This window comes from Oreochromis aureus, linkage group 7 (genome assembly GCF_013358895.1).
Source record: "Oreochromis aureus strain Israel breed Guangdong linkage group 7, ZZ_aureus, whole genome shotgun sequence".
NCBI lineage: Eukaryota > Metazoa > Chordata > Actinopteri > Cichliformes > Cichlidae > Oreochromis > Oreochromis aureus.
Window position 1 is genome coordinate 30,150,560 of NC_052948.1, and position 144,179 is coordinate 30,294,738.

A 144,179-nucleotide genomic window follows, 5' to 3' on the forward strand; every position below is an offset into this window, starting at 1 on the left:
GAAGGCTACTCGTCACCGAACTAACATTGTTAGCTGGCGTTAGCTGAGGTTAGTTCATAGACTGCAGATGTTTCTAAATGCTAATGTACGCGAGTCCGTACTCGCATTTTTGCTAGTCCAGACTTCGTAAGTTCACACAGGAGTCCAGACTTCCCGAGATCACAGTGCGATCGTTCTACAGTTGTAACGGACTGTACTTGATGACATCACAGCTCCGGAGTTTTTACTGCCATCCCTCTTAATTTAACTGTGATTAATATTTGCAATGGAAATTACACATGGCATAAAAAATTATACATGATGTAGTAGATTTCTTTAAGAAAAAAAAAAGATAATTTGAACTAATTTGAATTGAACAAATATTTAAAATAGAATTAACAACCTGCTAGCTGCAAATAACCACGTGCAGTTCCACATAATTATTAACAGACAAAAAGAAAACATATTAATGATACAGAAATAGTTTTCTATAGGAGATCACTGCAAAAAATGCAGCCTTACTTAATGTCCTCTCATTTTATATTAACATTTAAAAATCTAGTTGGTATTGGTATGGTGAGTAGCCTTCAGTAATAGTAATAAATCACACAGCAATAGTACATTCATGTGGTTGTAAAAAGCATAATAATATATTAAGTAATCCATAATATTCAGAATAAGTTACTCTCATTGAGTAATGTAACGGAATACGTTACAAAATACATTTTGGGGCATGTATTCTGTAATCTGTAGTGGAATACATTTTAAACATAATCTTCTCAACACTGTTGTTCTGACACAACTATCGACAAAGCTACACACTAACTACACACTCCAAACACGCTTAACGTCACAAATCTCTCACATCTCAAAACTCTCTCTCTCTCTCTCGCCATCACTCCTAAAACTTCCCCCTTTTCCTAAACAACCAAATGTCATGTTGCCATATCTGTTTTTGATTGGTCGACATTGTACATTTTTCCACCAACATGAAAGGGGTGTTTTTGTTTTGTTTTATTTTTCTTTTTTTGGTCATAAGCAGAGAGTGCTCACTAGCGCTGTCCCTAGACAGTAAACATGACGAAAGTATTCAGGAAAAAACGCCGCGTATATGTTGTTTATCATAACTCTGGATTTACATGGCCAAGTGGTCATGTGACTGGTTTATCATGACTACTTTATTCTTCCTCAGTCAAACAGCAGCACTTATGCGATTGTTTTGCCCCGCCAGCTTCAGGTGTTGTGCCTAAAAGCGATCGTCTGCCAGAAAGTGTTTGCTGTCCGTGGGAGCGCGCGCAGCTGCTTAAAGCTGTAGCGCCCAGATTACTTACAGCTACTTCCGTGCAACTGATATAAGGTGCGGTAAGATGAACGCAGCTTCAACCGTCTGTTTGTTGACAAATAGTAACGCGACCGCACCCCAATTTCTTGTTAGTAACGGTAACGGCGTTGTAACAATAGAGATAGTAATTAGTTAGATTACGCGTTACTGAATAAAGTAACGGCGTTAGTAACGCTATTCCCATCACTGCTGGTTAGCTAATGTAAAGTAATGTAAAACACTTTTACATTATAAAAACTATAATGTAAAACTGTAAGCAGCAACCAACCAACTTCCTCCGCTAGAGGGCAGTACAACCTCTTGCTTCAATTAAATGGGATGCCAACTGCCAGTAAAAAAAAAGAAGTCGAAGAAGAAATGACAGTCATGCTGCGAGTGAGACAGCGCAGTGCACAAAAGACATAGATAAAAATTTGAAAAGAAAAAGTAGTTAAACAGACCTGGATCCTGGAGAAATTTTCAACCCAGATGATGCCCCGAGCATGAGTGGTGGTCAGAAGAAAGCAAAAGAGGTATACTGGGGACAAACAGAACCAATTCTGCTATGCCTTGGTGCGCAGGGAAAAATTATCAATATATTTTTTATGACATTTTTGTTTGTTGGTGTGCCGGATGATTTCTCTAATGTGAAATATGTGACTCCAAAAGATTGGGAAACACTGGATTAATGTGTATTTCTATTTATCACTTACTGGGTTCAAAAACATGTAGCTGATAAAGACATTTACCTTCCATCCTCACAATACTGGTAAAATCCTTCTCATCTGACACTCAGCAACAAAGGAAATTACCTCCTAAACCTGTGTGGAGGAAACATTGACTTTCTGTCTCTTTCTGTTTCTTACAGAATCTTCTGAATGTTGTTGATTGCAGCAGACAGTAAAACAAATGCAGCTCAGCAGCCTTCAGACTGAAACGAGATGCTGCAGAGGAAAACGTCTTTTCTGAAAATGCACTGGGCTTCACATTCACGTCCTTGTCCACAGCGAACACGGAGCAGAGAATTTCCACCCAGTTTTTCTTTGTCACAGAATAACAAAGGTGTGTATGGAAACCAAAAACTGCAAGTAAAAAGTAAAAGAACATGTAAATACAGCCAATATGTTAAAGCTCCCTTAAACTCTGGCATCACTGCAATACAGAGAACCATCAATGAAAACAGAATGATTTGAATTACATGAATTAAAGTCTTACCAGGTAACGAAAGTAACAGCACAAAAATGCTAAAACTTGAATGTCACTTCTAGTTATAGAGCCTTTGTTAATGGCTACATGACAGGATTAAAGGGTCAGCCATCACAGCAAATCTGAGAGGCAACAAACAACCTGTGCAGCTGCTGCTCAACCATCTCACTGAGGTGTATGAATCATGCTTACTGTATTCTGGCCCTGGCTGGAGGTCATGCCTTTAAAACACAGCTTCTAGGAATGCTGGGACAAACAATACAATACAAGTTTATTTGTATAGCACATTTAAAACCAGCGGTACACCAAAGTGCTTCACAGTAATACAATAAATTAAAGATAGAAACAATAATAGGGAATAAATACACCAACAGGTGGAGAGCACTAATTAGCCGCAGCACAGTGTAAATATGTAAAAGAAAATACAAAACACAACTCGACTAAGAGTTTATTAGGCAATAAAATGATTAAAACTACATAAAAGAACATTTGCAGGATACAGATACTAACTAGGGAAAGCTAGATTGAATAAATGGGTTTTCAATCGCAATTTAAAAGCTTGAACAACAAGTTCAATTGAGTGAGTGTTCAGAGGAAGTAATCTTCTAACCAATGGATAACAAGCTGCATGAGCTCAAGAGAGTTTCTGTCAAAAAGCAAGTGTAATGTGATTTCCACAGAAACCTGGCTGGATTCCATTAATCCCTGACAATACTGTTTTATGATGAATTAGTGATGGAAAATAAATAAGTTTGTATGTGTTTTGTAATTTCCATATATTCTCCTAGCATGGAGCACAGAAACACACATTACTAAAGATGATTGTTGTGGTCACCTCTAAGTGATGGCAAGTCATTACAAGATACCAGAAGTCTTACTCAGGCCTAGCTGATATCAGTAACCACACAGTCTTCATCAGTCAGTACTTCCCTGTGTATTTCATGTTTGACTTAGATTTATCGACTGCACACTTTTATCTCAGATCAGCGAAGCTGTTTCAATTTATACAGCGCCAAATCATAACAACAGTCACCTCAAGGTGCTTGATGTTGTTAGATAGACCCTTCAATAATACAACAGATTACCGTGTCTTAAACAGATCTGATGTTTAAAGCTGATTTATTCTGCTTTAATATTATTCAGAGAATGAAAAGCAACCATCTCCACATATAGAGCTCTCTGCACCAGAGCACACCGGAGCAACGTGAGTAAGAAATACAGCTGAGTTTGTCCTTTATTACATCTGCAAAGTCCTCAGCTTCAACATAAAGGTGCTTCAATAAATGACAGTGTGATTAATATAATATAATATAATATTAATATCTTTTGTATTCAAGTTGTTGGCTTCATAAAGGAGTCACATGCAGATTGGTCAATACATTTTTGGACAATGAAGTGATGTTTGACGTTTTGCTTTTGTGCACCAATGCAGTACATAGTAAAACAGCTCTAATTCAACTGGCTGAAAAATTAATAATTAATTAATTAATTAATCAGTTTTTAACAGTTGTTCAAAAGTAACTGGACAAACTAACATAATTGTTAATATAATTCCATTCAAATCAAATCAATTTAAATTCGATATAAAGGTGATTTAGTTGTTTAGTGATGACAGTTTAGTGTTCAGTAACTATTTGCATATAAAGCATTGAATAATCAGATTCAATCTTGTCTTAGCGACCTTACGTATAAGCCCTTTAGACAAGTCAAGTCAAGTCAAGTGCCTTTATTGTCATCCCAACCATGTGCAGTGGTACAGTAGACAGTGAAACAAGACAATGTTCCTCCAAGACCATGGTGCAAAAATTGCAAAAAACAAAAACCAGTACAAACCAGACAGAACAGAACAATTCAGACACAAGATAAGATGTATACCTTTTAAATTCCGCCTTGCATTAACTGTAGCACAAAAAATAAATACATGCATAAATAATTAATTTCTAGTTCTCAAATAAGAAAATCATGATAAGTGTATGTGTATTTGACTATTTGTTAATATTAGTCCTCTAATGTTACTTTAATATAGTAAATGACATCATGTGTAGTGCAGACAGGCAGAGAGCAGCAATATGTTATTTTTCTTGATAATTCTCAAGTAAACATCTTAAAACTGAGTTACATTTTGTTTTATATACATAGAATTAAGTTGCTATGCCTTCAACTCATTGGCGGTATTTTTAGAGATTTAGGAAAGCCACTACACCTAGCCACAAGTTTAAAATGCAATATGACCTGTGTTTCACGTCTACAGGAATATTATCTTCAGAAGAGCTCTGATCACTTCAGGATGTTTGCTGTCCACCAACTGAAACCTAAGAAAGAGAATCCTGGGACTCTAACAACAACAACATCCATCCATTCTCTTCCACTTATCCCTGTCAGGGGTTGCTGGAGCCTATCAGGGTACACTGTGGACAGCTCGCCAGCCTGACGCAGGGCTAACACATACAGACAGAAAATCATTCACACTCACAGTCAGCTCTATGGGCATTTTAGATTCTCCAATTAACCTAGCCCCACTAATTGCATGTCTTTAAACTGTGGAACGAAGCTGGACAAAGAAACCATTATGGCTGAGAAGACAAACAAAGAAACAGGAGGGCAACTGGAAGTACAAAGAACTTAACAAAAACCTGAACTGGGAAAAGCTAAGAAAAGCACATCACAAGAGGCTGGAAAACAGAGACACAGGGAAACAGGCAGAAGGACCGCAGGGGCAACATGGAGGATGATCACACAGACGGACTGACAAGGAACAGAGGAAAGCACAGACTGTTGCTGTGTCCAAATTCAGGGGAAGGATCCTTCGAAGGATTCTACCTACCTGTGTCACGTAGGGAGGGTATTTCAATGGCAGTGTAGGCCAGAAGTGAGCGGATGTGAAATTAGACAGCCTTCTAATTTTCTTTAATCTACACGCATTTAGGAATGATTGCCGGTCATTCGTTCACATTTACTGTATTATATAAAATATGTAAACTAAATCTCTTTGAAACTTATAGAATCGAATCTTTTGGTTTCTTTTTTTTACATAGCACTTTATCAAACTGTTGTCTGCTACAGAATTACAAGTATTATACTAGTAAAAATATAGCATCCACCATCTCCTGCTTGCATATTTTTGAAAACATCTTAGTGGTGTGGCAGCCGTCGATTGAGCCATCCCTGCAAACCCTGTGGATGGACGATGCAGTGAACAGTGGGAGGAAGCATCCCAAAGCTCTCTTTGCAGACCACCCTGCGTGATTCTCCGACCAGAAAAGACAAACCGCAGGTCTCAGTTGCAGCACCCCATCCATGTCTGATCTTGCTCCGGCAGATTCAGCAACACTGCCAGAGACTTCCTGTAATCTATTAAAGTTGTTAAAGAAACGGTCCAGGAACAGATCACTCAGGTTAATCCTGTGTGAACAACTGTAAATATTGTTTTTCCTTCTTTAAATATTGTTGGTGTATTAGAAATGTTCTTGTTTAATTGTTACTGTTGTTGACTTTATTTTCATTAAGTAAATATCCATTTAAAATTGTTCAAAGTTAGCGTTATGTTCATACATGTTACCATAAATTGAGTTCAGTGACAATGACTGTTTCTTTTAATCAATTTATTAATAACATAAAAGCTTTACACTAATGCAACACATATAACAACATAACAAATATAGCCAAATAAATACATTTCTTAATGCATAACTCATTTTGGACCTAATCTTTCTAGAAGTGAAAACAGTCTGTCCATCCTCTCCCTGCTCTCATCTCCTCAGCCTCTCTTTGCTGCCTCATGTCCTCTCTGAGGTCTAGCAGCTTATCATCTCTATCCCTTCGCCTCTTTCTCCCTGTTGTGGGTGGCTCACTTCCTTCCTCATCACTTTCGTTTTGGTCACCCACTGCTGTGCTTGGCCCTGGAGTGTCTTCAGGAGAGAGGAAATGGGACAGGAGGCCTAATGGAAGGCATCTGTCCTATCACCTCATCCATGAGGGCAAACCAGGGCCAAGTAGCAGCAGTGGGCTTCCCACTGACTCCCTCTCCTGAGCCTGGATACTTGGAATCCTAAAGGCAGAGGAAATCAAAAATGACAGTAGACAAATAAAAACAACATAACAACTCTTAGTAACTGAACATTTATTAACTTGTGTTCTTAAGAATTATTGTCTTGATAACACACACACATACTTTGTATGTTTTTTTAAGTCATCCCATTTCTTTCTGGCCTGCAAAGGGGGTGACTTTCCCCTGCAGGCCCATCTTCTCCAGAATTGTCCTGATCACACACAACAAATAAGAGAAGAAAGGAAAACATGGCAACTATGTTAATCCCTAAATCCAAAAGTTTTCAAAGCAGAACATAAGAGGAATACCGTCTGGACATCACAGATTCTGTACAGCATGAGGGTTAATAAAACTGTACTCATATGAATATGATGTGTAATTTGATTTATTCTTTTACCTCCATGCCACAGTGGCCAAATTCTTCACCCCAGTGAAGAGGTGATCGTTATGTCCACATTGTAATAAATTGAGCCGTTTGGTCGTTTGCTCCCTAAATCATATTACAAAAAGGTTAATTTGAAAAAATCAAAATTGGCTGTATGTAAGCAGCAACAATTTTTCATGCATTTTTGCAAATGATTTTACTGTCTTCAAGCAACTGTGTTCTCCGCTGATCTCCAACATTTATTTAACTGCTTCAAAGCAGCTTTTTACTCCACATTTAACCTGACTGAATTCTGTGATTCTCACCGACTTTCTTTAATCTCACTGGAAAAGCTGCGTTCTTGAGTTTTTGTTTAAAATTTGGGAAACTAGAGAAAACTCTAAAAACATAATGAAAATGACCTTTCCATGGATTTTTACAAATTAATTTAATTAACCAAATAAAATACAAAAAGTAAATGTGTCAGATCAAATTTAAATATTACATGAAGATACAAGTAAACACAAAAATCTAAATGAAGGTGTTTGTTATTAACGGGAAAAAAAAATCCAATCCTACATGACCCTGTGAGAAAAGTGATGACCCCAGGGTTGGCCAGCTGACCAAAATTACCCCAAGTGCACAGTGAGGACTAATCCAAGAAGTCCTCACTGTGCACAACATCCAAAGAACTGCAGGCCTCACTTGCCACAGTTAAAATTAAGAGTTCATGACTCCACCATAAGAAAGAGACTGGGCAAAAATGGCCTGAAAGGCAGAGACAAAAACAAGTCAAAACCCACTGCTGAGGAAAATGAACGCAAAGACTGGTCTGATGATCCCCAGGACTATTGGGAAAAAACATTGTGGTCTGACTTAATTGTAATAATTTTGGTTAGCTGGCCAATCCGCGGAAGGTCATCACTTTTACACAGGGCCAGGCAGGTTTGGATATTTTTCCACTTAATTTGTCTAATATTTAAATTTGATTGACCATCTGAAAAATTTAAGTGTGACAAACATACACACTGTGTTATTCATCCCCTCCACATTTTCACCTTCAGACTAGTTTATGGTGTGTTTTACATCTTTTTCTCAGAGTTTTGGGAGTAAAAAATGCAATTCTCTGAGTATTTTTAATGTGCATCAGCTCTGATCAAGGTTATTAAGTAAACTGGAACTGAACTAAAAACTAAAGCTAGGTGTAGAAAAAATGAGTTCACTGAAATCAAAAGTTGAAACTGCCTTGTGTGTGTTGGTGCTACTTAATAAATCGAATGTTATATTCCTCACCCTTTCATAGACTTTCATATATTCATTCAGTTGATTAAGACAAAGGAAACAAGCAGTTTGGTGCTCAGCGAGCATTTTGTTAATGTAGTTAATGTGGAGAAACTACAACTTCCTGCAGATGTACTACAAACAGATCATCCCACAGACTTCGGCACATCAGTTCTTCCTGCAGGATGGATAAAAATATCTCTTCATTACTGGGGCTGAAGTTTCAAAGTAAAAAATGAATAAACAGCCTCTAAAGTAAAAATGAAATGTTTGTCTGAGTGAGATCAGCTTCTCATCTTCCCTCTTCCTGCTGCAGAGATGTTCCAGTGTAACTCCTCCTTTATTCAGGCTTCCTGTGACTAAAGTCACGTTCACTAATGATCATCCTGAACGCTGCAACACAGCAACAGACAGAACTGATGCAAACTGAACTATGGAGAAACTCAAGCTCACCGCGATCATTTTAATAAAGCTCAGAATCTTTATTGAGAGAGGTGTATGTTTCTGCCATAAGCTTTTGTTCAGTGTAATGTTTTACCCTAAATATGCTATAATTAAACATTAATATTTGGGCTGTGGGCTGTACTACACTACGGTCGTTGTGTTATGTTGTGCTATGTTTGTGCTGCCAGCTGATCGTCTTTTCTTGGCTTTTCTCGCTGTCTGTAGGATGTTCTTTGATGTTCAGTTGTCAAAAAGAAATAAACATTGAAAAATGAATCTAAAAATATATAATAACATATTGTGTATTATTATTATCTGGCAGATGTTTCTCTGATAGGCAGATACACTTTATTTTACAGCTTGTCATTTTGATGTGCTGGCATGTGGAAAATAAAGATTTCCTGTATGTGTCCTTATAGTGGCAGAGTTGAATCACTCTGTTAGAGGTGGAGCTCAGCTGTCTATCCAGTAAGTGGTGCAGACGGTGTTCAGGATTATATGTGACCAATAACAGTTTGTTCAGTGACATCGTCTCCAACCACAGCTTCGAGTGTCCAGTTCACAGCCAATCGCAGAGTCGGTTTCTTCAGCCTGTTGGTCTGTGATGTTGCTCCCCCAGCCGACCATGTCAGTCACTCTTAAACTGACTGACTGAAAGTCTCAATCTCAGTGAATATTTCACTGCACACACTGAAGCATCTCAGCTTATGTTGTCTTACTGCTAATCTGAGGTGGTATTTAAATAAGGCCAACTAAAACAACATGATTTATTTTCTCTTACTTGAGGATAAATTATATTCTCATGTATGAAACCTTGGAACTGATGGAGGTTGTACTCTCTTTATCTTAACTGACTGAAACTGTTGCTGACGTGGGTCTGACGTTCTGCAGTGATGTTTTGTCTGAATGTTTCATGTTCAGTCTTGTTCACTGACGTGATGTGATTTCTCAGAAAGAGTTCATGCCGGTAGAAGATGAAAACTTCTCAGGTGCTCTGACATCTTGAAGAGTGACTCCTCTGAGATACTCAGACTCATGGCTTCTGCAGAGAAATAGGTGAGAATAAACTCATGATATCAAACTAAGTAGGTAAGAGAGAGAGAGAGGCTGGAAGGACTCACATTGTAGGATTTCTGCCTGTTAAAGAAGCAGCACAAACTTAATTTGGAAATTAATGCAAAGCTTTGAACGATTGATTAGTTTTCTGCAGATCTGTGTTTATTCCTGATGTATGAAGCACAGCAGTGAGTGCAGTTTATAACTGAAGGATGAGCATTTGGTGGCGATAGAGTGACCGTGTGAGGGGATGATGGGACTTTGCACATGCTTAGTGTGTTAAATGGGGATTTTTACATCCAGATCTGTTGAGCTCTGTAGATATGAAAAAGTTGGACCAACAGTAATCTGGGATTTGATATTTCTTATTTGCTAATTTGATTAATTATTACTTTTAATTTGTATTAACCTAAGGTAAATTTCAAATGTAAAGATGTTTTAAACATCGTTCTAGTTTCTTCTCTGCTGCTTTTGGCGTGGATACTTTGTGATCACGTTCTTGTAATGGTTATATCTCCACTCCACCATTTTCAGTTTTGCACATGAACTAATGTCAGCTGATTGTAGACGAATGTGCAGGAAAACAAGCCATTTATTTTTTGTTGTTGTTGTTGTGCAGATAACTGAAGGCCATTTGTAATGCAAATAATGGCATAATTGTGATTATAATGCAATCAGTGAGTTTAATAGAACATTACATTAATGACAAACAGAAACAATGTAATGTGATTACAGTAACTTTACACTCAGCAAAAATCAGTAAACGCAGAGTTTCTTCATGTTCTGCATCTCTGCACCTGAACTATGTGTGTGTGCTTTTTGCCAACTACACCAAAGTCTTACATTCAGGACACGTTCAGACAAGAATCACTGCTGTGTGAAAGCAAGTTTTCATATCTGTGCATTTAACTTTTCAAAACTGGAGGTATTGGCTTTGTTTTGGAGTCAAAGATAATGATATGACAGTAATTTGTATTTTATTTGTTGTATATGTTATATTAGAAATATGTTGATTGTTGTTACTGCAGGTTATATCAGTAAAATATAAATATTAACTGATAACTTATGAGTTGAAGGGCTGGGATAAAATCATTGTGCACTTCTTCCCACTCCTGAATCACAACAGGTGAAGTGATACTGAAATGTTTTTGTTTTATTTGAAAAAGCATTTTCTTTTCCTTTCTTTGCTAAATGAACTTCTGTATATTGTTTACATGATCAAAATAAATAATTTTAAATTTTTTAAATAATAATTTCACTTTGGACTGAGTATAAACACGGTTGCTGTCAGGGTTTGTAAGCTAAAGGACCCACATGCAGGACACAAAGACAGACGATGTACAATAAAGGCCAGCTGTTTATCAGCTGTTTACAGAATCCCCCAAAGTACCAGCTGAATCTGAGCTCAGGAGCTTTTCTGCTTAAATAATTTTTTTTTTCATGTATATTTTCATCTCAGATGGTAAAATTTTATTTTTCAAATTGTATTTTATTCTATGTTAGTCTATTGCATTTAATACATTCTATCACTGCAATACTTTCTGATATCTACTGGACTAAGCTTAAAAATACATCATTGTTATTTCTGATTTATGCACCATGTGGTTTAAAAGCTCCCCATAGATTACACTTTAAGCACAAATGTCTCAGGAATTTATAGATAAAGATAAATTCTTAGCACAAATATCAGTCTGAATTCAGTGAGAAACATTTATTGCTTTATCACATAAGGAATTCTGTCAGAATGTGATTGATTTGTCATTAAAATACACCCCTTCTTTTAATCATTTATGCTGAGTAGAGTTACAATGTATTTACAATACAAGTGTTCTCATTAGAGTGTCAAACCTCTGAACACACACTGTATACTTTCTGCCTCCTCAGGAAGACGAAGCATCGTGAAACAGTTGTAAAATCACACAGAAGGAGAGAAAAAATAAAAAGCTCACAAGTGACCCTGAAAAGTATGCACAACTTAAAATGTGAAAAATAATAATAAAAACACCCAAAACAAAACAAAATCTGCACTGCAAAAACAAGAAACAAGAAAGTGCATTTATCCGGGTACAAGAGTTAACCCTGGTTTTTATCAAAGTCAAAGTTTATATTTAGATACCACTGTTAAACAGCCTCCAGTTGCCAAAGTGCTGACAAACACCAAAGTTATACAAAAAAGGCGTTATGTAAAAACAGTCAGCGAGTTAAAAGTGTGAATTACTCTCTCAAAGTCATGTGGTGAGAGCTTTGGTTGAATCAAGCTCATCTTAACAACACAGCTGAGCTGATCAAATTGTCAAATGTCACATCAAGGTTCATTGAAATCAGATCACAGGAAGAGGCCAGTGGTGCTGCCATACCCACCTAACAGGTTTGGTTGCTCAACTAAAATAACTGACCCTAAGATGAATTTACTTGTTTTCACTTCCAGAGACAGGTTCTCACCTGGTGTTGGCGCTATATTGAGCTTTGTGAAGAATAATTCAGCGTATCAGACTCCATCATAGCACCAATTAAGAACTTCACTCTCAAACTGCATATCTAGCTATTGCAGTGTCTTAATGTTGGAATATAATATACCTTGAATTGGAGCATTATAAATAAAACATAATTGAACTGGAAAAAATATTTCAAGTGATGAAACTGAAAGCTGAAGTTCAGCCATCACCAGCGTATATTTAATCCAGGTTTATTTTTCTAAAACTGCACAACAAAAAGAAAAAAAAAAAAACTTTCCTAATAAATATGAAGCAATAATTTTCAGTAAAATTCAACCGAAATATATAAAATCATCAATAAGGGAAGTCTGCTTGGTATAAACAGACTGGGAAGAAAAAACCCCTCTAAATAACAGAAATGTCTTGAAACTGTGGAGGTTAATGAATTTGAAGGTTCATTAACCTGTACTAATGATGAAGGTCTTTCATCAGGAGTGACACACAGTCTCACACTGGATCTGTTTTCACTGCTTTCACTCATCACACAGATTTTAATTTGTAGACTACAGTTTGGTCTCTTCCAGTCCGAGATGTGTTTGATTCACCTACAGTCACCCTGTAAAAACAACATGTTTCTGCTTGTGTCCGCAGAGTCTAACTGACCAGAGTTTGATTCACAATCCAAAGCAAAAGGTCAGAAGTCAAGCTGCTCATCAGACTGTCCAGAGGAAAACTAGTCAACAAGTTTTTAATTTAAAGGAAACTTCACGAAATGTCCTTGGCTCCCAAAAAAAGAGGAAGCAAAGACCTGCCTCCTAGTTTGTTGGACTTCATGAGCAAACGTATTAACGATGCATCTTCCATCCAGCAGTTTGACAGCAGAAACCAAACACTGAGAGAAAGTGTAAGAATGTTTCTGAGGATTTCTAAAGATGTAAAAGAAATACAGAAGGCCACAGATGTACAAAGGACAGCAGGAGGACTGGGGGAGCAGGAGGCCGTTCATTCACTGGAGGACTGACTTCAGCTTTTGGATTTTAGTTGCTGTTGCAGGTGGAAGTGCTGTTGTGTAGGAGTTCTAACTACATATTTATAAGTGCTGAATGTGACCAATCAGATACCAGCTCTCATTGCTGGAATCTTCAGAGTCACTCCTGAAGAGGATAAAAAGGTATGATGTTGCCATCTAAGTCAGCTGAACAGAGTCAAATGAGATAAAGAACAAACTCAGATATTTTTCCTACAATTAAAGAGAATGAAAATAAAATCCCCTTCCTGCTCTTCCACCCTGTGAGCCTCTATTGTTCACACTGACTAACAAATGAAGTGTGTGAATAAAGGATCATCAGACTGTGACCTGGACTGTATGAAGGACAATATGAATGTACTGTATGAAGTGTTCCCTTGAAGTCATTTAAAAAGCAAACAGAGGATAGTCACACTCTGTAGAAATATATTATGAACTAGAGTGGAAACTTTACAGCGACAGTGGAAATTTGGAGAAATATGACTGTAAAATAAACCAGGGGAACTCTAATCACATCTCAGTCACAGGAGACATCCGACTGGCCTGAGGACTGCCACTGCTTCCCTTGTACAGCTTCTCGATTCTTCAGAAGGAACATTTCAGAGCACCACATAAAGATATTCAATAATCTGATTCAAGGAGACTGAAAAGTGTTTTCTTATTGGAAAAGCACATTTCCACTGTTTTCCTTAAAGATTCTGTTCTGTGTGGTATCATCTCTATTGATTACCTGTTTCTGTTCATTTTCCTTTTATCTGCCTTAATAAATGTCACGCCCTTGGTTAGAGTACAGCTTTGTCTCCTGTGGTCTGTGTTTGGCTCGTATTACAAAGAAACCCACAATCTGCAGCTACAGATTGTGACAAAAACAGAGAATAATTTCAGTTCTGGGATTTTATTTAATCTGATTAAACATATTTTTAGGTGAAATAAATCTTTTTAGATCCTTAAAGCTGGATATAGATGTGTTTTTAAATTTTGTAAAAGTGTTTTATTTGAAGGTTTATTATAATGTCTTAGTTAAAGTTAATAGTTTATTATTAAATTACATAAATTACTGAAATCTGCAAAGTTCAGCTACATGCTTAGCTTTTGGCTTTCAGAGATGGACATAAAAGACTGTAAAGCATTAAATTTAGGGTTTGTTGTTTTTTTTATTTTTTATTGAGGAGTCAGAACAGAATATAGAGAAACTGAACAAATCAAGTCCAACATGAAAGGATCCAAACGTTTCCACTCGGTCTGAGTCATCAGAAATATTTCAAGCAGTCATTGAGAGCATGAACACACATGAAGAATCCAAGGTATCAATCAGATGAAAGAAGATCAGATTTCAGGACTGGACTTATCTCTTTTTCCCATATGCTGTTAGTTTGTCAAAAATGTTTGGCCCTGATTTATTTGCTTCAGCCACTCTCTTCTTCATCTCCCCCAGTTTAACGACTTTCTCTGAGTCTCCTTCACCCTCCTCCTCCTTAATCTTCTCAATCAGGAAGTCCAGGTGGTCAAGAGTGGACGCTGAATCAGTTTTCAGAGCGATCTGCTCCAGTCTGACAAGATGCTGGTAGGACTCATCCAGTAACTGTGACTTCTCTGCTGTCAGTTTGTTCATTTCCTCTTCAAGATTTTCAAAAAGGCTTTGCTTGTTCTGACCTTTAGTTTTATTCATTTCATATTTGTTTTTCATGTCTTCATTGGTCTTCTTAACGTACCTTTTCTTGGTCACATAGATCCACTTTTTTTTCACATGAGCTGATACTGGACACTTCCTGGTACATGATGTGCAGCGGCCATTTTTCATGACCTCACAGCTTCCAGCAGACCAGGCCACTGTGCATCCAGGATGGTGACAGTTCTCCTCACAGACTGTACAGCAGACAGCTCCTTCATAAAAACCTAAGCCCCACCACCCACCATTAATGGATTCTTTGTCTTTGTAGTACTCTGGAACTTCTACAGTAAACTTTTCATTATTCTCCATCTCCTTTCTATGTAGTTTCAGAGCTTCTTTTGTCTCTGTGATTTCTTTCTGTTTTTCCTCCGTGAACTTGATTCTCTCCTGCAGGTTTTGGATGCATGCTTTCAGTCTGATTTGTGAATTCAATACTTCGACCGTTGTCTTCAGTTTCTGAGGAGGAGTTTTTTCCAGGAAGACTTTGAATTGATTCATTCCCCTCTCTGTCACCCTCCATGCTGTGTCCAAACCAAACTCATTTTCCTCTGTTATTGGTGTGTTCAGGCAGTTATTAAACAGGAAGTGAGCAGGCTGGTTCTTCTCATTTATGGCACATTTAATGTTTGCTGCTTGAAGAGCCTCAAGAACATTTTTAGCTGGCATTCCATCTGAGTGTGTGATCAGAGCTACGATGTTTTTCTCCACATCTTTTCCAAAGAGAGACATCACTGAATCAAAGATGTACTTCTGTCGGTCACTCACTCGATTCAAAGCTGCCTTCATCACCAGACCCACTGCATGAACTTCATGAACTCCATCCTCTGCTCGAAACAGTTCATATAACCTTTTAATGACGATGTCATCTCTTTCAGTCCCTCTGGTGTCTCCATATCCCGGAGTATCGATGATGGTCAGAGAGTAGGGCAGAGTTTCATCTTCAAAACCAAAGATCTCGTACACGATCACATCTGATGTCTGACTTTCTGCCTGACTTCTCTTCTCATCCTCTACGATCTGAAACCAGACTTTATCGTCACACTTCACTCCCATGGTGTAGTTGACCATAGAGTTGATCAGAGTAGATTTTCCTGCTCCTGTTTCTCCCACAAGTAAGATGTTTTTATTTGCCTTGCTCATGTTTTTTTCACCGACAGTCTTTCTAGTCAGAGAACCGATCTTAGTTTCCTTTGGTCTCAGCTGGTAGACAGCAGGAGGTCCTGAACGGATCTGAACACTTTTGGAGATGATGTCTTTATATTTGGGGGAGATGTTACTGATCCTAAAAGCAAAAGTAAAACATTACTTATTTCACATTTACACTTTTAATAGATAATATCAGTAACATTTCTATCTGCATTCAGAGTCCAAAATTATGGAGATTCCATTTTGAGTCTTTGTTTACCACTAAAGTTTAAAACTTATATCTATTATTATTTACGTCGTTGTTCTAATCCCTAAAATTAACAGATACCTGGAGTATTTTTTTCCTGGCTTCTAAAGTACACACTAACTATTTTACCAAGAACGAGGATCTATAAGAGGAGAGCTGCCATGAACAGGCGTGGCTGTTGATTGTACTTAACTACAAAGCTGCGAGTGTGTTGCATCATCAAAGGTTAGTGTAATCAGCATCTGGATGTAGGCAGTTAGAGTTAAATTAGTTTCTGAATCACCTCCAAGGGTAATACTCTTTGTTTGTAACTAGAATCTAACAACTCCTGATGAGTGTCTCTGTCAGGGTTCTTCTGAAAGCTTTCCTACACAATGATCAAGTTGTTCTGTACGTTGACCCAACTGCTCTGCTGATTTTATATCAGGACTTATCTCACCTACTCCTGCTTGTATCCAGTATAAGAAACAGTCAGAACTAAAACAAGGCTTTTCTGATTTCATTGATTTACATTAATGTACTAAGATCATGTTCAATGGACAAAATAATCTCTTTACAAAATGTGTTCACAGTTCGTTTGAAATTAAAGTTACAGCATGAACTTAAACAAAAAGGTTTTTAAAACAGGAGAATAAATAGTAATAAAGATCTATATTATTAAATGTGACGTGGAATAAAGAATATGTTGTTTACTACATAAATAAATAATAATTTAAAAGTAAGGAAATACATATAAAACTGAAAGCATATCATTAAATATTTGTTTATTTATTTATCCTTAATCACAGTTTTTCGTTTGTTTGTGGTGAAATCTACGCATGAATATCAAAAGAAGAAACAAACTTTTAATGAACCTCAGTCTGTTAATTGTCAGAAATATGGACCAAAGTTAATAAAATGCGGAGTGGAAAGAAGTGGAAGTGGAGAATAAAGTCGGCCAGCAGCCTGAGCCTCAGACTGAGGGGAGTGTTTTCTGTTTGCTGATGTTTTCTTTAGTCGGTGTATTTCACCTGCCAGAGCCACTGCACAGGAGTGATTATGGTCCTAATTAAAAACAGTGTAACACAGTTTTTACTTCTCTCTGAAAACATTGTGACGGTGAATGGGTGCAAGCAATAATATCTATATTATTGCTGGTACTGAAACTCTTCTGGATGAATCCTGCACTCCACCAGAGCTGCAGAGATCTCTGTTGCTCTGACATTAGAGATAAATACACTGCTTAACAGATTTATTAGACCACCAAACAGCATAGGGTTTATGCCACAGCTGCTCTAAATTAAAAGTATTGCTAATTATGTACGAGCTCTTTTATCAAAATGACATTTTAATGCTAAAATGCATTTGTGTTATTAACTGTTTTACACAGAAGCAGAAAAAATAGTAAAGCATGTTATTATATTTTCATTAAAATGCCAGATTACAGTTATTTAGTTGCAGAACCCTGGAGAACAGATCCTGAAGACAAAGAAATTACAAAGGGGTGGCTGTAGCTCAGGAGGTAGAGCAGGAAGGTGATCGGAAGGTTGGTGGCTTGATCCCTGGCTTTCTCTAGTCTGTATGCCTAATATTCTTGGGCATGATATTAACCCAAAGTTGCTCTCCGATGCATCCATCTGATCTGTTTGTGAATTGTAATAAGCACTTAAAAGCATAGAGGACAGTCCTGGTGTGAATGGGTGAATATGGCATTATGTATAGAGCGCTTTGAGTAGTGGAGAGTAGAAAAATTTCATTTTAGTGGTTGAATGTTACGCTTGATTAATTTCTGAAATGATAAATTTGTTTGAAATTCCTGTTCAAAATAGTAAAATGCTGAGAACTCACTGAAAAGCAGAGAGTCCACATTAGAACATTTCATGAAGCTGAACGGCCTTTTTGTTTTTATGACAGCTGGTCTAATGTATTTGCAAAGCACTGCATACCATCTACCTCTGAAAATCAGTGGAATTCAAAATTCACTAGAGCATAAAGAAGGGATAGAAACTCTGTGTGTGTATAAGAGAGAGAACACAATCATAAACATGAAGCTGGAGTTTTATCTTAACTGTTCGGTGTCATACTTACGTTGCCATGTTGATGAATGAGATCTACACAGTCAGGTCACAGTCGGCTCTCTAGTTTACAAAAACAGATATATATAATTTTTTCTGCTTCTGTGTAAAACAGTTAATAACACAAAGAAGAACAGAATTCACCTGCTTGCTGCATACAACGCTACTACTGCACATTCACCTAATGTATATAATATATGATGTTCTTCTTCTGTCCCCCCTTTGCACAAGTCGAGGAGCGGATCAGGTTATATTTCACTGCTAGTTATACTTGTATAATGTGCATGTGACGAATAAAGAATCTTGAATATATGAACTGAAGTATGCAGATTTTTAAATAGGTTAAAACATTCGTGAGATTTTAATGGCATGAATCTGCATACCTGCTGCCTCATTGGTAAATCTGCCCTGTCACATTCATTCAGATGATTGAAATTAAAGTAGGAGAATAAATGAAATTAGGCTTTTCTTGTCTTTTTCAATTAAATAATCTCTCTATTTAATTTATCATTAATTTAATCTCTGAGACTAACATTTGAAAAGATCTTACCTGTGCTGTTAGTGTCTTCTCAGGAAGCAGAAAGAGTAGAGGACTGAGAATTCAACCTGTTTATATGCTCAGAGCTATCATATTGAAAATGAAAGTGAGCCTAGAAATGTTGTTACACCTAACTATCAGTTGCACAGTTATTGTATTAGAAGAGAAAGAACAGTGGGGAGCCCCCACCCACCAAACGTGAACACACACCTAAAAATGTTGTTTTACTAAACTAACAGTTGCACTTTGCAGACAGACGGTTATTTTTCTTTTGCATGTTCATTATCGTAAATGTTGTCAAATGTTCAGTTTCTTTGCCATAACCTCCTAGGACCTGCCGTCCACATATGTGGACATCACATTTTTGGTTATTTTGACCAAAATACTCAATTTTGCTCTACATGGGCCTGATATCCACTTACGAGGACATTATACTGCCACTGTTCTATTAAATTTTTAAATGAAAATCCTCATATATGGCTCTAAGTTTTCTTAAAAACAAAAATAAGGTAAAAAAAAATCTGGTAATTCTTTGTTTTTACATTCATTGGGCCCCAATCAGCCCAAATATCAAAGAGAAATTAAAAATGCATGTCGTGGAAGAGTTCGGGTCTTAGGAGGTTAAGTCAGAGCAACAGGGTCTGATTAAAATGATAAGTGAACTCGATTACACTTTTAAAAAGCCATTTGAGTCTAACAGTCACTTAGATGAATTGCTGAGGCCACTGTATTAAACATCTGTGTGAATAGCAACAAATATTATGGTGTTTTATGTTTTCCAGTTAGGTTGCACAGGGCTGTGGTTTAGATCTTCAGTGGATGAGAGTTAATACAGCTGCCACTGCTCCTCGTCTATCTCCTGATCATTTAGCTCCCTTGATATCTTTCCTCTATTAGATTTAACAGGAAATCAGATTATAGACAGTGTGAAGGCTGCTGGTTGTCTCTGGATTGGTGACTTGTTAGTGAGAGGTGGTGCTGCAGGAAGTTCTCTGATCCTGGCTTACAGTCAAAGTATTGAGCCCACTCTGTAGCAGTCCTCCATAGCAGGTTTGTGCTACGTTTGTGCTGGTTTGTGCTGCAAAAATTGTCATTTGTGCTGCTTCTGTTTCAAAGACATTAATGAAAATGTAAAGGGCAAAAGGTCAACCAGCTCCCCCACATTACCCGAGGTTGACCTCGGATGACCTCTAGAAACTTTTATTAATATTTTTAAAATGATAACAGCACAAATGAAAATTTTTGCAAATGTTTGACGTCAATTTTTTTTAAATTTGGTTAATGTGGGGGGCCTGTTTGACCTTTTGACATTTACATGTTCATTAATATCTTTAAAACAGAAACAGCACAAATGACAATTTTTGCAGCACAAACCAGCAAATCCACTTTTGTTGGGTATGAAGAATTTGGGCGGGGGGGGGGCAACTTCACTCACATCGTCTTCCACCTGCCCCTCCTGCGCTTTTTTGCTCAGTGTGTCAAACTTTTCGTTACTCCTCTGCTTTCTTTAGTAATAACGATATTTGTAATATGTTTAGCCCATTTTTATCTTTGAGTGGAGGCTCAATGACTATCAATTGCATCCTAGGTAATATTGCAGCTTTCCAGGCCCCTGTATTCAGTGTGGAGGTACCTCAGGTAAGGCTAACTCTCTTCTGGCTGATTGTCCTGAACAGCTGGGAAACCAGACTGCCTGGGTGACAGTGAGGCGCAACATACCAGACCACCAAAACCAAATAAAAAAATAATGAACAAATGCTTCAGACATTGAAGAGAGAGTTTTTTTTCCCTGCCCCTGTTAATAAGTGATGAACAGATTGATTTACTCTGCCTTACAAATACCTGGTTAAAGCAGGATGATTGCTAGTTTGAAACTGATAGCCTCCACATGGCATTTCATTATTTAATTAGATTATTTAATTAATTATTAGACTTAATGGCTATTGTGGTACCTCCCTGAGGCAGATTTGTTTCTTTGTGCCACTCCTGAATACCAGCTTTATTCTTTATTTCTTTTGTTTACTGCATTTTCTACAGTGTGCAAATGCCATGATACAACAGACAGGTACACAATCTTTTGAATTCCTGGCTTTATGCCACCAGACCTACAGTTTTTGGTTCGCTCCCACAACTGCCCTCTGCCCCCCAGCAAGGCTAAAAGGTTGTGCTAACTGACCATCACTACCCAGCCTCTTGCTAGCCAACATACAGTTTCTGGAAAACAAACTGGATGAGCTTCGAGTCAGGATTACAACACAGTGCGAAATAAGAGAGTGCTGAACCCTAATTTTCACCAAGACCTGGCTCTCAGACAGTCTCAGAATGCAGTGTTCAGCCACAGACTCTTTCCATACATCAAGCAGGCCAGACCGCAACCTCCAATAAGGCTAAATGGGAGGAGTGTGTTTATTAATAACTTGTGGTGTGGAATAATTTTAAGCATTTTTTGTGACATGTGGAGGTTTTACTGCTGAAATGCCATCCACCTTGAAATTCTGAACAAACATCACCTATAAAAATGCTAATGCAAAGGACATGTTAGCTAAATGGAGCAAACCTGTTTTGAGTGGAGGCAGGAAGTCAGAGTTTCTGTTAACTCTGCCATTTTAAGGAAATCATGTTGTTCAGTAGTGTTATGGTCCCTCCTCTGCCTCTCCTATTTCTGTTTCACTTTCATCATGACATCTGAAGGCATATGAAAATGGAGATCTCATTCATCTCATTCATCTCTGCCTTCTTGGTATCACTTTATATCACATAGATACTGTTTCAGGTGAAGGTGGTGGTTAAAGGGGTCAGGAATATCAAATAACATTTGTTTCTTTGTAACTGTGTTTGCTCTCCACACCCTTTCCTACACCTCAACATGCAGATGTAATGCACACATAATAACACTGAGCACACCAATAAGAGCTTACAGCAGTTTATTTCACAGCTGCTTGCTCTGCAGACTTTCCCTGAGGGTAATAACTCGTACTTTGATACAGGATGGAACATTAACAATTTGATAAGCCTGATGAATCATAGTTTTTCATATTTTGATTGGAGAGACAGCTACTCTTTGTTTTTATGATTTTCATGACAGATTTTAGCAATTTCTCAAACTTTGATTACCAAATAAGGCAGCCAACTCATATCTAATCAAACTTCCCAGTGTGATATTTAAAATATTAATTGTATGAAGTGCAATTTTTCCCCATATTTTCTATTTAACAAAGATTTTATTTTCATTCTATTTGTATAGTACTCGTTCTATTGTATATAGTATTCTTTCTATTTTGTATAGTATGTTATTCTGTTTATCTTATTCTATTCTATTGTTGTTCTCTAAATTTTTTTACTGCTCTTGTACTTTCTACCAAAAGTGTCCCAGGTGTGGGACTAATAATAATGGTTTATCTTATCTTATCTTAAACAACCTGAACCAGCAAAGAAATTGTAACAAAATTTTCACACTAAAAAAATCAACATGTTCTTTCCTTTTTTAAAAAGATTTATCCATATACATGCCCAGGTACCTAAATAAACTAACCTGTTCCCTGTCCTATGCTCGGTTACCCTTAAGATCAAAAATAATTTCTATAATTTTGTCTCTATTAAAGATTATATGAAATGAGTAAAATAATTAGTAGTAGGTATTATGTACTTTTTCCACCCCTCTGACCACCCCCCATTGGGGGGGCTCTATTGTGTTATAAAGTTTGGAACGAAACCGTAGGAAATGTTGCAGGTCAGGATTATTGTTGGGGGTGATCACGCACTCCTGTCTCAAAAACATCCTATTTGGCACTACGGTGTGGGAAAGTTTCAGGACAGTGTATCAGCCCCTCGGCCAGGGGTCTGAAACTCCAGTCCTCGAGGACCGGTGTCCTGCAACTTTTCCATTTGTCCAACACACCTGTATAAAATTAGTAGGTCATTAGCAAGAGTATAGAACTTGACTGCATGCTGAAATGGCAACTCTTAACCCTACTCAAGTAAATTTAAGTAAATGTAATTGTTTGAAAAAATGTACTTCTAAAAGTACTTTTATTGCACCATGTTCATTCACTCATGAGCTGCTGTAACATGATTCAAATGGCTGAATTGCCAACTCAGTATGCAGTCAAGTTCTATAAAGTCTTGCCAATGACCTACTAATTATATTCATGTGTGTTGCAACAGGGACACGTGGAAAAGTTGAAGGACACTGGCCCTCGAGGACTGGAGTTTGAATTTGTTGCATATGCTCTAGGCCAGGGGTGCCCAATCCCAGTCCTCGAGAGCTACTGCCCTGCAGCTTTTAGATGCGTCCTTGTTCCAGCACACCTGAATCAAATGAATGGCTCGTTATCAGGCCTTTGCCAGACTTGATGGCATGCCGAATTGGTAATCCAACTATATGATTCAGCTGTGTTGGAGTAGGGATGCATCTAAAAGCTGCAGGACAGTAGCTCTCGAGGACAGTAGCTCTCGAGGACAGGATTGGGCACCCCTGCTCTAGGCATATGCAACAAATTCATGTTCTTTCTTGTTGAAGTTCATGTGCTGAGGAGCTGCCATGCTATCCAACGTGGCATCCTATCAGCTTTTCTATGAAGTTCTTTAAATTTTTGACTGTGTCTATAAGGAGAGGAGGGGGCTGAGTCAGACTGATTGAGACTGGTTGGTTTGAAGGTTTTTGATCCAGGAGCAGGAGGAAGGAAGGACAGGCCTTTGTATTTAATTGTTTAACTTTGTTCTCTAAAACAGTACCTTTGTTCTAAAGACGAATCACATGCGCACACTGCAGTGGGCTACCAAGGTTATCATGTTTCATTTAGTCAAAAACCAGAAGATCTTACCTGCTGGTTTCAATTAAACTATTCTGCAGATCTTTGAGCCCCAGATGAAAGCAGTGAAATAAGTTTGTTAGAAGCACTCCCTGTCTCATAAGGCAGACACCAAAACACCCACCATGGCATATGTAAAAATAGAAAAAAAAGAAAGAAAGAAATAGAAATGTATGATTTAGGAAAGCTGTGTTAAATTCATACATTACTGTTCCCATTGCCCCACATGCATAGATTAACATTATAAATAAGCCACAGCTCTGAGGTCGAACTAAAGAAGGTGCGTGTGTGTTTTTTCTTTTTTCTTTTAGAAGGCTACTTTCTTTAAAGGAAATCCTGCAGGAAGGCCTTTAGCTTTGTCTGTGAAACTAAGACCTAAATATCAGATTCACTTTGGTCTCACTTTCCATTATCTGCATTGCTCATGGTGTAACTCTCTGTATTTTCATAAGTTGAGTTTTAAGTCTACACGTCAAAGTGTTTTTTATTGCTTCTTTGTAGCATTACGCATGAGTTTCCACCCTTCAAAATAAATGAAAAGAACTTTAATAACACCTCTTTTTCCTTATTTTAATTGTCCCTAAATCATCTGTAGCCCACAGTAACTCTGGAAATGAAAAAATGGGTCATCAAATAAGATAAGATAAGATAAGATAAGATAAGATAACCTTTATTAGTCCCACACGTGGGAAATTTGTTTTGTCACAGCAGGAAGTGGACAGTGCAAAAGTTATGAAGCAAAAATTAGACTAATACGTTAGTTATAAAAAATTACGAGAAGAAAAAGATAAGAAAGAAATAAACTCAGAATGAGCAGAGCTGCTGTAACAGGCTGCCGCACACGGGGGGAGCCGGAAACTTCTCTGTCATGCTAAAAACAATCAAAGGACAAAAAAACCATTTTAACATCTAGACATAAAATTCATCTTATAAAAATACTGAGTGTTAAACCATGAGCACTGCAGATAATGCAAGGTGTGACCACATTGAATCTGATATTTAGGACAATGGTCTTTTTTTTTTTACAAAGCTACAGGCCTTCCTGCAGGATTTCCTTTCAGGAAATTTGCCATTGTAGAAGGAATGTACACAATAAAACACACACACACACACCTTCTTTAACTCTTTCATGCATAGTGGTTACTACGTTGACAGCTATTCAAAGGCTGTTTTCTTGTATTTGTGTCAGTGCCGGCATACTTGCACATAAACCACTACACTGGACACTGATGTGACACTCCACACCCTGCCATGTTTAAAAAAATGAAAAAAAAGTACATGTTTTAAAAAATGACGTTCTAAATCCACATATAAGTTCAACAATCTTTTTCCCATGCCTAAAGATGAATAAAAATACTTGAGAAAAATATACTGATTGAGGCTGTCATAATTCATGCACGAAAGGGTTAAATCGACCTCAGACCTTTATAATGTTATACGGCGCATGTGCAGCATGGGAAAAGTAATATACTTATTTAACACAGCTTCCTAAAATCATAAGTTTCTATTTCTTTCTTTTTTTTCTATTTTTACATATGCCATGGTGGGTCTTTTGGTGTCTACCTTATGAGACAGGGAGTGCTTCTAACAAACTTATTTCACTGCTTTCATTTGGGGCTCAAAGAGCTGCAGAATAGTTTAATTAAAACCAGCGGGTAAGATCTTCTGGTTTTTGACTAAATGAAACGTGATAACCTCGGTAGCCCACTGCAGTGTGCGCATGTGATTCGTCTTTAGAACAAAGGTACTGTTTTAGAGAACAAAGTTAAACAATTAAATACAAAGGCCTGTCCTTCCTTCCTCCTGCTCCTGGATCTAAAACCTTCAAACCAACCAGTCTCAATCAGTCTGACTCAGCCCCCTCCTCTCCTTATAGACACAGTCAACAATTTAAAGAACTTTATAGAAAAGCTGATAGGATGCCACGTTGGATAGCATGGCAGCTCCTCAGCACATGAACTTCAAAGAGAAAAGACATGAATTTGTTGCATATGCCTAGGGCTGATATACTGTCCTGAAACTTTCCCACACCGTAGTGCCAAATAGGATGTGTTTGAGACAGGAGTGCATGATCACCCCCAACAATCATACTGACCTGCTACATTTCCTACGGCTTCGTTCCAACCCTTATAGCACAATAGGGACACACAATAGGGACACACAATTGGGCGTGGCGGAGGGATGGGAAAAGTACATAATACTTACTACTCATTTTTCTACAAGGCAGTAAGTAATGTTGTATTTTTATATTAAACTCAGCAATCAGATTACTGAGTCACAAGTATTACGTTCTTCAATTATCTGCATCATGGGGGAAAAAATGTCAAATTTCCTGCGCAATAACAATCAGCTGACTTTTATGCAGAGGAATAAGAAAAAAGGTAGAATGGAGAGAACATTGTGATGGTACTGGGTCTATGACCCGTTGTGTCTAGGGTTCCGATGTCCTCATTTAGTATTGTATAGATTCCTTGTTCTTCCTGGTTTAATCATTTGTATTACTGAATCTGAGTTTCTTGTTTTTGTTAGTCTGTTCCCTTTTCGTCTCCATGTGTAGCCCGTCTCGTCTCTTGTGCATGTAAAGTTCTGACCACAGGATTATTCATCTCTCTCTCAGTCATGTCTCTCGTTCCCTCTGTCTCTCCCCGTCAGTCATCCATGTCACAGTGCCAAGTCTCCATTTCAGTGTGTGTCTCTTGTTTCTTGTTTTGTTTTGACAGTGTGAAGTCTTGTGTTTAATATATTAAGTTTTGCTTCCTCCCTGTCTCACTGTGTCAGATTAGTTCCAGCTGCGTTCCCCTCCTGTTTCACATCCCCTCATTTTCCTTTGTGTATTTAGTCCTGTTTCTTCCTTTGTCTGTTGCCGCTCATCTCCCTTGTATTTCCAAGTCCCAGATTTTTCACATTCCAGGCTTCATGTTTTCTGGACTTTAGTTTCTATGAACTTGTTTTTTAGTTGCTTCCCAGTTTTTGTTTTTTTAGTTTACAATTAACAAACAACTTACAAATTTTTTATTTGTCACATACAGAGTACAACATATAGTGAACATGTAGTGAAGTGCTTGTGTCTGAGCTACGGACAGGCTGCAGACGTAGCCGCACCATTACAGGGCTTGGTTTTTTAGCATGGGGGGTCTAGCCAGGACCCTTACTAAATTGCGACTCCCACTACAAAGGTGTGTAGTCTTACCACAACACTAGCCAGCTGCAGTTTAGTCTTTGTTGCTTTTTTTGTTTGTGTTTTTCTCAGCCATGAATAAAGGCTTCCTTTTAGTTCAGATTCCGTTCTGTCTCTCATGTTTGCATTTGGGTCCTCTCTCTTGCCACTCATGTTTATTGGACAAAAGGGCAAGATTTTAGTAGTAAAGCACAAGATGCCCAGGCGAGACACAAACTGTCCACTGCTGCACATATTAAAAATGTGTTAAATTTTCTTTGCTGGCTCAGATTGTTTGGAGTGAGCTCTGTTGTTATGCATATTTAAATAATGATGCATGAAATCGTCCAAACATTTAGAATTTTTGTCACTAGAACCAAGGGGCCAAGCTCAGCTTCTGAAAAGCGACCACACACCATAACAAGAAGGCCTATGACTCAATGACCCACGGCTGGATCCTGGAATGCCTAGACCTATACAAGATCAACAGGACCCTAAGAGCCTTCATCAGAAATTCTATGGGGATGTGGTGTACAACACTAGAGGCCAAACTCAAGCCCATAGCACAAGTTGCCATCAAGTGCGGGATCTATCAAGGAGATGCTCTGTCCCCACTGCTGTTCTGCATAGGCCCTAACCCCCTCAGTGAAATCATTGACAAGACTGTCTATGGATACCAACGAGACATCGATTCACTGATCCACACCACCAGGATATACAGCAATGACCTCGGAATGTCATTCGGTCTGGAAAAATATGTAGTCGGATGATAAAAAAAGACAGGGAAGATCAAAACTGAGGGGATCAAACTACCAGAAGGCAACATTGGAGACACAGAGGACAGCTACAAGTACCTGGGGATTCCACAGGCAAATGGGAACCATGGAGAGGCCGATAGGAAAGCTGCAACCACCAAGTACCTGCAGAGGGTCAGGCAAGTCCTGAGGAGTCAGTTGAACGGTAAGAACAAGATCCGGGCTATCAACACCTACGCCCTGCCCATGATCAGGTACCCTGCTGGGGTAATAAGCTGACCAAAGGCGGAGATAGAAGCCACAGACATCAAGACAAGAAAGCTCCTGACCATGCATGGAGGGTTTCACCCCAAGTCCAGCACCCTGAGGCTGTACGCTAAGCGGAAGGAAGGGGGCCGGGGACTGGTGAGTGTCAGCACCACAGTCCAGGATGAGACAAGAAACATGCCTCTGGCAGTACTCTTGTTGCAGCATTTGGATCAACTTAAAACTAAAACTAACTGGAAAAATTGTGTATTCTTACTAAATGAAAAAAAATCTAATCATGCCTTTACAGAGCCTGAGAAGACTTGCATGCATCTCTTTTTAAATGAAGATTTAATAAAAGTGGTTCTCCCTGCAATAAGTTGGACTTGTTCCTGGTGGATGTTGGACTCCACCAGGGCTGCCCTTTGTCACATATTCTGTTCGTAGAGGTGACTATTCTTCTTTGCACTCTCACCTTTCTGTAAAATATTCAATTAAGTTCAGATCTATTTGTATAGCACCAAATCACAAAAACAGTCACCCCAAGGTCCTTTATAGTGTAAGATAAAGAACCTACAATAATACAGAGAAAACAATAATTTCAGTTTTATCTGAATTTAGAATCAGAAAATTAGAGGTTTTTCCTGACTTTATGTCTTGGATCTGGCTTCATGGATAGATGGTGTTGGATAGCAACTGTATAGCAGTTAAAATGTATGCTATGGCCCTGTCTCAATATGCGTACTTGTGCGTACTTGCGTTCTCGTGTACTCGTGATACGTCATCAGTCGGAGACCAAGTACTGTTCCAATTCAAAGTACGCATCAAGCCGAGAACGCGAAAAGTCCCGGATGTGTTCTCGCTCCGCCCGTTTCGATCGAGCATGCATCGGTGGTGACTTGTGTGGACTTGGTACAGCTAAATATCCCAGAATGCATTTCGTCCAAAACTCAGCAGCGGACTCCCGGCACATCGTTTTCAACCCCCCCCCCCCTCACTACCCAGGTTAAAGAAACCCCAGCAGCTGTCTATAGTATTGAGTATCCACTAAAATAAAAATTAAAGCATTCTAACATCTCAACTGCTTGTTTTTATTAAGACGTGCATGTACACTATTTTTATTAATAGAGATTTCGCTACTGAGGTTAAACATGATATATAAGTCACTTAGATCACTTCTAAATCTTAATGTTTGGTTTATTTCAGTGTTTTATTTGTTCCTGAGTAAATCGGTTTGGCTGTGATTAAAGTTAAGGTTCCTAACATATTACTCACAGTGAAATTAAGAGGGGACGGCAGTAAAAACTCCGGACCTGTGACATCATCAAATACGCTGGTGTTCCAATTGTACAAATCGCGAGTCCGTGCTCGCGTTCTCGGCAAGTCCGTACTCCCGTGCGGTCTCGGCGAGTCCGGTCTCGCGGAGAACGCGAGTACGCATTTCATGCGTGCCGAATTGAGAAAGGGCCTATGCCTTCTGATGACACTGCCCTAAGCGAAGCATGTATAATGTAAACAGAACTGGCCCTATCACTAAACCCTGTGGAACTCCATAATTAACCTTAGTGTGTAAAGAGGACTCTCAATTTACATGAACCAATTGGAGTCTATTAGATAGACATGATACAAACTGCTGAGGGGAGAACCTTTGATGAGTACAGCAGGTTTAAATCTCTGTAGCAAAATATTATGGTGAGAAGTATCAAACACTGAACATACAAATGGCATTTTTAAATTATTATTATTTCCTTCTTTTCATACTCAGTATTTCGAAATTGTCAATAACATCATCTGCTGGAGAGTTCTCCGCACAATTCCCAGATTGCTGGGAAGCATAAGAACAATTTCCAAGGGTGTCGTGTGAAAAGGATAAAGACAAACAAATTTAACTGTGGCAAATTAGAATACAGTGGCTTGCAAAAGTATTCGGCCCCCTTGAACTTTTCTACATTTTGTCACATTACAGCCACAAACATGAAACAATTTTATTGGAATTCCACGTGAAAGACCAATACAAAGTGGTGTACACGTGAGAAGTGGAACGAAAATCATACATGATTCCAAACATTTTTACAAATAAATAACTGAAAAGTGGGTGTGCGTAATTATTCAGCCCCTGAGTCAATACTTTGTAGAACCACCTTTTGCTGCAATTACAGCTGCCGGTCTTTTAGGGTATGTCTCTACCAGCTTTGCACATCTACAGACTGAAATCCTTGCCCATTCTTCTTTGCAAAACAGCTCCAGCTCAGTCAGATTAGATGGACAGCGTTTGCGAACAGCAGTTTTCAGATCTTGCCACAGATTCTCGATTGGATTTAGAGCTGGACTTTGACTGGGCCATTCTAACACATGGATATGTTTTGTTTTAAACTATTCCATTGTTGCCCTGGCTTTATGTTTAGGGTCGTTGTCCTGCTGGAAGGTGAACCTCTGCCCCAGTCTCAGGTCTTTTGCAGACTCCAAGAGGTTTTCTTCCAAGATTGCCCTGTATTTGGCTCCATCCATCTTCCCATCAACTCTGACCAGCTTCCCTGTCCCTGCTGAAGAGAAGCATCCCCAGAGCATGATGCTGCCACCACCATATTTGACAGTGGGAATGGTGTGTTCAGAGTGATGTGCAGTGTTAGTTTTTGCATTTTGGCCAAAAAGTTCCATTTTGGTCTCATCTGACCGGAGCACCTTCTTCCACATGTTTGCTGTGTCCCCCACATGGCTTGTGGCAAACTGCAAACGGGACTTCTTATGGTTTTCTGTTAACAATGGCTTTCTTCTTGCCACTCTTCCATAAAGGCCAACTTTGTGCAGTGCACGACTAATAGTTGTCCTATAGACAGATTCCCCCACCTGAGCTGTAGATCTCTGCAGCTCGTCCAGAGTCACCATGGGCCTCTTGGCTGCATTTCTGATCAGCGCTCTCCTTGTTCAGCCTGTGAGTTTAGGTGGACGGCCTTGTCTTGGTAGGTTTACAGTTGTGCCATACTCCTTCCATTTCTAAATGATTGCTTGAACAGTGCTTCGTGGGATGTTCAAGGCTTGGGAAATCTTTTTGTAGCCTAAGCCTGCTTTAAATTTCTCAATAACTTTATCCCTGACCTGTCTGGTGTCTAAATCCAATCGAGAATCTGTGGCAAGATCTGAAAACTGCTGTTCACTAACGCTGTCTATCTAATCTGACTGAGCTGGAGCTGTTTTGCAAAGAAGAATGGGCAAGAATTTCAGTCTGTAGATGTGCAAAGCTGGTAGAGACATACCCTAAAAGACTGGCAGCTGTAATTGCAGCAAAAGGTGGTTCTACAAAGTATTGATTCAGGCGGCTGAATAATTACGCACACCCACTTTTCAGTTATTTATTTGTAAAAATGTTTGGAATCATGTATGATTTTCGTTCCACTTCTCACGTGTACACCACTTTGTATTGGTCTTTCACATGGAATTCCGATAAAATTGATTCATGTTTGTGGCTGTAATGTGACAAAATGTGGGAAAGTTCAAGGGGGCCGAATACTTTTGCAAGCCACTGTAATTCACAGCCACCGGAACTTCATGGGTGCACCTGGGATCCCAAAACCATTTCTTAACCTCTTCAATAAACCCAATGCTATGTGCATGTATACTTGCAATTGAGGCTTTTTCTTTTCTTGTTCATTTTGAAGAAGCAAAGGAGTCACTGCTTCATATAGATGACCTGCATCACGAAATAATACACACAAATTCCTCAGTTAAGACTGAACATTTGGAATTTAATCTTCCACAGGGAGAAGCTGTTCACAGTAACGGTGAAGAATATTTTCCAGCTGTTAGCTGATGAATTTGTGATGTAGAGGCTTTGACTTTTTACCTTGGACCCTTTTACCTCAGTTAGAGGCTGAAACAAGATGTGAGGAAAACATCCAGAGAAACATCAGCGCTGACACACGTCACATTTGCACACAGAGCGATGCCAGCTCCTGTTTCTGTTAAACACAAGGGAGGGGAGTAGAGCTGCTCAGTGTTCCTGCCAAGTCTGTGATTTCAAAGAAATCACATGGTCCTATGGCCCGTCCTCTGAGTGTATAAAACTCTTTCTCCCCCTCCTCTCTGCTCTTTCACCCTCCTCAGCATCACAGAGCATCCTGAAACAACGCGGGTAAGATCACTTCAACTGTTGCAATCCAGAGATCAAGAAGAATTTAGTGCTGAAAGAAACAAAACTGTCTCACTGCGAATGGAGAGTCTGATTTTATTTATCGTCTTAATCTGTTACTAAATCAGTGTGAACAGCAAGATTTAGTAAGGGACAAGCATCTCTTTGTGATGGTTAGAACCAAATGTGATTTATTCTATGGCTTAATGATTTTACTGACAGTTTGTCAGTGAAGAGTAGACAGGAAAGACGTGGACAGAGTGCAGAGGAAGACACAGGTCAGACTCAAACTCGTGAGGCTGCATTTTAGCCGTTGGGTATATGGGCAGCTGCTCAACCAGTGAGCTAAACTGGTGCCCAGAAGCAGATAAGTTGAATCTTTCATTAAAATCTCTCTGTTTTTCTGTTATTCCAGAGACCAGACCGCAAAGACACCTCACTGCTTGGAGCTCAGTCATCATTATGTAAGTATTCAATTCAATTCAATTTTTCAATTCAATTTTATTTATATAGCGCCACATCACAACAGCAGCTGCCTCAAGGCGCTTTATATTGTACAGTAGATCATACAATAATAGATACAGAGGAAAAACCCAACAATAATATGACCCCCTATGACCCAAAACGCTAGGTTTATGTTTTAATATGTCATCCTACTCTAGCCTTTCAAGGTTATTAATCCACTGAGTGGGCATTATAAATGGCAATCAGCCCAATGGATGTGGGTCAGAAGGGTTCTCTACAGCTTCAAGTGACAAAGTGTTCAAAACTTGCATCATTATTTATGTACATGGATAATCAGACAACCAGGAAAACAGGAAGAATCCTGATCTGGTTCAGTATGAATCCACTCTCACTAAAACTAATTTGCAGTGAATAAGTCTGTGTGTACTGGTGAGACAATTTAAATAGACACGATTTAAATGGTGTTTATAGTACGTCATTAAGCACTTAGAAATAATATTAATGTTTTAAGTGTTGATGTGATAGTTTTGCAAATGCTTTTGTAGATATTATTGCATGTTTTACTGTCTTTGTGCTGATATCTGAAAGTTACTGTGCAACAATAATTTATATTGTAGTGAAGCAGTCACTAATCAGCCAATGCCATGACATAAATGTTAGCTCCTGTACTAGTTAAGTAAAAAGTTTCCTAATAAATGTGCCAATGGCTTAAAAACACAATTAGCAAGCCTTGGGCATGGAATAAAGTTAGCAAAGCTTGAATCATAGTTAATATTCTCTGTATTGACGAGTTCAGTAACAAACTGCATGTCTGAACAAAGCCTAGCTGCATGATGCCGATGAGAAACCGTAGGGTTAAGATTTTTTTCACCTGCTTTCAAACTAGCACACCTGTCACCTGTGTAAGTAAGCTAGAAACCTACAGCCAGATCTACGTTATGCAAAGAATGTGAGACTATGGGAAATAATGTGTCATGGTCCGTGGCCCTATGTCTGAAGAGCAGAGATGGGCAGTAACGCGTCACAAGTAACACGTTACTGTAATCCGATTACTTTTTTCAAGTAACGAGTAAAGTAAGGGATTACTATTGCAAAAAAAGTGATTAGATTACTGTTACTTTCCGTATGCACGCTGCGCTACTGCATTACTAAAACCGTGATTTTTTGTGAGAGTGTCTCATGACAATGACGTAAACGAGTGCGACATTCGTGGCAAAAGCTGTGTGCAGCTCAATGACTCTAGAAAACATGGACGACGCCACAGCTCCCCAAAAATGAAGCCAAAACGTCTCTATCGCCCCCTGGTGTCTGGCTGCAGTATAGGTCATAAACCCTGCTTCCTCCATGTTAGCGGATGGGACTGGGGTCAGACTAAAATAAATTAATTCTCCTCAGATAATTTTTTTCCAAAGATTCTTTCTTTTGTTATCAATAGTTCTCATCATGCTGATTTATGTCCAAGGGTCTCCTCTCCCATAAGTTTGATTCTAACTCCTACCGCGGTGATGTTAAATTGCGGTGAAATGTCATCATAGCAGCTTTGACTGGCAGCTGCAGTCACGGAGAAACTTGCGTATCTCTGTTCGGGAATAGCAGATAGAGCGTAGGCTCTGAGAGGCACTGTTTACGTTACGAAAACACCGACCAACTGTTTTAACCTGACAGCCTGAGGTGTTCTTCAGTAAACTGGACTACCCGACAGAAGGACCCGAGGCCCCCGCGCACTTTTTTCGGTAAGTTAAAAAGTGTTTGCAAGCTAATCCGTATCTACTGTCCTTAGCTAGGTCCTGAGACCTAGCTAGCTAAGATGAGCACTCGGCTGTCGGGAAACTTGTTTTGTAAAGTTTGTTTAGCTAATCCGTGCAGGTGAATGAATTTACCCTGACTAAAGAAATCAAGAGAAACGCCCTGGGCTGCTCAGTCACTAATTATCGTTACTGTTCTTTTACTACAAGTGTTATACTGTAAAAGCAACAGACTGCACTCTGCTTCAGCTCCTGTGCAGAGCTGAATATTAAATATCTTCAAACAGCAGCATGTTTTTCAGTCTCCACATGTGTAAAGACACACATGTGTAACACCATTTTTTTAAGCTTGTACTTCAGTAACTCCTCATTAATCAGTAACTGGATTAAACTGTAGAACTGAAAAAATGTAAGAGAAGAACTTCAGATCCTGAGTGTGTGAGGACAGAGAAGGATCAGCTTTATTTCAGATTTGAGAGAAACTTTATATTTCAGTTTGTGATGATTCTGTTCTCTTTGTGATTACAGGAGCTGCCGTCAGATTTAGACCTCAGCACCACCCAGTGACAGCAGACAGATCATCCAACATGTTAACTGCAAAATGAACTGATGAAAACAGTACAAAGGTTAAAGTACCACACGTGCTGTAGTGAAAGCTGCAGCTTTATTGATAAAGTTAAAGACAAAAAAACAAAAGGATTAATCACCCCTGTAACTGTGTCACTATATATCAGCATTAACAGGACCTCAGTTTGGTGTTTCAGAGAGCTGCTGATCTCAGACCTGCGCAGCTTCCATTTTAATAACTGAATGTACTCAGCTGTATGAAGAGCACATTTGAGTTTCTCTGACACAATTAAATAAAACTTGATGAAGGTCAAAGGTCGTCACTTGTATGTTTAACTATAAACTTGTGATCTGGAATTCTTTCACAGTTTTTTGCAGATAGTGTGTTATTTACCATAAAGTAATTCAGAGTTATTCATACCAGAGTAACCAGAGAGGATCATATATTTTTAAATATATAACTTTCTACAGGACTGAATATAATATCTTTATGTAAAAGTCTGGAGCCTCTGGGGAGTATCCAAGTATTTATAACATTACACAAACCAAAGGTCTCCATCACAGTGTTAATGAAATGCTGGGTTTATCCATCTTCTGGGGCGGGCCTCCAGAGGAGTGCTGAAGATTTCCCTGTGAGGGAGCTGCTGGTGAAGATGATGAGTCCTGCTTGATCAATGCGATGAGCTTCGGTCTTCCTGGTGTTTCTTAAATGAAGCCTCTCTCAGTGCATCAACAGAACTTCTGGCACAGGACAGCTGTGATGAAAGAAAGGGAAGGAGTTTCTCCAAACCTCTGGACCCAGGAAACCCAGCTTAGCCCTCATGGTCTTGCTCACTAGTTTCTCCCCAGGGTGAATGTAGCCGTTGATATAATATGGATTATTATTAAATGAAAAGAACAAATTAGACTACACTATTGAAACCTTCTGCTGCTGTTTTTAAAGTTTCCATGTTACCTGACTGTAGAGGGCTCTGAAGATTTAAACACTTTTAGATCCATTACACTCACAGTCTTAAATGTTAAAATCTTAAAGGACAGCATTACATTTTTGATATTAACAGTAGCTCTGGGCCTCTGTGGAGTGTGCAGCTGATTTCATAGCTGTCTAAAAATGTATAACAAAACCTAAGGAGTCCCTAATCATTCAATAACACAGACTATTAGAGTAACAGGTGTGTAGCATCGCTAAGTAGCTAGCAACAAGCCCCCAACACATTGCGTATGCTAGCGGCTAAGCTAGCAAACGAATTAACGATGAGTGATTTTGGATGTTGTAGAACTATAAGATGATAAGTTGTGTGTCTTTTTCATAACAGTGACATGGTTATATTTACCTTAATTTAACGAGTCGTCAGTCGTGGTAAACCCATCAGCAAAAAAATGGAGCAGCCGGGCTACGTAAAATGTGTAGGGGGGCGTGTTTGCGGTCATGTCCAGCGGGTGTGTGGGCGGGAGCGTGACACAGTCGCTCCACCTCAAGTCACTACTGCGCAGACTCTGGTTCCAAAACTCAAGATGACAGCCTCCCCAAGCGGGATATTTTGGCTTCATTTTTGCACAATGGGAGGAAGCGCTGTCGCGTCGTCCATGTTTTCTACAGTCATTGGTGCAGATCAACAATGGATAATATATTGAGTGCGGGAGAGAGTATGAGCGTGCAGCGTTTAAAGCGTGGAAGTACTGACCTTACTTTGACTATGATTCCGTAAAAAGTGACGAAAACATTAGCGTCCGCTGTTCACTGCGTGGGAAGAAAACTTCTTTTTACAGCGAAAAAACCCCCTAAACTTCAGAGCAAGCACCAAATACGCTACCAGGGAATGGGAAATTCACAGACAAACTTGCGAATTCTTCCACTGACCGCTGAGGCACACCTGCACCAGGGCAAACAACCGCCTGCTATACCGGTGAAAATAGAGCAACAGGACCGCTGAGTCTTTGATTTTATTTATTTTCTGCTGTGTTTCACTTGCATCTATTTGAAAGACTGAGTGTAAACACAAAAAAATATTTTATTTTATATGCAGAAAATAGGTTTAAATGTTAAACAAATTTCTTCCAGTCAGAGAATGTTGCATATAATTTAATTATTGCTTGATGCATAAAATTAAAAGATTAAAACTAATAAAACAAGTTTTAAAAAGAGACTTTTCCATTTGATTACATTTTGTATGATGGATTATGCAGAAAAGTAGAATTGGGCTGAAAGATCTATTGCTTTATTACCTATTCAGGTTGTAAATCGTGTTTTTAAAAAGTAACTAAGTAATTAATTACTTTTTAAAATAAGTAATCTTTAAAGTAACGGGATTACTTTTGGGGGGAAGTAATCAGTAATTAGTTATTGATTACTTTTTTCAAGTAACTTGACCAACACTGCTGAGGATACCCTGGTGGCCACACCCCTGGGCTGGGCCATCACCTGCACACCTGCTTTCCATCCTGGGCAATTACCTGGAGGACTATTTAACCCTGCGCTAACGGCTGCTCCACGCCAGTCCATTAATCACCCCTCAGTGGTTACGCGTTTGTGTCTGCCACCTGCCTGTCCTGCTGCTTGCTCGGATCACCCAGTGCATCATCTGTCCAGATCCCTGCCTCCTTGGATTCGCTTCCCACAGACACACTTCACCCCCTTCCGAGGCCCACGGTCCCGCTCTGATCCCTCCCATGGTCCCGATTACGGCTTTCCAGTGTTGTTTATCTTCCCGGTTTTTCTTCAGTTCCTCGTTTTGCTTCCTTCCTTTTGTTAAAGCAATAAACTGTTTCTTGCTTGTGTTTGATGTATTGAGTCTGCTTTTGGATCCCGCTTGTGTGCGTACACTGCGGTGCATAACATAATGTAACACAGCAATCAACATATGGTGTCTTCAATTTAAAATAGTTAAAAAAACAAACCCAAACTTTAAATTGTGCAAATATTTACAGAAAATATTCATAATAAAAAACAAAATTAAGCTGCATGACCTTCCTGCAGAGCCTGACATCCCCTGCCTGGAGCTGCTGCGGGTCAAGAAGCAGCTTTTCATTAGTGTTACAAACAAAGTCAAAAACCATTACAACTTGACATACAGATGAAACCTCGTCTCTGTGTGACAGCCAATGGCAGTTTTTGCCAAGTACTAACATCAAAAACAGGCAAAGTTCAGGAGCAATGAAGACACAGTGCCCTCCGTTCACCTCCCAGATTGCATCTGTGTAGTAGGTGGAAGTCCACCCCCTAAAGTAACTGGGGCTCACCTGCCTTGAATTCAACAGTTGTACCTGTGCTGTTGCTCCACAATATAAATATAGGTCATATTTCCAAAATGAGGATTTGAACAACTCTTATTATGGAAACTATACAAATACATCCATATCACTTTTCTCAGTTAGGAATCTTGCTTTGAAAAAATAGACTATTTGAATGCACCCTTACTTTGATCAGCTTTTCTGGAACAGGAAACTCAGAGTAGCTCATCTCAGAGTTTAATTTTAACCTAAGAGTTTGTTTAAAATGCTTCCTGTAATAGGACTCTGTTACGGCCCTGGGCCTTGGAGAGAGTGAGACTACCCTTTTTGTGTTCATGCAAATCCAAGTATGCCATGACTTGTGGGTGATTGGCTGCTGGGAGTCCTGTGCCAGCCTTCTTTTATGCAGGTCACAGTGTGCCAGACCTTGCCGACGATTGGCTGCCTGGAGATCCCATGACCACTCCAAGACCAATTGACTGGCTGATTGTCTGCACCTGGGAGTATAAAAGGCTGAAGACCCTTCATGCTATGGGGAATCCTCCATGGTTATTGGAGACCCCTCCATGGTTATTGGAGACCCCTCCTGTGGACTGGTACTTGCTGGATCTGAAGAGGAAATTGAAAGGAAAAGTCGATCTTGTTTCAGCATTTCATTTTCACAGCTCGAATGAATACCCTGGGTATATTCATGTGTTCACGGATGGTGCTAAAAGTCCAGATACTGGAATTACAGGGTTTGGAATAGTAGTTCCATCCAAAAATATTGAAATGAACAGACGCACTTCGATGGACTGGCAGTGTACACGGTTGAAATGGTAGCAATTTTGGTAGCATTGAAATGGATAGAGTGTTCAAAACTCAGGCAGGTAGTAGTATGTTCTGACTCAGCAGCTGTTCTTTCAAGTCTACAATCGTTTTGTTCGAAGACAAGGCAGGGTATGCTGTTTACTATTCTGGAGACTATAAGCAGAATAAGGTGTTGTGGTGGCAATATTCACTTTCTTTGGGTGCCAGCTCATGTAAGAATCAGTGGAAATGAAAAGGTGGATAGGTTGGCAAAAGGAGCATTGACTAAACATAGGACTGAGATGGAAATTAAAAGCAGCGGATCTGAAGCAAAAGGTATTGTTTGGAGGCAGGTTGTTCAGGAGTGGCAGGAGCGGTGGGATTCAGGGAGTAAGGGCAGGCACTTGTATCATTTTAAGAAGGAGGTGGCAGGGTGTAGGTTGTATGGGGTAATAGGAGAGAAGAGGTGGTCATTACCAGGCTTAGACTGGGACATTGTGCATTAAATAAAACACTACAGATGATAGGAGAACATGAGACGGGGCTTTGTGGAGTGTGCCAGGAGGAGGAGGAGACGGTAGAGCACGTAATACTGCGGTGCAAGGGTTATGATGTGGAGAGGAAAGTTCTGCAGAATAGATTGAGGGAGCGGGAATCGCAGAATTTAAGCGTGCATTTGTGCGTGCATTTCGTTCTCGTGTACTCGTGATACGTCATCAGTCGGAGACCAACTACTGTTCCAATTGGCACGCATCAAGCCGAGAACGCGAAAAAGTCCCGGATGTGTTCTCGCTCCGCCCGTTTTATCGAGCATGCATCGGTGGTGACTTGTGTGGACTTGGTACAGCTAAATATCCCAGAATGCATTTCGTCCAAAACTCAACAGCGGACTCCCGGCACATCGTTTTCAACCCCCGCTCATGGACTTCTCACTACTCAGGTTAAAGAAACCCCAGCAGCTGTCTATAGTATTGAGTGTCCACTAAAATAAAAATAAAAGCGTTCTAACATCTCACCTGATTGTTTTTATTAAGGTATGTACACGTATGTACATGTACACTATTTTTATTATTAGAGGTTTCACTACTGAGGTTAAAAATGATATATAAGTCACTTAGATCACTTCTAAATGTTAATGTTTGGTTTATTTCAGTGTTTTATTTGTTCCTGAGTAAACTGGTTTGGCTGTGATTACAGTTAAGCTTCATAACATGTTACTCACAGTTAAATTAGGAGGGGACGGCAGTAAAACTCCGGACCTGTGACATCATCACGCACGCTGGTGTTCCAATTGTACAAATCGCGAGTCCGTGCTCACAGTTCTCGGCGAGTCCGTATCTCGTGCGTTCGGCCAGTACGTACTCGCCGAGAACGCGAGTACGCATCACTGCATTTGAGAATTGAGAAACGGCCGCAGTGTCCTCCTCGCCTGCTTTGCATATGAATGTTGTTTGTTAAACCTGTTCGCTGTGTTAAACCTGACATACAGCTGACCTTAGTTTTACTAGAGTCTTGTGTTTGATTTGAACTGTTTGTAACCTCTGATATTCAGCTGACCTTAGTTTTATAAGAGTCTTGTGTTTGCTGGCTCACCTTAGTTAGCCCTTAGCTTTTATTTGGTGTGCCGCCAGCTTACCTTAGTTATTCTTAGTTTTTATTCTTGCCTATTCTTTTCGTTGTGTATTAATTGTTTCCCCGGTGGTCTGTTGAACAGCCCCGTCGGTTTACGGTTTAATGTTTGTAATAAAACCCTTTATTAACTCAGATTTCGTGAGAGGGCTTGTGTATGTTTCTCCCCTCCTGTCGCCTAGCAGGAGGGGGTCGTAACAGACCCCAGTGTCCATATTTTTGTGTCAGTTTTGTACTGTTTTGATAACTTGATGGTCTAACATCTGTAAACTGAATTTTTTGGACTGAAAATCTGAAAATACATTACTGTATGATGTTTGTAAGAAAGGTAGGAATCACTTCTCCACATGCAGAGGGACATTCTTACAATTATTTGTTTTATCTGTGATAATATTGTGTACTGAAAGTGTAAATGTCCCATAAAGATGTACTAACTAAATCTTTCTGTTTGCCTTTTAGGAACCCCAAAATCTCATATAAATACAGGGAAATCATTGAAAGAAGTAATCTGGTCCATTCAGGATGTCCTGCTGTCTACCAGCTGAAACCAAAGAAAGAGGAGTTTGGAACTCTGACTAGAATGACCGTTGGAGAAAAATATCTGCACAAGAAAAATAAAACCATCTTACTTGTTGGTGAAACAGGAGCAGGAAAATCGACTCTGATCAACGCTCTGTTTAACTACATCATAGGAGCAACGTGGGAGGATGAAGTCTGGTTTCAGATATTAGAGGAGGAGAGGAATGAAAATCAGACAGAAAGTCAGACACCAGATGTGATCGTGTACGAGATCTTTGGTTTTGAAGATAAAACTCTGCCCTACTCTCTGACCATCATCGATACTCCTGGATTTGGAGACACAAGAGGGACTGAACGAGATGAGATCGTCATTCGAAGATTATTTCAGTTGTTTGGATCAGAGGATGGAGTTCATGAAGTTCATGCAATTGGTCTGGTGATGAAGGCGAGTGATAATCGACTGAGTGACCGGCTGAGGTACATCTTTGATGCAATGATGTCACTGTTTGGAAAAAACGTTGAGAAAAACATTGTATCTCTCATCACACACTCAGATGGTGTGACACCTAGAAATGTTCTTCACGCTCTTGAAACTGCAAAAATTAAATGTGCCAAAAATGACAGAAACCAGCCTGCTCACTTCCTGTTTAATAACAGACAGAATGAAGAGAGAACAGAGGAAGAAGAGCTTGGTTTGAAGTTTGCATGGCAAGTAACAGAGAAGGGAATTAGGCAATTCAAAGCCTTCATAGAAAGAACTCAACCTCAAAACACAAGGGAAACAGCTGAAGTCATGAAGGAACGAATGAGACTGACAGCCTGCATCCAAAACCTGAAAGAGAGAATCGAACTGGCTGAACTGAAACAGACAGAAATCAGACAGATTCGAGAAGGTCTGCAGAAACATGAAGAAGAGATGAAGAGGAATGAGAATTTCACTGTAGAAATTGATGAGGTCTACAAAGATAAACAACCCATTGATGGAGGGATGTGGTGGTTGTTTTTTTATCAAGGAGCTGTCTGCTGTACAGTCTGTGAGGAGAACTGTCACTATCCTGGATGCACAATGGCCTGGAAACCTGAACACTGTGAGGTCATGAGTTGGGGCCGCTGCACTGTTTGTACCAACAAGTGTCCTGCATCACATCATGTGAAGGAAAAGTGGAGATATGTGACCAAGACACGAAGAGTTCAGAAAACTGAGAAAGAAATGAAAGTGAAGTATGAGAAGAATAAATCAGAAAGTATGAACAAGCTGAGTCTGTTGCAAAATCTTGAATGGGGAATGAAACAGCTGACAGCAGAGAAGTCAGTGTTCCTGGATGAGTCCTACAAACATGTTGTCAGACTGGAGGAGATCGCTCTGAAAGCTGATTCAGCGTCCACTATTGTCCACTTGGACTTCCTGATTGACAAGATGAAGGAGAGAGGAGACAAAGTGAAGGCCCAGAAACTGGAGGAGATAAAAAGCAGAGAGGGTGAAGGAACCAGATCACTACTGCACTACATGTTTGTTAAAATACCAGAAGCTGTTAAACATTTTAAGAAATGATGTAAGAAAAGAAGGAGACTGTGAGCAGGCAGACAACCAGAATGTTTCATTATAAGGCTGACAGGTGGGATTGAAATGTAAAGATGATTAACTTCACATATTAAATATTTCATTCTGCTTTTTGTTATTGTGAGAGTTCAATATGTTATTATATAAAATATACTGTAATAGAATCAATATATAATCAATTAATCAATTTTTCTGGCATCTCTTAAAGCAAGGTCTTTTAGACCACATTCACAGTAGCCTGATGTATTCCTAATGTCACAGGTGTTTAGGTATGATGAACGTCCACTGACTCATTTTTCTTTCTTTTCTCTCTTTTTATGAAAAGTGAAGTTAAAATTTTGTGTTCTCATAAAATGAAGAAAATCAAATAAAATGTCTTTTCAGAGCCTGAGGAGACATTGATGGATCCTTTTGTTGACACATTTAATAAAAGTGTTCCTCCTCATCAGTGACCTTCATGCTGAGAACATTAAAATGAGTCAAACAGAATGAGAGCAGCAGAGGTTCAGCCACTTGTTTGTTAATGAGTTTAAGGGAAATGTGTCATGGTCCCTGTGCCTCTCCGGCTCGCTCATGTTGGCCACAGGTTTGTTTTGTTTTCTCTCCTGCTTGCCTGGGTGGCGCTCATTGTGGGCTCTCACCCTTGGCCCACGCGTCTGCGGTGATTACTACACCTGTTGCTGATCAGGCGGCGTCCCCCTTGCCTATTTAACGCTGCGGCACGGAGTAGTCGGGCCTGGATCGTTGAACCTCCCGTGTTCGTGCTCTCGGCTCTTCTTCTAAGAGAAACTCTCGGTGCTGTGTGGCATATTGATCTAATCGGACTCTTTGTGTTTAGATCTCCCCGGAACTGGTGGCGGACCCTGACCTGTGATCCCTGTGTGTGTGTCGACATAAGTGGAAATTGGAGGGAGAGTGGCTGTGGAGAAGCGAGTGTGCGTAAGAAGAGGAGTGGCGGAGTTTGGGCTGAGTGGAGAGTGAGTGTGGATTCCTTCCCCTGGAGCCCTGAACCCCTGCCCCATTCACTGTATATACACATCACTGTGGTTTCCCTTCTGTGTTAATAAATTGTCAACCTTTTGCTTGCCAGAACACGGTCTGCACTTGAATCCATCTGTTAGCCCTGAGAAAATGTAGAAGAAGATGAGCTTCTGTGTAGGTAAAGACGCTCCTTAGTGAGAAAACATTCCTGTAGAAATTCTCCACATTTGATGATTTTGAGTTTTGCTTTGAATCTTTACAAACTGAACCATCATTAACCTGATGGATAAAAACTAATGAGCAGATTGATGTGTGATGGAAACAATCATAAGTTCCAATTCAGGAACTGCTCATGTGATTAGGTAGAGGATCATCAGGGGGTCCTTTGTCCCTCTTTGGGGGGACACTCCCACTGGGTTTAATTCTGGGACTCTCCACCATTTGACCCTTAGAACTGAAGAAGCTTCTCGGATGAGAGGTGAAACGTCTTCAAGCAACTTAAAGAAGTCCAGACGCTTTTCTTTCCAAGCTCCTTAGACTATGATGACCTGGATGACTGACAACCTTCACAGACAACTTCACTCATGGATACTGAAGTGTTTTCTTATTGTTTGTAATAGCTGTGTTCTTCCACAGGGAGGAGCTGTAAAGCACATTCCCACTGTTTTCCTTGAGGTTTCTGTACCTTTTGGTTTCATCAGTAGTGAAAGGGAAACACTACAAAACAACTAACAAAATCCTAAACTGGGGACAGCTAAACATGAAATTGGAAACATAGAACTAAAACAACCTGAAACCTGGAAACACAGTTGGAGAGACTCAGGGGAAGATGAACAGGATGAAGAACGAGATGACACACAGGAGAAAACGCAGACAATCTGACAGGGAGCAAAGGGAAACACACACTAAATATACACAAGCTGGACAATGAGAGGATGGGGAACCGGTGGGAACACAGCTCGGATAAATCAGACATGATGAGGCGGGGAGGAGAGCAAAACTGAAAACACTGACGCAAGACACAGAATGTCAAAGTAGAACAGGAAATACAAGACAGACATGGAGACGCAGACGCATTGAGATATGGAAACATGAGGCAAGGCAAGGTGAGGCACAGGAACAGAACAGAAACCAGGAACACTAAATATAATACAACAGAAAACCATAATTCAAAGAATAAAACTTAAACCAAAAACACAAAACCCAGGACCGTGACAAAAAGTCTGTGCTGTCATCCGTGTTTGTCTCCGTGTTTGTCTCTCTCACCATGTCCCTCTCTCTCTCTCTCTCTCTCCGTGTCCCTCACTCCCTCTCTCTCCACCTCCGTGTCCCTCGTGCTGCCTCTTAGTTGAAACTATTTGATGACTGTGTAACAGGTTGTGTGGTTCGTAATACCATAGTTAACCATTTGATGTATGCAGATGATTTAGTAATCTTCGCCCCATATAGTGCTGGCCTTCAACAATAATTGAGGGCCTGCTCTCAATATGGTCTCGAGTTTGATATTCCCGCTGTATAATGCCAAGAAGAGTAATATTTTGATTGCCTGAGGTAAGGAGGACCAAGATTTAGTTATTCCCGAATTCTCTCTGTCAGGCTCCACTCTTAAAGTGTGTAGCCTACTGCAGGTTAAATATTCAGATCACTATATATCTGATGATTTGATATGGACATTTTTGATGTCACCATCAGAACAGAGGGCGAGTCTACAGTAGCACAAAGTCTAAGGTCACCGTAGACCAGGGGTCGGCAACCTGCGGCTCCGGATATAGTCCTATAGTCCTAGAGTGCGGCTCCGTGTGGTTTGGGAAAATAAATTAGAAGTATTTAGCTGAAGTATATTTTATTTATGTTAGTTCTTTTTTAACTTGTAGTTCTAAATTGGAAGATTATTGTGATATTGAAATATAAATATAAAATTATATTCTATTATTTTTTGATCCCTCAAAATAAGCGTCACACTTGCGGAAGCCGATATACCCGCCGAAATGCCGTGCATTTATCGAGACTTTCAACCCCAGGTAAGCCAATTATGGATCTTCGGATCCACATTATGTCAGCAGCTATTCTCCACCGTGAACTATGTTAAAAACAAACACCGCTCATGCCTCACAGATGACAGCTTACAGTCCTGCGTAAAGATGAAAGTGACTTCAGACAGCCCGATTTGCAGACGCTGTGAGCAGAGGTTCGGGACCATAAGTCTTATTGTAAACATATCACGGCAGACCCGACGATGTTTCCATGAACACGCTTTTCAGCATCTCTTTATTGACCACTTTTCACACACGGTTGCTGTACGCATACAGCCGGTGTTAAAGCTCACAGCCCGACATACACCAACACAACAGCACAAATAGCACAGACGTTAAGGAGGCGAGGCGTGATTGGGAGTGCCGCTCAGGTGCGTCCGCCTCCCCTGCAGCGGCACTGCAGACCACGCCCCGCCACACACATTAACCAGGTAAAATACATATTTAGGCAGAATTTTGCAAATATCTATTTTTCATTTTTCAGCAGCATAGTGCTTTTTTTCCCAATTATTTTTTTATAAGCCATGTCAAGGCACCAAAAGCCCAAAGGCGATATAAGGGTGGCGGCTCATAACACTTTTTGTTTTCTACATGGATCATTTTAGTTCAGGTTGGTGTCTTTCGTTTTGTTATATTTCTTTAAGAGTTCAAAATATGTTAATTACATAAATAAAATGTAATTTTCTCTGTAGCACTTCATGGATTTCATAAGCAACACACCTTAGTTGTTTACACAAAGCATAAAGGTCAAAAACAATATATACAGTGTTATCTTCATTTTAGATGTCAAAAAGTATTTGTGGCTCCCAGTGTTTTCTTTTGCGTGGAAATCGCGTCCAAATGGCTCTTTGGGTTAGGGCTGGGTATCATCACTGATTTCTAGAATCGATTCGATTCCGATTCACAAGAGCCCAAATCGATTCGATCCATGACTCAATTCGATTCGATTCAATTCGATTTGAATCTGGGAAATTTTGCCTCAGACAGTCAGAAATATTATAATTCAGATCAGTACATTTACATACTTTTGTATCTATAAAAAGGAAGCTGACACTCGCAACACTTTATCAAAGGTGTAAGCATCACAGCAGATGCCTTTGTGTCAAAGTAATTGAGGATAAAACACAGAAAAACATGAAGGTGATTTTCCTGGCCTGGGATTTTATAAAAATATTCTGCAGTAGATCAAAAACGAAAGAAAACCATTAATCAACATATGAACATTACCTCTGAAGTTACAGCAGTTTTATTAGAGACTCGGCTAAGCGTTTTGCATTTTGCATAATTTTAAAAAGTTTACATTTGTTCATTGAACGGCAGAAATTAGGTTTTCTTTTCGGAAGTAAGTAAAAGGAAAAAAAACAGCGGCCCACAGCGCTGTAAACAATGGTAGACTTGTGCGTAACAAGCAAGCAAATAATGCAGAAAACAGATTTTTAGACGGGAAACTGTTCTTGAAGTACACAGAGAGGGAGAGAGAGAGAGAGAGAGAGAGCTGTGCATGAAGTGTGATTTTATCGTGGTGGAAGCAAAACAGCAAAAGTCAGAGTGATTTCATGACGATGTTTATGTGAAGCGTAGTTTGGATCTTCTTTTGCTGCTGGTTCGGTCAATATTCGGTCAATAAAACTAACAGCTTTAGAATCAGCGCAAAAAGGGCGTAAACACAAAGCGCGGACCCGCCGAAACATCAGAATCAGCGAGCTGTCGGCTTTCAGCCCCGACCGTGTCCGTGCCGTCGGGTGAGAAAGGCGACATCTTGCTGATTCTGATCCGCAGGTCCGCGCTTTGTGTTTATGTCTTTGTGCAGAATCCGTGTTCCTGCTCTCATTTACTGTTTTAGCTGTTTGGTGGTTGTCGAAATTTTGTGAGGTTTCACCTGAGATTCTGGCGTTTCGGGCAAAATAAATTTATATTAAAAAAATCGATTCAGGATTTTAATGAATCGATATCACATTATCCAAGCCAGAATCGATTTTAATCGATAAATCGATTATCAAAACCCATCCCTACTTTGGGTGTTAAAGGTTGCTGACCCCTGCCGTAGACGGTTACGTCTTTTCATTGGCCCGGAGTCTACGGTGACCATAGACACTGTAGACTCCTGCCCAATAGGAGCGATGAATCCCACTGTAGACTACCAATCATCAGTCGACAGAAGTTGCGTCACCAAACAACACGAAGCTGGCAACTCCACTATTTTTATGGAAACTGGCATTTCTTTTATGTTTATGGTAAGTTTTAGACTCTAAGATGCTCCAGGATTTAGCTGAAATACCTAATTTAACGCTTTTACTTTATGGTAACTGTTGGCTGTGCGCTAGGCAACATCTAATGTATTACACCCATTTCTAGTCTTTTCAGTGGCTACAACTGATGATGGCGACACCAGCAATTCGTGTTATAAATCCAGATGCCGCTGCACATCATCAGCAGGCCGGGTGAGAACTATGGTCTTCACCAAACCTCCATAGGAGCTGCTCAGCCGAGTCGCTGCCTTCACTCACGCACAGAAGCTTCTTAGAGCAGAGGGTATCCACACACCTTCATGTCAGCAGTGCCCGGTGGTGCTTTCCGTGGCTCGTTACAAATGTAAGGACAAGAAAGGCATTGTGGACAAAACAGGACACCCCCCATAATCTTTAGTTACAATATTATGATTAGTTAAATGGTCTGATTGTTCAAATATGTATTTTCTTTGATTGTTGTAAAATACTGTGTGCCCCAGTCTCCAAAAATGACATAGTGCAGGAAGGGTAGTTATTCCTCCGTTACACCACAAGAGGGAGTATCCCCTAAAATGAGCAGCTCTAACGGGAGTAAATAAGCCCAGCCACTAACCATAAGGCAGTGCGCCTATAAGAGTTGTGTGAGACTGCAAAAGTGTGTAACATTGTGCTATGTCTACATATATATTTGCAGGTAAGCAGATACAAGATGGTAAATAACTTAAAATGTATCTACAGATGAGTCCACGAGGTTGCAGAGAATGTGGGAAAGTTGGCCGTTAATCCCCATTATGTGTCATTAGTATATAAGTTATTGGTAGCGATGTGAATTAGCCGTGACGCTAACGATTAGCAGCTAGAGATAATTCATTAGTTTGTACGGAAACCTCGTGGCGCTTTTGTGGATTTATATCTGTACCGGTATATAGATATATATAGATATAGACTGGTGGAACACACTATCTTTTCTTTATGTTTATTTCATTGTTGTACTGTAAGAAGTATTAGTGTTTTGAGTTTAAAAACTAACTATAAGGCAGTGCGCCTATAAGAGTTGTGTGAGACTGCAAAAGTGTGTAACATTGTGCTATGTCTACATATATATTTGCAGATACAGTAAAGGCGAACTCACAAAGCCACACTGGTTTCAATTCATTTTAATCCAAGTGTGCAACACAAACGATGTGAGATATATGAAGTAGTAAGTGTATAATATATTTAATATCATACTAGGCAGATATACTGCACTTCCATTTACTACAAATTTACCTGTGTATGGCTATTGTCAGGACATGCTGCTCGTTGTATACTTTTTTTTTAAGTGTGTAACATTCACATTGATACTGTTGATGGTAATGTGTATGATCCCAGCATACCTGACAGGCAATTTTGACTTTTTGTACACAGTTGATTTTGTAAAGCCCCTCGCATTGCATTCATAATCAAGTTCACTGATTGACTATCCTGCAGTGCTGTTTTCGTGTATTCCTGTTTCATCCACTTTAATAAAGTGTCCTGTGTTACAGTAACAGTGAGTTGTGGATTCACTTAATGAATGCCTAAGTTGGGCTTTAATCTGCCTTAGACTTACTGACCTTCTTTGAATCAGCATCACAATAGTCCTAAGGGCACTGACAAAACATACAAGTATAAATAAATAAAATCTATAGAAAGAGAAACATGTTTGATGTTTTTTATTAACTTCCACACAAATAGCATTCTCTGCTAACAGGCTCAGAAGTCTCTGCATATCACGGGTGGCTGTAGCTCAGGAGGTAGAGCAGGTCACCTACTGATCGGAAGGTTGGTGGTTCGATCCCTGGCTCCTCCAGTCTGCATGCCAAGTATCCTTGGGCAAGATACTAACCCCAAGTTGCTCTCCAATGCATCCATCGGAGTGTGAATGTTGTTAGAAAAGCACTCAGTTTAGCTTGGGAGAATGGGTGTGCATGTGACATGTTGTATACAGTTTTGAGTACTCCGGGAGAGTAGAAAAGCGCTTTATAAGAATCAGTCCATTTACTGTCATAATAACACAGAAGAAAAGAAAGCGATTCATTCTCAATTTCTGAGATGATCTTGTGAATAATTTTACGTCCTCACTACGTATGACTCTGGATACTGTAGCTCCTGTGAAAAATAGAGCCTCAAATCAGAAGTACTTGACTCCCTGGTATAATTCTCAAACATGAAGCTTAAAGCAGATAACTCATAAGCTGGAGAGGAAATGGCGTGTCACAAATTTAGAAGATCATCATCAGTGATGGGAATCATGGTGTTTCAGTTTCAGTAACTAGTAATCTAACTAATTACTATTTCTATTGTTACAACGCCGTTACTAACAAGAAAATATGGTGCGGACACATTAGTATTTTTCAACACAGAGACGGTTGAAGCGGTCTTCAGTTTACCAGGAGCTAGGGGGTGGAACTATTGCACAAGTGCTGCTGATTGGCTGAGGAAAAATAAAGTAGTCATGGTAAACCAACTACATGACAAATTTAAGATGACATAGCAACAAGATGCTATGCCAACCCAAGACAACCCTGAGTGTCCATTTTTGTGTTAAAAGTGTGGACTTCAAACTAAATACCAGTTTTTAAATTGTGTTGATAGGCCACGTAAAACCAGAGTTATGATAAAAAAATATATGCTGAAACTATCTAGCACTGGTGTTCCCAGGGAGAGAGGTAGTCCACTCCCCCTCAGGCTGCTCCTCAAAGGCAGGACTAGCCATCAAGGAGGGAAAAACATATTCGCTGTCATCAGCCCATTGATTAGCTAGGACATGGTTTCCAGCAAACTCTCTCAGTGATACAGACAGGGATTGCCAAATTGCCTCAAGAATCCGACCATCAAGCGGTAAAAAGGTGTAAGTCCAGACAGGTCAGCCTCAGCCAATTTCAGAAGAAAAAGCTGCTTATCCAATCCCGCTCTCCTAAGAAGCAGCTGAGCAGAAGTCAGCCAGCAGTAACCACAACCGTAAAGCATCCTCTGTGCTCTCTATTGTCTAAAGGCTGCAGTTCTGAGCAAAACGTCTATAAGCCCTTGTCCCCCCTCTGCCACAAGAAGATACAGGTCTGCCACACAACGCCAGTGTTGACCAGACAAACTTCACCAGAAGTCGCTGCACCTCTTCCAAAAGACCAGGTGGTGGCACTAAAACAATAAGTCTGTGCCATAAAGATGAGGCAACAAACTGTTGCTATCAAAACTCTTCCCCTGTAGGAAAGGTAGGGGAGCAAGCAGTTCCATTTAGAGAACTTAGCCTCCACCTTTTGCCGCACTCCCTCCCAGTTCTGCTTCACAAAGTCATCACTTTCCAAGTAAACCCCAAGAGTTTTAATACTCCTTTGACTCCATCAAAGATTCCCAGGGAGTCTAGGAATGCATGCCAAATTCCACTGCCCCACCAAACAGGCCTCAGTTTTCTCCCAATTACCTGGCTGAAGAAGCTTTTTCATATAAAACCAGGCTTTTCTTTTAATTCCTATACCTTGATCCTTAATAAAAACATTAACATCATCAGCATATGCTGACACAACAACAGGAGGGCTCTAAGGCAGATCTGGCAAACAGAAACCCCTCAGCTTGTTCCTCAACCTGCACAGAAAAGGCTCAATAGCAATGCTATAGCAATGCTATTGAGCTGGCCTGAGATAAGGCAACCCTGCCTAATCCCTCTCCTAACTGGCACAGGACAACTCAACCCTGCTCCCACCTTCACATCACAGCAAGCATCGCTATACAGCAGAAGTGTCTGGAGAAAAGTCTGACGGCAAAACCATCTATTCCTAGTGCTTTGCCTGAAGCCATCTGAGATACAGCAGAAGACAGCTCATCCAAAGTTAAATCCATGTTTAAGACGTCCCAATGCTCTGGACTCAGCTGAGGAAGCCACTGCAGATGTCACGGCTGCCGAGGCGAGCCGCGTGGTGTTGGAGGAAAGGACCCAAAATGCAGGCAAGCGACGGATGATATGAGTGAGAGTTTATTTACAGAGTAGCAGGGTGACAAAAATGGGCAATGAAGCATGAGCAGTTACTGAAGAAAACCTAAACTGGGAAAAACTAAAGAGCAAACCTGAAATCATCACGAAACGGAGTGAGGGGCAGAGAGACGCAGACTAAAGAACAGGATACCGAGAAACACAGACGAGCCAACAAGGAACGCAGACCGACACCCACTATATATACAGACACAAGGTAATCAGGTAATGGGCAACAGGAGGGAGACACAGCTGGGAGAAATTGGACTAACGAGACAGGAGGAGCAAAGCTGCACACACTGACATAAGACATAGACTTTCACAATAAAACAGGAAACAAGAAACCACTAACAAAGATGCAGACACGACACTGAGAGACAGACTAGACACTGAACTAAACCTGCAATAAACATGAGAACACAAAACCTAAGAACTAATCCCCAAACAAGAATAACTGAAACATAGATTCATCATCATCATCATCACCACAATAAGAAAAGAATCCAAAATGCGAAAACACACCAAAACATAACCCAAAATACTGGGTCAAACTGACCCAGAACCGTGACAGTACCCCCCCTCTAAGGGCTGGCTCCCGACAGCCCTAAACGAAAAAACCAGAACAAAACCAGAGCACCAGGCCAGGGCGGGCGGAGGGGGTCCAGGATGGAGGGACCAAAACCAAAAAAAAGAAGCTCCAGTGATCCAAACGAATTGTCCAAAACACAAACACACATACTGGAGTCCATGAACAGGGTCCCAAAACATAGTTCAGGAGGCCGGCCCGGAGGCTGACATCTCAGGAGACCAGAATAGTTCATCTCCGGAGGCCGACCATGTGGAAGGCAGTGGCAGCGACAGAGCAGATCTGGAGGCCGGCCATGTTGGCGACACAAATCCAAAAGCCGACCGCGCGGAAGCCAGCGGTGGCGACGTGGAAACAGTTCAGGCGGCCGACCGTGCAGACAGCAACGGCGGCGACGGGCAAACAGTTCTGGGGGCCGACTGTGCGGACGGCAACGGTGGCGACCGTGCAGACGGCAACGGCGGCGACCGTGCAGACGGCAACGGCGGCGACGGGGAAACAGTTCTGGGGGCCGACCGTGCGGATGGCGCCAGCGCCGGAGATCTGGAGGTCGCCCACGACGGCGATGACGCCCAGCCGGTGGCCTGGAAAGTGGCCGGACCAGGCGAAGGCGAAGGCGAAGCAGAGCCTGCTACAGGCGAAGGCGAAGCCGAAGCAGAGGCTGCTGCAGGCGTGGATGAAGCTGTGGCTGCAGGCGGCGTGGATGAAGCTGCGGCTGCAGGTGGCGTGGATGAAGCTGCGGCTGCAGGCGGCGTGGATGAAGCTGCGGCTGCAGGCGTGGATGAAGCTGCGGCTGCAGGCGGCGTGGGTGAAGCTGCTGCTGCAGGCGGCGTGGATGAAGCAGGTGGTGGCTGAACGGTCTCCCCGGAACCGTCAGCAGACATGAGGATGTGCTGGCTGGGTCCTCCAAGACCTCCAGCTGACACGGCATAGTGCTGGATGGGCTCCTCGGACCCACCCGCTGACGAGGCCTGAGGCTGGACGGGCTCCTCGGGCCCTCCAGCTGACGAGGCAGGAGGCTGGACGGGCTCCTCGGGCCCTCCAGCAGGGGCAGTCACAGGACCAGTGGGCACAGGGGCCCCTGGAACACACAGGACAGAACCAGCAGGCGCACAGACCTCTGGCAGGGACAAAACAGAACCAGCAGGCCCGCGGGCCTCTGGCAAACACATAGCAGACTGCAGCGGTACAGAGCATTGACTCTGCTCAGGCAGCGACAGCCGGGTGCAGTCCTTAGCTGGCTTCTTAACCTCCAGGGGTCCAGAGTCTGCTGGGGGCTGAAACCCAGCCTCTGGGGAGGCCCTGGAGTGCATCACAGTCTCAGAACTGGCCAGCTCTTGAGGAATGTTTACATTATTAATTGGTTTGTCTCTCTGCTTAGAATTAGAGGTTGTAGAACAGTTCTTTATGGGTTGAATAGACATAGCTTGCTGTACAGGAGGAGTAGGTGAAGGTGATGGCTGAATAGGTGGCTGAGCTGAGGGCAGCTGAAGTAAAGGTTGAGACAATAATGGTGGTGAAGTTGGAGACTGAACTGATGATAAAGCTAATGATTCTTCTACCAACTGAGCTACTGACTGGGCTATGGACTGTATCAAAGTTTGTAGTAAGTCTGGCTGTGGTAGCGACTGAGCTATGGGTAGTGAGGCTGAATGTGGTGGAGGTGGCAACTGGGCTTCAGGCCGGGCGGCTAACTGGGCTTCAGGCCGGGCGGCTAACTGAGCTTCTGGCCGGGCAGCAAACTGAGCTTCTGGCCGGGCAGCAAACTGAGCTTGTGACTGGGCAGCAAACTGAGCTTCTGGCTGGGCAGCAAACTGAGCTTGTGGCTGGGCAGCAAACTGAGCTTCTGGCTGGGCAGCAAACTGAGCTTCTGGCTGGGCAGCAAACTGAGCTTGTGGCTGGGCAGCTGACTCAAAAAGCACAGCCCCGGAATAAACCATCACAAAGTCTGGCGAAACAGAAAGAGTGTCTTTTCCACTCACCACAGCCGGCAACTTAGAAGTCTCGGGGCCCGGCTGTGGCGATGGACGTCGGCGGTGTGAATGTCGGAGATAGCTCCGACCGGCCGGGTAATTCCACATCTGGCGGGCCGGGCCGCAGATTCCCCGGTGGGCCGTGCAAAACATTCACCGCCGGGCTGGGTGGGGCAGCGGTAGTGGCTGAAGGGTGGAGGTGAAGCTCGTGGAGGATAAAATCCTGTGCGAGGGGGTGAAGAGAGTCCAGTAGCCAGGGGTGAGCAGAGATTAATTGCTGTAGCCTGGCTTCCACAGCGCAGTGAAATCCCTCTCCCTTATGTTCAAGCCACAGGTTAACCAACCTCGAAACAGAGTCAATTAGTTCCTCCCGAAGCTCCTCGGAAGGTGCGAATGCCGCTGGGTCCATGTTTGGTCGGCTCGTACTGTCACGGCTGCCGAGGTGAGCCGCGTGGTGTTGGAGGAAAGGACCCAAAATGCAGGCAAGCGACGGATGATATGAGTGAGAGTTTATTTACAGAGTAGCAGGGTGACAAAAACGGGCAATGAAGCATGAGCAGTTACTGAAGAAAACCTAAACTGGGAAAAACTAAAAAAAAAACTGCAATAAACATGAGAACACAAAACCTAAGAACTAATCCCCAAACAAGAATAACTGAAACATAGATTCATCATCATCATCAAAAGCACCACAATATGAAAAGAATCCAAAATGCGAAAACACACCAAAACATAACCCAAAATACTGGGTCAAACTGACCCAGAACCGTGACAGCAGAAGTTCCGAAGCAGAGTCCGTATCACAGCTATCTGCCCTGAACAAGTCTGTGTAAAAGTCCACCACATGACTTCTCATCTCAACTCGATCTACGGTCACTTTTCCATCTGAAAGACGAAAACACACTATTTGCTTTCTCCGGGCCACAGACTTTCCCAAATTAAAGAAAAAAGTGGTTGGAGTGTCCATGTCCTGGAGTCTGGTGAAGTGTGCTCGAACCAAAGCTATGTTTATATGTTGATTATTGATTTTCTGAATTTAAATGTGAACTAAGGCATATTTTTAAAGGGGTTATACAGTGGCTTGCAAAAGTATTCGGCCCCCTTGAACCTTTCCACATTTTGTCACATTACAGCCACAAACATGAATCAATTTTATTGGAATTCCACGTGAAAGACCAATACAAAGTGGTGTACACGTGAGAAGTGGAACAAAAATCATACATGATTCCAAACATTTTTTACAAATAAATAACTGAAAAGTGGGGTGTGCGTAATTATTCAGCCCCCTGAGTCAATACTTTGTAGAACCACCTTTTGCTGCAATTACAGCTGCCAGTCTTTTAGGGTATGCCTCTACCAGCTTTGCACATCTACAGACTGAAATCCTTGCCCAGTCTTCTTTGCAAAACAGCTCCAGCTCAGTCAGATTAGATGGACAGCGTTTGTGAACAGCAGTTTTCAGTCCTTGCCACAGATTCTCGATTGGATTTAGATCTGGACTTTGACTGGGCCATTCTAACACATGGATATGTTTTGTTTTAAACCATTCCATTGTTGCCCTGGCTTTATGTTTAGGGTCGTTGTCCTGCTGGAAGGTGAACCTCCGCCCCACTCTCCAGTCTTTTGCAGACTCCAAGAGGTTTTCTTCCAAGATTGCCCTGTATTTGGCTCCATCCATCTTCCCATCAACTCTGACCAGCTTCCCTGTCCCTGCTGAAGAGAAGCACCCCCAGAGCATGATGCTGCCACCACCATATTTGACAGTGGGGATGGTGTGTTCAGAGTGATGTGCAGTGTTAGTTTTCCGCCACACATAGTGTTTTGCATTTTGGCCAAAAAGTTCCATTTTGGTCTCATCTGACCAGAGCACCTTCTTCCACATGTTTGCTGTGTCCCCCACATGGCTTGTGGCAAACTGCAAACGGGACTTCTTATGGTTTTCTGTTAACAATGGCTTTCTTCTTGCCACTCTTCCATAAAGGCCAACTTTGCGCAGTGTGTTAAGTCTAATTGTCTAATTGTCAATATGTTCTTAACTTTGTACAGTCTTGGTTCAAGCAGTAGGATCAAGACATTCCTTTGATCCTGAGCACCTCTCCAGCCACTCTGTGCTGGGAGAGGCTTTTATTGCAGATACATTCTATCTGAAAGATCTGTTTCTTGTGATGTTGCTTCCTGCTTTTATGACCCTTTTGGTCAGCAGGAAGTCACACACACACACACACACACACACGTTCTTGCAGATGCATACAGATGTTTACACATACACACACATAGTGCCTTGTCTTAGAACCATTTGGGGGGTTTTATGGTGGGCGGTGCTTTGCTGTGATGTGTATTGTGTGAACTGTTTTCCCAATAGGGCTTTGGAGCGTGATGTCACGGGGGTGGGCGTGGAAAGGATTTTGGCCCCATCCGCCATTTTGGGGGTCTAGCGCAAGTGAAAAGGGAGCAAAGGCACACACAACAGCCATGGTTCGTATTTGCTGTCTGGTCGGCTGCAATGTTCGATCGCACGACCGGCAAGAGAATAAGCTTGAAAAGGGTTTATCTTTTCATTCTTTCCCAACCTGGAAGCAACATGAGGCAGCTCGTGTATCGAAGTTACCAAACGAAGGTGTCTAGCCTGGATAGCAGCTGTGAGACGAGCTGATATCCAGTTCTCTTCAGTCTCCAAATATCTGTTGGTGTGCTCCAGACATTTTCATTCCGGTAAGTTCTAAATATGTTCGTATCACTCTTTATAGCCTATTAGTTTTATTTTCGATGCACTCTGAGGTCATAGCAAAGTAGAACAAACATCCTACTGAGTGATTCTGCAGAACTACCTTCTATTTATAGAGTTTGTAATTATTTGGCATTATTGCAGCAAACCAGCCTATGAAATGGATGAAACACATCGTGACTGGGTTCCAGTGCTACATAAGGGACCTGCTTCAAACATACCACCATGCCAATCAGATTACTTCTTCCATGTGAGGGTGAAGAGGTGACCCTTCAGGATAAGATGGTGAAGGTTTGCTGCGTTTGTTGAACAGTGTGGTAGTAAAACCAGGGAAAATGAAACTTGCTCCTGTTAAATATTCTTAAGTCTTTTGCTGTATAAATAGTGGTATTTATTTTTCAAAAGATACAGTAAATAATGTTAGTAGTGGGTGATATCATGTAAACACTGTCATTATTTTATGTAAACATTTTGTCTTTTATAAACTATAAATGACATGGATTCTACATTGTAACTGATGTGATTTTCTATAAAGTGGTTTTAATAATAAAAAAAGAGGCAAAACTTAGTTTGTTTCTTTATTAAATTTTTGAACAGTGGTACTCAGTCAGTACATATTCAGTAAATGCAAATTATTTACATGGCAGTGCACTACAGGTATAAATCTAGACCCCTATATAAAACATTATGGCATTATAGCAGTGACAACTCCTCCACAGTAGCAGGTGGGATTTTTCTTTTTTGAGGACAGCTCCTTTTACCTTTCACTACGGATGGTCTGTTTATGTTTTGATCAAGAGCCTTTTTTTGGGCAGCTGAAGAGGAGAAGTCTATCTTATGGCCAACCACTGGCTGTATCTTGGTCACATTACCCAGCAAAAACCAGTATGCAGGTTCATCTGTAAAAGGCCTTGTGCCACAGATCAACACTGTTGCTTCTACATTAAACAGAAGAGCAGCGACATGGATGCAGGTCTCCACGACTCCGGCCATACAGGTGCAGTGGCTGGCTTCAACCTTCCCTGTGATGCTCACAGTGACCCATGGCTGCAATGCTGGTGATAGGTTTGTAGCTTGAACCTATTCGCTGGAACGTTGAAGGCAATGTGATTACACAGCAAGCAAGACTCGAGTAGGCAACATTCTTTATGTTTCACGTGCACGGGAGAGAACTGGACAGGCGCCATTCCTTCGCTTGACCCCAGTTGCTCTCGTCCGCTCTCCCGTAACACTGCTCTTTTATTGTGGTTCCATGAATATGCATAGGTTCATTAACATATGACCTCTTATATAGGTATACATGTGAACAAAGAATACTGTGTGTGTGTGTGTGTGTGTGTGTGCTGCTGACCAAAAGGGTCATAAAGCAGGAACAACATCCTAGGTCATAAAGAGGGTAACCTCCCCACACCCAATCTATGGTTCACCCTAGATAACACAGTGAAGCCATACAAAGGGCAGGAAGTTTTACCACATCAGACCTTCACAAGGATGTTTGCCTGTGATAAACACTACAGCCCCCACTCAGAACCTCGAGAATCTGGGAGGGAGAACAAAAGAATTCCTTTCAACACACAGTTAAAGTACAAATGGTAAGAATAAAAATGACAAACATTTAACAATTCACTCTAACAGCTGGTTTATTCAGTCTTTGAGAGTGCAGCACCTGAAACACACACAGACAAAGTTAATTTAAAGACAAGAACTATGAGCCAAGGCCGACATAAATGTGTTTTATCTACTTTATCATAAATGTGACAGTGTTTAGAAAGTTAGCACATACATGTAATTTTTCATTTCTTTATGTGTCCATCTATAAAACGCTGCATTTTATAGGGTAAATCTCCCTGTTCTCTGTCAGAAACCTGCCTGCAGAAAATGAACCTAAAGTATGTAATGCAAGGATGTAATCACTTTAGAGATGGAGAAAGCATAAAGTGACAATTATGAATCACTTAATATGATAAGGAGTTCTGCAGGTCATTAATCAATGTATAAAATTAAAATAAAATGTATTTTTAGTGACACAGGACACAAACACAGAAGCAAGATGTATATTTAAATTATTTATAATAAATATGAATAAATCATTGCAATTTCTTTAACCATAAAGAATAACTAAATCCTTCAGGACAATGTCACATCAATGCACTGAACTCACTATGTTATCCCTCTAACAGCCTCCACATGTTCTCACTGTAATTTCCCCCTCTTGAATGAATTTATGCTGCACTAATCTGAATGTTTGGGGGAAAATCAAACGCATTTCACACGCAGTACTCGAGCTGACTTACCTTTGTTTGAATGACGACTTGTACTCGCTGACTGCACAGATAAGGTACGAAAATATGTGAGGCTATGTCAGTAGCGGTTGGTCTTCAGGGTTTCTACTCCACGGCCGTGTTTCATACGGGTCCACATTTCCAATGCACGCTATTTTCTGCAAGTACCGCTGCTTCGCCTCTGGACGCAATCGGTCTCTATACAGTCCATTCTCCAAAGTCGTCTGGGTCTTTACTCCACTGCCGTATTTCATATGGGTTCAAATTTGCGATGCACTCTATTTTTTTTAAGTACCGCTGCTTCGCCTCTGGACGCAATCGGTCTCTATACCGTCCGTTTTCTTTGGAGCTGCTTAAAAGCGTGTCGTCAACTCCAAAGCCCTATAAAAGGCAGCAAGCGAGGCCGTTGTTGGGGTCATTTTGCGGTAGGATTCAGAGTGCTTTCTGAGACACCGGCTGGGGCCTCCCTTGCTAGCAAGTAAAAGATGTTCGTCTTGTTTTTGTTGTTAATGAGAATAAGTTTCTTAAACCAGCGGGGCTTGTGGAAACACAGACCCAACACAGTGCACGACTAATAGTTGTCCTATGGACAGATTCCCCCACCTGAGCTGTAGATCTCTGCAGCTCGTCCAGAGTCACCATGGGCCTCTTAGCTGCATTTCTGATCAGCGCTCTCCTTGTTCGGCCTGTGAGTTTAGGTGGACGGCCTTGTCTTGGTAGGTTTACAGTTGTGCCATACTCCTTCCATTTCTGAATGATTGCTTGAACAGTGCTCCGTGGGATGTTCAAGGCTTGGGAAATCTTTTTGTAGCCTAAGCCTGCTTTAAATTTCTCAATATTTTTATCCCTGACCTGTCTGGTGTGTTCTTTGGACTTCATGGTGTTGTTGCTCCCAATATTCTCTTAGACAACCTCTGAGGCCGTCACAGAGCAGCTGTATTTGTACTGACATTAGATTACACACAGATTACACACATTAGATTGCTTGAGATTCTTGGTCGCTTTGGTTTGGGAGAGGGATTCTGTAACTGGGTCAGGCTTCTATATAATAACCCATATGCAGAAATAATTACCAATAATGTTATCTCAAAACCAGTTGAGATTGGAAGAGGTTGTAGACAAGGTTGCCCCCTATCCCCCCTTTTATTTGTAATTGCAATTGAACCACTTGCTATTGCTATAAGAGAACACGGTATGATCACGGGTATAGAGATCGGAGGGCTCGACCATCGAATAGCTCTTTATGCTGACGATGTGATCCTCTTTCTTAAAAATCTGGGAAAATCTATTCCAGCCATTTTAGACCTAATTGGAAAATTTGGACATATTTCTGGTTATAAAATCAATAAATCAAAATCTTCTATAATGCTTTTGAACTCAGAAGAAAGGATGAATCCACCTAAATACACCTGCCATTTTAGAAATGTGAATCAGTTTACTTATCTAGGTATTCAGATTGTCCCGAAATTGGAAGAGATGGTGAACCATAATTATAGTCCAATTATGACTGACATATCCAAATCAGTGGAGAGATGGTCGAGTCTCCAAATTTCACTGATTGGTAGAATAAATATACTAAAGATGAACGTGCTCCCTAAGCTTCTGTATCTGTTTCAGAATATCCCCTTGCCACCTCCCTCAGACTTTTTCCTTAAAATAAGAAAACTGTTTAATCAGTTTTTATGGAATAACAAGCGTCCCAGACTTCGCTTATCACTTTTATACTTGCCCTTTGATGCAGGAGGGCTGCAATGTCCTAACATGGTTTGGTATTATTGGGCAGCCCAGTTAAGAACTATAATGTTCTATTATGCTGCAGAAAAGCCCCCCGCATGGAGAACTATTGAGTCTCTCTCTCTAAGGCTTCCACTTCCTACATATGTATACTCTAATAAATATAATAAACTCAAAGACATTACGCTTAATCCTATAGTTAAAAACATGATTTATATCTTACATGTCACTCAAAGATATTTAAACGTAAAATCTCCCCTCTCCGTTTTTAGCCCGATTTGGGGCAACAATTATTTTGCCCCGGGTAGGGCGGACGGTGGTTTTAAAATATGGGCAGACTTTTATTGATAATCAAAAAACAAAAATTTCCTTCTGGGAAAATACATTTTTATTTGACTTTTGCTTTTATTTATTTCATAAGAACACAAAATTGTTCCAGTTTTGGTTTGTATTTTTATTTGGTTGAACACATTTTTTTTTTTTTTCACACCCAGTTCATTGTTGTGTGTGTGTTTTTTTTTGTTGTTTTTTTTGGGTTTTTTTACGCTGACAGAATGAATTAAAACTGATTTGAAGTTTATTTTTTCTGTTTCCTGAAACCTGCATCTCGGTCCACAGCCTGCTCGCCACACAGCTAATTATATGACAATAAGCCTACAGAAGTGACTACTCTTCTTCACACTCTCACATTTCTCCAAACTACCGATCTCATCTGAATACCTCTTCTTCTAAAAATAGCAAAAAGTTGTGTTCTCCTCCATATTAAGTTTTTTCTACTGAGAGAAATCATCTTACAGCATGATCTTTGATGGCTTGGAGCTCATTTTGAATCTTTTTCTCATGTTACTCACTACCCAGGCTAAATTCTAAGATGGTTCTCTTCTTGAAAAAGCACAACAGCCAGCTCTTGAACCTAAGAAGCCATGCAATCATCCTTTTCTAATGTATCCAGGAGAAAAAGTAACTTATGAACCATTAACATTTGTTCACTTCCCTTGAAAATATTCACTGAAACTGTCATCTTAACCCTAGGATCATCAGAGACTTTTCCAAAATCATCCGGATTCACTCTACTATTTGTGATTCAACCAGAAAATTGTGTAGACCAAGTGTTAGCCTTCAAAAAAAAAAAAAAGATTTGCCCTTTGCGTCCTCTAGAAGTCAGATCAACAGGATTACTCAAACTATTGACATATCTTTACTGAGAAGGATTGAATAATTTAAGTATATCTGTCACCCAGTTCACTACAGATGTTTTGAACCTTGGTGTTTTATTTCTGATATACTTCAGTACAGAGGTATCAGTCTAAAAACTGACTCCTTACAACTTCTTTCTCCATATCTTGTTTATTATACTCACAACCAATGTAACTATCAACTTCATGATAGAAATAGTAGTTCATTTTAGTGGTGCTACATGCTCATCATGTCCATCTGCAGGCCCTGCATCCCTATAGAGCAGGGGTGTCCAACTCCAGTCCTGCAGCTTTTAGATGCATCCTTATTCTGACACACCTGAATCAAATGAATGGCTTATTACCAGGCCTTTGCCAAACTTGATGGAACGCTGAAGAAGTAATCCAATCATTTGATTCAGCTGTGTTGGAGTTGGGATGCATCTAAAAGCTGCTGGACAGCAGCTCTCGAGGACTGGAGTTGGACACCCCCGCTATAGAGGAAGTCTCACTTGCCTTTCTTTTAAAAAGCTACGCCTAGAAATTCTGTCCATAACAATTATGAACAGAGTCAGTAACAAAGGGCAACATTTGCACAAGGATTCAATGGACTGTAGCAGTGGGCCAGACACCCCATACTCCTGAAGCACTTTCCACAGAATACTCCAATGGTCACAGTCGAATGCCTTCTCCAAGTCTACAAAACACATGTAGACAGGTTGGGCAAATTACCTTGTAGCCTCAAATATCCTGGGGAGTGCAAAGAGCTGGTCCAGTGTTCCACAACTGAGACAAAAACCGCATTGTTCCTCCTGTATCCAAGGTTCGACTAATGGGCAGATTCTACTTTCAAGCACCCTGGCATACACTTACTCGGGGAGGCTGAGGAGTGTGATCCCCCTATAAATGAAGCGCACCCTCTGGCGCCCCTTATTAAAGATAAGAACCACCAACCGTCATTTTCCTCTATGGAAAATGTGTCAGTGGGATTAAGGAGGTCCTTAGAGTATTCCTTCCACATCATGACATTATCCTAGGTTGAGGTCACTATACCTGCATTATACACCATGTGTGTAGAGCACCACTTTCCCCTCCTGAGTTGCCAGAATCGTTTTGAGGCAGTCCAAAAGTCTTTTTCCATGGCATCTCTGAAGTCCTCCCACACACAGGTTTTTGCTTCAACCACTGCGTGAGCCTCCTTCTTTAGCCTGATTACTCCCATCACCTCTGGTGTCCACCATCTGGTTCGGGGGTTACCACCATGATAGGCTTCAGTTCAGCAGCTTCAGCAATGGAGGTGCTAAACATGGTCCATTTAAACTCAATATCTCCAGACTCAGAATTCTGTTGAAGCTCTGCTGGAGGAGGGAGTTAAAGATCTTGTGGAATAAGTGTCCAGAACATATGGACGCAGATCTGATGATATGATTATAAAGAGACCATGTGGCCTAGGGTGTCCAGGTGCCATGTGCACTTATGGACACCCTTATGTATGAACATGGAAGAATAAATATAATTAAATATTAGCAACATCCAATGCTCTTTCTACTTGCAAGATGTCCTTGTCCAAATCCTTAACCTCCTTAAATCTCTCCTGCTGCTGAGGCAGGAAGGACAACTCCTATGTTGCTAATCAATTTGTTGGGCTTAAAGCCTCCTTTAGTACTGAGACCAAAATCCTGATAAAGCAACAGTGCCTCTCCTTGAGATCCAACAGATATGAAACACTCATCTACATAAAAATAATATGTTTAATAGTGTCTAGTCTAGTGTCTAGCTCAGGTGGTAAAGCAAGTCACCTACTAATCGGAACGTTGGTTCGATCCCAGTCTGCTCCAGTCTGCATGCTAAGTATCCTTGGGCAAGATACTAACCCCATGTTGATCTCCGATGCATCCATCAGAGTATGAAAGTCAGATAAGAAGCATTTAGAAACAGCATAGAGTGACCCCTCATCTGGGGCCCTTCTCAGCTCTTTCCGGGATAGTGGCACAGTTGGTCTTCCTTGGTCTCTTGTGCTCTGGGGGTCTCTGGATGTCTGGAGCCTGGATCTGCTTCATGCCCTGGAGGACGGGGCTATGACTCCCCACACCCTCTAGCAGATCATTACATGAAGGAACCTGTTAAACACAAGCGCGCTCATGCTCACAGGTGTACAAACAGGTGCTCACACACACAAACTACACCCTTTTTGGCTCCTACCTCAAAGCACACTGCGCTGTCGATCCAATGTGCGGCACAATAATATTCAATATTTAGTATTTACTGTTATATTCACATAGATCATCGCGACGATGTTGTTTATTATATTGCTCTCTTTTTTTTTTGCTTGTTTTCTCTTTTTTCTTTCTCAACAGGTGATCCAGGTGATTGATATATGTATTTTTTGTCTGTTTGTTTTGTTGGTTTTTGTTTTTTGCCCTTTATCACCGTTCCTCTTCCCCGCTGTTTTTCTTTCCCTCTTTCTTTCTCCCTTTTCTTTTCCCCAGTCAAGTCTGTCCCATATTTAGCAAGTGAAAATAAAATAAAATAAACAATAAAAGCAAAGGTGAATCAAATAGACCAATACGGCAAGGCTGGGATGGTCCATTTGGTAAAGTAAATCCGTTGGGCATCTTTCTTTGCCTTTAGACAATAATTCTGATGGCAAAAGAACCAAACGGGACAGGCAAAAAAACCCAAAAAACCCCAAAAACAAAACAAAAGAAACAGCATAGAAGAAAGTGCTTGTGCTTGGGTGTGAATGGGTGAATGTATAAGTTGTGTAAAGTGCTTTGAGTGCTCAGAGTAGAAAAGTGCTATATAAGAACCAGTCCGTTTACCATCTAATCTGAAACGCTCTCTGTTATCCTCTGTAGGATAACAGGGTGAAACTTGCAGGCGAGGTAGCTCTGAAGAAGTGTACAGTCATCAGGCTGCCAAAGAAACCTTACAGTTCCAGATCAGCACTTGATACTTTGACCTGATAGAACCGTTAGTGTCTTCCACGACTTGCCTAAGAATAGGGCCGTGTTGGAGCTGTTACCCAGAGGTGTTCCTTGGAATGGAGCTTCACAAGCAAAAACAACTCTTAGCTTATTCTTCTGTGAACAATACAGCCAATGGTGTGGAATATACCATGCCTTTCCAGCATGGTTATCCAGCTCTTTGTCCCTGACAAACCTTCTCTGTTCTGTAACCTTGTTAATATTCAGCATTTTTACCTCACTACGTCAGAAAGATAAACTGACGCTATAGTGACCATGATGCTCTTACTAACTCCATGAAATTGTGTTCTTTTCTAGAGAGAAATCTGCTCAATGCATGCATTCAGGGATACTGATACTCCCACAATTCTCACACAAAAACGCATTACTTTGCAGAAATGTTTTTTATCTTTGCAGAAAACATCCACAGAAACATCAGTATTGACATCAGCAATTCACACAGACACAATTCAATTCTGTTTGATTTATATAAAGTGGAAAATCACAAATCACATCAAGGAGCTTAATATTGTAAGGTAAAGACCCCACAATCATACAATCTCACACACACAAGCAAACAAACATAAACTGAAGGGTTCCTGTAAAAGCTGTGATTTCCAAGAAATCACATGGGTCGGTGGCTCCTCCTCGCTCTATAAAGCTGTTTGTCTCCTTCCTCTCTGCTCTTTCACTTTCCTCAGCATCACAGAACATCCAGAAACAACAGAGGTAAGATCACTTCTAATGTTGGGATAACAAGATGATGACATTATTGCTGAAAGAAACAAACTGTCTCAGTGAGAATGGAGAACCTGATTTTATTTATCATCCTAATATTTTAATCTAATCTAAATCAATGAGAGCAGGAAGATTTACTGAAGAGAAAGCATGTCTTTGTGAAGATCAGAAGCAAATGTGTTAAATCTGCCATTAAAATCTCAAAGTTTTTATCTTTCTGATGAACAAAAAGAATGCATTAACATTTTTTCTGTTTTAATCTAGAGTCTTCACAGACAGCTTACTGTGTAGAGCTCAGACATCATCATGTACGTAGCATAAGTACAGTTCATTCATGAACCTAAATGCTAGTTTCATGCTTTAGTATGTCAACATACCACACGCTTCCAAGGTTGTTAATCCACCTGACCTCACAGATATGGGTCAGGAAGGATCCTCTACTATTAGACAGTCAGAGGTCTCATTATCATTTATTCACATGGTCTAAGGAGCTTGGAAAGAAAAGCATCTGGACTTCTTTAAGTTTCCTTGAAGGTGTTTCACCTCTCATCCGAGAAGCTTCCTCAGTTCATGGATGATCACACACAGGAAAACAGGAAGACTCCAGATTCGGTCCAATAAGAATCCATTCTTACTATAATTGGCTGACAAAGGATGAGTCAGTGTGTACTGGTAATATGATTTAACTGGACAGAATATAAATTGTGGTTAGCGTTCATCAGTAAGCATTTCAAAAATACTGTTGTGTAACATTAGTATTGATATGAGTTTTGTAAATGCATTTGTCGATATTATTGTGTGTTTTACCATCTTTGTGTTAGCTTTCTGTTAGCTTAAAGTTGCTATGCAGTTTATACTATAGTGAAGCAATTACTAATTACCCAATGTCATATATTAGCTTCTGTCATAATTAGTAAGGTCAATCAATAGTTAGAATGCTTCCTGATAAATACCCTTAAAAGCTTCACTGATTCTCCATGGTACTCATATTAACAGATGTTTTTTTTTCTCATTGTAACCATAAAGAGGTCAATTAAAACTGCATGTGTGAACAAAACTAAAAACTGCATTTCGGCACAACCTCAAATATCTCAATTTGGAGTTATTTTTTCATTTTGACATACTGTTTTAACACAACTGATCTAAAATCAGACAAAAACATAATATCAGAGTAGAAAAAGTTATATTTTTTACTGTAACAACCACAAACATGTTTATTGAATCATATTTCATAATTTTAAATGCAAATATAAATTGTAAATTTTAAAATCATATTGTAGCGGGCCAGGGCTGTTCGGGGTTTTGTTATTACAGTTATGTTTGTGTTGTCATGTTGTTATGGTGACGGGTGACGCGCTCTCGGCGACTGTGTTTCCAGTGAGAGCGCCCTTTTTGTTGTTGTTCTGTGGTTGCCGCGCTGAGCAGGAGGTAGCGGCAGTGTTCTGGGCCGATTCCAAATAAACGGCTGTGCTCCCAAGAAACCTCTGTCTCCTCCTTGTCTGAGCTCGCCACATTGGTGTCAGAAGTGGGATAGCTCACCCTCACCGGAATGGAGAGAGACACTCAGAGGCTGGAGCAAGCCGTCAAGGAGAGCATTCGCTGCTTGGGAAGTGGGCGAGTGAAGAGAGAGCAAGCGAGCGGCCATGTAAGTCCCCCGACGGGTCCCGACGGTGCGAGCGCACCGCGGCAGCGGCCCGTCGCGACCAACGCTGGGACAGTGCTTCATGGGCTGCCTCTGTCGACCGACACGCTGGGCCCCCAACAGCGAGCAGTGATGCCTGCAACGCCAGCTAAGGTACCGAAATACAACGGGCTAACCCGCTAGAGCCCTACCTCTCTCAAAATGCGGTTAGTCATGAGGCATAATGGCTGGAGCGACGAAGAGGCTGCTACACACCTAGCGCTAGCATTGGAAGGAGATGCATTGCAGGTACTCCTTGACCTAGCCCCGTCAGAGCAGCATGAGCTCCAGGCCCTCACCATAGCACTCGAGAGGCGATTTGGGCAGCAGCACTCCACTGATCAGAGCAGGGAGCAGCTGACCAACCGGAGCCGTAGGCCGGGGGAGAGCCTGGGCACCTTTGCAGCGGATGTGTTGCTGTATGCTCGTCGTGGCTACCCAGAGTTCCCAGCAGCAGCCCGTGAGGAGCTTAGCCTGCATGCATTCCTGCGAGGACTTTTCCCAGAGCGACTACGCCAACACGTCCGCCTGGCCATGCCTCAGACTCTCCGTGAGGCGCTCCTTGAGGCTGAAAGGGCCGAACTTGTGCTCACCTCGCGACCTGACCAGCAGTTGCGCCCCACAAACTACCCTCAAATCAGAGCTGCAGGCTGTGACAGTGAGGGGGAGGTCACGGGGATATGCCAGCCGCAGCCCTCGGTGCCCTGGAGGCGTCCCCGTCGACCGACCGACCGCTGCTACCGGTGCGATGAGCCTGGCCACGTGGCGTGCGACTGCCTGGCGCCCGCCCCGAAGGCCAGAACTATGTGGCCTCAGGGGGAGGAGAGGGGGAGCGGTACAGCGAGGGGACCACCGCTCCAGCTTCCTGCCCCCCTCCAAGATTGATGCACGGTGGCGGGCCTAGTCGGGCACCCCAAGGGACTCTACCTGAGCTGCTGTGTTGAGGACCAGCCCTGCCAGGCCCTGGTGGACACGGGGTCCACCATTTCCCCAATACGACCTGGTGTGTTTCCGGGAACATCCGGGCCACTTGTGATGGGTTGGTTGCCCATCAACACCCAGCTGATGACAGTGACGGGGGAGAGAACTGATATGCGGGGGAAGAAACCGTTGCGGATCCGAGTGAAGGATTTGGAGCTGGTGCATGACTTCTGGCTTGCTGACATCCAAGACCAGTGCATCATCGGCCTTGATCTGCTGACCCGCTCGGGGGCCTGCGTTGACACCGCGAAGCTGGCTATCACTCTTGGTACAGAGACTCTGGCCCTCCAGCGCGGTCAAAAGCAGGGAACCAGAGACTGCAGGCAGACGCGGCTGGTTCAGCACACCATCGACACCGGCTCTGCTCAACCCATCTGTCTGCGCCCACGCCAGCTGCCCCTCTCGAAACGGCAGGGAGAGTGGGCTCAGGAGGCACGGGGCATGGCTACTGCTTGGGCCACAGCCGGCAGAGGGGGATGGCTCTCGTTGACCATGCAGCAGCTGAAGCAGGAGCAGGAGGCTGATGCGACGTTGGTTCAGGTGGGGGCCTGGCTGGAGGTAGCACGACACCCAGGCTGGACAGGGGTGTCAGGACAGGGGCCCGAAGTGAAGGCCTACTACTCCCAGTACAACAATCTGGAGACCCACAGCGGCCTCCTGTACCGGAGATGGCGGGCCCTCGGACCGGGCAAGGATCTCCTGCAGCTGTTGGTGCCTCGGTCGCTGCGGTCGCAGGTGCTCGAGCTTGTCCACGGCTCGGTGGGGGCCAGCCACTATGGAAATGCTAAAACTCTCCGCCGTCTCAGGGGACAGTTCTACTGGCCTGGTTGTCGACGGGATGTGGAACTTCATCTGCACTGCTGTGACACCTGTACGGCACGGAAGGGCCCCACTCAACGCCCACTGCCCCCTACAGCGGCATCGGGTGGGGGCCCGATGGAGAGAGTGGGAGGAGACGTCCCTAGGGCCTTTCCCCGTCCCCGAGGCAAGGAACCGGCGCGTGTCGGTGGCCAGGGACTGCTCCAGGAGGCTGAGGGAGCGGCCGCGAGTGGTTCGTGAATACACCCGCCAGGCCCAGGTCAGCGCCGCAGTACGACAGAAAAGAGCCTGCGACACCAGGTGCCGAGGGGGAGCTTTCGTGCCTGGCGACAAGGTTTGGGTGTACTGCCCGGTTCGCAAGAGAGGGGTGTCCCCCAGGCTGTGCGGTCACTGGCAAGGGCTGGCGGCCATCGTGGGGCGGCTGACAGAAGTGGTGTACCGGATCCGCATGCCGGGCCCAGGGCGCGTGGCGGTGTTGCACCTGGACAGGCTCTCACCGTACCGCCCGCCCGCTCCAGCAGCCGCCGGGGCAGGGGATGCTGGTGGCACCCTAGGTTCTCATCCGAGTGACTCTTCCCCTGCTGGTCGAGATCGGCCTGCGCGCCGAAGGAAGACACATGGACATTTGCAGGACTTTGTGTTGGGTAATGGGGTTGTCGGGGACGACTGACCCCTTAGGTGGGGGCTATGTAGCGGGCCAGGGCTGTTCGGGGTTTTGTTATTACAGTTATGTTTGTGTTGACATGTTGTTATGGTGACGGGTGACGCGCTCTCTCGGCGACTGTGTTTCTGGTGAGAGAGCGCCCTTTTTGTTGTTGTTCTGTGGTTGCCGCACTGAGCAGGAGGTAGCGGCAGTGTTCTGGGCCGATTCCAAATAAACGGCTGTGCTCCCAAGAAACCTCTGTCTCCTCTGTGTCTGAGCTCGCCACAATATGCACAAGTTTTGCAAACAACAAGTTATTTGCTTCCATTTACCTTTTACCTTTTTTTTAAAATAGCTATTTCAAACTATTTATAACAATCTGGTGTTCTGCATTAAATAAGATGCCACACAAATTATTTGTGCTATTCCAAAACAGTTACCATTTAAACAGGTGGTCATCAGAATGCAGTTACTTTGTTGAAATAAACAGAATACACAGCGGTCATTTCGGTTTCATATGTTAGGCTATCCCTCTCTATGCCTTGTCCAATTTTGCTGTTTAAATGCAGTTGGACGCCTTGAGTTTAGCTCAGTTGGATGAGCATGTAGTCATATAGCACATGGCTTAGCGTGGCGGTTCGACTATGACTCGCTGCCCTTTTTTTTTTTTTAACTCAATTTCCATCTGGATTAATAAAGTTTATCTGATTCTGATTGCTGGAAACCCAAACAAAACATGCAATAAAGGCTCATTAATGTTGGGTCCTATTAATGTTGGTGGCCCCAGTTACACAATGGACCCAGAGCCAGCACGGGCACGGGCAGGAATGCATTTCCGACACCACTTCCTAAGAAGAATGGGATGTGCGAAACTTCAGTATCTTCGATGTACTATTGATGTGTGATTTTTATTACTATTAATGAAGGCTACTCGTCACCGAACTAACATTGTTAGCTGGCGTTAGCTGAGGTTAGTTCATAGACTGCAGATGTTTCTAAATGCTAATGTACGCGAGTCCGTACTCGCATTTTTGCTAGTCCAGACTTCGTAAGTTCACACAGGAGTCCAGACTTCCCGAGATCACAGTGCGATCGTTCTACAGTTGTAACGGGACTGTACTTGATGACATCACAGCTCCGGAGTTTTTACTGCCATCCCCTCTTAATTTAACTGTGATTAATATTTGCAATGGAAATTACACATGGCATAAATTATACATGATGTAGTAGATTTCTTTAAGAAAAAAAAAAGATAATTTGAACTAATTTGAATTGAACAAATATTTAAAATAGAATTAACAACCTGCTAGCTGCAAATAACCACGTGCAGTTCCACATAATTATTAACAGACAAAAAGAAAACATATTAATGATACAGAAATAGTTTTCTATAGGAGATCACTGCAAAAAATGCAGCCTTACTTAATGTCCTCTCATTTTATATTAACATTTAAAAATCTAGTTGGTATTGGTATGGTGAGTAGCCTTCAGTAATAGTAATAAATCACACAGCAATAGTACATTCATGTGGTTGTAAAAAGCATAATAATACATTAAGTAATCCATAATATTCAGAATAAGTTACTCTCATTGAGTAATGTAACGGAATACGTTACAAAATACATTTTGGGGCATGTATTCTGTAATCTGTAGTGGAATACATTTTAAACATAATCTTCTCAACACTGTTGTTCTGACACAACTATCGACAAAGCTACACACTAACTACACACTCCAAACACGCTTAATGTCACAAATCTCTCACATCTCAAAACTCTCTCTCTCTCTCTCGCCATCACTCCTAAAACTTCCCCCTTTTCCTAAACAACCAAATGTCATGTTGCCATATCTGTTTTTGATTGGTCGACATTGTACCTTTTTCCCCCAACATGAAAGGGGTGTTTTTGTTTTGTTTTATTTTTCTTTTTTTGGTCATAAGCAGAGAGTGCTCGCTAGCGCTGTCCCTAGACAGTAAACATGACGAAAGTATTCAGGAAAAAACGCCACGTATATGTTGTTTATCATAACTCTGGATTTACGTGGCCAAGTGGTCATGTGACTGGTTTATCATGACTACTTTATTCTTCCTCAGTCAAACAGCAGCACTTATGCGATTGTTTTGCCCCGCCAGCTTCAGGTGTTGTGCCAAAAAGTGATCGTCTGCCAGAAAGTGTTTGCCGTCTGCAGGAGCGCACGCAGCTGCTTAAAGCTGTAGCGCCCAGATTACTTACAGCTACTTCCGTGCAACTGATATAAGGTCCGGTAAGATGAACGCAGCTTCAACCGTCTGTTTGTTGACAAATAGTGACGCGACCGCACCCCAATTTCTTGTTAGTAACGGTAACGGCGTTGTAACGATAGAGATAGTAATTAGTTAGATTACTCGTTACTGAATAAAGTAACGGCGTTAGTAACGCTATTCCCATCACTGCTGGTTAGCTAATGTAAAGTAATGTAAAACACTTTTACATTATAAAAACTATAATGTAAAACTGTAAGCAGCAACCAACCAACTTCCTCCGCTAGAGGGCAGTACAACCTCTTGCTTCAATTAAATGGGATGCCAACTGCCAGTAAAAAAAAAGAAGTCGAAGAAGAAATGACAGTCATGCTGCGAGTGAGACAGCGCAGTGCACAAAAGACATAGATAAAAATTTGAAAAGAAAAAGTAGTTAAATAGACCTGGATCCTGGAGAAATTTTCAACCCAGATGATGCCCCGAGCATGAGTGGTGGTCAGAGGAAAGCAAAAGAGGTATACTGGGGACAAACAGAACCAATTCTGCTATGCCTTGGTGCGCAGGGAAAAATTATCAATATATTTTTATGACATTTTTGTTTGTTGGTGTGCCGGATGATTTCTCTAATGTGAAATATGTGACTCCAAAAGATTGGGAAACACTGGATTAATGTGTATTTCTATTTATCACTTACTGGGTTCAAAAACATGTAGCTGATAAAGACATTTATCTTCCATCCTCACAATAATGGTAAAATCCTTCTCATCTGACACTCAGCAACAAAGGAAATTACCTCCTAAACCTGTGTGGAGGAAACATTGACTTTCTGTCTCTTTCTGTTTCTTACAGAATCTTCTGAATGTTGTTGATTGCAGCAGACAGTAAAACAAATGCAGCTCAGCAGCCTTCAGACTGAAACGAGATGCTGCAGAGGAAAACGTCTTTTCTGAAAATGCACTGGGCTTCACATTCACGTCTTTGTCCACAGCGAACACGGAGCAGAGAATTTCCACCCAGTTTTTCTTTGTCACAGAATAACAAAGGTGTGTATGGAAACCAAAAACTGCAAGTAAAAAGTAAAAGAACATGTAAATACAGCCAATATGTTAAAGCTCCCTTAAACTCTGGCATCGTTGCAATACAGAGAACCATCAATGAAAACAGAATGATTTGAATTACATGAATTAAAGTCTTACCAGGTAACGAAAGTAACAGCACAAAAATGCTAAAACTTGAATGTCACTTCTAGTTATAGAGCCTTTGTTAATGGCTACATGACAGGATTAAAGGGTCAGCCATCACAGCAAATCTGAGAGGTAACAAACAACCTGTGCAGCTGCTGCTCAACCATCTCACTGAGGTGTATGAATCATGCTTACTGTATTCTGGCCCTGGCTGGAGGTCATGCCTTTAAAAACACAGCTTCTAGGAATGCTGGGACAAACAATACAATACAAGTTTATTTGTATAGCACATTTAAAACCAGCGGTACATATAAGTGCTTCACAGTAATACAATAAATTAAAGATAGAAACAATAATAGGGAATAAATACACCAACAGGTGGAGAGCACTAATTAGCCGCAGCACAGTGTAAATATGTAAAAGAAAATACAAAACACAACTCGACTAAGAGTTTATTAGGCAATAAAATGATTAAAACTACATAAAAGAACATTTGCAGGATACAGATACTAACTAGGGAAAGCTAGATTGAATAAATGGGTTTTCAATCGCAATTTAAAAGCTTGAACAACAAGTTCAATTGAGTGAGTGTTCAGAGGAAGTAATCTTCTAACCAATGGATAACAAGCTGCATGAGCTCAAGAGAGTTTCTGTCAAAAAGCAAGTGTAATGTGATTTCCACAGAAACCTGGCTGGATTCCATTAATCCCTGACAATACTGTTTTATGATGAATTAGTGATGGAAAATAAATAAGTTTGTATGTGTTTTGTAATTTCCATATATTCTCCTAGCATGGAGCACAGAAACACACATTACTAAAGATGATTGTTGTGGTCACCTCTAAGTGATGGCAAGTCATTACAAGATACCAGAAGTCTTACTCAGGCCTAGCTGATATCAGTAACCACACAGTCTTCATCAGTCAGTACTTCCTGTGTATTTCATGTTTGACTTAGATTTATCGACTGCACACTTTTATCTCAGATCAGCGAAGCTGTTTCAATTTATACAGCGCCAAATCATAACAACAGTCACCTCAAGGTGCTTGATGTTGTTAGATAGACCCTTCAATAATACAACAGATTACCGTGTCTTAAACAGATCTGATGTTTAAAGCTGATTTATTCTGCTTTAATATTATTCAGAGAATGAAAAGCAACCATCTCCACATATAGAGCTCTCTGCACCAGAGCACACCGAACAACGTGAGTAAGAAATACAGCTGAGTTTGTCCTTTATTACATCTGCAAAGTCCTCAGCTTCAACATAAAGGTGCTTCAATAAATGACAGTGTGATTAATATAATATAATATAATATTAATATCTTTTGTATTCAAGTTGTTGGCTTCATAAAGGAGTCACATGCAGATTGGTCAATACATTTTTGGACAATGAAGTGATGTTTGACGTTTTGCTTTTGTGCACCAATGCAGTACATAGTAAAACAGCTCTAATTCAACTGGCTGAAAAATTAATAATTAATTAATTAATTAATCAGTTTTAACAGTTGTTCAAAAGTAACTGGACAAACTAACATAATTGTTAATATAATTCCATTCAAATCAAATCAATTTAAATTCGATATAAAGGTGATTTAGTTGTTTAGTGATGACAGTTTAGTGTTCAGTAACTATTTGCATATAAAGCATTGAATAATCAGATTCAATCTTGTCTTAGCGACCTTACGTATAAGCCCTTTAGACAAGTCAAGTCAAGTCAAGTGGCTTTATTGTCATCCCAACCATGTGCAGTGGTACAGTAGACAGTGAAACAAGACAATGTTCCTCCAAGACCATGGTGCAAAATTGCAAAAAAAAAAACCAAAACCAGTACAAACCAGACAGAACAGAACAATTCAGACACAAGATAAGATGTATACCTTTTAAATTCCGGCTTGCATTAACTGTAGCACAAAAAATAAATACATGCATAAATAATTAATTTCTAGTTCTCAAATAAGAAAATCATGATAAGTGTATGTGTATTTGACTATTTGTTAATATTAGTCCTCTAATGTTACTTTAATATAGTAAATGACATCATGTGTAGTGCAGACAGGCAGAGAGCAGCAATATGTTATTTTTTCTTGATAATTCTCAAGTAAACATCTTAAAACTGAGTTACATTTTGTTTTATATACATAGAAGTTGCTATGCCTTCAACTCATTGGCGGTATTTTTTAGAGATTTAGGAAAGCCACTACACCTAGCCACAAGTTTAAAATGCAATATGACCTGTGTTTCACGTCTACAGGAATATTATCTTCAGAAGAGCTCTGATCACTTCAGGATGTTTGCTGTCCACCAACTGAAACCTAAGAAAGAGAATCCTGGGACTCTAACAACAACAACATCCATCCATTCTCTTCCACTTATCCCTGTCAGGGTTGCTGGAGCCTATCAGGGTACACTGTGGACAGCTCGCCAGCCTGACGCAGGGCTAACACATACAGAAAATCATTCACACTCACAGTCAGCTCTATGGGCATTTTAGATTCTCCAATTAACCTAGCCCCACTAATTGCATGTCTTTAAACTGTGGAACGAAGCTGGACAAAGAAACCATTATGGCTGAGAAGACAAACAAAGAAACAGGAGGGCAACTGGAAGTACAAAGAACTTAGCAAAAACCTGAACTGGGAAAAGCTAAGAAAAGCACATCACAAGAGGCTGGAAAACAGAGACACAGGGAAACAGGCAGAAGGACCGCAGGGGCAACGTGGAGGATGATCACACAGACGGACTGACAAGGAACAGAGGAAAGCACAGACTGTTGCTGTGTCCAAATTCAGGGAAGGATCCTTCAAGGATTCTACCTACCTGTGTCACTTAGGAGGGTATTTCAATGGCAGTGTAGGCCAGAAGTGAGCGGATGTGAAATTAGACAGCCTTCTAATTTTCTTTAATCTACACGCATTTAGGAATGATTGCCGGTCATTCGTTCACATTTACTGTATTATATAAAATATGTAAACTAAATCTCTTTGAAACTTATAGAATCGAATCTTTTGGTTTCTTTTTTTTACATAGCACTTTATCAAACTGTTGTCTGCTACAGAATTACAAGTATTATACTAGTAAAAATATAGCATCCACCATCTCCTGCTTGCATATTTTTGAAAACATCTTAGTGGTGTGGCAGCCGTCGATTGAGCCATCCCTGCAAACCCTGTGGATGGACGATGCAGTGAACAGTGGGAGGAAGCATCCCAAAGCTCTCTTTGCAGACCACCCTGCGTGATTCTCCGACCAGAAAAGACAAACCGCAGGTCTCAGTTGCAGCACCCCATCCATGTCTGATCTTGCTCCGGCAGATTCAGCAACACTGCCAGAGACTTCCTGTAATCTATTAAAGTTGTTAAAGAAACGGTCCAGGAACAGATCACTCAGGTTAATCCTGTGTGAACAACTGTAAATATTGTTTTTCCTTCTTTAAATATTGTTGGTGTATTAGAAATGTTCTTGTTTAATTGTTACTGTTGTTGACTTTATTTTCATTAAGTAAATATCCATTTAAAATTGTTCAAAGTTAGCGTTATGTTCATACATGTTACCATAAATTGAGTTCAGTGACAATGACTGTTTCTTTTAATCAATTTATTAATAACATAAAAGCTTTACACTAATGCAACACATATAACAACATAACAAATATATCCAAATAAATACATTTCTTAATGCATAACTCATTTTGGACCTAATCTTTCTAGAAGTGAAAACAGTCTGTCCATCCTCTCCCTGCTCTCATCTCCTCAGCCTCTCTTTGCTGCCTCATGTCCTCTCTGAGGTCTAGCAGCTTATCATCTCTATCCCTTCGCCTCTTTCTCCCTGTTGTGGGTGGCTCACTTCCTTCCTCATCACTTTCGTTTTGGTCACCCACTGCTGTGCTTGGCCCTGGAGTGTCTTCAGGGAGAGAGGAAATTAGGACAGGAGGCCTAATGGAAGGCATCTGTCCTATCACCTCATCCATGAGGGCAAACCAGGGCCAAGTAGCAGCAGTGGGCTTCCCACTGACTCCCTCTCCTGAGCCTGGATACTTGCAATCCTAAAGGCAGAGGAAATCAAAAATGACAGTAGACAAATAAAAACAACATAACAACTCTTAGTAACTGAACATTTATTAACTTGTGTTCTTAAGAATTATTGTCTTGATAACACACATACATACTTTGTATGTTTTTTTTAAGTCATCCCATTTCTTTCTGGCCTGCAAAGGGGGTGACTTTCCTCTGCAGGCCCATCTTCTCCAAAATTGTCCTGATCACACACAACAAATAAGAGAAGAAAGGAAAACATGGCAACTATGTTAATCCCTAAATCCAAAAGTTTTCAAAGCAGAACACCAGAGGAATACCGTCTGGACATCACAGATTCTGTACAGTATGAGGGTTAATAAAACTGTACTCATATGAATATGATGTGTAATTTGATTTATTCTTTTACCTCCATGCCACAGTGGCCAAATTCTTCACCCCAGTGAAGAGGTGATCGTTATGTCCACATTGTAATAAATTGAGCCGTTTGGTCGCGTTTGCTCTCCTAAATCATATTACAAAAGGTTAATTTGAAAAAATCAAAATTGGCTGTATGTAAGCAGCAACAATTTTTCATGCATTTTGCAAATGATTTTACTGTCTTCAAGCAACTGTGTTCTCCGCTGATCTCCAACATTTATTTAACTGCTTCAAAGCAGCTTTTACTCCACATTTAACCTGACTGAATTCTGTGATTCTCACCGACTTTCTTTAATCTCACTGGAAAAGCTGCGTTCTTGAGTTTTTTTTAAAATTTGGGAAACTAGAGAAACTCTAAAAACATAATGAAAATGACCTTTCCATGGATTTTTACAAATTAATTTAATTAACCAAATAAAATACAAAAAGTAAATGTGTCAGATCAAATTTAAATATTACATGAAGATACAAGTAAACACAAAATCTAAATGAAGGTGTTTGTTATTAACGGGAAAAAAAAATCCAATCCTACATGACCCTGTGAGAAAAGTGATGACCCCAGGGTTGGCCAGCTGACCAAAATTACCCCAAGTGCACAGTGAGGACTAATCCAAGAAGTCCTCACTGTGCACAACATCCAAGAACTGCAGGCCTCACTTGCCACAGTTAAAATTAAGAGTTCATGACTCCACCATAAGAAAGAGACTGGGCAAAAATGGCCTGAAAGGCAGAGACAAAACAAGACAAAACCCACTGCTGAGGAAAATGAACACAAAGACTGGTCTGATGATCCCCAGGACTATTGGGAAAAACATTGTGGTCTGACTTAATTGTAATAATTTTGGTTAGCTGGCCAATCCGCGGAAGGTCATCACTTTTACACAGGGCCAGGCAGGTTTGGATATTTTTCCACTTAATTTGTCTAATATTTAAATTTGATTGACGATCTGAAAAATTTAAGTGTGACAAACATACACACTGTGTTATTCATCCCCTCCACATTTTCACCTTCAGACTAGTTTATGGTGTGTTTTACATCTTTTTCTCAGAGTTTTGGGAGTAAAAAATGCAATTCTCTGAGTATTTTTAATGTGCATCAGCTCTGATCAAGGTTATTAAGTAAACTGGAACTGAACTAAAAACTAAAGCTAGGTGTAGAAAAAATGAGTTCACTGAAATCAAAAGTTGAAACTGCCTTGTGTGTGTTGGTGCTACTTAATAAATCGAATGTTATATTCCTCACCCTTTCATAGACTTTCATATATTCATTCAGTTGATTAAGACAAAGGAAACAAGCAGTTTGGTGCTCAGCGAGCATTTTGTTAATGTGGTTAATGTGGAGAAACTACAACTTCCTGTAGATGGACTACAAACAGATCATCCCACAGACTTCGGCACATCAGTTCTTCCTGCAGGATGGATAAAATATCTCTTCATTACTGGGGCTGGAGTTTCAAAGTAAAAAAAAATGAATAAACAGCCTCTAAAGTAAAATGAAATGTTTGTCTGAGTGAGATCAGCTTCTCATCTTCCCTCTTCCTGCTGCAGAGATGTTCCAGTGTAACTCCTCCTTTATTCAGGCTTCCTGTGACTAAAGTCACGTTCACTAATGATCATCCTGAAGGCTGCAACACAGCAACAGACAGAACTGATGCAAACTGAACTATGGAGAAACTCAAACTCACCGTGATCATTTTAATAAAGCTCAGAATCTTTATTGAGAGAGGTGTATGTTTCTGTCATAAGCCTTTGTTCAGTGTAATGTTTTACCCTAAATATGCTATAATTAAACATTAATATTTGGGCTGTGGGCTGTACTACACTACGGTCGTTGTGTTATGTTGTGCTATGTTTGTGCTGCCAGCTGATCGTCTTTTCTTGGCTTTTCTCGCTGTCTGTAGGATGTTCTTTGATGTTCAGTTGTCAAAAAGAACTAAACATTGAAAAATGAATCTAATAATATATAATAACATATTGTGTATTATTATTATCTGGCTGATGTTTCTCTGATAGGCAGATACACTTTATTTTACAGCTTGTCATTTTGATGTGCTGGCACGTGGAAAATAAAGATTTCCTGTATGTGTCCTTATAGTGGCAGAGTTGAATCACTCTGTTAGAGGTGGAGCTCAGCTGTCTGTCCAGTAAGTGGTGCAGACGGTATTCAGGATTATATGTGACCAATAACAGTTTGTTCAGTGACATCATCTCCAACCACAGCTTCGAGTGTCCAGTTCACAGCCAATCGCAGAGTCGGTTTCTTCAGCCTGTTGGTCTGTGATGTTGCTCCCCCAGCCGACCATGTCAGTCAACTGACTGACTGAAAGTCTCAATCTCAGTGAATATTTCACTGCACACACTGAAGCATCTCAGCTTATGTTGTCTTACTGCTAATCTGAGGTGGTATTTAAATAAGGCCAACTAAAACAACATGATTTATTTTCTCTTACTTGAGGATAAATTATATTCTCACGTATGAAACCTTGGAACTGATGGAGGTTGTACTCTCTTTATCTTAACTGACTGAAACTGTTGCTGACGTGGGTCTGACGTTCTGCAGTGACGTTTTGTCTGAATGGTTCATGTTCAGTCTTGTTCACTGACGTGATGTGATTTCTCAGAAAGAGTTCATGCCGGTAGAAGATGAAAACTTCTCGGGTGCTCTGACATCTTGAAGAGTGACTCCTCTGAGATACTCAGACTCATGGCTTCTGCAGAGAAATAGGTGAGAATAAACTCATGATATCAAACTAAGTAGGTAAGAGAGAGAGAGAGGCTGGAAGGACTCACATTGTAGGATTTATGCCTGTTAAAGAAGCAGCACAAACTTAATTTGGAACTTAATGCAAAGCTTTGAACGACTGATTAGTTTTCTGCAGATATGTGTTTATTCCTGATGTATGAAGCACAGCAGTGAGTGCAGTTTATAACTGAAGGATGAGCATTTGGTGGCGATGCAGTGACCGTGTGAGGGGATGATGGGACTTTGCTTTGCACATGCTTAGTGTGTTAAATGGGGATTTTTACATCCAGATCTGTTGACCTCTGTAGATATGAAAAGTTGGACCAACAGTAATCTGGGATTTGATATTTCTTATTTGCTAATTTGATTAATTATTGCTTCTAATTTGTATTAACCCAAGGTAAATTTCAAATGTAAAGATGTTTTAAACATCGTTCTAGTTTCTTCTCTGCTGCTTTTGGCGTGGACACTTTGTGATCACGTTCTTGTAATGGTTATATCTCCACTCCACCATTTTTGCACATGAACTAATGTCAGCTGATTGTAGACGAATGTGCAGGAAAACAAGACATTTATTTTTGTTATTGTTGTTGTTGTGCAGATAGCTGAAGGCCATTTGTAATGCAAATAATGGTATAATTGTGATTATAATGCAATCAGCGAGTTTAATAGAAACAATGTAATGTGATTACAGTAACTTTACACTCAGCAAAAATCAGTAAACACAGAGTTTCTTCATGTTCTGCATCTCTGCACCTGAACTATGTGTGTGTGCTTTTTGCCAACTACACCAAAGTCTTACATTCAGGACACGTTCAGACAAGAATCACTGCTGTGTGAAAACAAGTTTTCATATCTGTGCATTTAACTTTTCAAAACTGGAGGTATTGCCTTTGTTTTGGAGTCACAGATAATGATATGACAGTAATTTGTATTTTATTTGTTGTATATGTTATATTAGAAATATGTTGATTGTTGTTACTGCAGGTTATATCAGTAAAATATAAATATTAACTGATAACTTATGAGTTGAAGGGCTGGGATAAAATCATTGTGCACTTCTTCCCACTCCTGAATCACAACAGGTGAAGTGATACTGAAATGTTTTTGTTTTATTTGAAAAAGCATTTTCTTTTCCTTTCTTTGCTAAATGAACTTCTGTATATTGTTTACATGATCAAAATAAATAATTTTAAATTTTTAAATAATAATTTCACTTTGGACTGAGTATAAACACGGTTGCTGTCAGGGTTTGTAAGCTAAAGGACCCACATGCAGGACACAAAGACAGACGATGTACAATAAAGGCCAGCTGTTTATCAGCTGTTTACAGAATTCCCAAAAGTACCAGCTGAATCTGAGCTCAGGAGCTTTTCTGCTTAAATAATATTTTTTTTTCATGTATATTTTCATCTCAGATGGTAAAATTTTATTTTTCAAATTGTATTTTATTCTATGTTAGTCTATTGCATTTAATACATTCTATCACTGCAATACTTTCTGATATCTACTGGACTAAGCTTAAAAATACATCATTGTTATTTCAGATTTATGCACCATGTAGTTTAAATCATCTTAACAACACAGCTGAGCTGATCAAATTGTCAAATGTCACATCAAGGTTCATTGAAATCAGATCACAGGAAGAGGCCAGTGGTGCTGCCATACCCACCTAACAGGTTTGGTTGCTCAACTAAAATAACTGATCCTAAGATGAATTTACTTGTTTTCACTTCTAGAGACAGGTTCTCACCTGGTGTTGGCGCTATATTGAGCTTTGTGAAGGATAATTCAGCATATCAGACTCCATCATAGCACCAATTAAGAACTTCACTCTCAAACTGCATATCTAGTTATTGCAGTGTCTTAATGTTGGAATATAATATACCTTGAATTGGAGCATTATAAATAAAACATAATTGAACTGGAAAAAATATTTCAAGTGATGAAACTGAAAGCTGAAGTTCAGCCATCACCAGCGTATATTTAATCCAGGTTTATTTTTCTAAAACTGCACAACAAAAAAGAAAGAAAAAAACTTTCCTAATAAATATGAAGCAATAATTTTCAGTAAAATTCAACCGAAATATATAAAATCATCAATAAGGGAAGTCTGCTTGGTATAAACTGACATTACAGTAACTTTCATTTGACCAGTAAATATAGCATTAAAAGCCCCCTGCAGCTTCAGAGGACAAAAAGCCTTCATTTACTATCTAGGCCTTTATTGTGAAACACTTCCAGGAACATAATGTGAATAAATGTAATCCATGAGGTCGAATAGAGATTATCTCTGGGTGACAGCATTTACTTATTTTACCAGAGAAGAAGAGAAAGAGACAACCTTCACAAAGAGGAAGATGAATATTAGAAAAAAACCCCAACAACTCTAAATAACAGAAACATCTTGAAACTGTGGAGGTTAATGAATTTGAAGGTTCATTAACCTGTACTAATGATGAAGGTCTTTCATCAGGAGTGACACACAGTCTCACACTGGAACTGTTTTCACTGCTTTCACTCGTCACACAGATTTTAATTTGTAGACTACAGTTTGGTCTCTTCCAGTCCGAGATGTGTTTGATTCACCTACAGTCACCCTGTAAAAACAACATGTTTCTGCTTGTGTCCGCAGAGTCTAACTGACCAGAGTTTGATTCACAATCCAAAGCAAAAGGTCAGAGGTCAAGCTGCTCATCAGACTGTCTAGAGGATAACTAGTCAACAAGTTTTTAGTTTGAAGGAAACTTCACAAAATGTCCTTGGCTCCCAAAAAAAGAGGAAGCAAAGACCTGCCTCCTAGTTTGTTGGACTTCATGGGCAAACGTATTAACGATGCATCTTCCATCCAGCAGTTTGACAGCAGAAACCAAACACTGAGAGAAAGTGTAAGAATGTTTCTGAGGATTTCTAAAGTTGTAAAAGAAATACAGAAGGCCACAGATGTACAAAGGACAGCAGGAGGACTGGGGGAGCAGGAGGCCGTTCATTCACTGGAGGACTGACTTCAGCTTTTGGATTTTAGCTGCTGTTGCAGGTGGAAGTGCTGTTGTGTAGGAGTTCTAACTACATATTTATAAGTGCTTAATGTGACCAATCAGCTACTAGCTCTCATTGCTGGAATCTTCAGAGTCGCTCCTGAAGAGGATAAAAAGGTATGATGTTGCCATCTAAGTCAGCTGAACAGAGTCAAATGAGATAAAGAACAAACTCAGAAATTTTTCCTACAATTAAAGAGAATGAAAATAAAATCCCCTTCCTGCTCTTCCACCCTGTGAGCCTGTACTGTTCACACTGACTAACAAATGAAGTGTGTGAATAAAGGATCATCAGACTGTGACCTGGACTGTATGAAGGACAATATGAATGGACTGTATGAAGTGTTCCCTTGAAGTCATTTAAAAAGCAAACAGAGGATAGTCACGCTCTGTAGAAATATATTATGAACTAGAGTGGAAACTTTACAGCGACAATGGAAATTTGGAGAAATATGACTGGAAAATAAACCAGGGGAACTCTAATCACATCTCAGTCACAGGAGACACCCGACTGGCCTGAGGACTGCCACTGCTTCCCTTGTACAGCTTCTTGATTCCTCAGAAGGAACATTTCAGAGCACCACATAAAGATATTCAATAATCTGACTCAAAGAGACTGAAAAGTGTTTTCTTCTTGGTTGTAATAGGTGTGTTCCACCACAGGGTGGAGCTGTGCATAGTATTTCCACTGTTTTCCTTAAAGTTTCTGTTCCATGTGGTATCATCTCTATTGATTACCTGTTTCTGTTCATTTTCCTTTTATCTGCTTTAATAAATGTCACGCCCTTGGTTAGAGTACAGCTTTGTCTCCTGTGGTCTGTGTTTGGCTTGTATTACAAAGAAACCCACAATCTGCAGCTACAGATTGTGACAAAAACAGAGAATAATTTAAGTTCTGGGATTTTATTTAATCTGATTAAACATATTTATAGGTGAAATAAATCTTTTTAGATCCTTAAAGCTGGATATAGATGTGTTTTTAAATGTTGTAAAAGTGTTTTATTTGAAGGTTTATTATAATGTCTTAGTTAAAGTTAATAGTTTATTATTAAATTACATAAATTACTGAAATCTGCAAAGTTCAGCTACATGCTTAGCTTTTGGCTTTCAGGGATGGACATAAAAGACTGTAAAGCATTAAATTTAGGGTTTGTTGTTTTTTTTATTGAGGAGTCAGAACAGAATATAGAGAAATTGTACAAATCAATTCCAACGTGAAAGGATCCAAATGTTTCCACTCGGTCTGAGTCATCAGAAATATTTCAAGCAGTCATTGAGAGCATGAACACACATGAAGAATCCAAGGTATCAATCAGATGAAAGAAGATCAGATTTCAGGACTGGACTTATCTCTTTTTCCCATATGCTGTTAGTTTGTCAAAAATGTTTGGCCCTGATTTGTTTGCTTCAGCCACTCTCTTCTTCATCTCCCCCAGTTTAACGACTTTCTCTGAGTCTCCTTCACCCTCCTCCTCCTTAATCTTCTCAATCAGGAAGTCCAAGTGGTCAAGAGTGGACGCTGAATCAGTTTTCAGAGCGATCTGCTCCAGTCTGACAAGATGCTGGTAGGACTCATCCAGTAACTGTGACTTCTCTGCTGTCAGTTTGTTCATTTCCTCTTCAAGACTTTCAAAAAGGCTTTGCTTGTTCTGACCTTTAGTTTTATTCATTTCATATTTGTTTTTCATGTCTTCATTGGTCTTCTTAACATACCTTTTCTTGGTCACATAGATCCACTTTTTTTTCACATGAGCTGATACTGGACACTTCCTGGTACATGATGTGCAGCGGTCATTTTTCATGACCTCACAGCTTCCAGCAGACCAGGCCACTGTGCATCCAGGATGGTGACAGTTCTCCTCACAGACTGTACAGCAGACAGCTCCTTCATAAAAACCTAAGCCCCACCACCCACCATTAATGGATTTTTTGTCTTTGTAGTACTCTGGAACTTCTACAGTAAACTTTTCATTATTCTCCATCTCCTTTCTATGTAGTTTCAGAGCTTCTTTTGTCTCTGTGATTTCTTTCTGTTTTTCCTCCGTGAACTTAATTCTCTCCTGCAGGTTTTGGATGCATGCTTTCAGTCTGATTTGTGAATTCAACACTTCGACCGTTGTCTTCAGTTTCTGAGGAGGAGTTTTTTCCAGGAAGACTTTGAATTGATTCATTCCCCTCTCTGTCACCCTCCATGCTGTGTCCAAACCAAACTCATTTTCCTCTGTTATTGCTGTGTTCAGGCAGTTATTAAACAGGAAGTGAGCAGGCTGGTTCTTCTCATTTATGGCACATTTAATGTTTGCTGCTTGAAGAGCCTCAAGAACATTTTAGCTGGCATTCCATCTGAGTGTGTGATCAGAGCTACGATGTTTTTCTCCACATCTTTTCCAAAGAGAGACATCACTGAATCAAAGATGTACTTCTGTCGGTCACTGACTCGATTCAAAGCTGCCTTCATCACCAGACCCACTGCATGAACTTCATGAACTCCATCCTCTGCTCGAAATAATTCAAACAACCTTTTAATGACGATGTCATCTTTTTCAGTCCCTCTGGTGTCTCCATATCCAGGAGTATCGATGATGGTCAGAGAGTAGGGCAGAGTTTCATCTTCAAAACCAAAGATCTCGTACACGATCACATCTGATGTCTGACTTTCTGCCTGACTTCTCTTCTCATCCTCTACGATCTGAAACCAGACTTTATCGTCACACTTCACTCCCATGGTGTAGTTGACCATAGAGTTGATCAGAGTAGATTTTCCTGCTCCTGTTTCTCCCACAAGTAAGATGTTTTTATTTGCCTTGTTCATGTTTTTTTCACCGACAGTCTTTCTAGTCAGAGAACCGATCTTAGTTTCCTTTGGTCTCAGCTGGTAGACAGCAGGAGGTCCTGAACGGATCTGAACACTTTTGGAGATGATGTCTTTGTATTTGGGGAGATGTTACTGATCCTAAAAGCAAAAGTAAAACATTACTTATTTCACATTTACACTTTTAATAGATAATATCAGTAACATTTCTATCTGCATTCAGAGTCCAAGATTATGGAGATTCCATTTTGAGTCTTTGTTTACCACTAAAGTTTAAAACTTAGTATTATATCTTTTAATGGTTCATAGAGGTTGTTCTAATCCCTAAAATTAACAGATACCTGGAGTATTTTTTTCCTGGCTTCTAAAGTACAAACTAACTATTTTACCAAGAACGAGGATCTATAAGAGGAGAGCTGCCATGAACAGATGTGGCTGTTGATTGTACTTAACTACAAGGCTGCGAGTGTGTTCCATCATCAAAGGTTAGTGTAATCAGCATCTGGATTTAGGCAGTTAGAGTTAGACTAGTCTCCTCACCAGCAGCTTAAATTAGTTTCTGAATCACCTCCAATGGTAATACTCTCTGTTTGTAACTAGAATCTAACAACTCCTGATGAGTGTCTCTGTCAGGGTTCTTCTGAAAACACAATGATCAAGTTGTTCTGTACGTTGACTCAACTGCTCTGCTGATTTTATATCAGGACTTATCTCACCTACTCCTGCTTGTATCCAGTATAAGAAACAGTCAGAACTAAAACAAGGCTTTTATGATTTCATTGATTTACATTAATGTACTAAGATCATGTTCAATGGACAAAATAATCTATTTACAAAATGTGTTCAGAGTTTCTTTGAAATTAAAGTTACAGCATGAACTTAAACAAAAAGGTTTTTAAAACAGGAGAATAAATAGTAATAAAGATTTATATTATTAAATATGACGTGGAATAAAGAATAAGTTGTTTACTACATAAATAAATAGTAATTTAAAAGTAAAGAAATACATATAAAACTGAAAGCATATCATTAAATATTTGTTTGTTAATTTATCCTTAATCACAGTTTTTCGTTTGTTTGTGGTAAAATCTACGCGTGAATATCACAAGAAGAAACAAACCTTAATGAACCTCAGTCAGAAATATGACTCAGGGATGGACCAAAGTTAATAAAATGCGGAGTGGAAAGAAGTGGAAGTGGAGAATAAAGTCGGCCAGCAGCCTGAGCCTCAGACTGAGGGGAGTGTTTTCTGTTTGCTGATGATTTCTTTAGTCAGTGTATTTCACCTGCCAGAGCCACTGCAAAGGAGTGATTATGGTCCTAATTAAAAACAGTGTAACACAGTTTTTACTTCTCTCTGAAAACATTGTGACGGTGAATGGGTGCAAGCAATAATATCTATATTATTGCTGGTACTGAAACTCTTCTGGATGAATCCTGCACTCCACCAGAGCTGCAGAGATCTCTGTTGCTCTGACATTAGAGATAAATACACTGCTTAACAGATTTATTAGACCACCAAACAGCATAGGGTTTATGCCACAGCTGCTCTAAATTAAAAGTATTGCTAATTATGTATGAGCTCTTTTATCAAAATGACATTTTTAACGCTAAAATGCATTTGTGTTGTTAACTGTTTTACACAGAAGCAGAAAAAATAGTAAAGCATGTTATTATATTTTCATTAAAATGCCAGATTACAGTTATTTAGTTGCAGAACCCTGGAGAACAGATCCTGAAGACAAAGAAATTACAAAGGGGTGGCTGTAGCTCAGGAGGTAGAGCAGGAAGGTGATCGGAAGGTTGGTGGCTTGATCCCTGGCTTTCTCTAGTCTGCATGCCTAATATTCTTGGGCATGATATTAACCCAAAGTTGCTCTCCGATGCATCCATCTGATCTGTTTGTGAATTGTAATAAGCACTTAAAAGCATAGAGGACAGTCCTGGTGTGAATGGGTGAATATGGCATTATGTATAGAGCGCTTTGAGTAGTAGAGAGTAGAAAAGCGCTATTCCTGAACAGAAAAATTTCATTTTAGTGGTTGAATGTTACGCTTGATTAATTTCTGAAATGATAAATTTGTTTGAAATTGCTGTTCAAAATAGTAAAATGCTGAGAACTCACTAAAAAAGCAGAGAGTCCACATTAGAACATTTCATGAAGCTGAACGGCCGTTTTGTTTTTATGACAGCTGGTCTAATGTATTTACAAAGCAGTGCATACCATCTATCTCTGAAAATCAGTGGAATTCAAAATTCACTAGAGCATAAAGAAGGGATAGAAACTGTGTGTGTGTATAAGAGAGAGAACACAATCATAAACATGAAGCTGGAGTTTTATCTTAACTGTTCGGTGTCATACTTACGTTGCCATGTTGATGAATGAGATCTACACAGTCAGGTCACAGTCGGCTCTCTAGTTTACAAAAACAGATATATACTATTTTTTCTGCTTCTGTGTAAAACAGTTAATAACACAAAGAAGAACAGAATTCACCTGCTTGCTGCATACAATGCTACTACTGCACATTCACCTAATGTATATAATATATAATGTTCTTCTTCTGTCCCCCCTTTGCACAAGTCTTTGAGTGGGTCAGGTTATATTTCACTGCTAGTTATACTTGTATAATGTGCATGTGATGAATAAAGAATCTTGAATCTTGAATATATTAACTGAAGTATGCAGATTTTTAAATAGGTTAAAACATTTGTGAGATTTTAATGGCATGAATCTGCATACCTGCTGCATCATTGGTAAATCTGCCCTGTCACATTCATTCGGATGATTGGAATTAAATTAGGAGAATAAATGAAATTAGGCTTTTCTTGTCTTTTTCAATTAAATAATCTCTCTCTTTAATTCATCACTAATTTAATCTCCTGAGACTAACATTTGAAAAGATCTTACCTGTGCTGTTAGTGTCAGGAGGCCCTCTGATTCTCAGGAAGCAGAAAGAGTAGAGGACTGAGAATTCAACCTGTTTATATGCTCAGAGCCATCATATTGAAAATGAAAGTGAGCCTAGAAATGTTGTTACACCTAACTATCAGTTGCACAGTTATTGTATTAGAAGTGAAAGAACAGTGGGGAACCCCCACCCACCAAACGTGAACACACGCCTAAAAATGTCATTTTACTAAACTAACAGTTGCACTTTGCAGACAGACGGTTATTTTTCTTTTGCATGTTCATTATTGTAAATGTTGTCAAATGTTCAGTTTCTTTGCCTTAAGTCAGAACAACAGGGTCTGATTAAAATGATAAGTGAACTCAATTACACTTTTAAAAAGCCATTTGAGTCTAACAGTCACTTAGATGAATTGCTGAGGCCACTGTATTAAACATCTGTGTGAATGGCAACAAATATTATGGTGTTTTATGTTTTCCAGTTAGGTTGCACAGGGCTGTGGTTTAGATCCTCAGTGGATGAGAGTTAATACAGCTGCCACTGCTCCTCGTCTATCTCCTGATCAGTTAGCTCCCTTGATATCTTTCCTCTATTAGATTTAACAGGAAATCAGATTATAGACACTGGAGGGATTTTTCACTGTGAAGGCTGCTGGTTGTCTCTGGATTGGTGACTTGTTAGTGAGAGGTGGTGCTGCAGGAAGTTCTCTGATCCTGGCTTACAGTAAAAGTATTGAGCCCACTCTGTAGCAGTCCTCCATAGCAGGTCAAAGTGATGCTCTCAAATGTTCCTTTTGTGAGTTCTGCAAGAGGAAGGTGGACTTGAAGCAGTGAAAGTCATCAGAGCTGTCTCGCTTGGTGCTTGTACATGGTGTGGGCTTTCACTGCAGTGTCATACTACTTCCTTTTCCTCTTACAACACACAGTGGTGTTTTGTGGAGCTTATCTGTTTAATTAAAAACCTATAGAGAATGACTCATTTCATAGTGTAAACCTTACATGCTTTATCCAACGCACAGTCTTTGCTGAATCACCTGCTAATTTTATTCACAGTGTTCATTTATTGTTTCTTCAGGATTTGCTAGCCTAGCTTGTAGCCAAGTGACTACCAGCATGGCTTCTCCTCATGTAAGTGAAGTTACACCCCCCCTCCCACACACACACCTTCACATCCAACAAAAGTGGTATCACATGTTTGTGCTACGTTTGTGCTGGTTTGTGCTGCAAAAATTTTCATTTGTGCTGCTTCTGTTTCAAAGATATTAATGAAAATGTAAAGGTCAAAAGGTCAACCAGCTCCCCCACATTACCCGAGGTTGACCTCGGATGACCTCTAGAAACTTTTATTAATATTTTTAAAATGATAACGGCACAAATGAAAATTTTTGCAGATGTTTGACATCAATTTTTTTTAAATTTGGTTAATGTGGGGGGCCTGTTTGACCTTTTGACATTTACATGTTCATTAATATCTTTAAAACAGAAACAGCACAAATGACAATTTTTGCAAACCAGCAAATCCACTTTTGTTGGGTATGAAGAATTTGGGGGGGGGGGGAAACTTCACTCACATCGTCTTCCACCTGCCCCTCCTGCGCTTTTTTGCTCAGTGTGTCAAATTTTTCGTTACTCCTCTGCTTTCTTTAGTAATAACGATATTTGTAACACGTTTAGCCCATTTTTATCTTTGAGTGGAGGCTCAATGACTATCAATTGCATCCTAGGTCATATTGCAGCTTCCCAGGCCCCTGTATTCAGTGTGGAGGTACCTCAGGTAAGGCCATCTCTCTTCTGGCTGATTGTCCTGAACAGCTGGGAAACCAGACTGCCTGGGTGACAGTGAGGAGCAACATACCAGACCACCAAAAACAAATCAAAAATAATGAACAAATGCTTCAGACATTGAAGAGAGAGATTTTTTTAAAGTTCCTGTTAGTAAATTAATTAATAAGTGATGAACAGATTGATTTACAAAAACCTGGTTAAAGCAGGATGATTGCTAGTTTGAAACTGATAGCCTCCACATGACATATAATTATTTAATTAAATTATTTAATTAATTATTAGACTTAATAGCTATTGTGGTACCTCCCAGAGGCAGAAGTGTTTCTCTGTTCCACTCTTGAATACTGGCTTTATTCTTTATTTCTTTTGTTTACTGCATTTTCTGCAGTGTGCAAATGCCATGTGTTGCAATGATACAACAGACAGGTACTGTTGGACACCACCAACTCACACAATCTTTTGAATTCCTGGCTTTATGCCACCAGACCTACAGTTTTTGGTTCGCTCCCACAACTGCCCTCTGCCCCCCAGCAAGGCTAAAAGGTTGTGCTAACTGACCATCACTACCCAGCCTCTTGCTAGCCAACATACAGTTTCTAGAAAACAAACAGGATGAGCTAAGAGTCAGGATTACAACACAGTGCGAAATAAGAGTGCTGAACCCTAATTTTCACCAAGACCTGGCTCTCAGACACAGTCTCAGAATGCAGTGTTCAGCCACAGACTCGTTCCATACATCAAGCAGGCCAGACCGCAACCTCCAATAAGGCTAAATGGGAGGAGTGTGTTTATTAATAACTTGTGGTGTGGAATAATTTAAGCATTTTTTGTGACATGTGGAGTTTTTACTGCTGAAATGCCATCCACCTTGAAATTCTGAACAAACATCACCTATAAAAATCCTAATGCAAAGGACATGTTAGCTAAATGGAGCAAACCTGTTTGGAGCGGAGGCAGGAAGTCAGAGTTTCTGTTACCTCTGCCATTTCAAGGAAATCATGTTGTTCAGTAGTGTTATGGTCCCTCCTCTGCCTGGATATATTTCTGTTTCACTTTCAACATGACAGCTGCAGGCATATGAAAATGGTGATATCTCATTCATCTCATTCATCTCTGCCTTCTTGGTATCACTTTATATCACATAGATACTGTTTCAGGTGAAGGTGGCGGTTAAAGGGGTCAGAAATATCAAACAATATTTGTTTCTTTGTAACTGTGTTTCCTCTCCACACCCTTTCCTACACCTCAACATGCAGATGTAACACACATATAATAACACTGAGGACACCAATAAGAGCTTACAGCAGTTTATTTCACAGCTGCTTGCTCTGTAGACTTTCCCTGAGGGTAATAACTCGTACTTTGATACAGGATGGAACATTAACAATTTGATAAGCCTGATGAATCATAGTTTTTCATATTTTGATTGGAAAGACAGTTACTCTTTGTTTTTATGATTTTCATGGCAGATTTTAGCGATTTCTCAAACTTTGATTGCCAAACAAGGCAGCCAACTCATATCTAATCAAACTTTCCAGTGTGATATTATAAAAAAAATTATATATAACCTCACAGCTCACTCCAAACACACATGTGCATATTTTGTATTTAACAAAGTATTTTATTTTTATTCTGTTTGTATAGTGCTCATTCTATTGTATATAGTATTCTTTCTATTTTGTATAGTATGTTATTCTGTTTATCTGATTCTATTCTGTTGTTTTTCTCTTTATTTTTTTTTTACTGCTCTTGTACTTTCTACCAAAAATGTCCCAGGTGTGGGACTAATAAAGGTTTATCTTATCTTATCTTATCTTATCTTATCTTATCTTATCTTATCTTATCTTATCTTATCTTATCTTAAACAGCCTGAGCCAGCAAAGAAATTGTAACAAAATTTTCACATAAAAAAAAATCAACATGTTCTTTCCTTTAAAAAAAAAAGTATCCATATACATCCCAAGTACCTAAATAAACTTACCTGTTCTGGGTCATGTGCTCATTTACCCTTAAAATCAAAAATAATTTCTATAGTTTTGTCTCTATTAAAAATGATATGAAATTAGTAAAATAATTAGTAGTAGGTATTATGTACTTTTCCCACCCCTCCGACCACCCCCCATTGGGGGGGCTCTATTGTGTTATAAGGTTTGGAACGAAACCGTGGGAAATGTAGCAGGTCAGGATGATTGTTGGGGGTGGTCATGCACTCCTGTCTCAAACACATCCTATTTGGCACTACGGTGTGGGAAAGTTTCAGGACAGTGTATCAGCCCTAGGCATATGCAACAAATTCATGTTCTTTCTCTTTGAAGTTCATGTGCTGAGGAGCTGCCATGCTATCCAAAGTGGCACCTTATCAACTTTCCTGTAAAGTTCTTTAAATTGTTGACTGTGTCTATAAGGAGAGGAGGGGGCTGAGTCAGACTGATTGAGGTCGGTTGGTTAGGAAGTCTTTGATCCACGAGCAGGTGGCAGGAAGGACAGGCCTTTGTATTTAATTGTTTAACTTTGTTTTCTAAAACAGTACCTTTGTTCTAAAGACAAATCACATGCGCACATCGCAGAGGGCCACCGAGGTTATCACTTTTAATTTAGTCAAAAACCAGAAGATCTTACCCGCTGGTTTCAATTAAACTATTCTGCAGATCTTTGGGCCCCAGATGAAAGCAGGGGAATAAGTTTGTTAGAAGCACAAGTATATTTTCCCATGCTGCACATGCGCAGTATAACATTATAAAAGTCTGAGGTCGATTTAACCCTTTCATGCATGAATTATGACAGCCTCAATCAGTGTATTTTTCTTAAGTATTTTTATTCATCTTCAGGCATGAGAAAAAGATTGTTGAACTTATATGTGGATTTTGAACTTCATTTTTTTAAACATGTACTTTTTCATTTTTTTAAACATGGCAGGGTATGGAGTGACACATCAGTGTCCAGTGTAGTGGTTTATGTGCAAGTATGCCAACACTGACACAAATACAAAAAAACAGCCTTTGAATAGCTGTCCACGTAGTGACCACTATGCATGAAAGGGTTAAAGAATAAAGAAGGTGTGTGTGTTTTATTGTGTACATTCCTTCTAGAATGGCAACTTTCCTTAAAGGAAATCCTGCAGGAAGGCCTGTAGCATTGTAAAAAAAAAAAAAAAAAAAAGACCATTGTCCTAAATATCAGATTCAATGTGGTCACACTTTCCATTATCTGCATTGCTCATGGTTTAACACTCAGTATTTTTATAAGATGAATTTTATGCCTAGATGTTAAAGTGTTTATTTTTTCTTTGCTTGTTTTTAGCATGACAGTTTCCATTTGATGCCCCATCTCTTTCATTTCCAGAATTACTGTGGGCTACAAATGATTTAAGGACAATTAAAATAAGAAAAAAAAGGTGTTATTACAGTTTTTTCATTTATTTTGAAGGGTGGAAACTCATGCGTAATGCTACAAACAAGCAATAAAAAACACTTTGACATGTAGACATAAAACTCAACTTATGAAAATACAGAGAGTTAAACCATGAGCAATGCAGATAATGGAAAGTGAGACCAAAGTGAATCTGATGTTTAGGTCTTAGTTTCACAGACAAAGCTAAAGGTCTTCCTGCAGGATTTCCTTTAAAGAAAGTTGCCTTCTAAAAGGAAAATACAAAATAAAACACACACACCTTCTTTAATTCGACCTCAGAGCTGTGGCGTATTTATAATGTTAATCTATGCATGTGCAGCATGGGAAAAGTAATATATGAATTTAACACAGCTTCCTAAATCATACATTTCTATTTCTTTTTTGTTTTTTTGTCTATTTTTACATATGCCATGGTGGGTGTTTTGGTGTCTACCTTATGAGACATGGAGTGCTTCTAACAAACTTATTCCCCTGCTTTCATCTGGGGCCCAAAGATCTGCAGAATAGTTTAATTGAAACCAGCGGGTAAGATCTTCTGGTTTTTGACTAAATTAAACGTGATAACCTCGGTGGCCCTCTGCAATTTTTTTTTTTATTATTTAGGACAGTGCATGTTAATGAACATACATGTAAAAAAAATTACATGAATGTAAATATACCAGATTATAGCCAAGGGCTAATTTCCATCTGTTGTCCATAAAACATAAAAAAAATAGACATAATAATTCATAAAAAATTCATAATTCATTCCATCACCAAACTCACACATACACACTATTCTATTCCCAAATAAAACATAAAACACACAATGTGAACACAATGTGTTCATGTGATTCGTCTTTAGAACAAAGGTGCTTTTTTAGAGCCAAAGTTAAACAATTAAATACAAAGGCCTGTCCTTCCTGCCACCTGCTCGTGGATCAAAGACTTCCTAACCAACCGACCTCAATCAGTCTGACTCAGCCCCCTCCTCTCCTTATAGACACAGTCAACAATTTAAATAACTTTATGGAAAAGTGATAGGATGCCACTTTGGATAGCATGGCAGCTCCTCAGCACATGTACTTCAAAGAGAAAGAACATGAATTTGTTGCATATGCCTAGAGCAGGGGTCTCAAACTCCGGTCCTTGAGGGCCGGTGTCCTTCAACTTTTCCATGTTACCCTGTTGCAACAAACATGAATATAATTAGTAGGTCATTGGCAAGACTCTATAGAACTTGACTGCATGCTGAGGTGGCAATTCAGCCATTTGAATCATGTTACAGCAGCTCATGAGTGAATGAACATGGTGCAATAAAAGTACTTTTAGAAGTACATTTTTCCAAACACTTACATTTACTTAAATTTACTTGAGTAGGGTTAAGAGTTGCCATTTCAGCATGCAGTCAAGTTCTATACTCTTGCTAATGACCTAATAATTTTATACAGGTGTGTTGGACAAATGGAAAAGTTGCAGGACACCGGTCCTCGAGGGCACGATCTGATATCCTCGTGTCGGTGTTGTTCCCACATCATCATAATAAATGTTGTTCCAAGTTCAACATTGCAAGTGACCAATCCCATTGTTGTGCTTTGGATTACTTAATATATTATCATGCTTTTTAAGACTACATGAATGTACTATTGCTGTGTGATTTATTAGTATTACTGAAGGCTACTCACCATACCAATACCAACTAGATTTTCAAATCTTAATATAAAATGAGTAACAGTAGGATGGACATTAGGTAAGGCTGCACTTTTAGCGGCTAAGATGAACAGGCACATGGTTCAATACATGAGTGGGGCACAGAAAGGGATTGGCAAGAATACCAGAGGTGCAAAACACCAGCTACTGGTAGACCGAGCAATCAGCTGAGACTGCAAGACCAGGCTGTCCAACCTGTGCTCTGCCTGGATTGATTACAAGAAGGCCTATGACTCAATGCCCCACGGCTGGATCCTGGAATGCCTAGAACTGTACAAGATCAACAGGACCCTAAGAGCCTTCATCAGGAACTCAATGGGGATGTGGCGTACAACACTAGAGGCGAACTTCAAGCCCACAGCACAAGTTGCCATCAAGTGCGGGATCTACCAAGGAGATACTCTGTCCCCACGACTGTTCTGCATAGGCCTGAAGCCACTCAGTGAGATCATTGACAAGACTGGCTACGGATACCGACTACGGAACGGAGCAGTTGTCAGCCACCTCCTGTAATTGGATGACATCAAGCTGTATGCCAAGAGTGAACGAGACATCGATTCACTGATCCACACCACCAGGATATACAGCAATGACCTCGGAATGTCGTTCGGACTGAAGAAATGTAGTCGGATGATAACAAAGAGAGGGAAGGTAGTTGAAACTGAGGGGATTGAACTACCAGAAGGCAACATTGCAGACATAGAGGACAGTTACAAGTACCTGGGGATCCCACAGGCGAATGGGAACCATCAAGAGGCCGATTGGAAAGCTGCAACCACTAAGTACCTGCAGAGGGTCAGGCGAGTCCTGAAGAGTCAGCTGAACGGTAAGAACAAGATCCGGGCTATCAACACCTTTGCCATGCCCGTGATCAGGTACCCTGCTGGGGTAATAAGCTGACCAAAGGAGGAGATAGAAGCCACTGAAATCAAGACAAGGAAGCTCCTGACCATGCATGGAGGGTTTCACCATCCTCAGCACCCTGAGCCTGTATGCTAAGCGGAAGGAAGGAGGCCAAGGAATGGTAAGTGTCAGCACCACAGTCCAGGATGAGACAACAAACATCCACGAATACATCAAAAAGGTGGCCCCAACTGACCGTGTGCTCAGTGAATACCTCAGGCAGCAGAAACCCAAGAAAGAGGAGGAAGACGAGGAACCATCATGGAAAGACCCCATATGGAAAAGATATATATAAATTTTATAAAGTTTATATCTGTCTTGTGAAACTTGTATGAAAAGCATACAAAAGTGAAAACAGATATAAGATCCCTTGAAAAATTATATAAATGAAACTTGTATGTTTTGGATACTTACTAAAACAATATATGAAAGTAATGAGAAAGTGGCCACTTTCATAAGTTAATCATATAAGCCTTAAATGATTCACTATATGAAGTAGGCCACATCTTATGTAAGTCTTTTATAAGTTTTTACTATTTCTTTTCCATATGGGACAGGGCCCTACACGGTATGTACCACCGGCAGATAGAGGAGATGGCTGATATCCAGAAAACCTACCAGTGGCTGAATGAAAGACAGCACAGAGGCACTAATCATGGCAGCACAGGAACAAGTTCTGAGCACAAGATTCATAGAAGCTGGGGTCTATCACACCAGGCAAGACCCCAGGTGCAGGCTGTGTAAAGACAAACAGAAGAAGACGGCCATAGTGATAGATGTAGCGGTTCTGAATGACAGTAAACATCAGGAAGAAGGAACATGAGAAGCTTGAGAAATACCAAGGGCTCAGAGAATCGCCCAAGAAAATGTGGAGGGTGAAGGTAACGGTGGTCCCAGTGGCAATCGGAGCACAAGGTGCAGTGACTGCCAAGCTAGGCGAGTGGCTCCAGCAGGTCCCAGGAACAACATCGGAGATCTCTGTCCAGAAGAGCGCAGTCCTGGGAACGGCTAAGATACTGCGCAGGACCCTCAAGCTCCCAGGCCTCTGGTAGAGGACCCGAGCTTGAAGAATACACCCCCGGCAGGGGCGAGCGGGGAATTTATACATATGCACACACACACACACACACACACACACACACACACACACACACACACACACACACACACACACACATATGACAGGGGTGGACTCCTCCTTGATCTTCCAATTCCTGAGGGGTGCCCAGCAAATTACAACCCACATGGTCTTTTGCACCTCTGGTGTGGCCCTGTGCCCTGTCTGTGCCTTGCCAGTGCACATGAGGCGTGAGAGAAAAGAGGTGAGTGAAGAAAAACAGGCCCCCAGCAGCCTAGGCCTAATCGTAAAAGTAGAGATAGTGTCTGTCTTCTGAATCCAAACTGGGAGATTCTTCCACAGAAGGGGGTCTGAAAGCTGAGGAAAATATCTTTTCTTTCTAGCCTTTGGCAGTACTCTTGCTGCACCATTTGAATCAACATAACACTAAAACTAAGTGGGAAAACTGGGTTTTCTTACTAAATGAAAAAAAAAAAAAATGCAATCATGTATTTAGAGAGCCTGAGAAGACTTGCATGCATCTCTTATTAAATGAAGATTTAATAAAAGTGGTTCTTCCTTCAATAAGTTGGACTTGTTCCTGGTGGATGCTGGACTCCACCAGGGCTGCCCTTTGTCACATATTCTGTTCAAAGAGGTGACTATTCTTCTTTGCACTCTCACCTTTTTGTAAAATATTCAATTACATTCAGTTCTATTTGTATAGCACCAAATCACAAAAACAGTCACCCCAAGGTCCTTTATATTGTAAGGTAAAGAACCTACAATAACTTCAGTTTTATCTGAATTTAGAAGCAGAAAATTAGGGTTTTTCCCGACTTTATGTCTTGCATCTGGCTTCATGGATAGATGGTGTTGGATAGCATCTGTATAGCAGTGAAAATGTATGCTATGCCTTCTGATGACACTGCCCTAAGGGAAGCATGTATAATGTAAACAGAACTGGTCCTAGCACTGAACCCTGTGGAACTCCATAATTAACCTTAGTGTGTGAAGAGGACTCTCCATTTACATGAACAAATTGGAGTCTATTAGATAGACATGATAAAAACCGCTGTAGGGGAGTACCTTTGATGAGTACAGCAGGTTTAAATCTCTATAGCAACATATTATGGTAAGAAGTATCAAACACTGAACATACAAATGGCATTTTTTTAATTATTATTATTTCCTTCTTTTCGTACTCGTATTTCTGAAATTGTCAGTGTCTGCCTTCACATGTGCTGATGAGATAGATGAAATTGTGGCCCTACTGCCTACTTGAATTTCTGCAGCAGCATTACCGATACTATCCCTTGGTTTAACATCATCTGGTGGAGTGTTCTCCGCACCATTCCCAGATTGTTTGGAAGCACAAGAACAATTTCCAAGGGTGTTGTGTGAAAAGGACAAAGACAAGCAAATTTAACCGTGGCAAATTAGAATAATTCACAGCCACCTCAACTCATGGGTGCACCTGGGATCTCAAAACCATTTCCTAACCTCTTCAATAAACCCAATGCTATGTGCATGTATACTTGCAAATGAGGCCTTTTCTTTTCTTGTTCATTTTGAAGAAACAAGAGTCACTGCTTCATATGGATGACCGGCATCACCAAATAATACACACAAATTCCCCAGTTAAGACTGAACATTTGTAATTCATTCTGTTCACAGCTGTTCACAGTAAAGGTGAAGTATATTTCCCAGCTGTTAGCTGATCAATTTGTAATGTAGAGGCTTTAACTGAGGTAAAAGGGTCCAAGATAAAAAGTCAGAGGCTGAAACAAGATGTGAGGAAAACTCCCAGAGGAACATCAGCCCTGACACACGTCACATTTGCACACACAGCGATGCCAGCTCCTGTTTCTGTTAAACACAAGGGAGGGGAGTAGAGCCGCTCTGTGTTCCTACCAAGTCTGTGGTTTCAAAGAAATCACATGGTCCTATGGCCCCTCCTCTGAGTGTATAAAACTCTTTCTCTCCCTCCTCTCTGCTCTTTCACCCTCCTCAGCATCACAGAGCATCCTTAGACAACGCGGGTAAGATCACTTCAACTGTTGCAATCTGGAGATCAAGAAGAATTTAGTGCTGAAAGAAACAAAACTGTTTCACTGGAAATGGATAACCTGATTTTATTTATCGTCTTAATCTGTTACTAAATCAGTGTGAACAGGAAGATTTAGTAAGGGACAAGCATCTCTTTGTGATGTTTAGAAGCAAATGTGATTTATTCTATGGCTTAATGATTTTACTGACAGTTTGTCAGTGAAGAGTAGACAGGAAAGACGTGGACAGAGTGCAGAGGAAGACACAGGTCAGACTCAAACTCGTGCTGCTGCATTTTAGCCATAGGGTATATGGGCAGCTGTTCAACCAGTGAGCTAAACTGGTGCCCAGAAGCAAAGTTGAATCTTCCATTAAAATCTCTCTGTTTTTCTGTTATTCCAGAGACCAGACTGCAAAGACACCTCACTGCTTGGAGCTCAGTCATCACATCATGTAAGTATTCCGTTCAATTCAATTTTATTTATATAGCACCAAATCACAACAACAGTGGCGTCAAGGCGCTTTATATTGTACAGTAGATCATACAATAATAGATACAGAGAAAAACCCAACAATCATATGACCCCCTATGAGCAAATTAACTGTACCATAGTACCATAGGTACAGTTAATTTGTGACCCAAAATGCTCGTTTTATGTTTTAATATGTCATCCTACTCTATCCCTTCAAGGTTATTAATCCACTGAGTGGGCATTATAAATGGTAATCAGCCCCATAGATGTGGGGCAGAAGGGTTCTCTACAGCTTCAAGTGACAAAGTGTTCAAAACTTGCATCATTATTTATGTACATGGATAATCAGACAACCAGGAAGAATCCAGATCTGGCCCAGTATGAATCCACTCTCACTAAAACTAATTTGCAGTGAATAAGTCTGTGTGTACTGGTGAGACAATTTAAATAGACAGGATTTTAATGTTGTTTATAGTACACCAGTAAGCACTTAAAAATAATATTTATGTTTTAAGTGTTGATGTGCCAGTTTTGTAAATGCATTTGTAGATATTATTGCATGTTTTACTGTCTTTGTGCTGATATCCTAAAGTTACTGTGCAACAATTTGTCACGGTTAGCTGGGCAAACCAATTATTAAAGGACCCAAGATGCAGTACTACTGAGGTGAGGGAGCTTTATTTATGGAGAGTGAACATACAACAAAGGCGAGGTTGGCAAAAACAGAACAGAGAAAACCTAAACTGGGAAAACTAAGCAAAAACAAATCTGAAACAGAGATGCAGGGAGACACAGAAAATGATGCAGGATGATGCTGGGAATGAACACAGACAAACCAGCAACGCACACCAGAAAACACAGGGCTTAAATACACACAGGGCAATCAGGGAAGACAGGAGGGAGACACGGCTGGGATTAATTGGAAATAACAGCTGTGTCCCAAAACGTCGGCTGCATCCTTCGGAGGACCCGGCCTTCGCGGTCTACGTGGGCTGGGTCCTTCAAAGACCGAGAAGGCCGGAAGTGCGAGGCTGTGAAATGGGACGGTCTAGCCTTCAGATTTGCGTCACCGCTGTGTCGGTGGAGTTTAATAAACTTGGCCGTCTGCTCCTTGCTATCTAAAATATAACAGGACACTGGCGTAAATTCTACCGTCTCACACTTCTGTTTAATCAGTTTTCTGTTTGACGTTTATTCAGCTGTGTGAAAATCCCGGAGGAACCCACCCGATGGATTAATAAAGTTTTATTTAATCTAATAATCTAATAACTTTGATCTCAGCCAACCCGATTTACTCCGGAACAAATAAAACAGCAAAAATAGGCAAACAATTACATTTTTAAGTTATCCGAGTGACTTATATATCATGTTTAACCTGAGTAGCGAAAGAGCGGCTAGCTATCGAGCGGGTGGGTAACAGACATCTCCGAAAACGTCGGCGCACTTTTGCAAATATGCGATGTCTTGATAAACCAAGCAGATATTTGAAGTTTACACAGCTACTTTCTCGCCTGAAAATATGTTAAAAGTTTTTTTTGTGACCCAGAAAGATTAATAAGACTAATTTTAAAACTTAGTAGCGGCCGCCATTGTTGGCAGCTGAAATTTGGCTGGACCGCGCTATGAATTCTGGGATATGGTGGGCCACGAAGGACACACCCGACCCATCCTTCAAATTCGGGGAAATGAAGGACGCATTTGTCGGCCGCATTTGAAGGAGTCGACGAATTGGGACAGCCTTCGTCGCCTGGCTGTGACCTAATCGGCCTTCAAATGCGGCCTCCGGAGGATGCAGCCGACGTTTTGGGACACAGCTAACGAGACAAGGGGAAGCAAAACTAGAAACACTCACATAAGACATGGACCTTCAAAATAAAACAGGAAATCCATGGACAGAACTCAGAGGTACAATACGGACTAAACTCTACACACGCAAACTTAACACAGACTGGGGAGACAGAACATAGGAAGTACAAAGGGCACAAAACACTAGGGATAATCATAAAAAACAACCCAAAATAACAAAACCACATAATAACAATAAACTTAAACATAAACACGGAGTCCACAGACTCCGGACCATGACACAATTAGTTTATATTGTAGTGAAGCAGTCACTAATCAGCCAATGCCATGAATTAAATGTTAGCTCCTGTACTAGTTAAGTAAAATGTTTCCTAATAAATATGCCAATGGCTTAAAATCAGCAAGCCTTGGGCATGGAATACAGTTAGGAAAGCTTGAATCATAGTTAATATCCTCTGTATTGACGAGCTCAGTAACAAACTGCATGTCTGAAAAAAGCCTAGCTGCATGATGCCGATGAGAAACCTTAGGGTAGAGATTTTTTTAGGTTTAGGGCCCGGATGGCTTGGGGATAGAAGCTCCTCTTGAGTCTCTGTCCTTGCCCAGATGATGCAGAACCTTCTACCGGACTGCAGAAGTTGGAACAGTTTGTTGCCAGGATGGGACGGGTCCTTGAATATCTGTGCTGCTCTAGTCCGGCATCTCCTGGTGTAGGTGTCCTGAAGATGTCCTGAAGCGGCTGGAGAGCAGCGTTCTGCTGTACGGATCACTCTCTGAAGAGCTTTTTGGTCCTTAACACAGCTGTTCCCAAACCACGATGTGATGTTCTGTGTGAGGATGCTCTCCACAGCGCCTGTATAGAAAATCCTGAGGATCTCTGGAGAGACCCTGAACTTCCTCAGTTGTCATAGGTGGTACAGGCGCTGCCTAGCCTTGTTGGTCTGGACCTGAATGTGGGCAGACCATGTCAGGTCTGAGGAGATGTGGACACCAAGATACTTGAAGGACTGCACCCTCTCCACTGGAGCTCCATTGATGATAATGGGCTTGTAGTCTCTGTGCTGACTCCTTCTGAAGTCCACCACCAGCTCCTTGGTCTTGCCGATGTTCAGCTGGAGATGGTTGTCCTGGCACCATGATGTCAGATTCTTCACTTCGTCCATGTAGGCCGCCTCATCGTTGTTGGAGATGGCGCCCAACACCACTGTGTCGTCAGCAAACTTCACAATGGTATTGGAGCCGTGGGTGGCCACACAGTCTGAAGTGTAGAGGGAGTAGAGCGGTGGCGAGAGGACACATCCCTGTGGTGCTCCTGTGTTGATGGTGATGCTGTTAGAGAGTGTTACAAACAAAGTCAAAAACCATTACACCTTGGCATACAGATGAAACCTCGTCTCTGTGTGACAGCCAATGGCAGTTTTTGCCAAGTACTAACATCAAATACAGGCAAAGTTCAGGAGCAATGAAGACACACTGCACTTGGTTCACCTCCCAGATTGCATCTGTGTAGTGGGTGGAAGTCCACCCCCTAAAATAACTGGGGCTCGCCTGCCTTGAATTCAACAGTTCTACCTGTGCTGTTGCTCCACAATATATTATAAATATAGGTCATATTTCCAAAATGAGAATTTGAACAACTCTTATTATGGAAACTATACAAATACATCCATATCACTTTTCTCAGTTAGGAATCTTGCTTTGAAAAAATAGACTATTTGAATGCACCCTTACTCTGATCAGCTTTTCTGGAACAGGAAACTCAGAGTAGCTGATCTCAGAGTTTAGTTTTAACCTATAGTTTGTTTAACACGCTTCCTGTAATAGGACCCTGGTGTCCATATTTCTCTGTCAGTTTTGTACTGTTTTGATAACTTGATGGTCTAACATCTGTAAACTGATTTTTTAGGACTGAAAATCTGAAAATACATTACTGTATGATCTTTGTAAGAAAGGTAGTAATCACTTCTCCACATGCAGAGGGACATTCTTACAATTATTTGTTTTATCTGTGCTGTTTTCATTTTAAACAGAAAGGTTACTGAGGTGATAATATTGTGTACTGAAAGTGTAAATGTCCCATAAAGATGTACTAACTAAATCTTTCTGTTTGCCCTTTAGGAACCCCAAAATCTTATATAAATACAGGGAAATCATTGAAAGAAGTAATCTGGTCCATTCAGGATGTCCTGCTGTCTACCAGCTGAAACCAAAGAAAGAGGAGTTTGGAACTCTGACCAGAATGACCGTTGGAGAAAAATATCTGCACAAGAAAAATAAAACCATCTTACTTGTTGGTGAAACAGGAGCAGGAAAATCGACTCTGATCAATGCTCTGTTTAACTACATCATAGGAGCAACGTGGGAGGATGAAGTCTGGTTTCAGATATTAGAGGAGGAGAGGAATGAAAATCAGACAGAAAGTCAGACACCAGATGTGATCGTGTACGAGATCTTTGGTTTTGAAGATAAAACTCTGCCCTACTCTCTGACCATCATCGATACTCCTGGATTTGGAGACACAAGAGGGACTGAACGAGATGAGATCGTCATTCGAAGATTATTTCAGTTGTTTGGATCAGAGGATGGAGTTCATGAAGTTCATGCAATTGGTCTGGTGATGAAGGCGAGTGATAATCGACTGAGTGACCGGCTGAGGTACATCTTTGATGCAATGATGTCACTGTTTGGAAAAAACGTTGAGAAAAACATTGTATCTCTCATCACACACTCAGATGGTGTGACACCTAGAAATGTTCTTCAGGCTCTTGAAACTGCAAAAATTAAATGTGCCAAAAATGACAGAAACCAGCCTGCTCACTTCCTGTTTAATAACAGACAGAATGAAGAGAGAACAGAGGAAGAAGAGCTTGGTTTGAAGTTTGCATGGCAAGTAACAGAGAACGGAATGAGGCAATTCAAAGGATTCATAGAAAGAACTCAACCTCAAAACACAAGGGAAACAGCTGAAGTCATGAAGGAACGAATGAGACTGACAGCCTGCATCCAAAACCTGAAAGAGAGAATCGAACTGGCTGAACTGAAACAGACAGAAATCAGACAGATTCGAGAAGCTCTGCAGAAACATGAAGAAGAGGTGAAGAGGAATGAGAATTTCACTGTAGAAATTGATGAGGTCTACAAAGATAAACAACCCATTGATGGAGGGATGTGGTGGTTGTTTTTTTATCAAGGAGCTGTCTGCTGTACAGTCTGTGAGGAGAACTGTCACTATCCTGGATGCACAATGGCCTGGAAACCTGAACACTGTGAGGTTATGAGTTGGGGCCGCTGCACTGTTTGTACCAGCAAGTGTCCTGCATCACATCATGTGAAGGAAAAGTGGAGATATGTGACCAAGACACGGAGAGTTCAGAAAACTGAGAAAGAAATGAAAGTGAAGTATGAGAAGAATAAATCAGAAAGTATGAACAAGCTGAGTCTGTTGCAAAATCTTGAATGGGGAATGAAACAGCTGACAGCAGAGAAGTCACTGTTCCTGGATGAGTCCTACAAACATGTTGTCAGACTGGAGGAGATCGCTCTGAAAGCTGATTCAGCTTCTACTATTGTCCACTTGGACTTCCTGATTGACAAGATGAAGGAGAGAGGAGACAAAGTGAAGGCCCAGAAACTGGAGGAGATAAAAAGCAGAGAGGGTGAAGGAACCAGATCACTACTGCACTACATGTTTGTTAAAATACCAGAAGCTGTTAAACATTTTAAGAAATGATATAGGAGAAGAAGGAGACTGTGAGCAGGCAGACAACCAGAATGTTTCATTATAAGGCTGACAGGTGGGATTGAAATGTAAAGATGATTAACTTCACATATTAAATATTTCATTTTGCTTTTTGTTATTGTGAGAGTTCAATATGTTATTATATAAAATATACTGTAATAGTTAGAATCAATATATAATCAATTTTTCTGGCATCTCTTAAAGCAAGGTCTTTTAGAACCACATCCACAGTAGCCTGATGTATTCCTAATGTCACAGGTGTTTAGGTATGATGAACGTCCACTCATAAAAAGCTGATTTGAAGTTTACCTTGATGTTCTGTCTTGATGTACATGTTTTGTTTCAATGTTTTACAGCAGCTTTTTACTACAAATCTAAACTCTGTAACAGTGATCAATGACTAATCCAATCCATGAGAAATGTTGTTCTTTAAGAGGCTTTAAATTTTTCATGTTGTTCAATAAACAGATTATGTGAACAAGTGTTTCATGTATTTCATGCATTTCATGTGTTGGCAGCACGGTGGTTAGCACTGTTGCCGCACAGCAAGAAGGTCCTGAGTTCAATTCCACCATCAGGCCGGGGTCCTTCTGTGTGGAGTTTGCGTGGGTTCTCTCCGGGTACTCCGGCTTCCTCCCACCGTCCAAAGACATGCAGCTTGTGGGGATAGGTTAATTGAATAATCCAAATTGCCACTAGGTGTGAATGTGAGTGTGAATGGTTGTCTGTCCCTGTGTGTTGGCCCTGCGACAGACTGGTGACCTGTCCAGGGTGTACCCCGCCTCTTGCCCTATGACAGCTGGGATAGGCTCCAGCACCCCCCGTGACCCTGAAAAGGATAAGCGGATGGATGGATGGTGTTTCATGTACTGACCAAAGTTATTGTTATTAAGTGAAGTCAGACTGAACTACAAACATTCTAGGTGTAAACTAAGTAAAAATGAATCTCTTTTCACGTCCTCAGGAGACTTTGATGGATCTTTTTATGTCTTTCGTCTTACTGGTGCAGAGATGATCCAGTGTAACTAGCTTTCTGTGACCGAGGTCACATTCACTCATGATTTTTCTAAAAACTGCAACACAGCAAAAGACAGAGCGAATGCAAACTTAATTTTTGAGAACCTCAAACTCATTTTGAAATTTTTAACAAAATTAAAAGTAATTCTTTTTTAAATTTAATAAAATAAAAATAAAATTTTAATATCTTTACTTAGAGAGATTTAAGTTTCTGTTATAAGCCTCAGTGTGATTTTCAGAGTTCAGCTGAAGGTTCAAACACATCAGCAGGTTCTGGCAGGACATTGAAAACACATTTTTAGTGAACACGTCCATGAACTGAGTCTTTGTCAGACATGATGGTTTGTTCTCATAAAAAGTTTGGAGCATTGGTATTAATTTTGAGATGACATTATCTCCTGTTGTCTGTGTTCATTTCAGTTCAGTCAGTCAGCCAGTTTGCCAGTCGTTTCAGTCAGCCACGTTATGTTCTGCTCATCCCACTCACTATAATAAACTCCATCAACTCTCACCGTGAGTCCTGCGTTTGGCTCCCTTCTTCTCTTCCTCTCATCCACACACAGGAGCTGACAGGAACTTTTTGAGCCCATAAACTTAAAATTAAAAATCATTTAAGTTTAAATTCTCAGAGATGCAGAAACTGTGGTGAGAGCAACAAAAATGACCTGGTGTGAAATTATAAATACATCCTTAAAATTACCTTTGTGTATATTTTTTAAAGGTATGTAATTGGTATAAATTTAAGTGACATGCACATGTGCTAATAAGTGAATATAGGTTTGGGGAAAGCTTTTACTCATATTTGTGATTATTTGTAGTTTGTGCTTTGTTGTTAAATGTGTTGTAATTTTGACCACTATTTTTTTTTATTTCATTATTTTTCTTTTTTCTCTCTCTTTTTATGAAAAGTGAAGTTAAAATTTTGTGTTCTCATAAAATGAAGAAAATCGAATAAAATGTCTTTTCAGAGCCTGAGGAGACATTGATGGATCCTTTTTGTTGACACATTTAATAAAAGTGTTCCCTCCTCATCAGTGACCTTCATGCTGAGAACATTAAAATGAGTCAAACAGAATGAGAGCAGCAGAGGTTCAGCCACTTGTTTGTTAATGAGGCTCAGAGTTTGAGGGAAATGTGTCATAGTCCCTGTGCCTCCCCGGTCGCTCATGTTGGCCACAGGTTTGTTTTGTTTTCTCTCCTGCTTGCCTGGGTGGAGCTCATTGTGGGCTCTCAGCCTTGGCCCTGGTCTGCGGTGATTACTACACCTGTTGCTAATCAGGCGGTGTCCCTCTTGCCTATTTAACGCTGCGGCACGGAGTAGTCGGGCCTGGATCGTTGAACCTCCCGTGTTTGTGCTCTCAAACTCAATTTTGACAGCCCTAAAGATTAATATCAGTTTTTACATGCTCCAGATGGCTCAGATAAAACTCGTCACTTTTCCACTACATTTTCCAACAACGTTTCAAAGAGCCAGAAATGGCAGACGGAAATGACGCAGGTCAAATCGTTTTTTTCACGCATGTGCAGTACAGGAACATAGTGTTTTCAGTGTGGATGAAAACGATTGAAAACAATAGTGTGGACGTGGAGCGCTTAGACGAAAATGCTGTTTTCAAATTTATCCGGATTTGTGTAGATGTAGCGTCAGTCACAGGAGACATCCGACTGCTCTGAGGACTTTCACTACTTCAAGTACACCTTCTTGATTTCTTTGCAGGAACATTTCAGAGCACCGATAAAGATAATCAATAACACTCAGTCATGGAGACTGAAAAGTGTTTTCTTATTGTTTGTAATAGCTGTGTTCTTCCACAGGGTGGAGCTGTAAAGCACAGGGTTCGTACGGGTGCTTGAAATCCTTGAAAATGCTTGAATTCTAATGTCGTCTTTTCAAGGTTTGAAAAGTGCTTGAATTTCAGATGTGGTGCTTAAAAGTGCTTGAAAATGTAACTGTATTTCATTCACAATAAATAGCTATCTGATTGAATTGTTTTCTTATCAGATAGAGAAATAAAATGAGACGCAAAAGCAAAATTTGCCCGCCTGGGCTGCCTTGCGTCTGTTTCAATATGTGACCCCGCCCCTCCCTCGGACAGTCGGGGATGAGTGCGCTAACATACCTGTAGGTTCCTGTTTTAATGAGTGTTTGATGGAAAACAACAATGGCGGAGTTTGCGTTCTCCAATAGCATGATAGGTGAGTCCTAGTAAATAATTTTCCAGTACGCGTACGTTACACATGCTATTTTTTAAAATTATGGTTATTATTTTGCTAGCTATCAAACTCGCTGGAGAAATGATTGAAATGCACTGAGTGTGATGCAGTATGGCAGCGCTATTACGGAATATGCTGTGAACTTAGCTAACATTACTTAGCAGTAGTATGAGTTAATTTACTCAAGTGAAAGCTTTAAACATTAGCCCGATACATAACTAGCTAACTTAAGGCTTTCTGATTAACCCTCCGGGGTCGACGGACCCAGAGTCTCCATTTCAACTTGGGTCGAACGTGCGGACTTCAAGCTATATACCAGTTTTTAAATTGTGTTGATAGGTCACGTAAAACCGATGTTTTTTTTTGGGGGTTCTGAATAAAACAGTGGCGTTTACTCCGGGAAGAAACGGTAAAACGGCGTTTTTTTATGGAGAGCGCTAGCAAACACCCTTTGCTTGTGAGTGAAAAAAGAAAAAACACTCCTTCCCTATTGGTGGAAAAATGTACCATGTCGACCAATCAAAAAATGATACGGCAACGTGGTATTTGGTTGTTGGGAAGAGAGAGCGAGTGAGCGAAAAAGAGAGAGAGTTTTGATACGTGAGAGATTTGTGATGTTTATCATGTTTGGAGTTTCAAGTTAGTGTGTTATCTTGTGTAGTTAGTGTGTAGTGTAGTCGTTTTGTTTTGTTTTGTGTGTCAGTTCTACTAGCGAATGTCACAGTTGCTCTCCAAAAGTTGAATCTGTTCATCTGGACGTAGCGTTTTGTGGGAGAAACGTTTCGTCACTCATCCAAGTGACTTCTTCAGTCTCAGCTGACTGCAGGTTTCCCCAAATCTTATAAACAGTACATTTGCATAATGACTGAAACCAGCCCACTGAAGGAACAATGGGCTGTGAGGTCAGTTCCTTAATCATAATTATGCAAATTCCCATGACCATTGATCAACAATCACTGACAAAAACCCACTGATCAAAGAACACTGATCAATGGCCATGAGTACCATTCACAGAGAGTTGGGGAATGGCTGCAATCACAGCATTGTAAGATGGCGAAAGATGTACCCTTAGGCCCCCTCCTCGATTCAGAGATGGTCTTTCCCTTTTCACGTAAATGGCCTCCTTGTCTAGCGCGGAGTCAAGGAGGCCATTTACGTGAAAAGGGAAAGAAAAACGGGACGATTCCGTTTTTTACGGGACGGTTGGCAACTCTACTAACTAACCTTATGAATAAAATAAACTTCACTATCAGTAACATCATAGCACCCACCCAGCTGTAAACTCCGTCATGCTAGCTAGCACGCAGTATGAGTTATTGTAACTGACGGTAAAAAGTCAGCACAACGAAAATAAACTACACCTAAACTTGGTTTATATCTGACTCAGATAGACTGCAGGTCATAACTTCTTACCTGAAGTTCAGTTCACCTGACACTCGGACCGGCGGCCGCCTCGGGTCTCTCAGGGTTCGCCAGGGGCCAGGGTCGCCCAGGGTTGCAGACCCCTAGAGAAATCAAAGAGCATGATTCTCACAGTGCTCCCAGAGGTCTCCAGGTGAGAGAGGGAACAATGCAGGAGGTGAATGACAGCATCATCCGCTCCAATGCCAGGCTGGTAGGCAAACTGAAGTGGGCCCAGTGATGAGCTCACCAGGCACCGAAGCTAAGCCAGGACCAGTCGCTCCAACTGTAGCTGTTGAGGTCCTTGGGATGTGGAGTCTTTGGCACTGGTACAACACAGGAGGTTTTCCAGAGCTGTGGGACTCTCCCCAACCTCAGGTTCAGGTTGAAGATGCGCTCCATCACCCCACACAGTTGGTCTGCACAGGACCTGATAACCCTTGAGCTGATGCCATCTGGACCCACTGCCTTCTTGGCTTTAATCCTACTCAGTTCTCTCCTAATCTGGGTGGTTGAGAGAGACAGGCTGGAGCCTTGTGTTGAATGTGTATTGGATGCTGTTGTTGGTGGTGGTCAAAGGAGCTTGTAAAGAAAAGCGTCTGGACTTCTTTAAGTTGCTTGAAGACTTTTCACCTCTCATCCGAGAAGCTTCTTCAGTTCTAAGGTCAAATGGTGTTGAGTCCCAGATTTAAACCTAGTGGGAGTATCCCCCCAAAGAAGGACAAAAGGACCCCCTGATGATCCTCTAATCGCCTGAGCCAAGGTGTGAAAATGGGTGTGGGTCCCAATCAGCCAGGGTTACGGGTGAGCTCATTTTGAAACCTGGCCCCACCTTATCATGCGAATTCCTGAGGTCAGATGGCCCAGGATGTGAGTGGGCGTTAAGGCGTCTGGGGAGGGAACTCAAAACTGGATTATAGATGGCAGACAGTTGGTGTCGTAAACCACCGCCTCTGTTCAAAGATGGTCGCTCACAGTGGACATAGATGGCCTCTTTCACTCCTCTTTCAAACCATCTGTCCTCTCTGTCCAGAATGTGAACATTGGCATCCTCGAAAGAGTGACCTTTATCCTTAAGATGCAGATGGACTGCTGAGTCTTGTCCTGTGGAGGTGGCTCTTCTATGTTGTGCCATGCGCATGTGAAGTGGCCTTCACAAGTGGGCTTCCGGTAAACTTCAATGTTGAGGTTGCCATTCTCTTCAATGTGCACAGCGCAGTCCAGGAAAGTCAAACAGTTATCCTTTGTGTCTTCCCTGGTGAACTTGATGTTTTTATCCACAGCATTAATGTGCGCAGTGAAGGATTCCACTTCTTGTTTTGACCCAGGTGTCATCTACATATCTGTACCAGTGGCTGGGTACTCTTCCTTTGAAAGAGCCAGGAGCCTTCCTTTCCACTTCCTCCATGTAAAGGTTGGATACAATCGGTGACACGGGGGAGCCCATGGCACAGCCATGTTTTTGTCTGTAGAAGCCTTTGTTGTATTTGAAGTATGTAGTGGTAAGGCAGAGGTCTAACAGTGTGCAGATCTGATCGGGTGTGAAGTTGGTCCTGTCTTCCAAGGAGCTGTCTTCTTGTAGTCGTTTTCTGACAGTCTCCACGGCCTCCGTGGTGGGTATGCAAGTGAAGAGAGAGAGTCCTTTTGTCCCTCTCGGGGGATACTCCCACTAGGTTTAAATCTGGGACTCCCCACCATTTGACCTTAGAACTGAAGAAGCTTCTCAGATGAGAGGTGAAACGTCTTCAAGCAACTTAAAGAAGTCCAGACACTTTTCTTTACAAGCTCCTTTGACTACGATGACCTGGATGACTGAGAACCTTCACAGACACGTTGTTGGTGGTGGGGAGTAGTGAGCAGGGTAAGTAGAGGAGGTGTGAAGTGACTGAGGTGTCAGGGTGGAACAGCACCAGTGGGGGTGGGTGAGTTTGCAGCTGATGTTGGATACTGTAGTCAAACCTGTTAAAGTAATTATTCAGTTCATTTGCCCACCTCACATCACCCCTGGGCAGAGAGTTCTGATCTTTGTGGCCCAAGATGGTTCTAAGGCCTCTCCAGATTTCGCTAACATTGTTTTACTGAAGCTGGTTCTCCATCTTCTGCCTGTAGCTGTCCTTCCCATTGCTTAGAAGGAGACATCCAGTGTCTGTGTGGGGGAGCCTCAAAACATGAACACTTGCCGCTGAAGGGACTGAACATGCTTCAACTTGGTGTGCTTACAGCCCACACTCACATTCCGGAAACCACTTGTAAATTTCCTAAAGTGCTTCAGTTCTTGCTCCAAGGCCATGTTAGGAATAAATGGAGGCACTCCCAGCACAGTGATCTGGGTAGAGGGCACTGCGAGGGGTGAAACCTGCATAAATTCATCATTTAAATATATTTTGCTCAAGGAACAACAAGTAAGCCTGCAGTGCGAGCGAAGTGCTTTAATGGGGTGAAATGATACTATAAGGTCATTAACATAAGATGGGGTCTGATTATTCAAGTCACTGTATGTGAGGAGCAGGATTTAAATTCAATTCTAGATTTAGGGAGCCAAAGAAGGGAAGCCAATATAGGAGAAATATGCTCTCTGTTTCTAGTCCCTGTCAGTACTCTTGCCGCAGTATTTTGGATTAACTGAAGGTTTTCAGGGAGTTTTATGACATTCTGATAATAATTATTTACAGCAGTCCAACTTAGAAGTAATAAATGCATGAACTAATTTTTCAGTGTCACTCTGAGACAGGATATTTTGTAATTTCAGAGATATTAGCAGAGAGAAGAAAGCAGTCTTACATATTTGTTTAATATGTGCATTGAAGGACATATCCTGGTCAAAAATGACTCCGTTCCTCGCAGTGTTACTGGAGGCCAAGGTAATGCCATCCAGAGTAAGAATCTGGTTAGATACCATATTTCTAGGAATTTTAGGGACAAGTACAATAACCTCAGTTTTATCTGAATTTAGAAGCAGAAAATTAGAGCTGCATCCTTAGGAGGACCCGGCCTTCGCGGTCTACGTGGGCCAGCTCCTTTGAAGACAGAGAAGGCTGGAGGTGTGAGGTTTGTGAAATGGGACAGTCTAGCCTCTGTTGCACTGCTCAGGTTGCCTAGCAACCATGATACTGACAGTTAGAAACGTTTCATACAGCAGTGACAGAAAAGAAGGACCAAAGTTTTTGTTCATTTATTTATTTTTACATGAGCTTTGTTTGATTTGATACGTATCTGAGGCTGAGACCACAGGAAAAAAAACATGATTGTTGGGCTTCATTTCTGTACTGAACAGTCATTTTAAGATTAGCTAGTAAATAACAATTAGCTAATGTTGTTCATGAGATTAAAGTCATCTCACTTTGGTAATGTAAATATACTGTCCCAAATATTAAAGTTACTATTATATTAATCATTATTTGTTATTACAGCAGTGAACTTAAACTCTGTGTCAAATATTGAGCTTCAGTAAAGATTCAAGTTGCATTTATTTAATTTTTCTATCACCTTAAATCTTCACTCAAAGACAAGTATCTTTGACGGTGTATATACAGATGTATTATATATAAGAGACAAACATTGTTCTTTTAATATGTTGGAATTACTAAATTTGGCCCAATGCTTACATATATGTATAAAATGAAAATGTACGAGCTTTGATAACTGTTTCTGATAGAATGAAGATCAGACTGATATATGAAATATTCCTTTACTTGGTGAGAAAATCAGACCATGTCATAACTGCTTTAAGTCATACAGAATAGATATCAGAGCCTTAAACAGGCTGACTTCTGCTAAATGGGTCAAACTGGGCAGAAAGTATACAAACACATAACATCCTTATAGAATATGATGTAACACTATAGATCAACTTACCTCAGAATATATAAAGCATATAAACCAATGACTGTAGAAAACATGGACAACGCGACAACTTCCCAAAAAGTTGTCCCATCCGCCTCCTCCACGTTAGCGGATAGGACTGGTGTCAGACTAAAATAAATAAATTCTGCCCAGATATTTTTTTTCCCAAAGAATCTTTCTTTTATTATCAATAGTTCTCATCACGCTGATTTATGTTCAAGGTGTCTCCTTACCCATAAGTTTGATTCCAATTCCTATCACAGTGATGTTAAACTGGGGTATAACGTCATCATAAAAGCTTTGACTGGCAGCTGGAGTCATGGAGAAACTTGTGTATCTGTTCGGGAATAGCAGACAGAGCGTAGGCTCTGAGAAGAGGGCCAGCGTTTACGCAACAAAACGACGACCGACTGTTTTAACCTGACAGACTGAGTTGTTTTTCAGTAAACTGGACTACCCGACAGCAGGACCCGAGGCCCCACCGCACTAAGTTAAACATGTCAGTAATCAAATCAAATCACTTTTATTGTCAAATCACATGTGCAGGTACACCGGTACAGTACATGCGAGTGAAATTCTTGTGTGCAAGCTCCACAAGCAACAGAGGTGTGCAAAAATACAATAACATAAGAACAAGCAAAATATAAGAATAGGTAAGCTAATCCATAACTGACATCCTTAGCTGGGTCCTGAGACCTAGCTAGCTAAGATGAGCACTCGGCTGTCAGGGAAACTTGTTTTGTAAAGTTCGTTTAGCTAATCCGTGCAGGTGAATGGATTTACCCTGACTAAAGAAATCAAGAGAAATGCCCCGGGCTGCTCAGTCACTAGCTAATTACCATTACTGTAACTTTAGTACAAGTATTATACTGTAAAAGCAACAGGCTGTACTCTGCTTCAGCTCCTGTACAGAGCTGATTATGTGCATGTATATGTGCAAACAGCAGCATTTTTTCAGTCTCTTACCACATCTATAAAGACAGTAACGCCATTTTTAAAAAAAGAAAAAAAAAGCTTGTACTTCAGTAACTCCTAATTAATCAGTAACTATGGATTAAACTGTAGAACTGAAAAAATGTAAGAGAAGAGCTTCAGATCCTGAGTGTGTGAGGACAGAGAAGGATCAGCTTTATTTCAATTTTGAGGGATAAAATGTATATTTGAGTTTGTGATGGTTCTGTTCTCTTTGTGATTACAGGAGCTGCTGAAGATTTCCTGTGAGGGAGCTGCTGGTGAAGATCATTAGGTCCTCCTTGACCATGAGCTTCAGTCTGTCTGATGTTTCTGAAATGATGCCTCTCTCAGTGGGTCAACAGAACATCTGACAGAGGACAGCTGTGATGAAAGAAAGGGAAAAAGTTTCTTCAAACCTCTGGACCCAGAAAACCCGGCTAAGTCCTGAGGGTCTCCCTCACTAGTTTCTCCCCAGGGTGACTGTAGCTTAGGATTAGTGATGGGATTTCTGGCTCTTTTTAGAAAACTGGCTCTTCGGCTCGGCTCACTAAAAAGAGCCGGCTCTTTCGACTCGAACCGGCTCTTCAGGTTGTTTTGTTGCTTTAATTAATTTATTATTAACAATAATATAAAATTATGCACAAAAGGAATTACTAATGTAATATGTTAGTGGTTTTATTTATATATGTTTATATATAAATATATGTGGTGGCCCCTAGAGACAAAACACGTACAAACTCCAAAACACATTTCTAGCGTTAACTGAACTTCCAAAACAGAGCTACCTAGATCACTTAAATTACACAATTGAAAGCATATGTGTATTGTTTGTGTATTTATACACAAGCACTCATATATATTCAAATAATTAAAAAAAAATTTCATTTATCTGTTACTACCACACACCAAATCTGGTCGTTGGTACTTGCTGGCTTGTGTAACCACTAGGTAACAAAGCTCAACACTGCGCCTAGCATCCTGGAGCACTTCTGTTGTGTTTTGTACGTGCTTCAGAGTTTTTACGTGTTTTGGAGTTTGTACGTGCTTTGTCTCTAGGGGCCACCGTAAATATACTTTTATTCATTCACTCCACATAAAATGTAATAAATAAATAATATAATACAAAAACCAACTAGTCACATTTCAACTTTTAACTATTTACATTTTCAGCTTTTTCCTTTTAAACAAATTTAAAGTGAAACAACACAAAACACTGCAAACCACAACACAATTAAATATAAATTAAAATATGAAAACAAAAAGTAGATGCATATTCTCTGTCATATGGACCTGCATGAATAAACTTTCTGAATCCTTTATCATCTGCAACTGAAAATAGTTGTGGAGGATTACTATACCTTTCTAATGTGACGCTGTTGTCCCTGGCTCTCTCTTTCCCTCCCGCCTTGTTCCTCTGCTACTGCGAGTGTAACTACCGCCCCTCCCCCCTCTGCCGAGCGCAAAGCACAAGGCTCGCGTGCGGAGTGAAGCGGGAAAAAAGAGCGACAGAGAGGGTGAGAGAAAGAAAAAAAAAAACCACGGCTCGCGATAAGGAGCTGGCTGACGTCGGTCACATCAAAGATCCGGCTCTAAAAGCTGTTTCGTTCGCGACCGACACATCACTACTTAGGATATAATATGGACTCTATTATTAAATGAAAAGAACAAATTACAGTACACTACTGAAACCTTCTGCTGCTGTTTTTAAAGTTTCCATGTTACCAGGCTGTAGAGGGCTCTGAAGATTTAAACAGTTTTAGATCCATTACACTCACAGTCTTATGTTAAAATCTCAAAGGACAGCATTATATTTCTGATATTAACAGTAACTTAGCTGATCTCATCTCTGTCTAAAAATGCAAGCATTCAAGCGACACCTTGTAGAGCACTCAAACTCCAACTTTATTGTTGACTTCCTGTCCCGGAACCCCCTTTCACAATAGAACAGGTTATACTCAAACAGATTACACCACATCCTCCTTTCACTGAAAACATCAAACTCACAAGAACATATAGGCATATATGAAAGCTGTACTCTTTTTTTTTTCTTAGAACCTTTTATAGAAACTTTTCTTTCTCCTCACCCTTTTGCTTTACTTTTGAACCCCCGTCTTTTTTGTTGTTGTTGTTGTTTTATTTTCACAAGTCCATGCTTTGTTATTCAATTTAAAATATTACTCCTTACATTCAAAACATTAATAAATTAGCGCCGAGCTATCTTAGTGAACTTCTCAAGCCACATACTCCTGCTAGAACACTTAGATCCGCCACTCAACTACTTCTGACGCAACCTAGATCTCGGCTGAAGTCCCAGGGTGACCGTGTGTTTGCTCTGGCTGCCCCGGTACTGTGGAATACCCTTCCTCTTGATATCCGCGCCCCTGATTCTATTGCACTGTTTAAATCACGACTAAAACCCCACTTATTCAATCTTGCCTTTCCCTCTAGTTAACATTTCTTTTATGATTTTATATTATGCACTTTTATGCTCATTTAATTCCTTGTTTGTTCTGTATCTGTTGCTTTCCTATTTATCAGTGACAGCTATCTGCTTACATACCTAGTACTTGCTTTGGTCCTGTTTCTATTATCTTCCTTTTATTCTCTATGTTACTTGTTAAGCACCTTGGCACACCCTTGGTTTTTAAGTGTGCTTTATAAATAAAGTTTATTATTATTATTATTATTATTAGTATTTGTGGTTTTATGACAGCCCTGCCATCCCTAGTTCTGACAGGACCTGGGTCAGCTGACTTAGGAAAACAGGAACTCCAGCAACACTTGAGGAAAGAAGAACAGCTTTAATAATTGACCAACGCGTTTCGGCTTGTGGCCTTCATCAGAGTCATAGTAAAACATTGTAAAAAAATAGCTTAAATACAAGACAGGAAAGAGAAAAAAATTCAAATTAACCAGTCAAAACTTCACAGATAGGTCAGCTGACATATCATAAGTAGGTATTGGTTAATTGGTTAAATCACCTTAAGTAGATGTTGGACTAGAACATTAATGATGAGGAGGAGAGGGGGGTGACATAACCTCCATATGTCTGAAAATAATACATGCATGAATAGCATAAGAAGGATACTATAAATATACACACGGGTCAAAAAAAAATAAAATAATAATAATAATAATAAAACCACCAAGGGGCAGTCTTTAATGGTAAAAGCACGTTTGAATTGGAAAACAAGATTATGTCAACCTTAGGAACATTTATATTTTTTTACAATGTTTTACTATGACCCTGATGAAGGCCACAAGCCGAAACGCGTTGGTCAATTATTAAAGCTGTTCTTCTTTCCTCAAGTGTTGCTGGAGTTCCTGCTTTTTTAATTCTTTCATCTTCTCCATGCACCTTGGAAGCAGGTGTGCCAGGATTTTTTGCTGTGATTCAGCTGACTTAGGAGACAGAGCTGTAGGCGCCGACAGGTTTGAAGCAGGCAGGATGTTCTCTGTTGCACTAACTGGCGTACTTGGGGTTTGTAACTTTGGTGTGACATCTGGCAATGGCTGGAGGTGATGCCTATTCCTCTTGATGGTTCCTGAAGGGGTCTCCACAATATATGAGCGGGATGTGGAGTGAGAGGAGACAGTCCCTTCACACCTAGTGTCTGTAATCTACACCGGTTGTCCCGGTGAGAGTGGAGGAAGTTTCACACGATGTCTCCTGTTGTACGCAGCACTGTCCTTCATTACTCTCTATCTCGCTTTTGTCAACACTGTAGCACTGTTGGGCAGGCTGGGATTGAGCAAAGAAGGAAGCTTGGGAGCTGGCGTGCATAGTCTTCGTCCCATTAGTAGTTGCGCTGGGCTATATCCATTAGCCAATGGGGTTGCTCTGTAAGCTAGAAGTGCAAGATATGTCTTTTGCTTTCTTTAGTAGTCTTTTCACATTTTGGACATGACGCTCAGCCTCACCGTTGCTTTGCGCAAATCTTGGACTGCTTGTTACATGCCTGAACCCATAAGCTGCTGTGAAGTTTTTGAACTGTTGGCTTGAAAACTGAGGTCCATTGTTGCTGTAGAGAAGTTCTGGAATCCCATGTCTGGAAAAGATTGACTTTAGATGCACTATAACATCATCTGATCTTGTGGGAGTCAGTTTGACTAGTAGTCCACCAGAAGTACATAGTTGCTGTCAGGGATGGACTGAGACTAAAAATCAGCCCTAGACTTTGACTGGGCCCGGCCCAAAGTAATCGGCGTGTGGAAACTCGGAAACAATAATGCTTGGCATGAGTGTTACAAGACTTTAATTGTGGTTTATGCTATCAAACCATCAAAATTATAGCAACAGTGCTGATGTTGACTAGATGTTGTATTAAAAGTATATTATTCTAGATTAGATAGACTAGAACTAGACTAGATTAGATAGTTGAAATGCAGTGTGTGTCTTTCCCTGCTCTCGGTCTAAGCTCAACCTAAAAAAAAAATGATGGAATGGATTTAAAAAAAGGTTTTCTGCCAAGATAGCATGGCATAGATTATATAACATGCTGTTATATAATCTATTCCATGCTGTCTTAAAATGATAAGCCTACTAATTTATGCAGTAACTACTCTTGCTGCACAAATAATACCACATCTAAATGAAAATGAACCATTACAAATGTAACTTCTGTATTTAAAATCTTCAAAGTTTGTAAGCATTAACTGTAACACTACCAACCTTTTTACGTAAAAGCACAACTTATTTCTTAATATTATCTACTGCATGTGGCCTTTTACACCTAAAATGTTGAAGTTTAGCTGTTTTAACTACTGTAATCATAAAAAAAATTTGCAACCTAAACATCACTTCCTAACATTGTCCCTAGAAAATAACTGTTTCTCCTCTTATGTTCCATACTTACTTGCCCTGGATCTGCTTGTGGAACCAGCTCATCTTTCTGTCCCTCATAACTGCTGGCATGTTGCTGTGTAGCTGTCTTCCTGACTTCTTCACTGCTGCAAACCTGCTGCAAGGTGCTGCTGCTGGGTGTGCTGCTAAATATGTCGGTTAGTCTGTGACATTTAGAGGCTTCAGCATCTAATGCCCGCAATTATTTTTTCCCCTTCCTTCTCAGCCCCACCCTTTTGTTTCCTTTTTTTAGTTGCAGCCGCGTTTGGCATCATTTCTTTCCACCTTCTTTGCCTCCTACTCCACTTCTTCTTCTTCTTGCCTGGCGGCCACAGTCAATCCAGCCACAAGAACACCTGGCATCCAACTTAGAGGTGCAATGCTGCCCCCTAGAGTACTGGAAGAGATTAGTGGGGGGAAAAACAGGTGTTGAAAGCATGCGTGGAGAGTGGTGGGCCGGCCCACCGGCCTTCCTGGAGTACCGGCTGTTCTGTGATTCTCCAGAATCCACAGATGCCCAGTCCGGCCCTGGTTTCTGTTGTTAAACATAAAAAGGTCTGTTCCGAGAGCCATGGTCTCTCAGGGAGTTCGCTTGGCATTAAAGATTCCACTAGGTTGGTACACTCTTTGATGCAGATGGTGCAGTTTTTCACAAGCTCATTTATTTGCCCACTCAGACCGGGCCACCATACTGTCTCCCTGGCTCTCTCTCTGCTTCTAGACATTCCCTGATGTCCCTCATGTAGGGCAATGAGGACAGAGTGGCGCATAGCAGTAGGAATCACTAGTCTCGTGCCTTTCAGTAACAGATTGTCGTGTACTGTTAAGGTGTCTCTGTGTGGCCAATATGCTTTAATTGGGCCTGTGAGATGGCTGTTTTCTGGCCAGCTGCTCTGACAAAAAGCCCTGACTTCTGAGCATATGCTGTCAGTTTTAAGCTGTTCGTTTAACTGTGTGATGTACAGTGGCTTGCAAAAGTATTCGGCCCCCTTGAACTTTTCCACATTTTGTCACATTACAGCCACAAACATGAATCAATTTTATGTTGAGCTAGTAGGCATGCTTTTGACTATTTCAACCACATATATATTTATGTCATCCAACAGCTCAGCTGTAGCCTTAGAATCAGGGTCTTGATTAAGTGGTGCACGTGACAGTGCGTCTGCTGTTAGGAGTACTTTGCCTGGAGTGTGTGAGATGGTGTAAATGTACCTCATGAGCCTTAAGCTGGGCATACACTGTGCAATTTTTTTCAGTCGCGTTATTCAGCTTCTGCTCAAACTGCACGATTGACTCACAGGGGTTAGAAGTTCGTCGGTCACGATGCAGGGTCTCACACTATACAGCCCGATGCTCTGATGCGACCTGAGTGCTCACACTGTGCGTCCATAACATGAAGGTTATAACACAAAATCTGTCTCTCGCTCTCCCTCTCTGTCTTTCACTCACACAGACACACACACCACCACCATCAACTTTGCAATATTGTGTGCAACAGTGTGCAGGAATGAAACGGTCCTTAAGACATGAGAAAAAGGAGAAGTGATTTTTGTTTGTATGAAACTTAAGAGTTTTTAGGGAAGTTGAGCTGCAGCATTTGTTGGGTGGAGTGGAAGAAAAGAAATGCACTAAAACTGCAAGTCATGCATCCAGAGCAAAGGGGGGCGGCCTAAGGAGGAACATGACATGTCCATAGATGGTGTTTCTGTCCGGAAGATGTCTAGACATCTCTGGACAGGTTCATAGAGGTGTATAAAGATGGGAGGCAAAAGCACAGAGTAGCTTTTTTCCTCTAGTCCCGGGCCGGTGAGTAGGATGCGAGAAGACTGAAGATCTGCGGTGAAAAGACTTACCGTGTCAAAGAATGTTTTCTTGGTCTACAGAAACTAGAAAGGTTTGATGCACAGTGCATTACAGACACTATTGAGGAGCTGTTGCAGTATCACACACTCAGTGACTTACTTTGTGTTGCTCAATCCTATGATGAGGCATCTGTCATGAGTGGTCCTGTGGGTGGTGTGCAAGCCCGTTTTAGACAGAGACACCCTGAAGCAGTATATGTGCACTGCTATGCACATGAGCTCAACCTTGTCCTTTGCCATACATGCAAAGCTATTCCAGCTGCTTCTGACTTCTTTGGACTTTTGGAAAATGTCTACACATTTTTTAACACCTCCCTGGTAAACCACACAAAGTTTAAGGAACTGCAAAAGGACCTTGGACTGTTTGCATCTGAGCTTGTTCAGCTCTCTAACACAAGATGGGCCTGCCAAGTAAATTCCATCAAAGCCCTTCTCAACAACATTTCTGCAGTTTTAGCAACTCTCGAAGCCACAAACACTCCTATTGCTAAAGGGATCTTGTCCAAGCTGTCAAAACCCAAGACTGTGTACATGTTAATCATGTTCTCACAGCTGCTTGGCATCACTGCAGGCCTGCACTGCTACCTGCAGGAGAAAGGCTGAGACATGGGCAAAGCTGTGGAGTACAAGATGTCGGTAGTTGATACACTAAGTAAACTGCGCACAGAGGCTGCTGCTGAGGAAATATTTGAGAAGGCCATGGACATTTGTGGAAGCTACAACATCCAGATTCCTCAGGGGGCACGACACAAACAGAAAAGACTTGAAGGATTTGTACTTGAGTCCAGGTGTGGTGCAACACCAGATCTCACAAGCTCAGCAGAGTTTAGGTACGAGATATTCTTTCCTTGTTTGGACCGAATGTTGCAGGAGCTAGCAGACAGATTTTCTGGGGCAGGACAGAAAATAATGGAGGGCATTCAGGCATGCAATCCATCCTCCCCAACATTCCTTTCCGAAGATGCCTTAAAACCCATTGCGGCACACTGCCATGTGACGATAAAGCCTGAAGAACTTGTTGTGGCAAAAAACTTCATGAAAAGAAAAATGGAAAAAGAGGACATTTGCAACATCACAACTGCCTTCCACTTGCTTGACGAGGACATGTTCCCAACTCTGAAGGTCATCTTTAGAATTGCACTAACCATTCCTGTCAGTAGCTGCAGCTGTGAGCGCTCTTTTAGTGCCTTGTGTCGTCTCCACATGTGGCTAAGGAGAACCATGGGACAAGAGAGGCTGAATGATTTGGCCATATTATCTATTGAAAAGGAGTACTTGGATAATGTTGACCCTGAAAATGTCATTGATAGGTTTGCAAAACCATGCGCAGGGGTTTTCCCACACCTGTCGCATGATCTGTCATTTGATGTTTTGTCCTTTTTGGGGCAATTTCTTTGTCTGCGGGGCTTTCCGGGGAAATGACGTCACTTCCGGTTTCAGACAAGTAATGGCGGACATGCGATATTTCGTGCTGACAACTATTCCAACGTCGAAGTGTTTTGAACAGCTGATCGGATCGGCAAAGCGTGTTTTTGCTTTTTATGCAATTTTTTACAAAGCCACATGTGGAAGGAAACTGTGACCTAGGGCAAGCTGATGGCATAAGATGTAAGTACAACTCCTCCAATTTCATATGCAAAAAAAATTATTGTGCTAGCTTGGTTTTAAAGGGTTAACAGCATCCTGCCATGCAGGTACATTTGTTCCTAAACATCAGGATCCCTCATCGAGTGGGAAAAAAGTTAGCGTTCATCCTCCAGCTTCACTGTGTTTATATTATGCTAACCATAGCTGTGTAGCTAGCAACCACGCAGCACATCATTATATACCAGCTAGCCCAACTTCAGTAACCCTACAAACGCCACTGCTGTTTTAGTTTTCTGTCTTCATTTGTGTTGGAAGTGATAGCAGAGCTGTACGTTTAAATTTTTGCAGTGGCAGTTAAACTGATGGATTTTTGGATTTCACGTCCTTCCTTCGTGGTTCGTGCACGTCAAAACTCAGTTTACTCTTCGTGACGTTTCGCCCGACGACACGAAATACCATCATAAGGTGGTCTTGCTGGATCCGCTGTCCACCCACTGTGTAATGACCCTCCTCCGGGATCCCAGCCCAAGGGAAATACACCGCTCTCAATGTGCTGCTGCTGCGGTGCGACTCCCTCTCCGATGCAGAGTGGCCAAGAAACTACTCTCTCTCTCGGGCCTGGGTGATGGTGCCGCTCTTGAGCTCATGGAGAGCACGCTTTTCTTGCTACGGATGACGGCGGATTCCTCTTCACTCACGTCTTCCTCTGACAGTTGGGGGTGTGCGCTGGCCTCGCCAACTCCCCGCTGCTGGCCGCAAAGGATTTCCACTCACTTGCAGAAGAAGCAGATCGCATTCTCCTGGCTACCAGGAGCTTCGGCATCCAGGTGATAGTTCCCAACTCACCGACGACATCTCCTGCGCCCCTACTGATTCTCCTGGGGGCCTCCGACTCGTCGATGGTGGCTGGGACCATGGCACCGCGGCACCACAGAAAAGGGCTGTGTTTTTACGATCAGTGTGACAGCGCCGTGCCGCCTTTGCAGGGAAACGAGCCTGCCAGCGCTCCGTAGCGGCTGCGACCGCTGGCAATAAGGAAAGGCTACTCTTTATAGAGGACTCACACTCGGGTGCACGTTTTCTGGTTGACTCCGGCTCCCAGAAGAGCCTCAGGAACTCTCGTGTTGTCTTTGCATGTCCCCACAATGGTATATTATTCAATTTAAAAAAAAATATTGAGATTTCCTGCGTACCACCAGAGAGAGCCCCCTTAATTGAATGAGTCGTCAGTTGCGATAAATAAACTGGAGCAGCCGGCTATGTAAAAAGTGTAGGGGAGTGTGTTTGCGGTCACATCCTGAGGGTGTGTGGGCGAGAGCACGACACAGTCATTCCACCTCAAGTCACTACTGCGTAGACTCTGGCTCCAAAAATGCTTGATGTCAGCCTCCACAAGCGGGATATTTTGGCTTCATTTTTGCACAACAGGAGGAAGTGCTGTCGCGTTGTTCATGTTTTCTACAGTCACTGATATAAACAATTACAGCAATATGATGCAACAAACACAGCAGTGCTACTAATCAAAAATACTCAAAGCTTCATTTAACTGACAAAAACATTTTTAGCTCCATTCTGCTGCTGATACATACTTTAGGTTTGTGAATATTAAACTTGTTTCTGCCTTTCATAGTGTGTAACTTGAAGGCCCTGAGTACTTTCTCCCACAGTGAAAACACTGACAAATGATAAAATTATTTGAACATTACCTAATAAGACTGATTCAGGACAGACAATTAGTTATTTTAAACTTTTCCAGCAGTCCTTCACAAACAGGGAACAGTCTGTCTATTCTCTCCATCTGTCAGGTGCTGCTGGCTCTTCCTCCTCCTCTTCCTCACACACTGCTGAGTTTGTCCTGGTGGATCATCAGGGGTGCAAAGCCTCGCAGATGATGTGCAGCAGTGGGTCCCTCAGTCTGTCCTCACTCTGGACACTTGCAGTTGTCACACATGGAAATTAAATGTGTGATAAGCTGCAGGATTCAAACACAAGTGTAACTTAAAAATACATGTTCATACTTTTATTACACAATCAGAGAGAAAGAAAAGAGAGAGAGTGCAGGACAGACAGACAGGTGACAGTCTCAGGTGTACACACTGCTACAAAACAGCACAAGAGAAGGAGGATTTATATGGGCAGAAATCTGTGCCATCAGAAACTGAATTTGAATTGCTCAGATTGAATCTGAATTGTAACTTGAATAAATGCTTTTGAAAACTGAATTTGAATTAGTCTAATTTGAAATTCAATTTATTGGTTTGAAAATGATCATCACTAAATTGAAATTGAATTTTATATTTTGGAAATGAATTCATTTGCTTTGAAACTGCATTTTATCCTTTAAAAATTCAGCTCTCGAATAATTTCAGTTTCACTCTCACCATTCAGTTTCAGTTCTACAATTCAGTTTTTTGGAACTTACATCCGGTTCCGGTTCAAGCGCAGATTAATAGAACTACGTTTTACTAGCGGACCGAAAGTGTTACTGACGGGAATCTACAGCGTCTTGAGCTGAATTAAGACTTCAGAAGTCATTCGTCATGTCAAATGACCAGCGGATAAACTCTCAGGTTGGTAATAAGTGTATTATATGTATAAGAACAAGCGTCATGTTAACAAATGATAGCCGTACAGTACCTTTTATGCTTATTGTAGCTGTTAGCTAAAAACGCTAATTTAGCCTAGTTTGCCCTGAATTCAGCTTTGACAAACAAATATGATCGACTGTTTCTAGTAGAATTCCAAAGTTGTCATCTTGTACCCTGTCAGAGCCCTGTATGCTTGCAGAGACCCCTACAGTAGGGAAACGTGCAAAACAGTGTCCAAACCTTTGTATTTGAGCTTTATTTATGTCTTACACAGCATCCCAACTCTTTAGCTAACGTAATAACTTTAGCTAAAGTGAATAGTTAGTCTAATTCATTAGTGCAGCATTACTGGATCACCTCTGTTTGAAGTGATATAATATGATATTCAACTATCACTGAAACAGCAAACTTTGTAAATAAACAAACAACACTTTCTCATTCTCTAAACGTTTGACCACAGCTGTAGATTACACTATCAGTGCTTCATCACTCTTGACAAGAATTACATTTCTAAATTTACTTTGTGCATTTACAGGTAAACAATATCTAATATTTTATCTAAATGACTGCTTTGTCTTTGAAAAGGTGAAGAGCCTGAGGCCGGTGACAGTCCAGTTCTACTCCAAGTACATCCTTATGGTGGCTCACAGGACAAGGCTACATTCCTGTCCTGCCAGAAGAGAAGAGAAACTTCAGAGTCTTCATGCAGTTCAACCACACCTGTCATATTCCTTATGAAACTCCAGTCCTCGAGGGCCGGTGTCATGCAACTTTTCCATGTGTCCCTGGTGCAACACACCTGAATACAATTAGTAGGTCATTAGCAAGAGTATAGAACTTGACTGCATGCTGAGGTGGCAACCCCTAACCCTACCTACTCAAGTAAATTTAAGTAAATGTATGTATTTGGAAACATATACTTCTAAAATTACTTTTATTGCACCATGTTCATTCACTCATGAGCTGCTGTAACGTGAATCAAATGGCTGAATTGCCAACTCAGCATGCAGTCAAGTTCTATACTCTTGCTAATGACCTACTAGGTGTGTTGCAACAGGGACACATGGAAAAGTTGCAGGACAGCGGCCCTTGAGGACTAGAGTTTGAGACCCCTGCCGTATGGTGTTCATGCAGTTTTCTACCCCACAGTTACAGCATGTCTGACTGCCTGTTCAGCATATGCAAAAATATACGAGTTTAAGCATGTGATGACAAAGGCCTTCCATTATGGTGTTTGTCATCACATGTCACAGACATCTGGATGATCATTCGGAATAAACATGAAACTAAAAACTTGTTACTTCATCTTTTATCTTTATCATTATTATTATTATTATTATTATTTTACATTTTTCATTGTTAGGCATCAGGTTTATTTGTAGTAGTCCTTTCCAACTTCTTTCCCTCTTCCATGTTACTGTGTCAGCATCTATTTGGGGTTGGGAGTGGAACAGAAAGTAAGGAAATCCAAAGTGCCATTAAAACCAGGAGAGGTTCTTATATTTCAGAAGAAGGGATTAATTCAAAAGAAATGACCTCAATGCCATATTTTATTTAGGAACCCTAGAGAGCACTTTGCAAAATAACACATTCTTATAATTTCACCCTCAGATGAGCCAAGCTACGACTGTCAGGGAAGGTGATGTAGGAGGTGATGTACAGAGCATGTGAGAGTGGTTAATGTCTCTTGTCTAGATGAAGGCACAGGAGGGATCAATGGCAAGGCGTAGAGATTCAATATCTTCAGTCTTCAGTGGACACTCCATTTCTGGCACAAAACACCTGTAAAAGATGGTCGATTTAGGAGGTGACCCGACAACTTCAGCCTGTCAAACATAGCAATGGAGCAGTATGTTTAAAAAAAAACCCAACTAATTAAGCATGCACTCAGTACCCTAAGAATTATTATGGTAGTTAAACACAGTGATAGTCACATATCATATCACTTCAAACAGAGGTGATCCAGTAATTCAATTCAATTCAATTTTATTTATATAGCGCCAAATCACAACAAAAGTCGCCTCAAGGCGCTTCATGGGTACAGAGAAAAACCCAACAATCATATCATGGCATATCAACGATCATGGCTCAAGAGTTGGGAGTTTGCCTTGTAATCGGAAGGTTACCGGTTCGAGCCCTGGCTCGGACAGTCTCGGTCGTTGTGTCCTTGGGCAAGACACTTCACCCGTTGCCTACTGGTGGTGGTCAGAGGGCCCGGTGGCGCCAGTGTCCGGCAGCCTCGCCTCTGTCAGTGCGCCCCAGGGTGGCTGTGGCTACAACGTAGCTTACCATCACCAGTGTGTGAATGTGCGTGTGAATGGGTGAATGACTGGATATGTAAAGCGCTTTGGGGTCTTTAGGGACCAGAAAAGCGCTATATAAATACAGGCCATTTACCATTTCTGAGCAAGCACTTTGGCGACAGTGGGAAGGAAAAACTCCCTTTTAACAGGAAGAAACCTCCGGCAGAACCAGGCTCAGGGAGGGGCGGCCATCTGCTGCAACCGGTTGGGGTGAGAGAAGGAAAACAGGACGAAAGACATGCTGTGGAAGAGAGACAGAGGTTAATAACAGATATGATTCGATGCAGAGAGGTCTATTAACACATAGTGAGTGAGAAAGGTGACTGGAAAGGAAAAACTCAATGCATCATGGGAATCCCCGGCAGCCTATGTCTATTGCAGCATAACTAAGGGAGGATTCAGGGTCACCTGGTCCAGCCCTAACTATATGCTTTAGCAAAAAGGAAAGTTTTAAGCCTAATCTTGAAAGTAGAGATAGTGTCTGTCTCCCGAATCCAAACTGGAAGCTGGTTCCACAGAAGAGGGGCCTGAAAACTGAAGGCTCTCCCTCCCATTCTACTTTTAAATACTCTAGGAACAACAAGTAAGCCTGCGGTGCGAGAGCGAAGTGCTCTATTAGGGTGATATGGTACTACAAGGTCATTAAGATAAGATGGGGCCTGATTATTTAAGACCTTGTATGTGAGGAGCAGGATTTTGAATTCAATTCTGGATTTAACAGGAAGCCAATGAAGGGAAGCCAAAACAGGAGAAATATGCTCTCTCTTTCTAGTCCCTGTCAGTACTCTTGCTGCAGCATTTTGGATTAGCTGAAGGCTTTTCAGCGAGTTTTTAGGACTTCCTGATAATAAAGAATTACAGTAGTCCAGCCTGGAAGTAATAAATGCATGAACTAGTTTTTCAGCGTCACTCTGAGACACGATATTTCTAATTTTAGAGATGTTGCACAAATGGAAGAAAGCAGTCTTACATATTTGTTTAATATGTGCATCAAAGGACATATCCTGGTCAAAAATGACTCCAAGGTTCCTCACAGCATTACTGGAGGCCAAGGTAATGCCATCCAGAGTAAGAATCTGGTTAGATACCATATTTCTAATATTTTCAGGGCCGAGTACAATAACCTCAGTTTTATCTGAATTAAGAAGCAGAAAGTTAGCAGCCATCCAGGTCTTTGTCTTTAAGACATTCCTGGCTTCATGGATAGATAGAGCTGGGTGTCATCTGCATAGCAGTGAAAATTTATGCTATGTCTTCTAATGGTACTGCCTAAGGGAAGCATGTATAATGTAAACAGAATTGGTCCTAGCACCGAACCCTGTGGAACACCATAATTGACCTTAGTGTGTGAAGAGGACTCTCCATTTACATGTACAAATTGGAGTCTATTAGATAGATATGATACAAACCACTGCAGTACAGTACCTGTAATACCTACAGCATGTTCTAATCGCTCTAATAGGATATTATGGTCAACAGTATCGAACGCCGCACTAAGGTCTAGCAGGACAAGCACAGAGATGAGTCCACTGTCAGAGGCCATAAGAAGATCATTTGTAACCTTCACTAAAGCTGTTTCTGTGCTGTGATGAGCTCTGAAACCTGACTGAAACTCTTCAAATAAGCCATTCCTCTGCAGATGATCTGTTAGCTGTTTGACAACTACTCTTTCAAGGATTTTTGATATGAAAGGAAGGTTGGAGATTGGCCTATAATTAGCTAAGACTGCTGGGTCTAGAGATGGCTTTTTGAGTAAAGGTTTAACTACAGCCACCTTGAAGGCCTGTGGTACAGTAATGCTGCACTAATGAATTAGACTAACTATTCACTTTAGCTAAAGTTATTAAGTGAGCTAAAGTGTTGGGATGCTGTGTAAAGCTAAAATACAAAGGTTTGGACACCGTTTTGCACGTTTCCCTACTGCAGGGGTCTCTGCAAGCATACAGGGCTCTGACAGGGTACAAGATGACAACTTTGGAATTCTACTAGAAACAGTCGATCATATTTGTTTGTCAAAGCTGAATTCAGGGCAAACTAGGCTAAATTAGCGTTTTTAGCTAACAGCTACAATAAGCATAAAAGGTACTGTATGGCTATCATTTGTTAACATGACGCTTGTTCTTATACATGTAATACATTTATTACCAACCTGAGAGTTTATCCGCTGGTCATTCGACATGACAAATGACTTCTGAAGTCTTAATTCATCTCAAGATGCTGTAGATTCCCGTCAGTAACACTTTCGGTCCGCTAGTAAAACGTAGTTCTATTAATCTGCGCTCGTTTACTCTTGAACCCGAACCGGATGTAAGTTCCAAAAAACTGAATTTTGGAACTGAAATTGAATGGTGAGAGTGAAACTGAAATTATTCGAGAGCTAAATTTCTAAAAAATAAAATACAGTTTCAAAGCAAATGAATTCATTTTCAAAAATAAAATTCAATTTCAATTTAGTGATGATCATTTTCAAACCAATAAATTGAATTTCAAATTAGGCTAATTCATATTCAGTTTTTAAAAGCATTTATTCAAGTTACAATTCAGGTTCAATCCGAGCAATTCAAATTCAAATTTAACTTATTCAAATTCAGTTTCTGATGGCACAGATTTCTGCCCATAGATTTAGTGTTTGTGTTATTACGAGTGCTAAACAAGAAGAGTTCCCAGATGGTCCAGTGGACACATGTGTGACTCCTGTGATTAAAGCATCTTTCTTTCAGCTTAACGAGTGAACCGTCAGCTCGTTCAAACACACGTTAAAGTCTGTTTGGCTCGACACCACCGAACAGAGGCAGCAATATAACATAGCTAACATTAACAGTGCAGTGAATCCTGCTTGTGCCGTGATATTCAGGACTGCAAACCGAGCAGCATTTACTGACTTACAGCTTGTTGTGTTTGTGGATATATGACTGACTTTAATTATCCATAAAATCGTCACATTCTTTGTAAGATTAAGGTCAACTATTGAACGGCGTATATTTTAAAGTAAAGGCTTTAAAACCAAGTTGACGCTACAAGTACTAACATCACTACTGTCACATAACGTTGCCGACATGTGGCCAAAGCACATAAATAAGTGACAAAATATTCAGTACTTACTTTTAACTGTTTACTCTTCGGCTGCCCCGCTTCAGCCATCTGCCGTTTTTACGAAAAAAATATCCAAAGCCACCACCGCGCTTTGAATTCTGGGATAGGTTGGGCCACGCAGGATACACCTGACCCATCCTTCAAATCTGGGGAAATGAAGGACACATTTGTCGCCCGGTTTTGGAGCATCCTTCGAATTGGGACAGCCTTCGTCACATCACTGTGAGGTAATCGGCCTTCAAATGCATCCTCCGTAGGATGCTGAAGGGAAACGCGTATAATGGAAACAGAATTAGTCCTATAGCACAAAACCCTAAAAATGGTCCTCATCCTCCAAATAATCTTTTGTTTGATCTGAAGCTCAGATTCATGTTTCTCTCATTAGACAGGACTCTCCTGTTTGTCTCAGCTGACTGAGGATCATCTTCCTCTCTGGAGGCTGCTGGTTGAAGGCTGCTACAGATGATTCAATCAGCTTAGAGAAAATCAGAAAATCATCAAATGTGAAGAATTTCTGCAGGAATATTTCCTCACTGAGGAGCCACTTCACCTCCACAGGACCTCACCTTCTTCTACGTTTGCCTCAAAGTACACAATATTGTTCCAGTTAGTTTAAGCTTAAATTTTTATTTCAGTGAACTTATTTTTTCCACACCTAGTTTTAGCTTGTAGTTTAGTTTTATTTCACTATAAAAAACTTAATTATAACAGAAAAACATGATAAACTCAGAGGCTGTTCATAAAATCTGTTTATTGACCAAAAATTAACATTAAAATGTTTATTCCTGAAACTATAATTAATAGAAAATAGAAAAAAAGGGTACAAAAAAAGGAAAAAATATATAATAACCATAATTGTAATTCATATAAAAGCAAATCACAAACCAGTAACACATTTACTCAACATACAAAACATTAAAATAATAACACATTTATATTAAATGTATCATAATTGCATATTAAAAAAAAGATTATATATTTATGATTTCCCATCATACAACATCATCTTTACTCATATCCATTCTCCATGTTTTGTTTTGGGGGGGGGGTTTTGGCCCATTTTCTCTATAAATTGTACTTCGCTTTTCAGATTTTTCCATTAACTTAAATCAGGATGCTTAGATTTTGTTTTTCCCTTCAAAGCTCTGAATAATTAATTCAATCCAGGGATGTTGGCAAAGTTAATTTTTCAAAGAAAATTGTTCAGTGTGTCTAGCCAAACAAGAATCACTTACTGCTGAAGAGTGGACAGTATATGCTCGAGTTTTCAACATAAAACTCACCCAGGGTTGGTACAAAAGTGGCCCCTTATCTATTAGAAGGAACTAACCCCAAACCCAGTGATCTCATCTTCTGTACTGTCACAAAATGGCACTAAACCTTCTCTAAAAACTTTAAACACTTAATCCTTATATCCAGCTTCAGTTTATGTAACTCAGGTTGTTGCTGTATATTGCAGAATTTAATAGTTAATAGTTTTTTAGTTTAAAAATAGTAAAACTGGGATTAACTGTTAAATTCTGCAATATACAGCAACAACCTGAGTTACATATAGTATTTTACATCAGTCATGATTATAATGAAATATACTTGTTTCCTCACAGTCATCTTCATCACTTACATCATTACTGAAACAGTTATGAGGTCCTGTTTTTTTTTTTGTTTTTTTTACGCCTTATGTACTCCATTCCTGCTCTGATTCCTTCACTCTCTCTGCTTCTTCATCTCCTCCAGTTTCTGGACCTTCTCTGTGTCTCCTCTCTCCTTCATCTTCTCAATCAGGAAGTCCAAGTGGACAATAGTGGACGCTGAATCAGCTTTCAGAGCGATCTCCTCCAGTCTGACAACATGTTGGTAGGACTCATCCAGGAACTGTGACTTCTCTGCTGTCAGTTGATCCATTTCTTTTTTCAGATTTTCCAACAGACTCAACTTTTTATGACTTTCTGATTTATTCTTCTCATACTTTTCCTTCATTTCTTGCACAGTCTTTTGAACTTTCTTTGTCTTGGTCACATAGATCCAATTTTCTTTCACGTGATCTGATGCAGGACACTTGTTGGTACAAACAGTGCAGCAGCCATCTTTGATGACCTCACAGTGTTTAGGATACCAAGCCTTTGTGCATCCAGGATAGTGACAGTTCTCCTCACAGACTTTACAGCAGACAGCTCCTTGATAAAAAAACAACCACATCCCACCATCAACATTTTGTTTATCTTTGTAGACCTCATCAACTTCTACAGTGAAATTCTCATTCTGCTTCATCTCTCCCTCATGTTTTTGCAGAGCTTCTTGAATCTGTTTGATTTCTCTCTGTTTCAGTTCAGTCTGTTTGATTCTGTCTTCCAGGTTTTGGATGCAGGCTGTCAGTGTGATACGTTCTTTCAACACTTCAACAGTTTTCTTAAGTTTTTGAGGTTTAGATTCTTTCAGAAATTGTGTGAATTGACTCATTCCTCTCTCTGTTACTCTCCATGCTGCCTCCAGAGCACAGTTGTTGTCTTTTGTTCTCAGTGTGTTCTGTTGATTATCAAACAGGAAGTGAGCAGGCTCATACTTCTGATTTTTGGCACATTTAATGTTTGCAGTTTCAAGAGCTTCAAGAACATTTTTAGGTTTTACTCCATCTGAGTGTGTGATGAGCGCCACAATGTTTTCCTCCAGGTTCTTTCCAAACAGAGACATCACTGAATCAAGGATATATTTCAGTCGTTCGCTCAGTCGATTACCTGTCGCTTTCATCACCAGACCCACTGCATGGACTTTATAAACTCCATCCTCTGATTGAAACAACTGAAATAATTTTTCACTGACTTTGCCATCATCTTTAGGCTTTTTGGTGCATCCAAATCCAGGAGTATCGATGATGGACAGAGAGTAGGGCAAATTTTTATCTTCAAAACCAAAGATCTCGTACACGATCACATCTGATGTCTGACTTTCAGACTGACTTCTCTTCTCCTCCTCTATGATCTGAAACCAGACTTTTTCCTCCCACTTCACTCCTATGCTGTAGTTGAACAGAGCATTGATCAATGTAGATTTTCCTGCTCCTGTTTCACCCACAAGTAAGATCGTTCTGTTTGTCTTGTCCAGATTTTTTTCACCAACAGTCATTTTTGTAAAAGACTCTAACTTCTCTTTCTTTGGTCTCAGCTGGTAGACAGAAAGGGGTCCTGAATGGATCAGATTACTTTTAGATATGATATTGTTGTATCTGGAAGAGATATTTCTGTAGAAAAAGTGGAAATAGAGCAATACAAGTTTAAGCATATTTGTACACTTTGATCCTTAAAGTGTAAATGTTCATATGTGTTCTACAGATTTCCAGCTCCCTGAAATCAGAGAAGGTTGAAAATGTTGATGTGTTTAGCCAGCTAACTAAGAAATGGAAGACCCGAATCTGTGGTCCTGTGGATGTTCCCCTTGGTTTTATCACTTGGAACTGTGATAGCTGTGGCTTCCTGAGACAGTTATACTTTGATAGTCACTTTTGATAATCACTTTATCATTCCTAATGGGCTGCTTTTAAGATGACTAGATTTAAACCATCTATGCAGGTTACGAGGACAACAGTCTAAGGAGATAAGCCCAGACGTCTTGACCACCTCCACCTACTTGGGCACAGAGGTGTTCCCAGGCCACCCGAGAGAGATAATATCTCCACTGTGTCCACCAGGACCTCTGCTCTGTAGGACATGTGTGAAACCTACCTGAATTGAAGTGGTAGTGGCTCTCTGCTCTACTTCACCCTATCTCAAGGGAGAGGCTAGCCACCCTTTGGAGAAAGCTAATTTTTGCTGCTTGTATCCAACATTTCATTCTTTCAGTCAAAACACAAAGCATGTTGTTGGAGTCAAATTGTTAAAGGTTGCCATTATTGTACTTAAATTTGTAAGTCTTGGTTCAAGCCATATGATCAAAGACATTCCTTTGTTTCTGACCCCCTCCCCACCCTGTTGAATGGTGGGGGAGACTGTAGTGTTTTATTATAGGCACATCCTAGGTGAAGGTTCTGTTTTCTTGTTAAGTAAACTTCCTGCCTTTATGACCCTATGGTGAGCAGGAAGTCACACAAACGCACCCCCAAACACAAACACACACACTCATGGGCACCTACACACACACACACACACACATTCTCGCACATGCATACACACACACACAATTCTTCTTTTTCTTTTACAATGGGTGGTGCTTGTATTCTCAGAATAAAAGGCTGCAAGGAAGGCTGTTTATTTGAAGTTGGCTAGGAAACATCCTGGTTCCGACCAGCCTCCCTTGCTAGCAAGTAAAACCCGGTTCCGTCATTGTCTTGCTTTCTTCACGAGTGATCAGTCTCTGAACTAGCGGGTCTGCTGAAGCGAAGACCCAACACTTGTGATCATAGGTGAGGGTAGACACATAGATTGACCGATTAATCGACAACTTCACTTTTATGCTCAGCTCTCTCTTCACCACCACAAACCGGTACCGCCCCCGTCTCCTGTTACTCATGAACAAGACCTTAGGATATTTAAACTTCTCCATTTGGAACGCAATCTTGTCTCTGAACCGGAGTGGACACTTCACCCTTTCCCAGCCGTGTTAAGGTACCACCCAGCACTTTGAGTTTTGTCATTTTTATTTCGTTCTCATTATGGTTTTTAGCTGCAAGTGTTTTGGGTTTTTGTTTTGTGTTTTCTATGTGTCCAGTTTTTCTCGGTTTGAGATTTTCTAGCTCTCAGGTTTTGGTTTCTGTACTCCCTCTGCACTGTGTCTAGTCTCCATCTCCATGCTTGCTCTGGTCCCACATCTGTGTGTTCCTGTCACTGCCTGTTTTACTTTGACAGTCTGTGTCCTATGTTAATGTGTCTGGTTTTGCTTTCCTTGTCTTGTTAGCTCGGCTTTGCCCCAGCTGTGTTTCCCTCCTATCTCCCATTCCCTGTTTGCTCCCTCTGTATATTTAAGCCCTGTGTTTTCCTTGGTCTGTGTTGTGATGTCCATCACACCTCACTTTGTTTTTTGTCTGTCTGCCTTGCATGTCTAGTTTATTTGTATTCCCCAGGTTAGTTAATTTTCCTTGTGTTCATTATTAAGACTGCGTTTTGAGTTCACCCTTTTCACCTCTGTGAGTCTGCACTTTTTTTAGTCCACCAGTCCTGCCTGCACACATTACATGAGAGAAGATCGCAGCCACACAATGTACCCAGCAGCACTCGTCCCTTCTGAGGAGCTTCGGGAAGATTTAATTCATGCAATGGATGTTTTGTGTGAGCAGTGGCTGAAGAGTTCTGGTAGGGAATATCGGTGCATCTTGGCTGACCGGCTACAGTGACTGATTTCCGGACTCCCCTGGCTGTTGCAGTCACTCCAAAACTAATCTCAGATTTCCAACTCAACACCCTTCATCTTCATCCTCCGCCTGAGACTGTTATCCAGCCCACGTCAGCTGTGGCTGTGGTCCCTGGTATTAAACCCACAGTGAGTAATACCATTTTGCTTTCCAGAGAAACTCCTCAGCCTGTCAATTCTGTGATTTCTCAGCCTATGCCTGACCATACGCCATCACCATTAACACTTAGACTGGATTATTCTGTGGCTGCTGATTTTTTTTTTTTTTTGACATAAAAAGACTCTTTCAAAGAAAAGTTATCTGCTCTGAATGAGCAGAGAACTAATTACACACAGACTGTTTCTTCTGTGCCAGCTGCTCTGCCTCTCCGTGTTACTGTTCACAGGGAGGCTGCCGTCTCTGCTGGTCCCTGCACTCGCATCAACTCTGTTGCCAGCTCAGTCACCTGCTCAGCTACCTGTTCAGTAAGGGGCCTCTGCACCTGCCGGCCGTGTGTCTGTGACCACTGGACACCACCGCCCAGCCGTCTGTCTCCGCTGGATCCTCCAGAGGAGTCACCCCAGCCATCTTCTGTCTCCCCTGGAGGATCCAAGGTGCCACTTCAGCTGTCATCTGTCTCCGCTGGAGGGCCCGAGGGGCCGCTCCAGCCATCTGTCTCCATTGGAGGGTTCGCTGTGAGCCTGCCAAGCACCTCCTCGGGTTCGCTTACGGCTCTGGTGAGTCCGTTCAGCCACCAGTTGCAGTTTCCACGCCATCGCCTGCAGCACCACTACGTGCGGTTCCCACGCTGTCGCCTGCAGCGCCACCACCTGCTTTTTCTACATTGTCACCTGCAGCGCTGTCACCTGCAGCACCACCACCTGCGGTTTCCACGCCATTCCCTGCTGCGCCACCACCTGCAGTTCCACCACCTAATCCATCGCCTGCGGTTGCCATGCTGCCATCTATGCTAGAGGTCTCCATGCCTGCTGCCCCTGCTTTGCCGCCGCCATCTGGTCCTGCCTCGCCTCATCCTGTTCGGCCTGCACGTCACCATTGCAGGCCCCCTTCAAGGCCATTGGCTGGGCATTTTCGCCATCATGGGTGGCCTCCTGAACTGTGTGGCCACCCATGATGGCTCCGCAGTCAGTCTCCAGAACTTATCTGCTGGCTATCCATTCGGCCTGATTTCCGTCTTAGGTTTTGTTCATATGTCTGTGAAGGTTCTCAGTCATCCAGGTCATCGTAGTCAAAGGAGCTTGCAAAGAAAAGCGTCTGGACTTCTTTAAGTTGCTTGAAGACGTTTCACCTCTCATCCGAGAAGCTTCTTCAGTTCTAAGGTCAAATGGCCGAGAGTCCCAGATTTAAACCCGGTGGGAGAATCCCCAAAGAGGGACAAAGGACCCCTGGTGATCCTCTAATCACATGAGCCAAGGTGTGAAAGCGGGTGGGACCCTAATCAGCCAGGGTTTCGGGTGAGCTCATTGTGAAACCTGGCCCCACCTTGTCATGTGAATTCCTGAGGTCAGATGGCCCAGGATGTGAGTGGGCGTTAAGGCGTCTGGGGAGGGAACTCAAAACTGGATTATAGATGGCAGACAGTTGGTGTCGTAAACCACCGCCTCTGTTCAAAGATGGTTGCTCACAGTGGACATAGATGGCCTCTTTCACTCCTCTTTCAAACCATCTGTCCTCTCTGTCCAATATGTGAACATTGGCATCCTCGAAAGAGTGACCTTTATCCTTAAGATGTAGATGGACTGCTGAGTCTTGTCCTGTGGAGGTGGCTCTTCTATGTTGTGCCATACGCTTGTGAAGTGGCTGTTTGGTCTCTCCAATGTAGAGGTCTGGGCATATGCCTTCCCTGTCTTTTTCTTGTCTTTGTCTCAGTGTCAGGTTCACGTTGCTGTGTTATGTTTACTGTTTTATTTTGGTAGTCCCTGTCCTGTGTGCAGTATGTCTGGTTTTGCTTTCCTTGTCTCGTTAGGCCTGATTTGTCCCAGATGTGTTTCCCTCCTTTCTCCCATTCCCTGATTGGTCCCTCAGTGTATTTTAGCCCTGTGTTTTCCTTGTTCTGTGCGCAATTTCCCTAATTTCTCAATGTGTTCCGTCTGTCTGCTTACCTCCTTAGTTTGTTTGTATTCTCACTTTAGCCAGTTTTCTGTTTTGCCGTCTAGTATTAAAACTGCGTTATGAGTTCACCTTTTTGCCTCTGAGTCTGCACTTTTGGGTCCACCATTCCTGCCTGCACACAGTACACAACAAGCTGAGAACCATGGCCTCAGACTTGGAGGTACTGATTCTCTTTCCCACCACCTCAAACTCTGCTGCAAACCCCTCCAGTGCAACCTCGAGGCCACCACCTGATGAAGCCTTTTCATCCACTAAAAACAGAGCTGAGTTCCTGACACCACCAAAGTGCAAGACTTGTGTAACTTGGCTTTGCCAAGAAATTCTCTCTATAAAAACTATGACCAAAATCTTGTTTTGAGATTACCCCTATTCCATCATATTGACAGCCTGGTAGAAAGTTTGATCAGTTTAATTCACTGTGCCTTGCTTCCCCTCCACCTGCTAAAAAAATGCATACACTTTTTGACTGTACTAGCACTGTATAGAACATTAGCCCTGGACCCTCAGGTTAGTCTAATGTCTAATGTCTAATGCCCCCTAATGACACAACTATCCGGAGTTATGGCATTATAGAATTTTGAATTACATTTTGTCTCTCACTGCTGTTTCTTCTTTTCTCTTTCCCTTCACCTCCCAACTTATCAAGGAGGATGGCTGCCCTTCTCTCAGGCTCTTTCTGTTTGTTCTTCTTGAAGGAGAGTTTGTCCTTCCTACACTCACCAAGTCATAGAAGATCATTTTATTGTTGGAGTTTTTATTCTAGTATTGTTGGGTTATTTAACCTTATATATAAACCATCTTTAGATGACTACTATTGTAAGCTTGATGTTTATGAAAAGAACTGAGTATGGAGTCATTGGAAAAACACTTTTCTTCACTGATATAGCCTTATACTTTAATAACATCAAACTTTAGATTAGTTTAATAAATCCAACAAAATGAAACCTGTTCATTCACACATGATTTTTTTAAACATAGGTTATTGTTGAGGACTTTGCAGAGATGACAAAGAAACTGAGTTCAGAACAGTAATGATGTTACTCACGCTGTCCCAGTGTGACCTTGGACATGCTGCGATTTTTCCTCTTCAGTCTCTGATTTATAATAAAACAGAATAAATTAACTTTAGTCAGCTTCACTACTAATACTAATAAAAATGCATTCTATTTAAAAGCACTTTTCAAGACACATAAGGACACTTACAGTAGAGTAAAAACTCACTAATCCAGTATAATTGTTGCTCAGTACATGAAAATAACATTTATAGCTGCCAGTGATGGTTTGTCTGTTTTGTTGTTTCTCCCGATTTTCTTCTTTTTCGTGTGTTTTTTTTAAGCACAAATACTGCTGACTAGTGATAAAGTGTTTATCTGGTCCTATGTCATTCTGCCTGTTACGAGCTGTTGGGTTCCAGAGGAGCAGTTGACTTAAACAGCCTTTCTGATGACTGCCTCCCTTCGCTGATTCCTGACTGTGCAAACATCCATCCTCTTCCAGTTATCTTTATCAGAGTCATGGAGGCTTGAGAGTATCCCAGCTGTCATAGGGCGAGAGGCGGGGTACACCCTGGACAGGTCACCAGTCTATTACATGGCTAACAAAGAGATAGACAACCATTCACACCAATGGAAATTTAGAATCACCAGTTAACCTAACCCCACTAACTGCATGTCTTTGGACTGTGGGAGGAAGTTGGAGTACCCGGAGAGAACCCACGAGAACAGGAGGAGAACATGCAAACTCCACACAGTAAGGCCATGAGCAGGTGGTGGAATCAAACTCGGGACCTTCTTGCTAACAACTGTGCCACTGTGCTCTCTCCACTGGGTGATAATTGTTCGTTCTCCCCTCTACTGGTCCTTGTTCCCATGGTCTTGATCCCCACCCTCCACCCCAACCCCCACACCCTCAGTAGCAGGCAGTCAGAACAGAAGTTCATGTGAAACAGTTTGTAATCAATCTGTGTGCTACTTTTAAATGTGTTAATTTAAACAGAAGAGAATTTAATTCACTTAATAAAGGTTGAATACATCACTGAATCATGTTATTTTTTACAGTGATATAATTTTATAATACTCTGATTTCCTGGAGGTCAAATTCCCCTAGTTTGAATTATCATAAGAACACTATTCCCCCAGCAGCACTTATTTGACATGCTGGTCTCTGTAATCTGTCTTTTTTCCTTAAATTTGTATACAATTCTTGTAAAGTCTAACATGTTGAAGTCTTTAGATGTGTTGTCTTTTTTTTTTTTTTACTCCAGTGAACTTTTATGTATCTCTGCCCACCTGCTTTGCTCTTTGATGAAGAAAGTTTACGCTCTGTGCTTCCTATTTTTTGGGGATCTGAGGCCATTTTCAGATAAATTGGACCCAAACTGGATGTGGTCAAAACTTTCCTCTGCAGAATCTCACTCTCGGGTCTGAAGGCTGCAGTGTTGCAGGGTTTGTTCAGTCTGCTGTCACAACACAAAAACTGATCCGGAAATCCTGTAAGAAATAAAACCAAATAAATCAGAATGACCTTAACTATATATTTAAATTATAACTTGAATAGATTTGTATTATGTAAGTCTGGTGAAATGAATAACCCAAACAAAATCTGCTAACAACAATCTTCTTCCTTTTTTTTTTTTTGCTGCTTCTTTTAGGGGTCACCACAGCAGATCATCTGCATCCAATAGCTAACCTATATCTAGCGTCCTCGTCTGTCATGCTGTGGTGGGATGTGGTTGGTGGTGCTGCTGCAGGGGAGACGGACTCACCTCATTGGTTCATCATGCCTACGGTGCATATAAAAGGATTAAAGTGGAGCCTGACTGCTGTTGTTGTTGATGTGTTCAGCTAGGAGCTGAAAAGCTGCAGCGGCGTGTAAAGTATGACAACAAGGAATAAAGTGTGTTGACAAGTGTCTGTGACCCAATGTTTGTGGTTGTCTTCTGATTCTGGTTTAGTTGATATTGTGAGTTGAAGCTCCTAGTTTTGCTTATTATAGTTCTGATCTGTCAGTTTGTATATCCAGGTTGCAGTTTGTTATCTAGCCTTAGTTTTTCAGTAATCTTTCCCCTTATTGTGTCCCCATCCTCTTGTGTCTAGTTTCCTGTGTTATAGGTCACTGTGACGACAGTCTTTTCTCCATGTTAATTTGTTGGTTCCTCCAGTAATGTCTCTGTGTAGTCTATCATGTCTGGTAAATTCTGACCCTTGTTCTGTGTTGTCTCTGTCCTCATGTTTATTCGGCTGTTCCCCCAGTTTTATTCTGACAGTGACTTGTCCTGTGTGTATTTTGTTCTGTTTTGCTTCCCAGTCTCATTAGTTAAATTATGGTCACCTCTTAGCTCAGTGCCTGCAAAGCAAGCAGCTTCTCCCCACCAGTTTGTAACAGTTAGATAGATGCACATTCTCATATAAAACTCAGTGAAATGTTGTTTTATAGCCTGTGGTTTTCTGAACAAAAGAGATCCATGTGTGTGATAATATTTAATCATTCAATGCCTTAATAAATAATAATAAAAAGATGAAGCGTTTTACTGGTGATCCCTCAAGGTGGATAAATGAACATGTTAACAGGAGCTACTTTTTACTTTCCTACTTTGACTACATTTCAGAACCTGTACTCAATTGAAGAAGCTCTTACCAGACTATTTTAGGTACGTCTATCTGTACTACTACATGTAGATAGTAATAATACAGTAAAGAAAGTCTGTACCTGTGTCACCGCTGCCTCTGCCTGTCTTCTGAGAAACTTGATGCTCTTTGTATATAACCACAGGATGTTTGCTGCTGCCTATGTTCTGCCTCTCTGCTGCCTCACTCAGGATGTGAGATCCTCGTCACATCCTGTACTCACACAGCTGGCACCAACTTTTTGACTGATTTGGTTCAATTAACAAAAATAAATTAACACATTACCGAACCATTGTCTTCATTTTAATTGTCTTAATTCTCACATGTCTTAACAGACATGTGAGAATATATACTCGCATATCGTCATTCAGTCCCACCCTGAACTGGTCTCAGTAACTCCTTTTTTGTGAACTATGAACCACTATGAAGTGAACATGTGGGAACAGTGCAAAACAGAAAGTAACTGAAACCATTTATTCTATTCAGAAATAAATATTACAGGTCTATTCAGCTGCTGATAAACATCAGGAACACTTTGTCATACAGATAATTACTAAAATGTGTGTTTTCACTAGCTGGGCCCACGTCCTCATTTTAGATTCGACAGTGTTTTAGTAGATAAATGTGAATGGCTTGGACATTAATTGAGCTGCGGTTTGGGGAAGGCCTCGAAGGGGACTGGCAGTGGCTCCCAGGCCGGGCAGATCTCTGTACTAAATAGAAGTGAAGAAGAATTGAAAAGGGGAGGGAGGGTGGGACACATAATTGAGTCTGTCCTGTGCTCCTCCATCACAGTCTGGTATGGTGCAGCCACTAAACAGGACAGGTGCAGACTGCAGCGGACTGTACGGAGAGCAGAAAAGATCATCAGCACCCCCCTGCCCTCCATCCAGGACCTCTACCTCTCAAGAACCAGGATGCGGGCAGGGAAAATCATCACAGACCCCTCACAACCTGGACACAGACTTTTTGACCTGCTGCCCTCTGGCAGATGGTATAGAAGCCTGCAGACCAGAACTACCCAACACAGGAACAGTTTCCTTCCCCTTGCCGTCTCCCTCGTTAACAGTTGAACTGTCACACTGCTCACACTGCTAGTCTGCATATTATAATTAGTAGTAATACTACTACTACTATCATAATAATAATTATT

General features: G+C 41.0%; 4 protein-coding genes, 3 long non-coding RNA genes and 1 pseudogene across 8 annotated transcripts; 5 read left to right on the forward strand and 3 right to left on the reverse strand.

Annotated features, from left to right (window-relative positions):
- Nucleotides 1-14,314: 14,314 nt before the first annotated feature.
- On the reverse strand, nucleotides 14,315-18,849 carry LOC120441193. Its single transcript, XM_039615316.1, has 3 exons — nucleotides 18,831-18,849; nucleotides 18,294-18,343; nucleotides 14,315-16,115 (listed from the first exon to the last, which is right to left on the reverse strand). Exons 2-3 carry the CDS (start codon nucleotides 18,299-18,301, stop codon nucleotides 14,507-14,509), a joined length of 1,617 nt encoding a protein of 538 aa, XP_039471250.1. The 5' UTR covers nucleotides 18,302-18,343; nucleotides 18,831-18,849; the 3' UTR covers nucleotides 14,315-14,506.
- A 13,029-nt stretch (nucleotides 18,850-31,878) lies between these two features.
- On the forward strand, nucleotides 31,879-42,817 carry LOC116314669. Its single transcript, XM_039615317.1, has 3 exons — nucleotides 31,879-31,916; nucleotides 32,329-32,377; nucleotides 40,799-42,817. Coding segments are annotated over exons 2-3 (1,614 nt in total). The 5' UTR covers nucleotides 31,879-31,916; nucleotides 32,329-32,375; the 3' UTR covers nucleotides 42,411-42,817.
- A 50-nt stretch (nucleotides 42,818-42,867) lies between these two features.
- On the forward strand, nucleotides 42,868-45,512 carry LOC120441194. The gene is made up of 3 exons (XR_005613868.1): nucleotides 42,868-43,396; nucleotides 43,510-43,578; nucleotides 43,853-45,512. It is a non-coding gene; the product is annotated as an uncharacterized LOC120441194 (long non-coding RNA).
- A 20,263-nt stretch (nucleotides 45,513-65,775) lies between these two features.
- LOC116314668 lies at nucleotides 65,776-76,163 on the forward strand. 2 transcript variants are annotated; one of them, XR_005613611.1, is made up of 3 exons: nucleotides 65,776-65,819; nucleotides 73,041-73,234; nucleotides 75,630-76,163. It is a non-coding gene; the product is annotated as an uncharacterized LOC116314668 (long non-coding RNA). The 2 variants fall into 2 exon arrangements; XR_005613612.1 differs by lacking the exon at nucleotides 75,630-76,163 and adding an exon at nucleotides 74,522-74,569.
- Nucleotides 76,164-80,317: 4,154 nt separating this feature from the next.
- LOC120440950 lies at nucleotides 80,318-84,410 on the forward strand. The gene is made up of 2 exons (XR_005613656.1): nucleotides 80,318-80,554; nucleotides 83,208-84,410. It is a non-coding gene; the product is annotated as an uncharacterized LOC120440950 (long non-coding RNA).
- Nucleotides 84,411-84,752: 342 nt separating this feature from the next.
- On the reverse strand, nucleotides 84,753-86,554 carry LOC120441077 (annotated as a pseudogene).
- A 13,627-nt stretch (nucleotides 86,555-100,181) lies between these two features.
- LOC120440820 lies at nucleotides 100,182-106,723 on the forward strand. Its single transcript, XM_039614135.1, has 3 exons — nucleotides 100,182-100,220; nucleotides 100,630-100,680; nucleotides 104,625-106,723. Coding segments are annotated over exons 2-3 (1,614 nt in total). The 5' UTR covers nucleotides 100,182-100,220; nucleotides 100,630-100,678; the 3' UTR covers nucleotides 106,237-106,723.
- A 25,964-nt stretch (nucleotides 106,724-132,687) lies between these two features.
- Nucleotides 132,688-143,175, reverse strand: LOC120440872. The gene is made up of 4 exons (XM_039614330.1): nucleotides 143,109-143,175; nucleotides 141,689-141,889; nucleotides 140,446-140,494; nucleotides 132,688-135,185 (listed from the first exon to the last, which is right to left on the reverse strand). Exons 2-4 carry the CDS (start codon nucleotides 141,753-141,755, stop codon nucleotides 133,655-133,657), a joined length of 1,647 nt encoding a protein of 548 aa, XP_039470264.1. The 5' UTR covers nucleotides 141,756-141,889; nucleotides 143,109-143,175; the 3' UTR covers nucleotides 132,688-133,654.
- Nucleotides 143,176-144,179: the final 1,004 nt, after the last annotated feature.

Excerpts from the sequence above, each read along its gene's own strand:
- LOC120440872 (XM_039614330.1), bottom strand. The coding sequence starts at position 141,755 with ATGGCCTCAGATCCCCAAAAAATAGGAAGCACAGAGCGTAAACTTTCT. Across the intron at positions 140,495-141,688 it reads TTCATCAAAGAGCAAAGCAG|AGACTGAAGAGGAAAAATCG; the intron begins GTGGGCAGAGAT and ends ATTATAAATCAG. Across the intron at positions 135,186-140,445 it reads CAAGGTCACACTGGGACAGC|AAATATCTCTTCCAGATACA; the intron begins GTGAGTAACATC and ends CTTTTTCTACAG.